Here is a 138,988-nt window from a genome sequence, read left to right as displayed (position 1 = left end):
ATCATGAATAGATTTTTATTCAATCCATTATGTCCAATTCTAAGACGTGATATAATCGTCTCTTCTCTCCTACTTCTTTCTGATCTTCTGACCAATTTTCCTTTGTATTTATACAACCAACGTCCTTTTCTTTCTTCCTCCCATAACTTGTGCCATCTCTCTTCCATTTTTTGTTTTATAATACCCTTTACCTCTTTTACACTCAGTCTTACATTAATATCAATCAATACTCTTTTTACACTCCGTTTAGCCATTCTATCTGCCATTTCATTTCCCTCAACTCCATAATGCGCTGGTACCTATATAAAATTTACAATAAGCCCCATCATATTAATCCTATATAGAGTTTGTTCTATTTCAATTAATATATATATCTACTATCTGACTTACTATTTTGAATACTAAATAAAGAAGAACTAGAATCTGAACATATAATTGACTTTAATGGTTTAACCTCTTCTACCCACTGAACTGCTAATACTACCGCAATCATTTCTCCAGTATATATCGATACTCCATCACTTACCCATTTCCCCACTTTAATATTAAATTGAGGTACAATAAGACCCATTCCTATCCTATTATCTATATTTTTTGATGCATCAGTATATATATGTACATAATTATAGTATTGATTTATATGTTCCAGTACAATATATATTTATTTATACTAAAATTATATCTATTCTTCTTTTCTAATAATGATAAATCTACTTTTGCTTCAGGCATTATCCATGGTGGAACTGTCTGTAATGGAACCGTCTGACTTATGTCTATTTTATCTAAATATATTTCCTTAATTTTAGTGTTTACTATCGTTCCATAACTTTTAATTTTTTTCTTTTTCCCACCCTGTTTCTAATACTTTTACAGTTGGATGATCTTTTTTCTGTCCTTGTAAATTTGACCAGTAGTTTAAAGATAATTGTTCCCTTCTCATTTTTAGAGGCATTTCCCCCATTTCCACCTGTATTGCTGCTATAGGAGATGTTTTAAAGGCACCTGTACATATTCTTAAAGCCTGATATTGAATATAATTGAACTTTTGTAGATTTGTATCTGCAGCTGAATTATACACTATGTACCCATAATCCAACACTGACCTTATTAAACCTGTATAAATAGCTTTCAATGACCTTCTATCAGTCCCCCACTCAGTACCAACTAAACATCTCATTATATTCAAAACCTTCCTACATTTATCTATTCTTTTCTTAATGTGTACACCCCAAGTCATTCTTTCATCCAACCATAACCCAAGAAATGTAAATTGCTTAACTCTTTCCAATTCCTGACCATATATTTTCAACTTTGTTTCTCCATCAACTCTTTTCCTTGTAAAAAACATTATTTTAGTTTTTTCCACAGAAAACCTAAGTCCCCATTTATATGACCAATTTTCCACCATAAATTTTAAATTCATTCCTCTTTTCCACATTGCACCATCATCAGCAAAAAGTGAACAACCCATTCCACCTTCTGTTTCCTTAAACATATCACTGACTATCACAGAAAATAATAATGGACTTACTATGCTTCCTTGTGGTGTCCCATTTTCTATGTTAAAGTTCTCAGAATATTCCTTCCCTATTCTCACTTGTATTTTTCTTCCTTCTAAATTTTTTTAATCCTTTTAAACATGCAACCATTTATGCCCATTCTTCTAATTTTAACTAATAACCCTTCCCTCCACATCATATCATATGCTCTTTCAATATAAAAAAAATACTGCTACAACACTCTTTATTTGCTTGAGCCTTCCTAATTTCATTCTCTAGACATATTACTGGATCCATTGTACTCCTCCCTCTTCTAAATCCACTTTGATACTTTGATATAAGTCCTTTACTTTCTATATAATATAAAATTCCTTCATTTATCATTCTCTCCATTATTTTACATATATTGGATGTTAAAGGCCTACAGAAAGCTGACACTACACCCAATACATAATGATAAAACATACACAGAGGAACAATAATGATCATTGGACTCTACACCCAAACATTTCATAAACGCATGAAATTTGCGATTTTGAATTTGCCGCTTGGAAATCCTTCCTGGAATTCCAGACTGGGGGCGGGGCTTCCGTGTGACGTCACAGGTGCCATGGGTTTTCCTGGCTGCCGCTATTAGTATGCTTGTTGAGTGGTGAAGGCAATAAAACGTTGGGTTCAGTGCAGTTTTTATTGCGAGTAGATGTACGAAGTGCTGTGGGTGCGTGTGTTGCCCTCAGCAGCTCACACCACCGGGGACAGAGGAAGCAGAGAGACCCGCGGTCTTGTGTCTGTGTCTCCCTGTCCGCCTGCCTCCTCTCTGGTGAAATCAGCCGGAGCCATCCCGCCGTGTTCAGCTCCCTGCGGTGCGGACAGTCAGGGGAATCCACCTGGCGGAGAGCGGACACACTCTCGGCCAGGTGGAATCCTTTAAACTCCTGTCCATTTGCAGTTAAACTCCTGGCATTCCACTGCAGGATGATCATTATGTTCTCTCTTCCTGTCCTCCTGTCTTCCCTTCTCCCCCTAACTTTTTATTTATGTGCTCCCAAGATATATATCTATATATCTATATATATAGATATTTATATCCTTTATCCCAAAGAACTTCTCTGCTCCTTTCACTATTATCTTATTTTTTTTCTGTTTTATATTTTACTTGCTCTGTACAGTGAATGACATATCCAATGAACAACATAATCTTCTCAGCTGTCACCACTGTATCTGTTCTTATCTGTCTTTGTTCTGATGTTGTATTTATTCGAGTTTTCCCTGACACATCTCTTGGCTTCTTCATTCTCTTTGCAGCTTCTGCATAGCTTATATCAGTGTTTCCCAACCCTGGTCCTCAATGCACACTGCCCTGCATGTTTTCCATGTTTCCCTGCTCCAGCACACCTGATTCAAATGAATGGGTCGTCCTCAGCATTCTGGAGAGCTTTAAGACCTGACCCAATTATTTGAATCAGGTGTGCTGGAGCATGGGAAACATGGAAAACATGCAGGGCAGTGTCCATTGAGGACCAGGGTTAGGCAACACTGGCTTATATTATGAGTGACTTTAACTTGTTCTATTTCCACTGCTTTTCTTCTAACTTCGCATCCTCCATAAGTCACCCTATGTTGCCCTCCACAGTTACAGCAAATATCCTTTTCATTTTTACATTCTTCATATCCATGCTCCCCTCCACACTTTGGACATCTTTGTTTCCCCTTGCATGCTGCTGCTATATGTCCATATCTCTGACATTTAGAACACCTTAGCGGAGGAGAATTGTATGGCCTAACAGGAAAGACCATACATCCAACTCTTATTCCTTTCCGGAAGAACTTCTCCTTGAAATTCCAACATCACTGAAAGGCTTTCCACTCTCTTTCCTTCCACTGTTCTCATTAATCTTTTCATTTTGCTTACCTCACTTCCACTAATACCACGTCTGAACTTTTTTAGCTTCTCCCAAAATCTTTGTCTCATTCATCATTTTTTTTGCAAATGTTCTGAATACTCAACACTTTGTTTTTCTGCTCTTCACTCCCAACTATGATCTTATCAAGAATCAACTCTCCAAACTTCTATTTTAGTTCCCTCGATAAAACTAATGGACTTAGTTGAATACCCTCATCCTCTTTCCTGAACTTTATAATTATTTTGGTTTCCTCCCTGACAACCTTCTTACACACCATATTATTTTCGTCTGAGCTATTTCCTGCTAAACTACGCTTACTACTTTGCGTTCCCCTCAGATTATCTTCCTTTGTCTTTCTTTCTTTTCCTGACCTTTGTAAAAATTGGCTTTGTTCACTATGAGCTGTACAAAGAAAGCCTGCGTAGTTATAACAATGAGCTGTGCAAGGCCAGACAGCTGCATTTATCTGAAATGATTAATAAGAATGTCAACAATTCTCCAACTCTGTTTGCTATGGTTGAAAAAACAGTCAAACCCAGACCTCCTCTCCACTGAGAAATGCAACGAATTTGCCAACTTTTTTAGCCAAAAAATCAAAACAATTAGACAAAACAAGAAAACTAATCTGTGTGTAAAACCTAGAAATAACTCTGACGTTATGTCACAATTTAATATTGTTAATTTAAAAATCCTAGAGGAAACAGTTCGGCATCTGAAATCAACCACTTGCACTCTGGACATAATACCATCCGACGTTTTAAAAACTGTTTTTACCTCAGTAGAAAGTGATCTCCTACGAATAGTTAACAGCTCACTGGCATCAGGCATTTTTCCCAAGTCACTAAAGACAGCTGCCATTAAGCCACTCCTAAAGAAGAGAACTCTAGACGCCTCTATGATGAACAACTACAGACCTGTCTCTAATCTCTCTTTTATATCTAAGATTATTGACAAAGTTGTATTTAACCAGCTCAACGACTTTCTGAATGAAAGTGGAAGTCTTGATAAGTTTCAATCAGGCTTCAGACGTCATCACAGCACTGAAACAGCTCTGGTCAAAGTGTTAAACGACATCAGGTTGAATACTGATTCTGGTAATGTTTCAGTCCTGGTTCTGTTGGACCTCAGCGCTGCGTTTGATACTGTAGATCACAGAATCCTGTTGCACAGGCTGGAAAACTGGGTTGGACTTTCTGGAGCGGTCCTTAACTGGTTCAGGTCCTACTTAGTAGGCCGGAGTTATTTTGTTACAATTGGCAGCTATGAATCTGAGCGAGTGGCCATGACTTGTGGAGTCCCCCAGGGGTCCATTCTTGGACCTCTTCTGTTTAACTTGTATATGCTCCCTTTGGGTCAGATATTGCAGAATTTTAACAGCAATTATCACAGTTATGCAGACGATACACAACTTTATGTGTCTCTGTCACCATGGCGACTGCAGCCCAGCAGACGTACTGTGTCAGTGTCTGGAGGAAGTAAACACCTGGATGAGAGAGAATTTTCTACAATTAAATGAAGACAAAACTGAGATCATTCTGTTTGGTAGCAAAGAGAAGAGGGTCAGCGTTGGTAAATATCTTGAGACTCGGGCCCTTACAATCACTGACCAAGTTGGTAACCTCGGAGTGTTGATAGACTCAGATCTGACTTTCAGCAGCCACATCAAAGCTGTCACCAAGGCAGCTTTTTACCACCTCAGAAACATCAACAGAATTAAAGGTTTCCTCTCCCAAACAGACCAGGAGAAACTCATCCATGCATTCATCTCCAGTAGACTCCATTACTGTAATGCTCTTTTAACTGGACTTCCCACAAAGAGCATTAAACATCTGCAGCTCATCCAGAACGCTGCTGCTGGAGTTTTAACCCGGACTAAGAGATCTGAACACATCACAGCAGCTTTAAAATCTTTACTCTGGCTTCCAGTCAGTCACAGAATAGATTTTAAAAGCCTGCTGATGGTTTACAAATCCCAGAACGGTTTAGGCCCAAAATACATCTGTGATATGTTCAGAGAATATAAAGCCAGCAGAGCTCTTAGATCCAAGGACTCAGGTCAGCTGGTCCAGTCCAGAGTCCAGACTAAACATGGAGAAGCAGCATTTAGCTGTTATGCTGCAAACAAGTGGAACAAACTGCCAGTGGAGATTAAACTTTCACCAAATGGAGACATTTTTAAATCCAGGTTAAAAACATTTCTGTTCTCATGTGTCTATGCATGAAATATCTTTTAACTTATCTAGACTGTTGCCTGTTTTTAAATTCATTTAAATGATTTTATTTGTTTCTCTTTATATTCTTTTATGTATTTTTAATGCTTCTTGCACTCCCTGCTGCAATGCTTTTATTTTATGTAAAGCACTTTGAACTGTTTGTACATGAAATGTGCTATACAAATAAATTTGATTTGATTTGATTTGTTCTTAGACATTATGAATGAAATAAGTCTCAGTACTTTTCCATGATGACCTAAAGTGATCCAGGAGTAGAAAGACAAAACAATTAGGAAAGCCTGGGAAAGCAAGGGCAGATACACACACACACATTGTTTTGGGCTGATCCAGCGAATAAGACGAAGCATGTTGAACCTACTCATGTCCAATCATACTCGGTCGAGTGTGAGTCCAACCTATGAGGCTAGAAATGCAAATGATACCCGGAAGTCGGGGCTCGATCTGACGGATTCCTGCGAGAGTTCTGTCATACCGAGACCAGCGCTGAAATACTGCACTTGTTGCCATCAATTAAAGACTTCATTTTCACTTGAATTACTCCGGTCCGTTCTTGAGCTCCCAACTAAAAGAACCGAAACTAACACCTTCCACTTCCACATACTTGAGTCCAATCTCCATAATCCATCTCATCATCTCCCTCATCTTCACCCTGAGAAGCCATCTCAAACCATTCACAAACCAGTTTATGCCAACCGCCCTAACGCCACGTCACTCCAAACCTCCAACTCCTCCGAACTACGATTCTCAATCCACGCAGTCGCAGTCCAAGCCTCGTGACAGAGCATTCAGCTCCTCCTCCCCCCCGCATTCCAAGAAGCTAGTCAACCCATGTGACCCATCCATCCATCCATCCATCCATTATCTATACCGCTGAATCCGTCGATCGGGTCGCGGGCGGGCTGGAGCCTATCCCAGCAGTCAATGGGCGAGAGGCGGGGTACACCCTGGACAGGCCGCCAGTCCATCGCAGGGCCACATAGAGACATACGAGACAAACAACCATGCACGCTCACACTCACTCCTAAGGACAATTTAGAGATGCCAATCAACCTAACATGCATGATTTTTTGGACAGTGGGAGGAAGCCGGAGTACCCGGAGAGAACCCACGCATACACGGGGAGAACATGCAAACTCCACACAGAAAGGCCCCAGCTGGGTGTTGAAACCCATGTGACCACGACACATAAACTCTATCCGGTTTTGTGGACGAGTCCCAAACATAGACATATAAAGAATAGACGCCGCATCGACCGCTACTGCCTATTGGCGCTGACGAGCCGTGGGGCCGCCATCTTGGACCGGTCACCCGCTCCTCTCAGTGTAATCTGTCTGGCTGGCACAAAGTGTCAGCGCATCTAGTCAATTATAACTCACTGAATACAGTTCACAGGATTTTTTTTTCTGCAAACGTCATACGTAGGCATGATACCGGACACATGATTCGGCGCATTTTAATATTCATTGAAGGCTAAACAGTAATAGAATATTCTGATAGGCTATGTGATATGATAGGTAGGCTATTTTGCAAAAGACACACGATATATAATATAATATAAAATACACCCACACATAAAAACACTAATATATGATAGAGAAGCAGATTGTGTACTACTCAGCTATTTCAATAAGTTGAAAAATGAAGAAATAATACATACATAAGATAAAAAAACAATAGACAGAAGTTATATATATATATATATATAAAAAAAGAATATTTATATCTACATATATCTCAGAAAAAATGAAAATCTATATCTATATCAAGATTGATATATCTGCTGATGGTTTACAAATCCCAGAACGGTTTAGGCCCAAAATACATCTGTGATATGTTCAGAGAATATAAAGCCAGCAGAGCTCTTAGATCCAAGGACTCAGGTCAGCTGGTCCAGTCCAGAGTCCAGACTAAACATGGAGAAGCAGCATTTAGCTGTTATGCTGCAAACAAGTGGAACAAACTGCCAGTGGAGATTAAACTTTCACCAAATGGAGACATTTTTAAATCCAGGTTAAAGACATTTCTGTTCTCATGTGTCTATGCAAGAAATCTGCACGATATCTTTGAACTTATCTGGACTGTTGCTTGTGTTTAAATTCATTTAAATTATTTTATTTGTTTCTCTTTATATTCTTTTATGTATTTTTAATGCTTCTTCCACTCCCTGCTGCAATGCTTTTATTTTATGTAAAGCACTTTGAATTGTTCTGTACATGAAATGTGTTACAAATAAACTTGACTCGACATGATGGAGAGGTGGTTTGGCCGGTGGAGCGGATTAGTTACTTCAGTACTGCTATCTCTGTCTGTTGTAGCAGCCATACTCGTCCCCTGTGGTTGTTGTGCCTGAGAGGACTATTCCAGACACTGATTGAGACCACCCTTACCGACAAAATGTATCAACAGGTAGAGAGTGACGATCACGACGAGCTACACAAGGATGACAAGGATCTACCTTTCCTCCCCCAACTATAGTTGAAGTTAGACAGACTCAGCTTCATCCCTGTCCCCCTTAAAGTGCAGCTGTCTGATTCTCTATCTATTCTAACTAGCCCACCGTTGTAAAAGAGGAATTAAAAGAAAACAGGACAGGGTGGTATCCTGCAATGAGGTCATTTGCAGGTTATACACAGTATCACACACAGTAACACTCAATACAATGCATATAAGAATCAATTTTCCATAGCATCCCTCCCTTTTGATTATAATAATACCATTATATTAATCAACCCAAAAGAAACAAGAAAAATAATAACTTAATCTGTAAAACATCAACCTGCATTTGCACACAACGTGAGTTTAAAACAAAACGCAGGCATTATAGTGATAAAGGGTTCAATGATAAACAATTAAAACATGAACAATTTAAACATGATGATCATCATCAAAGCACACACCCCTCCGCGCTCAGCTAGCAACATATCTAAAGCCATTCTATTTTGCCAAGCCATAAGAGAGGTGAGGGCTAGCTGTTCAGCTAGTCCTTCAATGGCATCATGACTGTAATTCATAAAACGCTGTTGGTTATAGAAAAGATAGTTTATCCAGTCCACATTTTTGTTAATAGTAGGCCACACAGCCAAAACATGTCAGAGACGGCGAGTAGAATACAAAGTGTTGTTAAAAATCCAAAAAGACGTGGAGAAAGAATCAAATAGGCATAAGTGAGAATACAATCTTGAGAAGATGCTAAATTCTGAGTACTATTTCCTCCCCACCTGACAGGGATGGTAACATTCCACATGTCAGGGGGAACACTGCCCAGGGCATGTCTGTTGAATTCATTTGCAGATTCAGGTTGGGATTCATAACAAACTATAGAAGTATTTTGTGCTCTAGATAACTTAAAATGTGGCAGTGGTGGAATAATGCAACTGGTGAGGGGCGGACATTCAGCAAGATTAGTGGTCTCCCTCACTATGATATTGTTAGGAAGCAGGGGTTAGGGTTCTATTTTCTCTCCACCAGAGGGAGCCATGGACCCTCATCCGGAGGACGGACCAGCTGGTGATTGCTGCACCTGACTCATCGACAGGCCCGCCACTCCGCATACGCAGAGTACGCAGAGCGCGTAGGGCCCCAAGTACCTGGCGGGGGCCCCCAAAATTAAGGTTGTTAAAAAAATTTCATGATAGTTATTATATTATTACATTAAAGAAATTATATAAATTAGTCATGAACAGGCCCAGCGTTTTTCTTAATTGTGTGCCCTATTACTCGATTCGGGCAAATTAGATGTGTTTACCTTATCTATACCCCCCCCTTCCTGAAATGGTACAATGGTTCCTGAATGGTACAGTCTTCAAAGTTACCGCATCGGAGGTGGTGGAGCATCCTCCTACCTGACGTTTTCCGAGTTATGCCCGTTAACAGTGAAGAAGATTAAGAATGTCAAGTAAAAGGCCACATGATTCTGGTGCTGACAAAAGAAAGAAAAGAAAACGGAGAGATGTCGCTCGTGCATCCCTTGCTGGTAAGTTTGTGTTTTTGGTGTAATTGTTTTGCTAACCTAACGCTCAGCTGCCAGCTAAGGTCAGCAACCTAGGCTAGGTTAGCGATTGGATTTGACGAAAAGTTTGGAGTTATGAACAAAATCTACGAATGCTGGCGACCGTGTGTAGAGTTTGTGTAAAGTACAGCACTGTCACACGCTGAGTGGCGTAGCAGGCCGCCAACAGGTGTGACGGGAATGATTGACATCTACCCATCATTCCCCTAAAAAGCGAGAAAAGTTAACAAGACAAACGCCGTAATGGCATCATAAAGAAGTTATATTAGTGGCGCGGAAAAACGGAGGAAGAAAAACGGCCCGATAATAAAGGTAAGGCATGTGTTGGGTGATGTGGGCTGGATAGCTGGAGGGGGGACGTTTTTTGTGTTTATTTGTCCTGCTAGCTAGTCTCGGATAAATGTTGTGTAGCTGGCTGGGATTTGTTCGTTATAAACTCGGCTTCAGTGTTTGCTTTATGAAAGTTTGCTTATATAAGATGAGTATGTCACACGTGAATGAACAGTCAGTCCTGCCACGGGAATGACTGACTGACTCCAGTTTATTCAGATTCTAGCAGGGAGGGAGGCATGTTGTTGTCCTGCTCTGTCATTGTTCAGTGGAAGTTGTCTCTCAGGTATTTGACACGATTTTGGCATTACTTAGGATTCATTTACTAAGTTTGGTGTGTTATTTATAGGCCTCTAATTAGAAGTGTTCTCCTGTTAGTTTTTTAAGTGATATACAAATATTAGGCATCCTGTTGATTATTTTAGAATATTGTGGCAGTGGATCATTTTTCTTAGTTTTATTACTTTAACTAGTACAATGTGTAGATAAATGCAGAAACTTCTTAAAAGTGACAACTTCCAAAACTCTTTTGTTCCTCTGGCCATCAGGATGTACAACAGCTTTAAGTGATGGCACTTCTGTATTTCACTGGTCACTTTATATTTCACTTTGGTCTTATTTCACTGGTCACTTTAGATTTTTAAACTGTTTTTTTAAATAGTTTTTTAAATTCTTAGATTGTTTTTAAAGTGTTTATAATTGTATAAACATTTTTTATTGCTTTATGTCTTGCTACTGGATGTTTGAATTTCCTTCGGGATCAATAAAGTATCTATCTACTTTGTAATTGGGTACAATCTTTAAAGGGACGCTGTACATTACAGTTCAATATTTTAAAAAAACTCAAAATCTTTTATTTATTGTTTTCTTTGTATTATTCTTATTAGTTTAACTTGCCTGAGTGGTTCAACTTAAGATGTTTAATTTAAACTCTAGCCTGTTTTGCTCATAAAGTGTAATAGATCTTAGTGTTCCATCTAAATGGTTAGGAATCTCTTCATTGTAGTTTGACAAACTAGGGGCCCCCAAACGGTATCTTGCTTAGGGCCCCCACAAAGCTAGAAACGGCCCTGCTCATCAAGCTACAGGAAAAGAGGAAGGGATTGCCAGTCATTCGATGCCTGAGTGTTAACCTACTTGGTACTCAAGTCGCCCTCCTTAGTGCTCTTTATGCTCCCCAAGTCTTCTGTTCAGTTTGGTTGTCTTGCACTAACTAGGGATGGCACCTGAAGCCTCATGAAGCTTCCACAGGGTTCATCTGATTGTGCCAGAAAATGAACCAAAGTTTCGGGGCTTTGAAACCACACAGAACAGTGACATCTGGTGGTGCACTGCACATATCATCTGCTTCAACCAGCCTCGTTGTCCTTGTTATACTTTAACATGTACAAAATAAAAAGCGTAAAAGAAAAAAAATTGTGATTTATATGAGAAGTGCTTGTGTTACATTGTGAATAATAAGTATAAAGTGAGAGGGGGGTGTGCTTATGGTGACATTAAATGAAATACAGCTCATTAGGTAAACATGCATTGAAACTCTAAATGCTATAGAACTACTAGCCACCGTACCCTGAAACCTTTATCTTCCACAATGGAAAATGGTTGCGCATCCATAACAATCATATCCACCAACACAGAATCAAGCTTTTGCTTCCTTGACACTACAAAAATAAAATTCTGCATATCAAGAAAATAAACGCAGGGCAAACTTGTAAAATGCTGAATTCGAACTCATAACCTTTGGATCAAAAGCCACTAAGCTAATCACTGAGCTATCAGTTAAGCGATTGTTTACATCCACCATTCACATTATGTCTAGTTAAAGACATCATCAATCGCTAAGAATAATAGTACACTTTAGTAGTTTTAAATAATTCAGAGACACTTTGCGTAATAAACACACCTTTCTGTCAGAACACAGACAGAGGTGTTTGGTACACAGCTGTGTAATAATGGCCATAAGCGCTTTGTTTGTGATATGCACTAAATAAACAAGTCCAAAATTAATGTATTGTCCTACATAACTTAGATTCTTAAATGTGCTGCCCCCTTATTTTAAGAAGAGAACTATATTAGCATGCATACCCATAATAATAATAAAGCTTATATTTACAGTTGAAAAACAAAAACAAGCTTACATCACACAATAGTATATTGTACAAGAGTATTACCTTATTAGGAGAAACCAAGGTGAAGTGATCCCAAGCCACAGAACGTTTCTTGCCAGAAGCCATGGAAAAGAGCAATGAATTGAATTCAATTCTGACAGGGCAACAGAACTGGTTGGGAAACGTCGTTTGGGATTCATTCTCGCGCGCCCAAGTGTTCAAATGATGAGAGACCTCTGAACCGTGGTTCGACCAAACAATGCATTCGGCGCTTCGGACATCATCAATCACGTGATCAGCGCCATTTGATACACGCCCCGGAACATTGTGCCGAACCACTCTGCTTCACGAAGATAAAACAAGCGCTGAAGCGTCCGTGTCAAACGGGCCATCCCTAGAATGCAGTTCATCCAGATTCCTCGTCGTCTCCTGAGATCTCTGCATCCGCTGTCTGATTCATGGTTCTCAATCCACGACTGGCAACTGTAACCTCCTCATCAAGCCACCACCTGCGAACCCTGTCCGCCCTCAGACCTTCACCTTCGGCCGGCTCTCTCTGGACTCCTGGAAGCTCTAACTGCTCCTCCATACTCGTCTGGACAATCACTTGGACCCAAGCCCCTCAAACTCCTCACCTCTCCCTGGCGGACACACTCCCTTCACCATCAGCAGTAAGTCGTCCTCCCACCAAACCTTTCCAACTCAAGTTACTCACCAACTCCACTTCCATTTCAGTGATCCAGTCTCTCTTCACCATTCTCCAGTTCCCCAGGACAAAGGACACTTGCATTCATTTTTTTGTAATAAACTTTATTCTGCCTCCAAAGAGCCTCTGCATGTGGGTCAAATACCTTCCTAAAACCATGACAGATATTTGCCATCCAGGCCCTTAAAAAAAACTTCCTCTCATCAGTCAACAATGTGTCAAACGCAAGTGATCAGCAGGGCTCTAGAGTGCGACCTATTTTGTCAATGGTGCAACTAAAAAAAATCTGAGGTCGCACCGGTGCAACCACCCGTTAGAGGGGGGAAAAAAAAGTCTGCGACTCTGAAAGTCTCCCTGTGGTTCAACAAGAGACACACGTTAGACCATATCGTGGTCTAAACCAATCAGAGATAGTGACGGGCAGGACCCCCGTCTGATTTATGGCAAGCCTAAAGTGCCATATTGCGCATCTAAGTATCACGTTAAGATTGAAAATCACCCGCTAAAAGCGCCCGTTTCCCCGAAATTTCACCGTTTTTTTCGCCGTCTTTCACCAACAAGCGCCGCTTTTTACGTCCGCAATGATGGTTCCGCAAGACGCGCGTCATGGACGCGCGTTGTCTAGGTAACGACGCACGTAAGGAACGCGCGTGTTGACCTGACAATACGCGCGTTCAAGACGTGTGTTTTCCTAATATGATAATAATGTCCTTCCTTCTTTTCCGACAGCCAATGCATTTGAAGTGGTTGCGCCCAATCGCTGATCAAGGCAGCCAGACCAAGATAGTTCAGCACAGATCTGCTTTGTGGAAAACTCTGCACAGATCTCTGTGTGGCAATGTTGCCAAAGTTCACTGCATTGTCGTTTCACAAAGCTTTCATTTTAGGAACACAACTCCTACACATGCACTTCGCTGTTATTTTGAATCCATTTCCATGCATTTGTTCGTGTAAAAGTGTTTTCCATCGACATACATTGCTAACTAATGTTTTGTGCTTTAGAAGTCGTATCTGTAATAGTTCCTCTCAGCTTCAAAAAGTGGTGGCACAGTGGTTAGAGTGACTGCTTTGGCATGCAAATTTCTTGCATCAGTGCAGGTTCAAATCCCGCAGTGGCAATTTCAAGTTTTCCCCTCATACTCTCTCTTGTCTCTAACCAAGCCCGTTTCTTAAGTTTTTTCTCTTTAGGCTATCCCTTGACCGAAGGCAAGTGACCATGTTTCAATATGCCTCTTAAAATCGCACCTTCGAATCCCGTGTGAACTCTTGCTTACATGAGTTATGTTATCTGTAATCAATCAGGAGCAGTGGCTCTATAAACTTCAATGAACTCTCGCTAAAATGTAAGTTACTGTTATGTTATCTGTAATCAATCTGGAGCAGTTGGGATCATTAAAGGGATTCAAATCTACTATACTACATTAAGCTATCACCTCACACAAATGAGTGCTGTTCTACATGCAGCTCAGAAGGTGGGGCGGAGCGAGTGAGAAAGACTGTTAATATTGTAAATATAAATAAATATTTTTTTTCTGGTTCAGTTCCTTCAGCATTATGAACTACATGTACACAGAAACACAGGCTATATTGTTAGTTTAGTCATTGGTAATTTTACATGTTTTCTGATGGGCATTGAATTAATTTGAAGCTGAATAAAACATAATAGTCAAGCTGGAACATCTCCTGGATAATGGTAAGTTCAGTGTGGCTACTCCTTATAGAATAGTTAGGCCCGTTAACAGGAACAGGTGGATATGAAAAAGAAAAATTTTTTGCCCAATACCACATAAAAACTAGATACAGCTTAATTTGATGGGGGGGTGCATAATTGAAATGTATGGAGCAACTGCTCCAGATTGATTACAGATAACATAACAGTAACTTACATTTTAGCGAGAGTTCATTGAAGTTTATAGAGCCACTGCTCCTGATTGATTACAGATAACATAACTCATGTAAGCAAGAGTTCACACGGGATTCGAAGGTGCTATTTTAGGCATGTTGAAACATGGTCGCTGGCCTTAAGTCAGGGGATAGCCTAAAGAAAAAAAACTTAAGAAACGGGCTTGGTTAGAGACAAGAGAGAGTATGAGGGGAAAACTTGAAATTGCCACTGCGGGATTCGAACCTGCACTGACGCAAGAGATTTGCATGCTATGCAGTCACTCTAACCACTGTATCACCACTTTGTTGTGTTGAGAGGAACTACTCCAAGTACCAACTGTAACGCACAAAACATTAGTTAGCAATGTATGTCGATGGAAAATACTTTTACACGAACAAATGCATGGAAATGGATTCAAAATAACAGCGAAGTGCATGTGTAGGAGTTGTATTCCTAAAATGAAAGCTTTGTGAAACGACAATGCAGTGAACTTTGGCAACATTGCCACACAGAGATCTGTGCAGAGTTTTCCACAAAGCAGATCTGTGCTGAACTATCTTGGTCTGGCTGCCTTGATCAGCGATTGGGCGCAACCACTTCAAATGCATTGGCTGTCGGAAAAGAAGGAAGGACATTATTATCATATTAGGAAAACACACGTCTTGAACGCGCTTATTGTCAGGTCAACACGTGCGTTCCTTACGTGCGTCGTTACCTAGACAACGCGCGTCTTGCGGAACCATCATTGCGGACGTAAAAAGCGGCGCTTGTTGGTGAAAGACAGCGAAAAAAATTTGAATTTGAATTTGAAAAAATGAATTTCAATCTTAACGTGATACTTAGATGCGCAATATGGCACTTTAGGCTTGCCATACTGATTGGCCCGTGTACGTTTGAACACGCGCATCCTGTAGTCAGACAGATGGGTGATGAACCTCGGCCCGTCAGATAATCAGTGGATGTAGCCGCGTGTGACAAGATGAAAAGAACGATTGACAACTTTTTGGTTAAGTTAAGGCCTGATTCGTCCGAAAATAACCACAACCAATGCTCTGACACGGAGCCATCAACCTCCCATGTTATGTCATGCCCTGGTCCAGAGCTAGCATCAGATAATGAGCTAGCATCCGGAGCTAGCATCAGATAATGAGCCACATACGATCGACTCCGAGCCAGAACCAACTGAAATTAAAAGGGGTAAAGTGTATACATTTGACCAGTTTCCCTGGTTAAGATGCAGTAAAGCCGATAATATAATGCACTGCATTTACTGTAAAGTGTGGCAATAGTACATTTGTGACTGGTTCTAATACATTTCGAATTGAAACGCTGAAAAAGCACAACGCATCTATGAAACACATTACCTGCTCCGGTGTCCCCTCTCCCCGCTGCCTTTCAGCGGCAGCCAGCAGCAAACACATCATCGGACGAGGCCCAGATGATAATCAAGTTTAACGTTGCCTACAATATTGCAAAAGTTCCCTTCACTAAGTTCAAGTCCGAAATAATTCTTCAGAAGAAAAATGGCTTGAACATAAACCCGACGTACAGCAATGATGTCGCGTGCGCACAATCTATAGGAGTCATTGCAGATACATTGAAAAAAAAAAAAAGAAGTCTGTGCTAATTGAACAGTGAGTACATGGCATTCCTGATCGTTCAGGAATGCGTCAGTGTGTACGGCCGTATCTGAGGAGAGGAAGACCGGTGAATATACTGATATATATATTTAACCCTCTCGCCCATTGACTGCTGGGATAGGCTCCAGCCCCCCCGCGACCCGACCGACGGATTCAGCGGTATAGATAATGGATGGATGGATGGATATATTTAACCCAACCACAGGAGTTGGCCATCCGAGGGGCATGTGACTGCAATGGAGGATAGTCCATAAGACATTATGCCATGAGATGTTCAGTTTAAAGCCCTTAAAACACTTGCAATTTTAATTTAGATTTTCTTTTTATTTAATTTATCTTGAGATGTTTTAAGTTTAAATTTCAGGTCAGTGAATCACTTTAAGCACCAACACTTTTTCAGTAAGTTTCAGTAAGTAGTTAGTAAGTTAAGTTCAGTAAGTTTGTAGAATTGTGCTTCAAATAAAGACCTTTATTTTGACCAGATTGCTAGTTAATCGTTTACAAGTCAATATTACCTATATGGACAGCGATTAAAAAATAAATAAAGTGAACCTGTAAAACTGCGGTGTTAAATGCAATGCGTTTGAAAATTTGGGTGCACCTAACTTTTGTGCTGGTGCACCTAAGAAAAAAGGTTGGGCACACCAGTGTAACCAGTGCAAAAAGTTAGTCTAGAGCCCTGATCAGTACAATTTATAGCACCATGGAGTCGATACATTGCCATCTCAAGGGCAACTTCAGGCAGGTACAGCGTCTCATTACGACTGCCTTTAGAGCAGACGGCATAGGAAGTACAAGTTAAAGGATCAACTTCCTCCGGCACTCCTGTAAAAGCAGCAGGCTGTACGTCTTTCATACAAATCACACAAGAAGCATCGGTGACCGAATAATTCACCAAACGATCTGTATTATTGCTGCCTGTGAAATCAAGATAAAATATGCTGGGAGTCACGTGATTGGCTGGTTAAGATGGTGGCTTAGGCTTTCAGCTCTCGGCCCAGCATCGCCAAATTGTTGATTTTCTCGGAGCAATAGGTTTTCACACTGGTCTATTGTGTTGGCTAAAGACAGATAACAACGATGTCTACTAAAAACAAAAGCAACCGTCAAGATATTGACGCCATTGCCGAGTCCATATTGCAGAAGCAGCGGGACTACCTTGAACCGCGCCTCTCCCAGATTCAACAGGTGGGGAAAGATAACGACGAGAAGCTAAGTGCTATCCAGGCAGAGCTTGCCATGCTGGCGGCCAGCCTTGGCACGATTAGATCCGACGTAAATACTCTGAAAACCACCGTCGCAAACAACTCCAGTACACTGAACCGGCACGACCAGGCTTTTCAGGCTATGGAGCTCAAGCTAGCCGATATGGAGGACAGGAACAGAAGGTGTAATATCCGCGTCACTGGCCTTGAAGAGGGGATTGAGGGGTCCAATGCTACTCAATTTCTTTCACACTCTCTACCTAAATGGTTCCCCACTCTCGGTGACATCCAGATTGAGATTATGAGAGCGCACCGAATCTACAACGACAACGCCCGCAACCGAGGAGCTAACCGCACCCTGATTTTCAACGTGCTTCGCTACTCGACCCGCCAGGCCATTCTGCGTGCGGCCAGGAAAGACCCTCTCTCCACTGGAGATCGGAGGATTCGCTTTTCTCCAGATTTCAGCAACTTCACCGTCAAACGACGCCAAAGTTTTCACCAGGCTATGGATACAGCTCGAGCTAAGGGTCTGGAATTCTTTTTACTTTATCCGGCGACTCTGAAAGTTAAAGGACAAGACCGTTTTTTTGACATTGGGCCCTTGATTTCACATTATAACATGATGTTCTACTCACCCCTGCTTGTTGTTGGTAATTTGGAGCTGTTCCGAAGATATTCGAGAGGCGTCTGGCTGCTCTCTTGAGATATTCGGCCATGAAACGGTTTCCTATGGGCAACGTTATACAGGCACAAACTATGCTGTTTATAATTTATTAATTACTGTACACTAGCACTGATAACGTGGAGGTGCGTCGCTTACTTAAAAAAATCCGGGTTACTGTAATTTTGAATTTTTGTCGTAAAGTGGGTGTTACTGACGTCATCATCGTGCTACTACCACAGACAGCCCACAGACAAACACACTGCGGCAGAACTCTGTCCTTGCGTGATGCCTAGCGGATCGGCTACCTGCCGAATTTAAGACTTGGTATGTGTGGGCTGTTGCTTCGTTTTTATCACACTACTTCACAGGACAGACATCCTGCTGTCACCGGACATTGAGGACTAACTTTTTAGTCTGCACTTTGTTAGCCACCTGATGCTCTCCAGTTGGTAAGCTGCCAATAAGCCTGATATAACTATGCTGATGCGTTATTGTTTTGTTTTAATAGATTTAATAGATTCTTTAATACTGTAGCATTCTCCTCTGCTGACACGAAAACTAAAGGTGTGGCCATTGTTGCTAGACGCAGTCTTCCAATGAGAACTATAACATCCTGGGCAGACAACACGGGTAGGCTTGTCATTGCTAGAATAGAATTTAATGCAAGGAAAATAGCTCTTATATCAGCATATGCTCCTAATGATTTCAACAGCAATTTCTACAATTTAATTACATCAAAAATGTTAGAATTAACAGAATATTCCTTCATTGTAGGTGCAGACTTCAATGCAGTGTGGGATCCAGTTCTTGATAAGTCGAGCACAACCTCCTCAGGGGGTCAGGTTATGGCCACAAAGGCTCTAAAATCTTGGGCCAGCAATTTGGGGCTTGTGGATATTTGGCGATTAATAAACCCTTCCATTAGAGACTACACTTTTTTCTCTGGCCGACATAAATCTTTTTCTAGAATAGACTTTCTTTTTGCTTCCCCCCAGCTCTTTCACCATATTAATACTGCTGTTTTACTCCTGATAGCTTTGTCAGACCACAAAGGCATCTTCTGTTCAGCAACTTTGGGCCGTCTATCTAAACGGGCAGCTAGATGGCGTTTTAACACCTCATTATTAAAAAATGAAGAATATATTAATCAGTTTATAACAGGATTCAGAGAATTTGTTGCTTTTAATGTTGGTTCTGTAGAGGACCCAAGAATCCTTTGGGATGCTATAAAAGGCTTCATTAGGAGTAACACAATATTATTTAGCTCTAATGCTCGTAAATCTAGATCACTTCAGTTACAAAATCTTGAGGCAGAATTTTCTAGATTGGATTCTATTTTGCAAATTAATTTTACAGAGCAAGTTGCTCTTCAGCGTACACTAATTAAGAAGGAATACAAAAAACATTTTGAAGCAACAGTCAGAATTTCAAATTCACAGGACCAGACAAAAGTATTACTTTCATGGTGCCAGACCTAGCCATCTCCTGGCCATGAGAATTAGAACCAGTGACCACTTTGCTGACATCCCTACTATTAAGTCAGCAGGTGGCAATATTAGCACTGACCCTAAACAGATAAATGGTATATTTCAAACATTTTACTCCGAATTATATAAATCAGAGGTGTCCTTAGACAAAAATCAATGTGATAATTTTTTAAGTCGATTACATTTGCCCCAACTATCAAGTACAGGTTCTACTGACTTAGATAAGCCAATCTTATTAGAAGAGGTGTTGGAAGCTACAAAGGTTATGCAGAGAGGTAAGTCACCAGGCATTGATGGGATCCCTCCTGAATTTTATGTTATTTTCTGGGAGCAGTTGGGCCCATTTCTTTTGGATATGATTATTTTTTCAATTGAAAAGGGCAGATTCTCAAGGGACGATAACACAGCCCTCATCTCTTTGCTGTTGAAAAAAGATAAGGATCCCACTGGCTGCTCTAGCTACCGTCCTTTCAGTCTCCTAAATTCTGACTTAAAAATTTTTGCAAAGCTCCTTGCTCGCCACCTTGAGCACCACATGCCATCATTAGTAAATCCTGATCAGACAGGCTTCGTAAAGTCGCGGCTTGCAGCAGATAATGTTAGACGCCTACTTCATATCATTGACACTGCAACAGATAATAAAACGCCCATGTCTGTACTTTCACTTGATGCTATGAAAGCCTTTGACTGATTAGAATGGTCGTATTTATGGTCTGTTTTAGAAACAATGGGCTTCGGTAACACTTTTATTGGTATGCTTAAGACACTATACTCCAATCCCTCAGCACAGGTAATTACTGGTCAAATGTTCTCTTCCCTCTTCTCAGTCTCCAGGTCCTCACGCCAAGGCTGCCCGCTAAGCCGTGCACTATTTGTGCTCTCCTTAGAGCCACTAGCTCAAGCAATCCGTCAGTCCGATTTGATCTCCCCCATCTCTGTTTATAACACCAAACACCAGCTGTCGCTATATGCGGACGATGTTTTAGTATTCTTGGAAAATCCTGTTCAGTCGGTACCACACCTTTTGACCATCTGTGAGGAGTTTGGTAACATGTCAGGTTTTAAAATTAACTGGACCAAATCTGCTCTCTTACATCTAAATGACATTGCAAAAACATCTGTCCTCCCGGCCAATATTCCCATAGTACAAAACTTTAAGTATTTAGGAATTGAAATATTCTCTTCTTTAAATCAGATTATTAAGCATAACTATTCATCTGTACTGAATAAGATCTTGAGGGACATGGACCGGTGGATTGATCTCCCTATGTCTATTCGAGCCTGTCTCTATTGTAAAAATGAATATTCTGCCCCGGGTCAATTTCGTAAGCTCTATGGTTCCTCTTCCCCCTCCATCTGATTACTGGAGCAAGCTCCAATCTGCAACCTCCAAATTCATTTGGAACCGGAAGCGGCCGCGTTTGAAATTGTCTATTCTTCAGAGAAGGCGGGAGGATGGCGGCCTGGCTGTCCCTAATTTTGAACTTTATTCGTGGTCGTTCGTGCTCAGGCCCCTGCTCTCCTGGTTTGATTCTCATTCTTCTGTCTCTTGGCGCATGCTAGAGAGCAATATAGTTCAGCCATGGACACTGTAGTGGCCATTTGTCCATAAAAAACAAATTAAACTTAAACCAAACAAAATCAAAAGACCACTGATGCACCATGGGGATGTGGTTTAACGCACGCAAAAGAAGACGAATGTCCAAAAATGAATTCTTGCGTTTTTCTGATGATTTATTTCCAAAACAATAAAACAAACAAAAGAACAAAGAAAACCTACTGCTCTCTCCCTTTCCCTGGTAAAAACCATTGGCCCACCCCAGTGCATGCTGGTACTCCAGAGGTCCGTTTCACGTAGCAGGTTTAGTGAAAACTCTGAGTTGGTTAACCCTGAAATGAGGGAAACCCTGAGTTTTCCGTTTCACAAAGGGAGGTAACTCAACCCCGAGAAAGAGGGGTAACTCTAGCCTGTTTCACAAAGAGAGGTAACTTAACCTCACGGTCAGTTACCGTAGTAACAGACTCTCTGAACCTAACCTGGTCGGGACCAGGTTTTATTCAAGAAACCTTGAGTTTCTTTCTGTCTCCACCCTCTTTCAGCCACACACGCCATTTGATTTCCTCATTCATTCAGTCAGCAGAGCGAGTTCTTCTACTTCTAGAAGTCCGTTAGGCACAGTAGGAGATGACTTTTTTCACCAACATGTCCTTTTGACAATGATCCCGTGGATGAAGGTGCAGCATTATTGCGCAGAGAAATAAATATTCGTCGGAGATGGTTATCAGACCGCGCATAGATTTTTGCATTTACAGACAATTATCTTTTTGAGCGGCACCATCAGAATGTGTTGGGACAAAAGAAAAAAAAGACATAAAAGACAAATAAATATTTGTATGAATAGGCTTAAGAAGACATATATAGGCCTATTATATTTTATAAAGGCACTCGTGTCTTGGGGATGGATTCCCTACGGGGATTCCCTCAGCCACTGCCCTCCCTGCCCTCCTGACGGATTCAGCGGTGTATAGATAATGGATGGATGGATGATATAGATGAGAAGACATAGTTTATGTGTGTGAAAACAGCATTATGTTGGGGATAAAATAACTGCACAGTCAAATAGCCACTTAATATTTACTTTACAGTGTAAAACATGATCAGAATGAGGTATCTCCATGCTGAGGTCTCACCTGTTTGAACAATGTTTTTATATTTCATCTTAAACTGCTGCAGAGTGCGCTTCTCCCCTGCGGGATTGCACCTAAATGAAATAAAGGAATGGGCTACCATTCAAGTAGTTTCCCTGTAATATTATTGGGATTGCAAAGGACTACATTTAAACTTACACTTTTGCTGCTGCAGCGGTGTTGCACTTATTTCTAAAAACGTATTGAAACTCGCCGTATGAGCGCATTAAGATTTCCAATTCGAGGTTGGTGAAAAACGTAGCCCCTCCTCTTCCCCGTTGCCAAGGTGACTCGTCGAATCGGGGCTCCATTGATGCTGGCTTTTTAAAGTTGTGGTGCACGCGCTAAACTCAAGGTGAACTTACTCAGAGTTGATTAACCTCACTCAAATCAGCGTTTCTGGAACCGAAAACTCAGGGTTTTCTTTCTCAGAGTAGATCAACTCAGAGGTCAGGAATAGACTCAGAGTTGGTTGAACCTGCTACGTGAAACGGACCCCAGGTGCCTACCTACATAAATAGACTCAGGTGCACAGTGTGACCCAATTAACAAAATATTCAAAACAAATAACTAACAAAGAATATTAGCAAGAAAAATCGAATCTAAATAAAGCACTGAAATGAATCAAATAGAGTTACTCATAATTAGTAAATTAAATTTACAACTAGAACCAAAAAACAAAAGCTAACTCTACAAATAGCTCCTACAGACACTTAAAGACGTTCTCTTTAGCAACATTACTAAAAAACAGTGTCAACTACACCTTGGCCCCATTATCTCTCATCTTGTGCTGGTATGGAGATCAGTTGAAAAACACTGTCATCTTTCCTGCAAGTGGCACACCTTTTCTCCAATATTCAATAACAAGGCACTTCTAATTGGGGGAGACCTATCTGTGCCCCCCCCGTGGGAGCAGAGGGGTGTTCACTATTTAAAAGACATTTATAATGATTTGGGATTACTCTCTTTTGCTGATATTAAGGATGCATTCGATCTGCCAGGTTCCACCTTTTTCTTTTATTTACAGCTAAGGTCAGCACTTAGAGCATATGGCGTGCCCTGGCAATGTCCTTTACCTACCCACCCACTTCGAGATTTATTTACTAAACAAAACAGAGCGAAGGGTTTAGTATCCAAACTGTACCATTTTTTTGCAGGTAACAGACCTTGTTTCACTCCCTGTGGAGAGGATCTGGAGGAGAGATTGCTCAGACCTAGCTCAGGATTTTGACTGGGACGCAATGTGGTCTAGCATTCAGGAAACATCTCGTAATCCAGATCATCAGCAAATTGATTTTAATTTCTTACACAGAACATACCTCACCCCTATTAAACTCCACCACATGAAACTTATTAATGAGCCGCGCTGTAATCTGTGCTCACTGAAAGCCCAGGGCACATTTATTCACATGTTTTGGGACTGTCCTCCTGTCAGGCAATTTTGGGGCACTGTTGCATCCAAATTGTCTGATTTGATAGATGATACAGTGCCTGTAACTATATGTGTGTTGATTCTAAATGATCTGTCAATCCTCAATATTTCTAAACTCAAAAAGCGAGTCATCTTTGCTGGACTGACAGCAGCCAAGAAAATGATTGCAACTCGCTGGAAGCCACCTCATTCTCTGACCACCCAGTCTTGGACTCTGTCTCTTTTGGACGTCATATACATGGAGCTTTCAACAGCTCGGATTAATGGTGCTAATGATAGCACCCTTAAGACCTGGCGTAGCACCGCTGACTCTTTAAAAAACATGCTGTAAATTGTTTTTCCCACTAGCTCTCTCACTTCTCATCTAATGCTTCTTGATGTAAAGTCCCTCTTGTCTTGTTTGTAGGTTATGTATATGATTTTGTTTTTGGTTCTTACTTTGTTATGTGGTCTTGTTTTATGTGTATGTGTGTATATATATATATATATATATATTATTGTATTATTATTATTTTTGTCAACAATACTTTCGCTGTGTTCTCCCATGACACGTTCTTATGTCTTGGGCCAACTGTCTTTCTTTGGAATCCATTTTATTAATATTGTATCGTCTGAAATATTTCTGTTGGACTTGAAAAAGATAAAATATACTCATGCTGGTTACAAATAATAAAAACAGTTTCTGCCATGGTTCGCACGTGTGACGATCTCGTCGCTTAATCGCAGGTCTCGGTGAGGATGTCTCACTCTTCGGTGTCAGAGGTTACCAACAGTTAACACACCGGTGGAGTCCAGCTTTTACTGCTGACTCTTTTCTTTGTCCTTTAGGGCGCGTTGGTTAGGCTGATGTATGTCAGGGTGGAAGTCATCTACTGGTTCTGGCACCTTCTTACAGTGACTGGTGTGAATCCAGGTTGCTCTTTCTGTGACTTTAACAGCTGTGTGAGTGACCAGTAGCACCTGGAACGGGCCTTGCCAGCGTTTCCTGCGAAGGTCCTTCAGCACCACCCAATCACCTGGTTGGAGTGGGTGCAGGGGTGTGTCTGCTGAGGCTGGAAGTGCTGCCTTCACTGTCTGTGAAACCTGAGAGAGGACAGTGGAAAGGTTTCGACAGTAAGACAACATTGCATCATCACCAACAGTTGTGGAGGGAGGGGTCTGGTTACAGGTCCCACTCCCAGGTTAGGAGGTCTGCCAAATAAAACTTCAAATGGGCTGAGGTTCACTCGAGCTCTGGTTCTCATCCTCATATAGGTGAGCACATAGGTAATGCTTTTGTCCATGGCAGACCCGTTTCTTCACAGCATTTGGCTAGCTTGGACTTTAAAGTAGCATTTTCTCTCTCCACAGCACCTCCGCTCTGTGGATGAGAAGCACAATGTTCCCAGGAACTTCCAAAGTGTGTGCCATTATCCCTGCTGGTCTTCTGTGGAATGCCCCACCTTGGAATGATTTCTGTCAGCAGTGCTTTACTTCCTGCATTGTGTGTAGCACAAACCATACATGACTGACAGTGTTTCTGTGCAGATGAGCTGAACCCTTTGGTGAACCAATGAGCAGTGAGAGCATTCAGCATCCCCCTTTTGACACATGGTCCAACCCGTGTGTCAATTTTGCAAAATGAGGGAAAAAGTGTTTAGGGAGACAGTGTTTACCATCAGGTCCCAGCCAAACACCATCTGTATGAGTTGCACCCGCTGAGGACCAAATGTTTTTCATCTAGAGGCAAAAGTTTGCAAAGCATGGAGATCTGTGAGGGTGTCTTCTGCTGGCAAAGAGTTGAAACAGGAAAAGAGTTAGCTGCAGCATCAGCTCTGGCGTTGCCACGAGCAACAGGATCTCTTGAGTTAGTGTGAGCCGCACACTTACACACCGAAATCGCTGTAGGCAAAAGGATCGCATCAAGAAGATCAGAAACCTGTGAGGAGTTCAGAATGGGTTTGCCATCTGATTTAAGGAAATGTCTGTGTTTCCACAGCGCACCAAAGTCATGAACAACACCAAAAGCATATCTGGAATCTGTGTAAATGGTGACAGACTTACCAGCTGCCAGCTTACACGCTTCAGTAAGTGCAATGAGTTCAGCAGTTTGGGCAGAGAAGTGTTTAGGGAGGGAGCCAGACAGCAAAGTGTCATGTGAAGAACATACTGCAAACCCAACACAGTTAGTACCTGTGGCTGGATCACGCAGAGCTGATCCATCTACAGAAAGAATCATGTCAGAGTTGGGAAGAGGAGTGTCAGAAAGATCAGGTCTGGGTGTACAAACCTGTTCCAGAACAACTACGCAGTCATGCGGCTCCCCATCATCAGGAGTGGGAAGCAACATAGCCGGATTCAGAACGGTACGTTTGGCATATCAAGGAGCACAGAGGTGTTCTGAGCCAGCGAGCAGCTGAAAGATGTGAGGTTTTCTGCTCAAGAAGAATAATGGCAACAGAATGAGGAACCAGAACAGTCAAACTACTGTAGCCTACAATACCTCAGGAGGCCAGGACAGCTTTCTCTGCAGCTGCCACAGCACGAAGACAACCAGGCAGACCTGCAGCCACAGGGTCCAGCTGAGAAATAAGCCACTGGCCTTTGCCTTCCCCCGGGTTCCTGCAGAAGAACAGATGTTATACAACCATGCTTCTCATCAACTGCCTGTATGAAAGGTTGATGAGGATCTGGGATGCCAAGCGTAGGAGCTGTTTGAAGAGCCAGCTTCAGCTGAGTGAAGGCAGGTTCAGCCTCAGGAGTCCATGGAACACCATCAGCTGACTGTTCCAGGCTAGCTTTGAGAGCAGCATTGTAAATAGTGGGACATTCACAGTAACCCTGGCATAATCGGGTAAAAGTCCAAGATCTCCCCTCAAACTCAAAAGCAAACCAAAACTGGCTGTCAGTATGCACAGGGACAGAGAAAAATGCGTTAGACAAGTCAACAACTGAGAAAAACTGCATCTGATGGAATTTGAGACAAAATAGTGTGAGGGTTGGGCACAGTGGGAGCACGTTGTGACAGTTTTCAAAAGTATTTAATTAAAAAAAAGAGAAAACAATGTAACAAAAATTCTGGGGTGCCAGTCAGGTATCCCTCCTGACAAATAGGATCATTTAATTTAAATACTTTCGTATACGATACAGCCACATAAGGACCGGACACACAGAGGTGTAGACCCTTAATTGGTTACACATTAAAGGGAAAAAACAAAAACTCAACAACAACATCTCTACTTTTCTGGCTTCCAAAGCTCAAGTGTCCATAAAGAGAAAATGAACATTTTCATTTGACTCGCATATAAAACAGGTTTCTAGGACTGCCTTCTTTCATCTTTGTAATATTGTTAAAATCAGGAACATCTTGGCAGAGTGATGCAGAAAAACTGCTCCATGCATTTGTTACTTCAAGATTGGACTACTGTAATTCTTTATTATTGGGCTGTCCCACATATTCTCTGAAAAGCCTCCAGCTGATCCAAAATGCTGCAGCCAGAGTTCTGATGAGAACTAACAGGAGAGATCATATTTCTCCAGTTTTAGCTTCTCTTCATTGGCTCCCTGTTAAATTCAGAATAGAATTTAAGATTCTTCTCCTCACATATAAAGCTCTTAATGACCGAGCTCCATCATATCTTAAAGATCTCATTGTAAGATATTTTCCTAACAGAGCACTTCGTTCCCAAACTGCAGGTTTATTCAATTCAAATTCAATTCAAATTCAAAAATACTTTATTTATCCCAGAGGGAAATTAAATGTTGATGTAACTCAATTAAATCAAGGAGTTATTATAGATGCTGATGGCTGTGGGCAGGAAAGATTTCCTGTAGCGGTCCGTTTTGCATCCAAACTGAAGAAGCCTTTGACTGAAGAGACTCTGTTTTCCGATAACAGTCTCATGGAGAGGATGTTCAGGGTTGTCCATAATTCTCTTGATTTTATGCAAAATCCTTCTTTGCATTATTGTCTCCAGAGGTTCCACAGTCGTCCCCAGAACAGAACCAGCCTTCCTTATCAGGTTGTTGAGTCTTTTTAGGTCCCTGGTTCTGATGCTGCTGCCCCAACAGATGACGCAAGAGGAAATTACGCTCTCAACAACAGACTTGTAGAAGATCTGCAACATCTTGTTGCAAACCTTGAAGGACCTTAGCTTCCTCAAGAAGTACAGTCTGCTCTGTCCTTTCTTGTAGATGGCTTCACTGTTGTGTCTCCAGTCCAGTCTGTTGTCCAGATGAACACCAAGGTATCTATATTCCTCAACCACCTCCACTTCTTCTCCCATGATGGAAACAGGGTTTGAACTGACCCTGTTTCTCCTGAAATCTACAATCATCTCCTTTGTTTTGTTAACATTCAAGATGAGATGATTGTTCCCACACCATGCCACAAAGCGGTCCACCAGCTCTCTGTACTCAGCTTCTTGTCCATCTCTGATACACCCGACAACTGCAGAGTCATCTGAATATTTCTGTGGATGACAGGAGTCTGACTTGTACTGGAAGTCTGAAGTGTACAGAGTGAAAAGGAATGGTGAGAGTACAGTCCCCTGTGGTGCTCCTGTGCTGCTGATCACCTGGTTAGACACACAATTCTTCAGTCTGACAAACTGTGGTCTGTTTGTCAGGTAGTCATTGATCCAGGTGATTGTTGAGGCCTCCACCTGAGTCTTCTGGAGTTTCAGACGAAGCAGATCAGGCTGGATTGTGTTAAATGCACTGGAGAAATCAAAGAACATGATCCTCACAGTGCTGCCTGCTTTGTCCAGATGACAGTGGGTTTGTTGAAGCAGGTGTATGATAGCGTCTTCAACTCCAACTCCATGGCGATAAGCAAACTGCAGGGGGTCCTGATATGTGCTGGTTTGCTTACACAGGTGGGTCAACAGGAGTCTCTCCAGGACCTTCATGATGTGGGATGTCAGGGCAACAGGTCTGTAGTCATTGATGACTGAAGGGTGAGTTTTCTTTGGTACCGGAACCAGACAGGATGTCTTCCACAACAGTGGTACCTTCTCTTGGGTCAAGCTAAGGTTGAAAAGGTGTTGCAGAATCCCACAGAGCTGCTCTGCACAGGCCTTCAGGACTCGGGGGCTGACACCATCTGGACCTGCAGCCTTGTTCCGGTTCAGTCTCTCCAACTGCCTCTTCGCCTGACTTCTAGAAACAGAAAAGTGGGAGGGGGAGTCAAAGGGGACAGCAGCATCTCCTGATTTGGTTGAAGACAAACTAGTGGAAGCAGAAGAATCCATGACTGAGGTGGAGGTGGAGATGTTACAGGAAAGCTGTGGGTCAGAGGAGGGTGGGATGTCTCTTTGGCTGGGAACAGGAGGGGAGGAGTTATTTTTGACCAGAATTTATCACTTGACTCGCATATAAAACAGGTTTCTAGGACTGCCTTCTTTCATCTTCGTAATATTGTTAAAATCAGGAACATCTTGTCTCAGAGTGATGCAGAAAAACTAGTCCATGCATTTGTTACTTCAAGATTGGACTACTGTAATTCTTTATTATTGGGCTGTCCCACATATTCTCTGAAAAGCCTTCAGTTGATCCAAAATGCTGCAGCCAGAGTTTTGATGAGAACTAACAGGAGAGATCATATTTCTCCAGTTTTAGCTTCCCTTCATTGGCTCCCTGTTAAATTCAGAATAGAATTTAAGATTCTTCTCCTTACATATAAAGCTCTTAATGACCGAGCTCCATCATATATTAAAGATCTCATTGTAAGATATTTTCCTAACAGAACACTTCGTTCCCAAACTGCAGGTTTACTTGAGGTTCCCAGAGTTTCTAAAAGTAGAATGGGAGGCAGAGCCTTCAGTTATCAGGCCCCTCTCTGTGGAACCAGCTGCCGGTTTGGGAGGCAGAGCCTTCAGTTATCAGGCCCCTCTCTGTGGAATAAGCTGCCAGTAAATGTCCGGGAAGCAGACACCCTTTCCACTTTTAAGACCAGGCTTAAAACTTTCCTTTTTGATAAAGCTTATAGTTAGGTCTGTTGAATCTGATAGTGTGTCTGCTAGTGTGTCTTGTCCTGCCTCCACCTCTGGCACCCTCTATACTTTCATTACCCCCTACCTGAACCAGGGTTTGCATCCCCACCCCGCTGTGACTGGTGTGCAGTTGGTGAGAGGCTGAGGTAGCTTGTGGCTGTAAAAAGATGGTTGTTGTGGTGTGAGGAGCAGATCTATATAGGGAGTATAGGGAATTACTCACTGAGTCTGGTCCTTTATTTATTTATTTATTTATTTTTTCGTTAGCACAAGTTTCTTGTGTTTACCTTGAATAGGGATGGCTCAGGTAATCCTGAAACATCCCATAGTTAAGCTGCTATAGGCCTAGACTGCTGGGGGGCCTCATCTGTCACACCTTTCCTCACTTTACTCTCTTTATGTATATGTGATATTATTGTGGTCATTAACTCGTGTTTCCCTGTTCCAACAGATATCCTTTGAATGGTGTTACAGTGCCGCCGCCGCCGCCGCCCCCTTCAGCTTCCTGTGACCACTTTCTAACAGTCCTTTTTGTGACAGGTAGTCTCTGGACAAGGGGTTTATATGCTGAACAGAGAAAAACAAGGTTGTGATCTGATTTACCCAGGGGAGGTCTTGATTTGGAAATGTATGAATCCTTGACATTTGTGTAAAACAAATCCAATGTCTTGTTTTCTCTGGTAGAGCAGCTGACAAACTGTTGAAAAGTTGGCAGTGTAGCAGAGAGCGAGGCATGATTAAAATCACCAGATATTGCCACAAAAGAATTGGGGTGTTGTGTCTGTATCTTAGCAACAACGGAACTGATGACATCACATGCAGTGTCGGCAACAGCTGAGGGTGGAATGTAAACTGCCACCAAAACAACACTGGTGAACTCTCTTGGCAAATAATATGGACGAAAACTTACTGCAAATAGTTCAATGTCAGGACTGCAGAGACGACTCTTCACAGTAACATGTCCTGGGTGACACCATCTGTTGTTGACAAGCACTGCCAATCCACCCCCTTTCCTTTTCCTGCTACTCTTTAAATCTCGATCTGCTCGTACAGTCAGGAAGCCCAGCAGAGAGACACTGGAGTCGGGGATATGATCCTGCAGCCATGTCTCAGTAAAACACATAATGCTACATTCCCGATATTCTTGCTGAGTCCTTGTCAAGGCTAGAAGTTCATCCAACTTGTTAGCTAACGATCTTACATTGCCCATGATGACGGATGGCAGAGATGGTTTGAACTTCTTCTTTCTTTCTCTCCTCTTTGCTCCTGCTCTGCATCCACGACGCCTCCTTTTCAATTCCAGTGGGATTTCTGGCTTCAGTTGTCGAATTATTTCTGCTTTTCCAATGTTAATCAGCTGCTCCCTGTTGTAAACCACTTTGTTGCTATGGTTATGCATCATAACAAAAGAGCAAAATATACAAAAGTATTGGGAAAAATCAATCCAGCTGCACAGCATCCAAGGCAGGAAGGAACAGTTGTCCAAAAAATGCAATTTCTTCCAAGAAAAAATAGGAATGAAATTTATAAAAGAAAATCAAAAAAAATCTCAATAATAGGTGCGTTTATATGGACACGTTTCGTTTAAAGAGATTACATGTAATCGGTTTATTAGAATTCGACCGAACTGTATACATGAGCCACAAATAAAGAGATTAAATTTCTTCGGAGTTTACATGTTACAGCAATTTAATCCGATAGGACGATGTTTTAACAAATGTTGCAGTATGTCTGAGCTGTTTCTTTGCTTTGTGTTACATGAAAAAATGAGGTGCTCTGTTTTTTTTTCTTTAAAAAAAAACTGCATAGAAGGCCAAGGGGCAGGACAGCCCCAGTCCGCGCACGCAAGCACGCAAGCACACACGCACACACGCACACACGCACCACTGACAGGCATACCTGTCCATCTCATTCATTGCTGTGAAAATGCCGTCTCTTATGCCAATCGGCCAGAGGTTTATTTGGACGTGTTCAATGCCGTTTTACTAAAATGTCAAGCAAAGCGTGGATTATTGTTTTAAATAGGTCGTTTTGACAAAAAGTCTGGGGTTGCTTTAGGGTTGCTGAGTAATTTCTTGGGGTTGCTATAGCAACTGCAAGCAACCCTGTAGCGCCGCCTCTGTGCTACACACATAGAAAAAAGATATTTGGCTACTTACTAGTAACATTTATCTCCTCCTCAAATCCGACATCGACACCATGGCTGACGTCCGAAAGGGGTCTGCCTCCCAGTATGTCGTCCATTTCCGTCTGGTACGCGAAATTGGCCGGGCTTGATCCGCTTTTACCATTTTGCCTTTTGGCATTGGAGTAGGCGCCTTCAGGGCTTCCATCTTGACTTAATTTGGTCAACGGACAGGTCAAACCCTGCCTCTTTCAAGGCTGTGTGGACATCATTAAAGATTTCCGAGTTCCTCATCTTCCTCCCGTCCAGTTTTGACATGATATTTTGCTCTTGCAACGTTTTCAATAAAAACACCGTTTCCTCCCCCGACCAATTTTTGTTCTTCTTCACCGTCGCCGTCATTTTAACTTCGGTATCTTCCGTTATCTGCCGTTTAACTAGAACTACACAGTCTTTATTAACGTTATCTTGCGCGCCCTTACACTTGCGCAGTAACATGAAACGTGTTCTAATAAACGGTTTATCCAGGTGCGCCTGTATATATGGGGAATTTCCTCCTTCAATCGGATTATATGAACGGTCCAAACCACCTATTGTAATCGGCTTAAATATTTAACCCGTTTATATTTAAGGAGATTATTTGACTGTTTACATGACGCATATTTAATCTCTTTACACGTGTAATCGGTTTAAACGTGCATTTAATCAGATTAAACGCACCTAATGTGAGGTACAGAGCTACTCCAACGTGCTGCCACCCTCAGCGGCGCATTCTAGAACTTGAGGTTCCCAGAGTTTCTAAAAGTAGAATGGGAGGCAGAGCCTTCAGTTATCAGGCCCCTCTCTGTGGAACCAGCTGCCAGTTTGGGAGGCAGAGCCTTCAGTTATCAGGCCCCTCTCTGTGGAACCAGCTGCCAGTTTGGGAGGCAGAGCCTTCAGTTATCAGGCCCCTCTCTTGTGGAATAAGCTGCCAGTAAATGTCCGGGAAGCAGACACCCTTTCCACGTTTAAGAGCAGGCTTAAAACTTTCCTTTCTGATAAAGCTTATAGTTAGGGATGGCTCAGGTGATCCTGAAACATCCCATAGTTAAGCTGCTATAGGCCCAGACTGCTGGGGGGCCTCATCTGTCACACCTTTCCTCACTTTACTCTCTTTATTTATATGTGACATTATATAATGGTGTTACAGTGCCCCCCCCCCCCCCTTGAGCAGCCTCAGCGCTGTGCCTAAAACAAGAGTTCCAGTCTGGAATGCAGCTTGTGACGCTTTGTAAATACGTGGCCGTTTCTCAATATACGTTCTTGTCCGTACTTGTGTTCTTGTGAAACGTCATCAGTCGTAGCCCAAGTACTGTCCCAATACACAAGTTCGCATTTCGATTACAATTTTGTTCGGAAGAATTCTGCGCCTCAAACTTGTCAGCGCTTGGATGAAAAAGCCCAGCTGTTTAATCAGAGCAGGCTGCCTCGGGCACGAAGAACGCATCATCTCAAAACTGAAAACGGAGCATGTGTACTTGTGATCTCCCGAGTTCATTCTTCCGAGGTTGACTAGCAAGAACATTCTCCTCAAGAACACAAGTCTGTTCTTTGCATTCTTGGTATTGAGAAACGGCCCGTGTGTCCGCGGCGCATTCTAGAACTTGAGGTTCCCAGAGTTTCTAAAAGTAGAATGGGAGGCAGAGCCTTCAGTTATCAGGCCCCTCTCTGTGGAACCAGCTGCCAGTTTGGGAGGCAGAGCCTTCAGTTATCAGGCCCCTCTCTGTGGAATAAGCTGCCAGTTTGGGAGGCAGAGCCTTCAGTTATCAGGCCCCTCTCTGTGGAACCAGCTGCCAGTTTGGGAGGCAGAGCCTTCAGTTATCAGGCCCCTCTCTGTGGAACCAGCTGCCAGTTTAGCGTCAAAGGTGAACTGCCATTTTTAAAAAATGAGGTACTGGCGTCAACTTGAACACGGACCACCCAGGTGAGTACACGGCCATGTTTGGGGCGTGTTCGTAAGTATGGCATAACAAGAGGGCCAAGAGAGACGAAAGCTGTGCAACAGTTCCAGAAATGAGCGGGTTGTTCACGGCTCTGTACAAAACGTCATCACCTCTGGCTGGCCAGCATCTCTAATCTTTCTAACAGGAATAATGGAGGTGAGTTTTCACAGGGAACAATGATGCCTGTTTTCTGAAAAGATTGAAAAACAGGTTTAATCCCTTTAATTGCTTCAGGCTTCAAAGGGTATTGTTTTTTACACGGGCGAAAGTCCGATTTAGGGGTGACAATTACCCCTTCACAGCCTTTTATCAGCCCCACATCATTTTTTATTTTAGCCCAAAGATCAGTGGGCACTTCAGCCAACATGGGTAACGAAGACAGATCTGTTTCAGACCAAAAAAACAAAACATTTTTCATGATTCTGAGGTGGGAACTAGTTCCACAATTCTTTGACAATGCATTGTGCTCAGAAAGGTTTTCTTGTATGCTGACAATCGTTTAGAAAACATCAAATTTGGATCAGCAGGTGAAACTGTCCAATCAGTTTAGCAACAGACTCTCCCCCCCTGCCAGTGCCAATGTGCAGGTTTGGCCCAGGAAACGTGAGGGTGAGAACCACAAACATTAAAAACCTCTGACTGCTCTGGAGTGAGACACACAGCCAGTGCATTCCAAAATAAAATAGACATACCTTTTTTTTTTTCAAAAGTCATAGTCATAGTCAGCCCCACAGAGACGTGTGCAGTGCAGATCAGCAGGTTGCATGAAATCAGAAAGGGGTGAAACTAAAGCTTTTGCTTCCTCCACCACCTGTTGTGAGGAAGGAGAGCTGGAAGTTTCCACTCATCAGCATATATATCAGCATAAGCTGATGAGTCAAACTGCACTGCTGTGAAGACTTTGTCAGGCTGCAACACCCTCTGGTGTGGAAGTTAAAGCTGCAGTCGGCAGGTTTTCAAAATTGCGAGTCTAAAGTCGGAAAATTCGAACTGATACAACTTTCAGGTCCCTCCCCCTCTGTGGACGAGGTTGTGCACGTGAGTTCACACCAGTGTGAGCGCACACAAGCTGGGGCAGACTCACGCTCAGCAGCGTGTGCACAAGCTGTGATTGACAGGTAGGATTCCTCCACCCTAACTTGATTGGTTAAAAACAGCCGGGAGCGCTCGGTTTTTGCAAGCATGATTACAGGCTTCAGAGGGAGCTACAGATTTCGTTATTTATCCTAAACAGCCTATTTAATATTCTACTTCCAGAATCCCATGACAGTTCAAGCTAATATGACTAAAAAAAAGTTGCCGACCGCAGCTTTAAACTAATGCCCAGTTTACCCATGAGATCAGGGCCCATCGGGTTAATGGGACACAGCTGTGATGACAGAAACCAGTGTTTGAAAGCTTCACAACCTCATGCACACATGGAGTAGACGTGGTTCCCATTTGGCTTTGGAGGAGGGTCAAATTCCCCTGACTTCACTCCTGAGGATGTAGTCCCAGTCAAACATAAATGTTACTTTCCCCCCAAACACTAAGCTGAACAGTTGGAGAAGCCTTGGAGGCTTCAGATGTTTAATGAGCAGAAGTTCCTTTCACCTGAGGTGAACATCTGGGACAGAAACAACATGAACAGCAGACCTTTACTACCTGAGTCAGTCTGCGAGCGTCTCTGCATTACAGAGCAGAAAGTGTGTGTGTGTGTGTGTGTTGTGTGTTTGTCTGCGTGTTATGTCTTTGTGTTGTGTGTGTGTGTGTTGTATGTTTGTGTGTGTGTGTGTGCGTGTTGTGTGTGTGTTGTGTGTTTGTGTGTGTGTGTTGTGTGTGTTTGTGTTTGTGTGCTGTGTGTTTGTGCGTGTGTGTGTTGTGTGTGTGTGTTTGTGTGTTGTGTGTGTGTGTGTTTGTGTGTGTGTTGTGTTTTGTGTGTGTGTGTTGTGTGTGTTCGTGTGTTGTGTGTTTGTGTGTGTGTGTGTGTGTGTTGTGTGTTGTGTGTGTTGTGTGTGTGTTGTGTGTGTTGTGTTGTGTGTGTGTGTGTTGTGTGTGTGTTGTGTGTGTGTGTGTGTTCTGTGTGTGTGTGTTGTGTGTGTGTTGTGTGTTTGTGTTGTGTTTGTGTGTTGTGTGTGTGTGTGTTGTGTGTGTGTGTGTGTGTTTGTGTGTTGTGTGTTTGTGTGTTGTGTGTGTGTGTGTGCGTGTGTTGTGTGTGTGTGTGCGTGTGTTGTGTGTGTGTGTGTGCGTGTGTGTGTTGTGTGTGTGTGTTTGTGTGTTGTGTGTGTGTTTGTGTGTTGTGTGTGTGTGTGTTGTGTGTGTTGTGTTTGTGTGTTGTGTGTGTGTGTGTTGTGTGTGTTGTGTGTGTGTTTGTGTGTTGTGTGTGTGTGTGTTGTGTGTGTGTTTGTGTGTTGTGTGTGTGTGTGTGTGTGTTGTGTGTGTGTGTGTTGTGTGTGTGTTGTGTGTGTTGTGTTGTGTGTGTGTGTTGTGTGTGTGTGTGTGTGTTCTGTGTGTGTGTTGTGTGTTTGTGTTGTGTTTGTGTGTTGTGTGTGTGTGTGTTGTGTGTGTTGTGTGTGTTGTGTGTGTGTGTTGTGTGTTCGTGTGTTGTGTGTGTGTGTGTTGTGTGTTGTGTGTTTGTGTGTGTGTGTTGTGTGTTTGTGTGTTTGTGTGTTTGTGTGTTGTGTGTGTGTGTGTGTGCGTGTGTTGTGTGTTTGTGTGTTGTGTGTTGTGTGTGTGTGTGTGCGTGTGTGTGTGTTGTGTGTGTGTGTTTGTGTGTGTGTTTGTGTGTGTGTGTGTTGTGTGTGTGTTTGTGTGTGTGTGTTGTGTGTGTGTGTGTGTTTGTGTGTTGTGTGTGTGTGTGTGTTGTGTGTGTGTTGTGTGTGTGTGTGTGTTGTGTGTGTGTTGTGTGTTTGTGTGTGTGTTGTGTGTGTGTGTGTGTTTGTGTGTTGTGTGTGTGTTGTGTGTTTGTGTGTTGTGTGTTTGTGTGTTGTGTGTGTGTGTTGTGTGAGTGTGTGTGTGTGTTGTGTGCGTGTGCGTGCGTGTTGTGTGTGTGTGTGCGTGTTGTGTGTGTTGTGTGTGCTGTGTGTGTGTTGTGTGTTGTGCGTGTGCGTGCGTGCGTGCGTGCGTGCGTGCGTGCGTGCGTGCGTGCGTGTGTGTGTGTGTGTGTGTGTGTGCGTGTGTGTGCGTTATCAGCCATTGGTCGAGGCTCCGCTGGCATGTGAGGTCCGGAAGCCGCCTCCCACCCTCAGTCAGCCTTTTGCTCATTTCATCCCTTCTCAGCTGTGGACAGTCCTGCTTCCAGTCTGACCAAAGTAAAAACAAACATTCGGGTCATAGCTCAGGCGTGGTCCACGTCGACCTCCTCTCCCGCATCCACGTCCCGACCCCGACCTCGTCCTCTGTTTCCGGGGTGACCTGTCATATCAAATCAAATCAAATCAAATCAAATTTATTTGTATAGCACATTTCATGTACAAACAATTCAAAGTGCTTTACATAAAATAAAAGCATTGCAGCAGGGAGTGGAAGAAGCATTAAAATACATAAAAGAATACAAAGAGAAACAAATAAAATCATTTAATTGAATTTAAAAACAAGCAACAGTCTAGATAAATTAAAAGATATTTCATGCATAGACACATGAGAAAAGAAATGTTTTTAACCTGGATTTAAAAATGTCTCCATTTGGTGAAAGTTTAATCTCCACTGGCAGTTTGTTCCACTTGTTTGCAGCATAACAGCTAAATGCTGCTTCTCCATGTTTAGTCTGGACTCTGGACTGGACCAGCTGACCTGAGTCCTTGGATCTAAGAGCTCTGCTGGCTTTATATTCTCTGAACATATCACAGATGTATTTTGGGCCTAAACCGTTCTGGGATTTGTAAACCATCAGCAGGCTTTTAAAATCTATTCTGTGACTGACTGGAAGCCAGAGTAAAGATTTTAAAACTGCTGTGATGTGTTCAGATCTCTTAGTCCGGGTTAAAACTCTAGCAGCAGCGTTCTGGATGAGCTGCAGATGTTTAATGCTCTTTTTGGGAAGTCCAGTTAAAAGAGCATTACAGTAATCGAATCTACTGGAGATGAATTCATGGATGAGTTTCTCCTGGTCTGTTTGGGAGAGGAAACCTTTAATTCTGTTGATGTTTCTGAGATGGTAAAAAGCTGCCTTGGTGACAGCTTTGATGTGGCTGCTGAAAGTCAGATCTGAGTCTATCAACACTCCGAGGTTACCAACTTGGTCAGTGATTGTAAGGTCCCGAGTCTCAAGATATTTACCAACGCTGACCCTCTTCTCTTTGCTACCAAACAGAATGATCTCAGTTTTGTCTTCATTTAATTGTAGAAAATTCTCTCTCATCCAGGTGTTTACTTCCTCCAGACACTGACACAGTACGTCTGCTGGGCTGCAGTCGTCCGGTGACAGAGACACATAAAGTTCTGTATCGTCTGCATAACTGTGATAATTGATGTTAAAATTCTGTAATATCTGACCCAAAGGGAGCATATACAAGTTAAACAGAAGAGGTCCAAGAATTGACCCCTGGGGGACTCCACAACTCATGGCCACTCGCTCAGATTCATAGCTGCCAATTGTAACAAAATAACTCCGGCCTACTAAGTAGGACCTGAACCAGTTAAGGACCGCTCCAGAAAGTCCAAACCAGTTTTCCAGCCTGTGCAACAGGATTCTGTGATCTACAGTATCAAACGCAGCGCTGAGGTCCAACAGAACCAGGACTGAAACATTACCAGCATCAGTATTCAACCTGATGTCGTTTAACACTTTTACCAGAGCTGTTTCAGTGCTGTGATGACGTCTGAAACCTGATTGAAAGTTATCAAGACTTCCACTTTCATTCAGAAAGTCGTTGAGCTGGTTAAATACAACTTTCTCAATAATCTTAGATATAAAAGAGAGATTCAATTAAATTCAATTCAATTCATTTTTATTTATATAGCGCCAAATACAACAAATGTCATCTCAAGGCACTTAGATAGTAAGTCCAATTCAAGCCAATTGGAATTCAATTAATTAATAATAATCATAATTCATAAAATAATCCAATTCGTTCTTATAGAGCCAATTCAAAAACAATTTCCTAGCTAAGAAAACCAACAGATTGCACTGAAAACTTTTTATTTTTCGGTCCAATCTCCCGGCCTGAGCGTGCCTGAGGCGACTGTGGAGAGAAACGACGGCGGCACTGTAACACCATTCAAAGGATATCTGTTGGAACAGGGAAACACGAGTTAATGACCGCAATAATATCACATATACATAAAGAGAGTAAAGTGAGGAAAGGTGTGACAGATGAGGCCCCCCAGCAGTCTAGGCCTATAGCAGCTTAACTATGGGATGTTTCAGGATCACCTGAGCCATCCCTATTCAAGGTAAACACAAGAAACTTGTGCTAACGAAAAAATAAATAATAAAATAAAGGACCAGACTCAGTGAGTAATTCCCTATACTCCCTATATAGATCAGCTCCTCACACCACAACAACCATCTTTTTACAGCCACAAGCTACCTCAGCCTCTCACCAACTGCACACCAGTCACAGCGGGGTGGGGATGCAAACCCTGGTTCGGGTAGGGGGTAATGAAAGTATAGAGGGTGCCAGAGGTGGAGGCAGAACAAGACACACTAGCAGACACACTATCAGATTCAACAGACCTAACTATAAGCTTTATAAAAAAGGAAAGTTTTAAGCCTGGTCTTAAAAGTGGAAAGGGTGTCTGCTTCCCCGACATTTACTGGCAGCTTATTCCACAATAGAGGGGCCTGATAACTGAAGGCTCTGCCTCCCATTCTACTTTTAGAAACTTTGGGAACCTCAAGTAAACCTGCAGTTTGGGAACGAAGTGCTCTGTTAGGAAAATATCTTACAATGAGATCTTTAAGATATGATGGAGCTCGGTCATTAAGAGCTTTATATGTAAGGAGAAGAATCTTAAATTTTATTCTGAATTTAACAGGGAGCCAATGAAGAGAAGCTAAAACTGGAGAAATATGATCTCTCCTGTTAGTTCTCATCAAAACTCTGGCTGCAGCATTTTGGATCAGCTGAAGGCTTTTCAGAGAATATGTGGGACAGCCCAATAATAAAGAATTACAGTAGTCCAATCTTGAAGTAACAAATGCATGAATTAGTTTTTCTGCATCACTCTGAGACAAGATGTTCCTGATTTTAACAATATTACGAAGGTGAAAGAAGGCAGTCCTAGAAACCTGTTTTATATGCGAGTCAAATGATAAGTTCTGGTCAAAAATAACTCCAAGGTTCCTCACTGTAGAACTAGAAGCCAAGGAAATACCATCTAGAGTAACTATATAGCTAGACAATTTCTCCCTGAAGCGCTCAGGTCCAAAGATAACGACTTCAGTTTTGTCTGAATTTAGCAGCAGACAGTTCTGAGTCATCCAGGTCTTTATGTCTTTAAGACATGCTTGTAGTATGACCAACCTATTGGGTTCATCTGGTTTTATAGATAAGTACAGCTGAGTATCATCAGCATAGCAATGGAAATTTATGCCATGCTGTCTAATAATGTTACCTAATGGAAGCATGTATAAAGTGAAAAGAATCGGTCCAAGCACAGAACCCTGGGGAACTCCATGACTTACTCTGGTGTGTGAGGAAGATTCTTCATTTACAAGAACAAACTGAAATCTATCAGATAAATATGATTTAAACCAGCCTAATGCAGTTCCTTTAATCCCAATAACATGTTCAAGTCTGTGTAATAACATACTGTGATCGACCGTATCAAATGCAGCACTGAGATCCAACAGGACAAGCACAGACACAAGTCCGCTATCAGAGGCTAAGAGGAGATCATTGGTAACTTTCAGCAGTGCAGTTTCTGTGCTATGACGCACTCTGAATCCTGACTGAAACTCTTCAAACAGATTATTTCTGTGGAAATGATCACAAAGCTGAGCTGCAACTATTTTTTCAAGAACTTTAGACATAAAAGGGAGATTGGATATAGGTCTATAATGAGTCAACACTTCTGAATCAAGAGTAGGTTTTTTAAGTAAAGGTTTAATTACAGCAACCTTAAAAGTCTGAGGTACATATCCTGTCAACAAAGACAGATTGATCAAATCCAATATGGAAGTGTCAATTAATGGGAAAACCTCCTTGAACAGTCTGGTTGGGATTGGGTCTAAAACACAAGTTGATGGTTTAGAAGAGACTATTGCTGTCGTTAGTTCAGAGAGATCAACTGGACAGAAGCCGTCTAAATACAAATCAGGTTCTAAAGATACTTCTAAAGCTGCTGTACTTGATGATACATCACTGATAATAGTGGGAAGGACTCCATCAATCTTCTCTCTGATAGAAACAATTTTATTAATAAAGAAGCTCATGAAATCATCACTGCTGAGAGTTAAAGGAATAACTGGCTCAGCAGAGCTCGGACTCTTTGTCAGACTGGCTACAGTGCTGAAAAGAAACCTGGGATTGTTCTTATTCTCTTCTATCAATGATGAATAATAAGCAGTTCTAGCTTTACGAGGGGCTTTCTTATACATTGTTAAACTATCTTTCCAGACTAACTGAGACTCTTCTAAATTAGAGGAACACCACTGTCTCTCCAGCTTTCTTGCAGTCTGCTTTAAAGCACGCAGCTGTGAATTATACCAAGGAGCCAGCCTCTTCTGACTGATTACCTTCCTTTTCAGAGGGGCAACATTGTCCAGTGCTGTACGCATTGAAACTATAGTGCTGTCAACAAGAGAGTCAAGTGCTGCTGGAGTAAAGTTTAGGTAGTCGTCCTCTGTCATATCTGCACATGTCAGTGAAGAAAAGGATGATGGAATTAACTCTTTAAATCTGGTTACAGCATCCTCTGATAGACACCTTCTATATGTACATTTCTTCTCAGAAACTGTATAGTCAAGTAATGTAAACTCAAAGGTTATCAGAAAATGGTCAGATAAGACAGGGTTATGAGGGAACACTGTTAACTGTTCACTCTCAATGCCATAAGTCAGCACAAGATCAAGGGTGTGATTAAGGCAGTGAGTCGGTCCCTGAACACTCTGAGAAAATCCAATAGAGTCCAATATAGAATTAAAGTTCATATTCAGGCTGTCATTTTCAACATCTACATGAATATTAAAGTCACCCACTACAATGACTTTATCTGTACTCAGCACTAACTGGGATAAAAACTCTGAGAATTCAGACAGAAACTCAGAATAAGGGCCAGGTGGACGATACACAACAACAAACACAAGAGGTTTCTGGGATTTCCACTTTGCGTGGGAAAAACTGAGAATCAGAGATTCAAAAGAGCTCAAACTAATCTTGGGTCTGGGACTGATTAGTAACCCTGATCTGAAAATAGCTGCCACTCCTCCTCCTCTGCTTGTGGTTCCAGGAACGTGAACATTTAAACAGTCAGAGGGAGTTGCTTCATTAATGCTAACATGATGCTAACATGATCCTCCTGCTGCAGCCAGGTTTCTGTAAGACAAAATATATCAATATGATGATCACAAATCAACTCATTCACTAACAGAGACTTGGAAAGGAGAGATCTGATATTCAGCAAACCACATTTAATAGTTTGATGTTTTTGTTCAGTTAAAGTTTTTGTTTTAATAATTTCTTTTTGCACAAGAGGATTTGCTCCTTTTGTGTTAATTGATTGGGTGGGTAGCAGCAGGTGGGAAGCTGCAGAGAAGTGTGTAAGACTACAACTCTGCATCCTGGTCTGAGCCCTGGGTTGTCATGTTTTAGGGTGGCAAATAAATTCATCCATATTTCTAGAAATGAGAGCCGCTCCTTCCAAAGTGGGATGGATGCCGTCTCTCCTCATCAGACCAGGTTTTCTCCAGAAAGATTGCCAATTATCTCTGTAGCCCACATTGTTTGCTGGACACCATCTAGACAACCAGCGATTGTAGGACGACATGCGGCTAAACATGTCATCACTGGTCAGATTTGGCAGGGGTCCAGAGAAAACTACGGAGTCCCACATTGTTTTGGCAAAATTACACACCGATGCAACATTAATTTTAGTGACCTCCGATTGGCGTAACCGGGTGTCATTAACGCCGACGTGAATAACTATTTTACCATATTTACGTTTATCCTTAGCCAGCAGTTTTAAATAGGACTCTATGTCGCCCGCTCTGGCCCCTGGGATGCATTTGACTATGGCCGCTGGTGCCTCTAATGCCACGTTTCTGACTATGGAGCTGCCAGTTACCAGGGTTTTGTCCTCAGCGGGTGTGTCGCTGAGTGGGGAAAATCTGTTAGAAGCGTGGACAGGTCGATGGTAAACAACGGGCTTGACTTTAGAGCTATGCCTCTTCCTGACAGTCACCCAGCCACGTTGTAATCCTGGCTGCTCAGGTTCTGCTAGGGGGAGGCTAATTGAGCTAGCTACGCTAGGTGGCTCCACACTGGCTAAAGGGACCTGGCTCGCTATCGGTTGATTTTCAACAGTGCAGAGCCGAGCTTCCAATTCAGATAACCTCGCCTCCAAAACTACAAAAAGACTACATTTGTTACATGTACCATTATCGCTGAAGGAGGCAGAGGAGTAACTAAACATCTGACACACGGAGCAGGTGAAAGCAGGAGAAGGAGGGAGAGAACTGGTAGCCATGCTAAGCTAGAGAACCAGACACACCGCTAAAAAGTGAGAATAAAGATCTGTAGGAGTGTGTTAGAACAGAACTGTAAGCTATAGAGTTTAACTATGCAAAATTGTGTAAGTTATAAAGTGATTATCAGTACTCCAAGCGGAGCAAGAAATTCCACAGTACACAAACAAGGTAACAGGAAGTGATGCAACACGTCTTACCGCAAAGCGTCACAGATTAGAGACAGGTCTATAGTTGTTCATCATAGAGGCGTCTAGAGTTCTCTTCTTTAGGAGTGGCTTAATGGCAGCTGTCTTTAGTGACTTGGGAAAAATGCCTGATGCCAGTGAATTGTTGACATTCTTATTAATCATTTCAGATAAATGCAGCTGTCTGGCCTTGCACAGCTCATTGTTATAACTATGGAGGCTTTGTTTGTACAGCTCATAGTGAATCTGAAGCTTTGTTTTCCTCCATTTACGTTCAGCTTTCCTGCATTCTCTTTTCAGGTTTTTGACCGTAGTGGTGTTTCTCCATGGAGTTTTCTGTTTGATCAAGGTGCTCTTGATTCTTATCGGTGCAACAGCTTCCATTGCATTCAAAATTTTTAAGTTGAAATGATCCAGCAGTCCTTCAACAGACTCTGCGCTCATTGTTGGTAACATAGCTATGGCCTCCCTAAACTGAGCACTTGTTTTCTCATTAATGCAGTGTTTCCCACACATAGACTAATTCGTGGCGGTGCGCCACAGATTCAACACCGGCCGCCACATATTGCGTTTCGTTATTATTATCTTTTTTAACGCTATTTAAAAAATACTCGTATTCGTTAAGCTGCATTTCCTTTCCCTGCTCTGTCTCTCTGTCAGTCATGCGTCTCTCTCACATAGCCTACTCACACACACACACACACACACACACACACACACACACAGCCCCTCCCCTCCGTGCACACCGCGTGTGTCTCCATCAGCGAGATCATCCCTGGAAGCGTGGAAGCTTGCTAGCTTCAGCGTCGCGTTAGATTAGCTCAACCGAAAGAAGACGGCTGGCGAAATTCACGAAAGGTTGGTATCACGTGCACCTTTATAAAATCACACATTAAAAAGTCCTATAAAAATATTTTATATTTTGAATACAATGTTGTCCCGTCCCGTCCCATAGCAAACAAGCGATTACGACTTCTTTATAAAGTTAACTAGTCGCAAGTTTGCCGTAAAAAAAAAAAAAAATGTAGTTGGGTTGTCGAGGTCAAAACACTAGCAGCTGTGAATCAAATAAAGTAGTTTTTTTAAACTCTTAAGCCTGATTTATGCTTCAGGCGCAAAGCCTCTGACGCTCGGACGCAGAGCCTCTGCGAGCGTCAAAATCTTGACCACTCCCCCACGCAGAGGCTCTGCGCGCGTTGTCGTGCACCTCAGAAAAATCCTGACTACACGTCGGACGCACGCAGACCACCAACGGAAGTGCGCAGACAAAAGCGGCTGTGATTGGTCCTCGGTGTGCCTTGCCGGTTGTCTGTGTGGCTTCCTCCTTTGCATTTTCGCCAACTCCAATAAAAGAAGCTGTTCTTCTTCGATGTCGAGCAACTCCAGATCCATATCTTGCATACACTTTTTTTTTTTTGAAAAATAAACACTTCCGCCGGCGCCGCCGAAAGTTCTCGTCACCACCCACCGAAATTCTTGCGAGGGGAAACTGCTGTGCGTCCCGAGAAATTCCAGACCGAGGTTGCAGAACCATAACATGAAAAGTGGTTCGCGACCAGAGCAAAGCAACACGTCAAGACGATAGACGCAGAAGTATAATCCGCCCTTTACACTGAATGTTTGCTGCTTCAATCCAGATGAGTATTGAAAAATCTTTTCCGCGATTGAAAAAGAGACGTGCGTGTTGAGGATGAGGAGCAGCCTGAACCGGAGGTATCAGTCTGAAACAGCTGAACAGTCCGACCAGTGTAATTAGCTATGTTATTCATTTGTTTACAATGAAGATGTGAATATCTGCAGATAAGCCGCACCTGTGTTACCCACCGTGACACAGGTGTCACACATCCTTACGTCCCCCATAATTTTCCTTGATGGAGAAATTATCCAGGTTCTTAACTCCCAATGTGACATATATGTCATATTACAGATCTCTGACAGTGGGGGGTGGTATTTTGGAAAAAAATTCTGAAATGGGTTCTATGTGGTCTATTTAGTCTGTGTTATAACCCCCTTAATTTTCATTTTAGTAGAAATGGGTCTGGGTTCTTATGGGTTAATACAATAAAGTTCTGTGTGAGCAATTATTAACGAAGGAATTATTTTGAAGAATTTTAAATTTTTACACCCCCCCACCCCCCGTGGCCCACCACCACACATTGCCTTCACATCTGTGGGAAACACTGTAATGTACCTCTTCTTAACTGAGAAGCTGGTTGTTCGAACATTCTGAGTGATAAATAAATCGAATAGAATATAAAAATGGTCAGACAAGGCCAAATCAGTAACAACAACAGAAGAAATATCAACACCTTTAGAAATGACCAGGTCCAGAATGTGACCTCGAAGGTGGGTAGGTTCTGTTACATGTTGCCACAAACCAAACATGTCCAGCACAGAAGAAAATTCTTTGGCTTTACCATCCGTCATATTATCTATGTGAATGTTAAAATCCCCGGTCAAGATGAAATGGTTAAAATCAGTCGAAATAACAGACAATAATTCAGAAAATTCATCAATAAAACTTGCACAGTATCCTGGAGATCTGTAAATGATTAAGAACAGGATTTTAGGAACACCCTTTAAAATAAAACTCAGATATTCAAAAGAAGTGAATTCACCAAATGAGATCTCTTTACACTGGAATGTATCTTTAAATAAGGCCGCCACCCCCCCACCTTTCTTCCCATTTCGGCATTTATCCATAAAACTAAAGTTTGGGGGGGCTGCTTCATTAAGAACAGTAGCACTTGTGCTCTCTGTTAACCATGTTTCTGTCAGAAAAAGAAAATCTAAATTGTGTGAAATTATGAAGTCATTAACTAACAGTGACTTATTGGACAGAGATCTAATATTAAGTAAGGCTAGCTTTGTGGAGTTTACACTGGTCTCTGTTGTATTCTGAGTTGTACGTGGTACCGTTAACAGATTAGATTCACCCAGCAGGTTGACTGTTTTCAATTCCTTCTTTTACTAACTAATACAGGAATCCTATTGGGTCCCAGCACTGTATGGGAAAGGCATACTCCAGCTCCCAGTATCAAGTCTAGTAGAGGAGTTTAAATGTACTAAAGTTAGGACAGAGCTCCTGTTAGCTGGGAGTAAAGATGTGGTAGTTAGTAAGGTGGTTCCAAACCCAACCAAGGGGAGGAAATGGAATCCAAGATTGGCAGCTCAGGAGGCAGAAGCAACTCTTAGACATGCAGAGATTGTGGGTAATGTGCAAATAGGCCGGGGAGGCTTGGGGCTTGGCCCAGACAAACCTGTGTGGAGTAGAGCAGGTCCCAAGGAGAAGAGAAAGCTAGTTGTTGAGCAGGTTCGTAGACAGGAGGAAATGTTAAGGGGTGCAAAGGCAGTGGCTCAGACTAAGCAAGGACGGTGGTTGAATTGGGAAGGTGTAGAGAAGAAAAAGCTTAGTTGGAAAGAACTGTGGAGTATGGAGGAAAGGAGTATTAGATTTTTGATAGGCGCAACATATGATGTATTGCCAACTCCCCAGAACCTAAAACTCTGGGTAAATGGAGACCCGTTATGTTCGTTATGTTCAGGTACTGCAACTCTAAGGCATATTTTGTCAGGTTGTAAGGTTAGTCTGTCACAAGGCCGGTATACGTGGCGACATGACCAAGTATTAAGAAGCTTAGCTGCAGGTATTGAAGATAAACGAAGGCAGGTAAACTTAGGAGGGTCTAAGGTGAAGAGAGTGGCAATTCAGTTTGTTCAAGAGGGGGAGAAAGTTAAAAAGACGATAAGGAGGCACGGCAGCTTGGAGGATGCTTGTGATTGGGAGATGCAGGTAGATTTAGGAAATAAGCTTGTTGTTCCCCAGGAGATAGCCTCTACAAATCTATGGCCTGATATAGTTTTGTGGTCTAGGAGTAGAATGAGAGTCTATTTCATAGAGCTGACTGTTCCTTGGGAGGAATTAGTAGCAGAAGCATATGAAAGGAAAAAGCTTAGGTATGTGGAGTTGGGGGCAGAAGCAGAGCAGCGAGGATGGAAAGTTAGGATCTGTCCAGTGGAAGTAGGATGTAGAGGATTTGTTGCAAAGTCTGTTGTCTCATTGTTGAGGGAGCTGGGTGTAAGTGGACAGAGTGTGAGAAAAATAGTGAAGGAGGTTTCAGATAAAGCAGTAAAATCCAGCCAGTGGATTTGGATTAGAAGATGCAATAGCAACTGGGGGCCCAGCAGGGGGAGCACTTAGGGTAAACAGACTTTTGGAAAAAGCAAAGAAGAAGTTCAAGATATTTAAGTGGAGGGTGTGGCCCATGTGAGCCTTTTGAAACCAGGCGGCCATTTTGGGTGAGTTGGCTTTGAGTGAGTTGTATGGCTTTGTTTTTGCTGGCATCGTTAGTGATTATAGGACTGTTTACGTGAGTTTGTCTGCTCAATCTGCTGGTGTGTCTTGTCCTGCCTCCACCTCTGGCACCCTCTATATTTTCATTACCCCCTACCCGAACCAGGGTTTGCATCCCCACCCCGCTGTGACTGGTGTGCAGTTGGTGAGAGGCTGAGGTAGCTTGTGGCTGTAAAAGATGGTTGTTGTGGTGTGAGGAGCAGTGATGGCTGGCATTAGGGGGGCGACTCTGGGACGCCAGTGATCACCGTCTAGCCTCCTGGAGGTGTCCTGGGCCCAACTAGACGAAACACTGATGAAAGGAGGTTCCCACCTGATGACCCCAATGACATGTTGGTCAGCACTGCTCACTGATCTATATTATAGGGAGTATAGGGAATTATTCACCGAGTCTGGTCCAAGTTTCTTGTGTTTACCTTAAATTATTATTAGTTATTGAATCACATCAGCAGTTGATTACTATTGTGTTAATCATATGGTTTACATTCTGATTTCTCTGTGATGCTATTCACCATGTATTCACCAGTGTATTCAAAACGTGACTTATGGTTATTAATTTTTTCCTCTCATGTGAAATAAGTCACTTTGCATTTAATATATCCGTAGGTCTCAATTTTGGATGGACTTGTTTGGAGACCTGAGAGACTCTTCAGTGGCAGTCATGAACACCAGTGCTTACTGAGATTTAGCTTCAGTAATCTTCTGCAGCAAGACCTGGATGAATGCATGGATCTATGGAACAAGCACCGGATTCGACCAAGCAGACTTGCATCATGTCCAGGAGGGATTCCAAATGAACTGTATCGCTGGCCTCACAGGTAGTAATGATCATATACATTACAAGAAATGCAAGGTGTTATGGTATAGTCTAAACTGGAATATATTTGGACAATTGTTCATGTTGGTATAATCCATTCTTGAATTTAGAAGCTATCTGTCTCTACCATTGTTTCTAAATTTCTGTGTGTCAACAAGCAAACTAATCTAACAATGACCACTTCAAACCTTGTCCTTAATATCATTGTATCATCTAATTTAGCAGATTTGGTTCAAGGGACTGTGGATTCGCTGTTGAAGACAGGGAACTGGATGTGTTTTCTGAGGCTAGGCAAGTGATTGATTTATGCGGTGATCCAGACATTGAGGAATACCTACAACATTCTGTGGAACGAAACGGACTACAACAGCCACAAAACTGGAAGACAGCCTCAGAACTGGACATCACTCTAGAGGAAATAGTTCAGCTATAAATATGGACTATTGGAACTTTCTACCTTTCACAATAGCCGCTTTCGGACTGTAGGAACCTTTGGCAGTTCTAATAACCTTTTAATCCGCGGGGCCGTTTTCTCCCGTGTTCGGACATACAGGAACTCGGGGCTTTCTCCCTCAGTTCCTATAACTATTTAGCTCCTTCTCCGAGGTCGGGTCTTTTCATGGTTCTATAGAACGCATCTGACGGAGGTGTGTGGTGGTCGGTAGCTACGCCCCATGTCATGCTGTCACGGCTGAAATGTTTCATCATAGACACAGACAGAACCGGTGGGTGTTTAATAAGTTAAACTTACACTGGTCTCATTTGTCTGCAGCGCTCTGCTCTCCTTTCTTCCTTCATGAAATGAAAAAGTATCTCCTGACTCTCTCTGTGAGCTTTTCCAGCCTCGATATTAGACGCCTGATGTGATTGTCCATGATTAATATCACCATCATGCAGACCATAAACACGGTGGCCTCCCCGCTCTCCATATTAGCTTCTTGGTGGTGTTTTTTCTACTCTCATTACTTTTACCGTTTTGTTTTGTGTTTGAATGTATCGCTAAATGGCTAACGGCTAACACGTCACTGAAGCAGACGGCTGCGCGCGGCGCATCAGTCCCTATCAGGTCCCAACTCATGTGCGAATGCAGACTGAAACAGTTCCGCTGGGGAAGGATAGTTATCAGAACGAAATTCGAGGAGGGTAGTTCTGATAACTACTTTCTTAGAACGGTCTGTCCGAAAGCGGCTATTAACATGAACAATATTTTCCTGATTTAGTGTTTCACTTTAATGCATCTTAATGCCATCCATCCATCCATCCATTATCTATACCGCTGAATCCGTCGATCGGGTCGCGGGTGGGCTGGAGCCTATCCCAGCAGTCAATGGGCGAGAGGCGGGGTACACCCTGGACAGGCCGCCAGTCCATCGCAGGGCATCTTAATGCTTTATCAATAAATGATTGGTGGACTATACATGCCTGTTTTGATCATTTCACATTCACAAATATGATCTGACATTTACAAACTGCTTCAAGGGATAAATTACAGGATATGATCCCAAAAGTTTAAAATGTGGTTCTTTTGAATTTACAGGTTTGGCAACTTGAACTCTGGGACTGAAGTGGCAGACATCCCAAGTCTCCCGGAAGTTCCGGGAGTCTCTCTGATATTGATAGTTAATCACGGATGCCCGCGAGTCGGATAAAATATCCCGGATTTTAGACTATGTGAGGGAGTGTTTTTTTTTTTTTTTTCAATGCGAGTGAGGGCGTGCAGACAATAACTCGTGCACCATGCGCATTTCAAATGCGCAGGCACGAGAGAGAGAGGCGTGTGGGGAGAGGTGTGAAACCTGTGCGTATCTGTCCAAAGCGATGCTCTGTTCAACGAACGTTCAGGGCGACTGCTTGTCAGAGGGCGCGCTGATTGCTTTAGTCAGCAAAATAAGCCAATAAGGTTCGGTGTGGGAGGGCTTCGATTTACTCTCTGACAGTCACCTAAGTTACCACTCAAACCTGTGCATCCTGCCAAATGGCAGAGGGTGAATCCTCAAGTAAAAAACGAAAATATAAGACTCATTTTACAGCAGAACATACTAAAGTATATCCATGTGTAGAGAAGGTGAAGAATGATGACACCGTGGCGAGGTGCACTGTATGCAATAGTGACTTCAGTATTGCCCACGGCGGACTTAATGACTGTAAAACATGTGGAGGTAGGCTAAGTTGAACGCGCCATCATCTGCATTTTATTTCTGTAGGTTAAATGCTGTTATAAAATAAAGCAAAACGTATCAAACACTTATTTAAAGTATCAATACACATTTAGTTACTAAATTGTGTAGTTCTATATCTAACTAGCCAGCTACAGTATCTAACTATCTATATCCAGCCTGTCTAAGCCTTTTGAAAAATCCCCAATTTAATATGTTGATAAATAGGCAAAATTAGAGACCCCCAAAAATTAAATAGGCGGCCGGGGGGGGGGGGGGGGGGGGGTAAGCATCTCCCTGAAATGAGTTTTTGGAACTTGGGATGTCTGAAGTGGGGACATTAAAATTAAATTTGATTAATTTTATGATTCAATGTTTATGTAAACATCAATTACTTGCGAAACGCATTCGCTCTGATTTCACGTTGTTCTTTAAAATATATACTGTATTGAGCTGTAAAAAAGAGGAAATATGGCTCTGAAATATTGATGGATAAGATCTGAAAGTAGCTAACTGCACAGGTTCAAACAATGTATAGAAGCCCTCACACGGGTGAACAATCACTTTAATGTTTAGCCCCTTTCACACTGAGACCCGCTACCTTAGCGGGTCCAAATTGCCACTTCGTCCCGCGTCGAGCAATGTGAACGCTTGTGTTGCGGGTCTCGGGCATGATGACCACAATAACAAAAAGAATTAAATCTGTAAAATAAAGGTGGAGTCTTAAGAGCAAGAAACACAGTAACACTCGTCTCTTTCTCCAGATTGCGTCTCTTCATTGATTCAACACATACAATTTACAACCAGTGCATTTTCTTGTCCTGTTTACATCATAGCTAAAGTCTAAATGAAGGTCTAAATAAAGGTCCATTTACAGCAATATGCATCTGTAATTACCATAGCTGTTATTGCTCCCCAATACAGTTTCAGTTGACTTACAGACTACATAAGGGATCCTTCAACACCTCACTGACTACCATAAACACAGTGCAAAACTAAAGATTGCTCATCTGTTTTCTTACATAAGTGTATAAAACTTATTCAAATATGGACATGCACTTTAGAATGTATATCAATGAACTCAATATGACTTAACCAAACCATATTCCCATATAATCAACCAAAATATGAACAACATAGCAAATTTACATTACTTTCTCTACATACTGAACAAATATTACATTCTAGGTTCATATAACACATATTAAGTCACATCAGGAGTCTTGTCAAATAAATTGGAGCAATATACAAAGTGCAAAAAACGAATAGAGTTTACTGTGAAAAGCAATGCATTAAGCTTGAGCTGGCGAACTCTCGCGAGACTACGAGCGCAATGTGGCTCGGCTTTACCGCTAATACTTTGACACGGTTCAATAAACTTTTACAACTGTTTCGAAAGACACATAAATCACCACACAATTACTGTTCATCACTTATAGAACCAATACGAAGCTTAAGGCTGTCATTTATGGCAATTTTAACCAAGTACTGACCTGTAAAATAAAGGTGGAGTCTTAAGAGCAAGAAACACAGTAACACTCGTCTCTTTCTCCAGATTGCGTCTAAAGGGAAACGGGAAGTCCGTCCGCAATAGGCAACTGAGGGCGGCATCTACAGTGCCAAATGTTCCGCTCACCAAGTTCTCTCCTTTACTTAACAATATCCACACAGGCCTATTGAGAATGAGGAGTCACGTGACTCCGGTCGGCCATGTTGGCAGAAGAATCTATTGGTTGCCAGGGGCAACGCCATTAACTTAACGGATATCCTCCCGCATTTGTCATTTCGGCAGGGCAGAGACGAATACAAAAGAAAGAAAGAAAGCAAAGCAATTGAGAGATAAGGCGAAAGAAAAGGGACCTTGCAGGGACAAGCTTATTACAAGCGCAAAGCAGCGGTTTTTGGAGAAACTGTCCAGCATCCAAAATATTGATCCTTACGAGCTCCCTGCAGCAGAATGGCACAGAGACCTGGACCAGTTACCTCCGTGCACATATATGGACATAGTCAATTATCTTGTCTTTGGTGTAAGTTACTACACTATGCAGGAGTTTAAAAGTCACAAATCTCTGGAATTGTACGAGACTTTCTGCTGTGGCTGGGTGCAACATAAAGTAACTTCGTAACTTTAAGAGACAACAACATAAAGAGATTTTTAGATAACGTACCCGAGTGAAAATGTAGAGAACACACTCATCGACGGAGGGGTGCAATCGAAAGTAAGGTCCAGCCAGCCAGGCAACCCGGCGTCTCCTCGTCAGGTCAGACGCCTGCTCTCCCTGATGCTGCATCCATTTAGGAAACCGAAAAAAATGTATTTCGTTGTTCCTATGTTTCCCAAACGTATTATGTGAGCTACTGGAACAGTTCTTCACACAGCAGTGATTTCCAGGCATGTTCTTGCAATTCCGCACTGTTTAAACTTACTGATTTAAAAACACACGCGTACAATGTAAACGAACGGAGAGAATGGCGTTTTCTCGCTAGCATTCTGCCAACATGGCGGATAGGGGCGGGGCTCTGTACTATGACGACAACTCCTCATTCTCAATAGGCCTATTGATAAATGTAAAATAATTGTATTAATTATCAGAATATATTAACACACACTAAGCGCTTAGAAAAGTTTGGTCTCTAACTTAATCCAATACAGTGGAAACCGCTTATAGTGATCACGTTGGTCCAGAGCCAATTTGAACACTATAAGCGGTTGATTACTAAAACCGAAGTTGTATTACAGTACAGGTATTTCACTTATTTTTTATGGAGAATATCATCTAAATGCCATTTGTATCGTTTTTCAATGAGAAAAATTAAATAAAACGGATAGCTTCAGCATTTACTGAATTTTATTATCATGCAAATTTAATTACAGTACTGCGCAGTGCGCAGACATACTGTAGGCTAACTCAAATACAGTACGTAACTTATTCTCTGCTGTGCCGCCGGTGCATTTTTTTTCTTACAAGTCAGAAAATAAAGTTTGAATTCAATCCGCCTTTCAGCACCCCTGCTCGGATCTATGCTCCTCCGTGCCGGTGTTCTGTCGATTTGTGCTACTTGGTGTGAAAACGAAACTTAGAAAATCGGCTCGGCGCATGCGCAAAACCACAAAGTAGCAATTCTCGACAAGTAGGAGAAATCGAATGAACACCGGCCTCCCATCTTACAAGAACCAGCCTGGAGCTTCCAGCGGTCACACGCGCATTCAATCCGCTCTCCAGCACCCATCCTCGGACACATGCTCCTCCATGACTTCCTTTTTCCAGCCATGATTCGCGCGCTTGCTGCCCGGTGTCAACTCGTTACGTTGGCTAGCGAGGCAGAAGCAGACGTCCAGAAAGGAATCAAGGGAGTAAAAAATAAAATAGCTACACGTAGTTTTAAAATTATTTTTGCACATGTTTACATTCATAAAATGGCCAAAAATGAACATTATAAGCGGATTTCTTGATCACTATAAACGAATTATTTAAACAGCATTTGTATAGAAATGATTCCGTCCCAAGCCTTTTGATCCATATAAGCGGTTGATTACTATATCCGTGACCACTATAAGCGGTTTCCACTGTAATACCAAATGTGGTTGCACATATTTGGGTGCACCACAATTGGCGTATTAGGTGACCCGTGCCGCCTAAAGCCGAGTTCAGGGGGCGTTGCCTAGTGGCAGAGCGTCACACGAAACACAGAAAATGCTGGGCGTGTACAATGACGTAGGCACAAGCCATGCGTCGGAGGTAGGGTTAAATACACCTGTCTGCATCAAATTTTTCAAACCAACGATGGCGGGACACCTTGAGGCAGGCTTGGACTGGCAATCTGTGCGACCGGGCAAATGCCCGGTGGGCCGGTCCACATCTGGGCCGGTGGCCTCCGATTTTTTATTTTATTTTTTTTAAATATACAATTTTTAAATGTATTTATCTAGTCTACATTTGCTAGCAGCCCGTTAATGGCCATGTGGCTCGTAATGTATTGTATACATTGTTTTTGGGGGGGGGTTTGCACAGACCTTGCCTCTTCAGGACAAGTTCAGAGGCAGGTGCGTGTTACGATTGCGCCCCCCTGCCCCCATCCCTCAAGTGGATCTGTCCATACCGCCATTACAGGATCTCCACGGATCCTTAAAAAGTATTAAAAAGTCTTAAATAAAAAATACGTTTTTTAAGGTCTTAAAATGTCTTAAATTTCGCCGATTTTCGAAGAGTGGCATTAAATTTAATCTGGGCGGAATGAAAGAAAGATATGTCTGGAGAGCTCTGTGCACAATATGGCGACCGTTGATGTTCGAACTTTTGTGTGTGCGCCAGTACTTACGGTGAAAACTTCCAGGTGATTTGACAGCTAGCGCGTCAGGTTTGGGCCAGTGGCCGTAAACAAAGGTTAACTTATAGCCGAGAAGAAAGATGATAATATAACGTAGCTAAAAAGACTAGCTTTCTTCAGTAGCCTAATGCTTACCGATTTAGCAAGCCTAGCAGCCTAGTTGCTAATGCTAGCCGCAGTAACGTTACCAACCATACCCGACGTCAAGGAGTTGGCTGAGTAGGGGCAAGATTATGGAGGGGCTGGCATAGTTAACTTCATAATGGGTGAGTGCAGGTTTCATTCACTTGTTTTCACTCTTTCACAGGATTGATTCACTTCATTGGTTTATCCGATTGCTGGCCGCCGAGCCATTATGTGTCTGGGTTTGTGTAGGTTACTGATCATGGTTGTTAGCAGTCGATAGTCAGGTTGTGTGATGTGTGTGTGAGTGTGTATTTTTTCTATGGGTACGTGCCATTGACTGTATGAGCGGTCTGTGCTCGTTTTTTTTTATTTTTATTTAATTAGATTGGAGATACTAATTAATACTGGGGGGGGGGGCTGGTCCCGGGGAAAATTGCCAGGGCGTTTTTCTTTTCCTAGTCCGACCCTGCCTTGAGGACTTGTTTTTGTTGCTGGCTGTTTGTTCGGTCACGCAAGTGTATATGCAGTTCATGGAGATGTTATTTTACGCCGAAGAACATATGCAGAGAATACAAGAGCACTATGGTGGAGCACGGTGGTGTGGGAAGAGGAGCGGGTGCGAGCTCCATGCTGCCCTGAATGGCAATGGGGTTGGCAGAGTGGCTTCCTCCCCAGATGGCGTGGCACATGTCAAAATATGGCCAGTCCAATCGCCCTCTGCCACTCCTGCCGTTGTGGTCATTAACAGCATGGAACTTTTTCCTCATGGCTTTCAGTTTGTTGGTCACCTGCGTCTTGCTGCGTGGGAAACCGCGCTCTCCCATCTTTCTCGCCAGCCCTTCCAGCAGAGGTCCATCTTTCACCGTCCCCGAAATGTGGCGGTAAATAACGTCCTCTGCTCGGAGGCTGAGGAGCTTGCGGACCTCCTTGTCTCCCCAGTTGGCCATCTTCAAAAATGTCTCGAACTTGATGTAAAACAGAGTAAAACTTGTCCTCACCTGTCGCTGTTGTTCTGAATCAGCTGTCCATTCTGTCTTTTAAACTCCTCACGTCACGCCACGCCCACGTCCGACCCGCGTCGTTCACACCAAACTCGGCTCGGCAAAAAGACTAGGGTCCGACGTGGGTGGAAAGGCGAGTCGAGTTGACATGGCAGCCCGGGTCGGCAGTGTGAAAGGAACAGCGGACACACTAAATTCGCGGATTAAACGCGGGTTATTCCTCAGTGTGAAAGGGGCTTATAACAAGTCCCTTTACAAGCCTTTTACAAGAGGCCGTGACTGACGCAAACAAGTAAACGTGACCTTGTAAGTTGAATAAAAGAGCCTAAATCAGGCCACAGCTCTTATTACATTTATGGGTAGTCCTTTTGACATCTAAAAACATCCAAATCCTGGAGCATTCTGGATCCCAAACTCAATGTTTGTCTTAAAGAGACTGTCAGGATCCAAGAGTGGTAGCTTCAGTGCGCTTGCCATTGGAAAAGGTGAATCAGTTAAAAAGTCAATGCTTGGAGGCGGTGTCATTCCTGCTGCTGGAAGTGCTGCTAAACATCGCTTGGTCCTTTATTCACATGTCGTAAGTTTACAGATATCCATCTGTATTTGAGAGGTATTCAAGATCCACACCCGGAATCCCGAGTATGTTGTTTATTTCATGTCTTTTTAATGTACATGTTTATTCCATGTCTTCATTTTTATATCTGAATAAGGTGTGGTGTTTTCAGAAATGGAGTTTTCTTTGTTTCATCAAACTCTTAACACTAGAATTAAAACTTCTACTTTACACGCCCAGGCAAACGCTATAATGTTTTCAGGCATATCGTTGGCTGAAGGTTTACCCTAAGCCTGCGTCATGCGAATCAAACTCGGAAAACTGCCAGAAGAAGTCAAAGTAAGAGAGAGGAAAAGAAAGAAGGAAGAAGAATAAAATAATAGGAAAATATAAATTTTTTTGTTTGTCCACCATTTCATCTCGTTTCCATATCTTTTGTTCTTCCTCTTTTGTTTTAACTTCCGCTGCTGCATATGTTACAACACAGTAATATTTTACTGTGAAGAAAGCCAGTGTAAGCTTGTCAACTTTTTGTTCATTTTGTGAATTGAAGTTCACCTCACCATAGTTGGTTATTTGAACAAACAAATGAACTAACTCCAACACTCTACTATTGTGTTTATTTTTGATGGGGAAGTTTCTGTATTAAATCTCCGTCTTCTTGGTAACAAAAAGCTCCCAGTGGAGAAGAGAGACCTACAAAGACTTGCCAGGCAACTTGAAAGTCCACGGAAATTCATCCACAACCAGCTGACTACCAAGAAAGGCCCAGAGACAGCGGACCCCAGAGAGTGACCCCCTTGGATACCACCGGCCATCACCTGGTGTGTTCATAGCTGACTAACTGGGCTAAGTGGCAACCAAAGTGAGGTCTGCCACCTTCTTCTCATTTTAAGACGGTATGGTGGTGTCAAGAGATTTCACTGTTAAAAATGATAAATAACTTCAAAGTTGTTAGCTTTTAACTTTAAATAGTGACTAAAATTAAGTCCTAGTTTGAGCAATTCTGGTACATTTCTCCATTCTCTTGACCCTTTCCGAAACCATAAAGTGTTCCCTATACCACCATACACAGTCCACACATTTCTCCTGTTTGTCCTTTAAGGTTAAGGTTTTTGGTTACATCTTTCAATAAATAGTTAATATATATTCAAAAAGTCAGCCATTTCTCCGTGAAACACAAAGCGGCAGATAAGGACAAGTCTCTGGGAACTTGTCCAGTTTGTTTCCCAGCGAGCGGACATTGGAAAGGAATATACCCAGGAATGGCGTTTGGAAGCTGTGCTGGTGCAGACGAAGAAGCCCCCCAGCTCGCTTCCCTCTCCTTCGGCATTTAACTTTTAACGCTAAGGCAAGAGTAACTCTGATATGCATGTTCAAAATAGCGGTAGATGAGGTTACAAGAGTTGGAAATAAATCTTATGGGGTCGTACGCTTAATATTCATTAGCTCATCCCTAGTGTAAGAGCTCCCAGGAGTGTGGCAAAACCCTAACCCTACGATCAAAACAAAACAAAGAGAGGCAGCCATCAGAGGGGCCATCTTTCTAACCCTAACCCCTAACCCCTCTTTCAGCAAAGTCTGAGCTTAGATTTAGTTCATTTTAGGACCTGGTGAGGACCAGAAGATTATCTTTTGTGTCCTGAAAAGGTATGAAAAACTAGGGTTAGATTTGATTGGAATTTTGATTGTATTACAATGAATTGGATGCTAATTGGCTTGAATTGGATTGTATCTTTGAAGTGCCTTGAGATGACATTTGTTGTAATGTGGCTCTATTTAAATAAAATGGAATTGAAAAACATTAGAATTTGATAGATTGAAATTTCTGTAAATCAGTAAAATTGAGTGAGTTGATGAGGACTTCTTGTAACTCATTAAAATTTTAAAGTAGTGTTTTACCACAGAAAAAAAGCAGTGAGATGCTGTTCACACATGCACACAGTGCTCTCACAGAAACACAAGGTAGGGGCCCATCTCAAGCCCACATTAGGCAGGACACCATGAAAAAACGACATTGTGGTAATCAGCAAGTTTATTTTTCTGCATCTCAAGAAAGGAGGACGCTCAGTAAAGAGCGTTTTTGGATGTCAATATCAAAACCACATGTTCACATATCAAGTGGTGGAAAGCAACATACACATTGTTTTGTTCTGGAATTTTCTGGAGATATCACCAAGAAGATGTTTAGAAAATCTTGTCTGGAGTGAATACCGCAGATATTTGTATTTTTATATGCATGTGTGGGAAAATGGTTTAGACTGTTGTTCTCTTTGCAAAGTCAAAACTGATGATGTGTGCTCAGCAGATAAAGACTCCAAACCATCTACAAAGTGAGAAGGAATACTCTCCCAGTAAGGACTGAACTGAACCTGCTGGTCTACCTGCTGGCCTACCTGCTGGTCTTCCTGCCGGTCTACCTGCTGGCCTACCTGCTGGTCTACCTGCTGGCCTTTCTGCTGGTCTACCTGCTGGCCTACCTGCTGGTCTACCTGCTGGCCTACCTGCTGGTCTACCTGCTGGCCTACCTGCTGGCCTTTCTGCTGGCCTTTCTGCTGGCCTTCCTGCTGGTCTTCCTGCTGGCCTACCTGCTAGTCTTCCTGCTGGCCTACCTGCTGGTCTACCTGCTGGCCTTTCTGCTGGCCTACCTGCTGGTCTACCTGCTGGCCTACCTGCTGGCCTTTCTGCTGGCCTAACTGCTGGTCTTCCTGCTGGTCTTCCTGCTGGCCTACCTGCTGGTCTACCTGCTGGCCTTCTTGCTGGTCTACCTGCTGGCCTTTCTGCTGGCCTTTCTGTTGGCCTACCTGCTGGCCTACCTGCTGGCCTACCTGCTGGCCTACCTGCTGGCCTACCTGCTGGCCTTTCTGCTGGCCTTTCTACCGGTCTACCTGCTGGCCTACCTGCTGGTCTTCCTGCTGGTCTACCTGCTGGTCTACCTGCTGGCCTTTCTGCTGGTCTACCTGCTGGCCTACCTGCTGGTCTTCCTGCTGGTCTACCTGCTGGTCTACCTGCTGGCCTACCTGCTGGCCTTTCTGCTGGCCTACCTGCTAGTCTTCCTGCTGGCCTACCTGCTGGCCTTTCTGCTGGCCTACCTGCTGGTCTACCTGCTGGCCTACCTGCTGGCCTACCTGCTGGCCTAACTGCTGGTCTTCCTGCTGGTCTTCCTGCTGGCCTACCTGCTAGTCTTCCTGCTGGCCTTTCTGCTGGCCTACCTGCTGGCCTTCTTGCTGGTCTTCCTGCTGGCCTACCTGCTGGCCTACCTGCTGGCCTACCTGCTGGCCTTTCTGCTGGCCTTTCTACCGGTCTACCTGCTGGCCTACCTGCTGGTCTTCCTGCTGGTCTACCTGCTGGTCTACCTGCTGGCCTTTCTGCTGGTCTACCTGCTGGCCTACCTGCTGGTCTTCCTGCTGGTCTACCTGCTGGTCTACCTGCTGGCCTACCTGCTGGCCTTTCTGCTGGCCTACCTGCTGGCCTACCTGCTGGTCTACCTGCTGGCCTTCCTGCTGGTCTTCCTGCTGGCCTACCTGCTGGCCTACCTGCTGGTCTACCTGCTGGCCTTTCTGCTGGCCTTCCTGCTGGCCTACCTGCTGGCCTACCTGCTGGCCTTTCTGCTGGCCTACCTGCTGGTCTTCCTGCTGGTCTTCCTGCTGGCCTACCTGCTAGTCTTCCTGCTGGTCTTCCTGCTGGCCTACCTGCTGGCCTTTCTGCTGGCCTACCTGCTGGTCTACCTGCTGGCCTTCTTGCTGGTCTTCCTGCTGGCCTACCTGCTGGCCTACCTGCTGGTCTACCTGCTGGCCTACCTGCTGGCCTACCTGCTGGCCTACCTGCTGGTCTTGCTGCTGGCCTTTCTGCTGGCCTACCTGCTGGTCTACCTGCTGGCCTTCTTGCTGGTCTTCCTGCTGGCCTACCTGCTGGCCTACCTGCTGGTCTACCTGCTGGCCTACCTGCTGGCCTACCTGCTGGTCTCTTGGCTCCACAGGAGCCAGATCAAGTGAAGAAGACACAACACTTCAAACGCACTGATCTGTCTTGCTTTTTAATGGAGATTTCTTCGTACAGACGGCGTTGGCAAGCATCAGTGGTGTAGTGCTGTATATACAGAGGTAAACACTTTTACACCCACTTCTGAATTCTCTGCATTGTTCATCACATCAGCTCCAGAGAAGTTTCAGATTTTAGAGTCATTACTGCCCCACAGACTACACAGTGAGATGACTTACATACGCATTTGAAGATTTAAGTGGCCTATCGGGAGCGAATGTACTCTCTGTCTCCTCAGTATGGAACGCACCCCTGTCAGCAGTTTTTCAGCTGAGTCAGCATGTTGGAAAAGCATCAGCTCTGTCGGTGAGACAGATCATTCTGACAGGAAAATCCATGATTTGTACAAACATATCCTCCGACCGAACACAAACTTCTGTGCAGTGTGATAATTAGCAGATGTTGATTTTTTTCCATTCACGATGAATTGGGTTTTATCCCAGCTGAGCAGCTGGAGGTGGGCAGGATCTTTGTGCTGCGCCGGGACTCTTTCATCACCGCTGGGTCTTGTTGGTTTGTTGTGGCGGAGCCCTTGGTCCACTTAGTCCAAGGCCAGCTGGAGCCAGTCGCCTTAAACTGTCATGAGACTACTCTGTGGACAGAATTGAATATAAAACCTTCAAAACTGATGTTACGTTTATAATAATGCTTTCCCATTAAAGTCAAGCAACAGAAGTTAAGTGACCACGTAGAAACAATTTTCTGCCATTTTCAGGTGCAATAAATATGGCAGAAAAACAAGTATTCTTACATGTAACTGATTATGCCAAAGGGCAACACACCACCTGAAAAAAAGAATCCACCTCTCAGATACCCAGACCCCACTGCTCAGCATGCCACGTTGGACCACATCTTAAGTATTTTTTTTTGGGGCTTTTTATGCCTTTAATGCCAGGACAGTCTGAGAGAGACAGGAAGCAGGGGGCAGAGAGAGGGGAAAGACACGCAGCACAGGGCTGCCCGGCGCGGGAGCCGAACCGGGGCCCGCTGCAGCCCCCGCACACGGGGCGGCCGCCCAACCCACCACGCCACTGACCGCCCCGGACCATAACATCTTAATAAGAATTCCACTCAGATCACTTTGATTGATAAATCTTGTCCTACAGGGAAACAGCTGTGAAAGCAGATCAGTTTGTAGGCTGAACAGGTAACATGATATCTGGCTGATACCAGCCAACACTTATGGAAACGGCAGTTCAAACTATTTTTGATAAGCCAAGATGGAGTCCATTCACCCTCGCAGTGGAGTGATCACTTCATGGACTCACGGATGATCGCAGTGTATGTTGCTCTTCTTCCTGCTGCTCTAGCGAACTGACAGAGCTCATCAGTGTCCACAGAGCAACCAGTAATCACTGTGTCTTTCTGGCCAGACAGAAAATTGTATTTACATCGGTCTCATTTTATGTTTCAAATCTTAGTGTTGACCTCATTCTAAACCTTGAGGGATTAGAGTAAGTTTCTCCAAACAAGTTTTCCTTGTTTTCTCACCTCGGTTGGCTTGGACCTCTTAGACTTTCTGCTTGCTTTGCAAATGATCCGTACATTTTGACAAAGTTTCAGTTCTGGGGTCAGAGTGTGTAAAGCTGTGAAAAACGATGTTCCTCCTGTTATTGGGATGATCGCAGTCCACAGCCGTGCCTATCCTAAACATGGGAGACTTTCTGTGTCTCCCTGGCCTGCTTGATGCTGTACAGCCATTTAATGACCCTCGCATTACGCTCCACAGCCGAGATGCCATAAGGCACACGCTCCCCAGCCTCCTCCTCTTCATCGTCACCTTCATCCCCCTCTGATATTCCTTCATTGGAAGATCGCCGTGAATGGTCACAATCGGAAGAGATCATGGACGCTGATCGAAAGTTCAGGCTGACGATGTCTGAGTTGGCCCGTGCAAAGTTCTCCGGGCCGACTGCCTCCAGCTCCTCTGGGTCGAGGCCACAGTAGTTAAAGAAGCGTTCCACATCAGCTCCCGCCCGGGCATACCGGTCTGACAGGTCCGATTTAGATCTATGTAGTGAAGAGCGGCAAGCCACAGAAGAACCATGCTCAAGCTCCATGTTGGAATCAGCTGATCTGCTGGGAGGCTCTCCGAAATCACAAGGTAATGATTGGGGGGGGGGTTTGTCTAAGGTCAGAGGGGACAAAGTTGGACGAGGGGGTGGCAGTGAAAACGAAAGAGCAGGAGGAGGGAGGGAGGCAGGATTTGGTTTTGGAGGGAGGGGTGGTGCTGAGGAGCTACTGGATCGAGCCGTGCGAAACGGTTTCCCGTTGCACAGTCGCAGAAGGTCGGAAGACGAGTGGGAGGTGAGCAGCGGGGGCAGCGGGGAACGAGATTCATCAACAACTCCTCGTCCACGTCCCCTCTCATCCTGGACTCGTCTACTAAGGTTTAGATTTCCTCCCTGCAGCGGACTGCGACGCCCCCCACTGCTGATGGCAGGGACCTTCAGAGAACGGGAGAAGGATCTGAGAGAGTGGGAGGTGCTGGGACTGGGAGCTGAGTCTGGGGGCTGCTCATTGAGTGTCAGTGTAGATCGGTAGGTTAGCGGCATCCTAGGAGAAGAAACAACAAGAGGCATTCAAGCCAGTGGAGTGACACAGAGATACTGTACTACACTATATTTTTGTGTACTACAGTGCACTACTATGTCCTACACTGTACTGCTCTGTACTACATTGTACATCTCTGTACTATTCTGTACTAAACTGAAGTGCTGTACTGTTCTGTACTAAGCTATAATGTACTACTGTACTACTCTCTACATCTTTGTACTACACTGAACTATGCTTAACTACTCTGTACTATGCTGTACTATGTTGTGCTACTCTGCACTACAATGAACTACTCTGTACTGTGCTGTACTTCTCAGTACTACACTGAACTACTCCATACTATGCTGTATTTCGATGTACTACACATACTCATTCACATACTTGCAGACATTAAAGGGACAGTTCGCCTCTTTTGACATGAAGCTGTGTAACATCCCATATCAGCAACATCATTTATAAACATCTTCTTACCCCCCGCTGCGTCCTGTGAGCAGAGTTCCAGTCTCGTTTTGGTGTTGATGAAGGTAGTCTGGCTAGTTGGCTGGGGTTTAAAAAATAAAGCGTTTTGCTTCTCAAAACAATATGCGTTCAACAGAGTAATACATTTGCATCACAAAATGGTTCTCCAGGAAAATGTCAGACCTTACAATCGCTTGGCCCTATTTTCTCTCCCTTCGTATCACTGCGTGCTGCCGCCTGCCGCGCCTGTTACGGTGTTTGCTGCTCGGAAGCAGGGGACTGCTCAGTCTGCTCGGTCTACAACGGTACAACCTCAAGGTGTGAGGTCTGACTTTTTCTGGATGAACGATTTTGTGATGCAAATATATTACTCTGTTGAACGCATATTGTTTTGAGAAGCAAAACGCTTTATTTTTGTGGCCCCAGCCAACTAGCCGGACTACCTTCGTCAACACCAAAACGAGGCTGGAACTCGGCAGTAAGTCAATGTTCATGCACGACATTGCTAGTATGGGATGTCATACAGCTTCATGTCAAAAGAGGCGAACTATTCCTTTAAGGCAAGTTAGCAGACATGCAGCCTGATCATTCTCTTCACCGGTTCAGAATAAATAGGATGGCTCCACTTGAAGTGTTCAGCCGGCTGATGCTGTCACTGCTCTGTTAGACTGGAAATCCAACACCCATCTAGTTTTCCATCGGACTGTTCACACTAGCAGTTCTCAGTTGCATTAATGTCTCCATAATATCTGAGATTAAATCCATTTTAGAATCACTTAAAACAAGCCAAGTCAGTGTCCACCTTCACCACTGGTCCAAATGTTGCTCATCTCAGTGAGGCTTCAGTGGATTCAGCAGAGCCAGTGGAGGCTGATAAGAACAAGTGATGTGAACTAGTGGTGGGAGGGGTTCATTTTACAAGGCCAACACAATATCTCTGATAGATTTTTGTCTGAAATTATGCTGACAATGGGGTGAACCACTTTAAACCAGAGCAACATTCAGAACATCAGTTGAGGGCCATTTGTAATGGATGTGTTCAAGTTGAAAAAAAAACTCAATCCTTCATCAAAGGTATAAGACATAAGCTTTGCATATTAGTTACCCTGTGGGTGTCCAGCTCCTGGCCATCCCCCCTGATGACCTCATCAGTACAGCACTCTTGGCTCCACTTGGTAGTCCTTCAGATCCTGCCCCAGAGGACGAAGATGAGTTTAGCAGATTTTTTAAGATCTCCAGGTTTAAATTCTCTCGTTTGCTGCTGCCACTGTTTGTTGGACATGTGTCTGACTTGGCATTATTATTGGATGCTTTGAAAGGTATCCCGCCCCCATTTCCTCCTCCACCAGTCCCAGAGCTTCTCTTAGACAAAAGGGCATGGCCAACAGAAGGCTTGGCCAGGACAGGTGGTTTGATTGGCTCTTGCTTGGCGTTGATTACTTCCTGGCTCTTGACATACTTCGCTTTATCAGCTTCAAGTCTCTCAACAGCACTGAGGCGTTTGGGGTTAGGGTCCACCTGAAGTACAGATCAGAAAAGAATTATTTTTCATGAACGTTTATTCTGTTCAAACATTGCAACATTTGTGGGATTAGAGAGGCATCACAAGTGGGGATTTTCATCTCAGACGTGTTGTGTACAGCTGCTAGCAGTCAGGTTTGTATGTATCTGAACACAAAGCAATTAGCATAATCTTTGGGACTGTTTTGATTTGAAACAAGATGACACTGTGGGTTGAAAGATATAAACAAAACAATGGGCTTCGTGCAAGAACCACTCGTACGAATAGATTTGTTCTTAAATCGTGCGTTCAAGTGATTTAAGAGAACTTTCACAAATTGTTTCGTATTTTGAGTTTTCTTTCAGGTACGAACAGAATTTACGAGTGATCCAGACCTGTCGTAGGAGTTTCCTAAAATAGTCCGCTGTTATTCCAATCAAGTTTGCTTGACTAATGGATTGTATATTTAATTACTTTGAAGCAATCATAAATTTTTTTTTTATATATTTTTTGGGGCTTTTTATGCCTTCAATGGATAGGGCAGATGGAGAGAGACAGGAAGCAGGGGGCAGAGAGAGGGGGAAGACATGCAGCAAAGGGCCGCCCGGTGCGGGACTCGAACCGGGGCCGGCCGCAGCGAGGACCGCAGCCTCTGCACATGGGGCGGCCGCCCAACCCACTACGCCACTGACTGCCCCTAGCAATCATAAATAAATGTATACATTATACCCCATAATGATGCTGACATTATTCTGTTTGACTTAAATTATGCACTAATTAAAGGTTAATTTGACTCTGTATATAACAAGGTCAATGGGAAGCGTAACCAGCGGCTGACTTTCTACTTTTGGATGCCTTAGCGCGTCAGGCTCTTGGAAGATAGCGTGTGTTCTGAGACCGTGTAGATATCCTTGTGGAGACAGACAAATGGCTGACATCGTGAAAACACGCCGATCAAACCCAATTCCACCACACGTCCAGGTCCTCACCACCCTTGGATTTTTGGCCACTGGAACCTTTCAGAGGGAGATTGGAGACAGATCGGGGGTGTCCCAGTCCTCTGTGAGTCGTGCGCTCCCCTTGGTCATCAAAGCTCTCATCAGTTTATCACCCATGGTAGACCCCCCTCATTAACCGCCCCATCAAAGTGCCATCATGATGAGGCAACAGCTGATTGCACGGCTTTAGTTGCAGTCATTGAGCGTCTGCCCATGGCGAGACGGTTTTTTTTTTAAGCCATTTTCATATCAAACCATTTCTTCTTTATTTCGGTGACATTATGAACTACAGGTGACACAGAATTAACAGCACTCGTAATAACTTCCCATTTCTTGGCTTTAGCAGGTCCCGTAATTCCACTGCTGACACTGCTAAAAATGACAGATTTTCCTTTCTGGATCTCTGAAAGCAGAACTTCAGTCTCAGAGCCCCTAAAGTTTTTCTTTTTGCGCCTTGATGCCATTCTCATGTCTCAACACTTCCTGGCACACGAGACAGGAAATGTAGCCGTACATGGTATTATTCTGGGCGTGGAGTATGCAAATTTACTATCCTTGTGCACTTAAATACGCACGGGTGGGATTCATCATTTACGCAGGTCGTTTACACACTTTTTCCCCAAATCAAGAGCGTTCGTTGAATCTGACGTGGCGTGTTCGTACGAGACCTTCATACAAAAAAAGTGAGAGAAATTTAGAAAAAGAATACGAAAATGTTCTTGCATGAGGCCCAATGTCTCTTAGGTACACATGTATGCTATAGAGTGCCAGCAAGAATTAATTTGCATTACATCAAGAATTCAACCGTTTTGCCTCCATGACTAAACCAGCTGCCATTTTTTAAATGATTCACACTTTTCATTCACAACACAAAACCCTTATTTTCTTATGCAATGAAGAACAAATTCATACCTGATGAGTTAGTATCTAATGACAAGAAGGTAAGATAGAAAATGAAAGGATTTATATTCCACTCACCACACACTTGGAAATGGGCTTTATTGATGAAATATTTATTAAGTATGTTCTGAGTTCCATTTACAGCTGTCACCTCTGGGCTAAGGCTATAAAAAAATCAATTAAAAAAAACCCAGAAAATAAAAAACACAAAGAAAGCTGAGAGTACACTAAACCCAGGAAAGAAGAGCTACTCTGGGATGAATTTACAACATTCACTTCTGGAGAATCTACTACAGCTTGGGTGTCATATTCTAAGATACTATTCACCAGCGTAAAAAAATACCTTCAATAGTCAAAGTATTCTGCCTCATATATATTTATATATCTACGCGCACACACACACACACACACGCACACACACACACACACACACACACACACACACACACACACACACACACACACACACACAGTATACACTCAGGGTACCTGTCTCCTGAAGTAGTCAGGGCCCTTGTTGAGGATACGGAGGGGTACGGTTGAACTGAAGGGTGTTGCAGGGCCAGTGGCCTTGCTATCTGGTAGGGCTGGAGCCAATGTCTCCGTTGGCATGGCAACGAGGCGACTGGGGTGTCCGGCCGTGTTGGCAACGGATGTAGGGGGGGGCGACAGAGGGCGGGGGCACAAGAGGACCCCCAAAGCATGAAGACACAAGATAAAGACGAAACAGTCTAAAAATAGATGAAGCCCTGGGCCCTCCTCATCGTCTGAGACACAAAGCAGGATTCTGAGGAGGGGTAGGGATGGATTTGGGGACTAGTTTAGTTACATATACTTCTGCATTGTCTGAGTGGGATCATCTCTATCTATAAAAACCTCTGGAGCTTCAACTGCTGTCTTAAAGGTCTGTATTGAGAGGGCTACACTGGTTTGAGGTGCTTAGATTCTACTGACCTATTCCCATACAAGACCTTGGGAAGATAGTGAATAGATGTGTAGAAAGGGGAAGGAAAAGGAAAAAATGAATGTAGTGATGGAAGAAGTGTGACAAATGGGTTACAGGGCAGTGGTGTGAATGAGTGCACAACACCAAAGGGAAGGAGAGGACGTAAGGAAAAGAAGCCCCGCTGCCTCTCCAGACTAAATCCAGCTTCCCCTTCAGCTCGCCTCCCAATCTAAAACACAAAGAGAAAGAAACAGCCAATAGATTTGAGTTAGGCTGTGACATCATGCATCTAGCAACAACAGGAATAGTGAGGATACACAAACACTTTGGATCGCAGTATGTTTGCAGGTGAGGGCACTTTAGACACATTATACTGCTACAAATTACTGCAAGAAGTGATGGTTAACAAGCAGAGAATTCTTTCATCTAACTTTATGTTACGTCTTGTTTAAGCATTTGGCAGACACTTTTATCCAAAGCGACTTACACTCATTTCCCAGGTGGGCAGGTAGTGTAAGGGGGTCTTGCCTAAGGACCCCTACTGGAGGTAGTACCTTTTCATGCAGGGGGTTAGGATTCGAATTCCAGTCACCCACATGAAAGGCAGCAATCTCACCACTACACTATCTAGTCACACAACTTCAACAGTAAACATGAAACTTTCCATATATATTTCCTGATCCAGGAATAGTTATACCGTTCGAGAAACATTCCCACTGGGAACTGCATACCCTACCACTCTGCTTAATTGTTATTAACGGTGTTGGTAATAACGGTGTTACTAACGGCATTATTTTTTTCAGTCACGAGTAATCCAATTAATTATTTTTCCCATCGTTGCAACGCCGTTGCTGTTACTGATAATGTGAAGTGGCGCGTTACTACAAGGTGTCAGGTTTTGGCCACACATCAGCTGCCTGGAGAGAGCAGGGGTGGGGATGATGATGTCGTTTATTGGCTGGGTGGGCGGATCATGCCCTGCTCACGCTGTCTCACTGCACGCTCTGACTGCCAAACACAACAAGACAGCAACAATGGCGACTAGAGCCAGGGAAATTCAAAGGTACCGTTCTTAAACTGGAAGTACCGGCACTACTTCTCACTCATTGAAATTAAAGGCATGAATGTTTATGTAGCATGCACGGTATGCCCAGGAAAAAAGACTTTATCCACGTCTGCCTCAAGCAACTCGAATCTTATGAAGCACCTCACATCAACACATGCTAACATGACACTTGTTGCTGCTGCTGCTAACCCAAGCCCCAGCCCAAGCCCAAATGCAGCCAGCAAGGGAGCCACTCTGTTAAAACAAGCAATGCTCGATTTTTCGGGTCAGCAACAGGTGAACAGCATATAGAACATGAAAAATAACACCACAGTTACTTTGCTGAGTAACTAATTACTCTTACAATGAGATAACTGAGTTACTAACTCAATTACTTTTTGGGAGAAGTAATTTGTAACTATAACTAATTACTTTTTAAAAGAAAGATGACCAACACTAGTTATTAAGCAGTGATATCAGAATAGTAGGGGCAACAGTGCCTTGCTCATTGGCACTTGTTGAGAGACAACAGAGCTTCAACTAAATCTATCACTACGAGAATTTTTTTTCCTTTTTGTTCATGATTGTTCTTTATTTGGAAGGTTTCTGGTTTAATCTGCAACTTTCCTGGTCTACATGTCCAAGTATCCTTGGGCAACATACTGAACCTCACACATCCTTTTCATGGATTTCTTTCTTGTTAGTTGCTGTGGATGAAAATGTCAGATAAATGAGTTCTAGGCGGGTTCTTGGGAGTTTTATTCAAAATTACGAACTTGCCTTTGTATTTTTCCATTTTTTTTCTCTTTGAGGTGTTCCCCTTGCTTTGTTGACCTCCAGTCTTCCCTATTACTCTTTTGCTGCTGCCGCCTACCTGCCTGCCTGCCCACCACGCCACCCTGCCTGCCCACCACGCCACTATCCCTGATCAGTCACACCACAGCCTTGGACTACACCATCCCACAGTTCACTCCTTCTGGATCTCACTGTAAGCCACTACATTCTAAGTTTTGATTTCCACGGAACCCCTGAATCGCCTTTGTTGACACTTTGTTTCTCCCCAGTGAGTACCTGAACTGGATACAAACCTCTTTGGACACACGCCAGCCACTACTCTTATAAACTGGTTTTTGATCTTCCCACTCCGTCTCGATCTGCATTTGGCTTTTTTTGTGTGCACGGCCCTTTTCGGCGTGACATCTTCAGAATCAACACATATAAAGTCTGACTGAACTAATAACATATAAACACAGAGCAATCATTCGAGGCCGTGGCTGAAATAAAGAGACCAGGGCCAAGCCTTGGAACCAGCTCTGGGAGAGAGACTCGAAACCAAGTGCCTGGTGGTCGAGCCTTTGCCCTTGGCGTCTGGCCAGGCACAGCCTGAGCAATTTACAATGGACCATACTCCTGGTGACCCACCCCCTCTAGGTGGTGCACTGGGAGACTTTAACACTAATTTGGGCAATAACAACAAAACCCAATGAGACGTGAATGGGAGAAACGGCCGGTCAGATATAAACCCGAGTAGTGTTCCATTATTGAGCTTCTGTGCTGCTCACAGTGGCCCTCATTTATCAAACTTGCGTAAGACGAAAAACATGCGTAGGTCATGTGTACGTTCTTTTATGCGCAAAGGTTGGCATTTATCAAATCCATCGTGAGCGCAGGAAAGATGAAATCGCCACGACAGGTCTGAGGGCGTGTACGCACTTTTCCATTTTGACTTGCGGTGACTGCAATAGCATACATAAACAGCAGCGTCACTAGTGCGTGCCTCATGAGTCGCAACAAATCCCTAGGTTAAAATTACAGACTTATCACTTCAAAGAAGGCCCGTGTTTTATTTGACTTCAACATAAATATAAACATAAACGCAAATTAAATAAATAAAAAAAATAAACAAGTAGCCTACAACTCCGTAATTGGAAGAGTGATGGCTCATTATTCAACCGCCTATTTAAGAGGTGATTCTAGCGGCTCGGTAATGGCGAAACGATGGCAGATCTGGCTTTGTTAGAGGACCTGAACGCGCGCATCAGGCGCGAGAGAGTGTTCCGGGACCGGCAGGATTTCTTTCGGGAAAATGATGAGTGGCTTATGAGCCGTACAGGAGAGGCGCTTTAACACTGCGCATACGCAAAGACGTAGCTCCGATCCTCTCCTCCAAGGCACTCAAATCCAAACCTGGATCGGAGCCCCCCCCTCCGTTTGTGACATGCTGCGTCGGAGAACTGCAAATTTCATATCGGACCACTTCTTCCTGATCTTATTGGAGAAAAAGTAAAACATCGTTCAATTTTAGATTTCATTTAATCTGGAATTTATCACATTTTATTGACCATCACAGTAGGGGAAAATACATAACTCGTCCGGTCTGCGATTTACATCACCAACGCTGTTGACAGCCGTCCCAGCTGTCAACAGCGTTGACAGCGTTTCTTTGCCGCCTTTCGTCTATCCATGTCGCAAATTCTAGAGGTGCGGCCTCTCACCCCCCTTTTGTAGAAGGCGTGGTTAGGATCATTACGATGGATTTCGGCCGCCGGATTTATCAACAGCCGCTCGGTTTTACGATGGGATTGGTGTGGTACGCATGTTCTGTAAATCTCACTTGAGCCTCTGCGTACGACGAGTTCTCCGCTCATATATACGATGCTTTCTACGACGGCTTGATAAATGAGGGCCAGTGTGTTTATCACAAATACCATGTTCAAACATAGGGGTGGTCATAACTACACTTGACAACAGCATACTTGAGGTCACAGGTGAACTATTGGTTTTGAAATTGTTTTATTAAAATTATTAACACTTGAGTAAAGGGATGAACTGGGCTGTCAACTGGTCAGCTGTGCCAAAGCCTTTAGCAAAGGTATGCTTGGAATGTTTGGCAGAGGCCTCAGTCTGGGAGGTGGTCAAATCCCATCTTTTGGAGAGTTTCTCTAACATTCTGAGGAAACCGGTGTCATCAAGTCAAAATGGCACCTGTACAGACCTGTGAATAAAAGGTGGTTGGTACTTGTTGTGGCGGCAACCCTCAACTCCATTACTAACATATGAAGGGATTTCATTGGGTAGAGGAAATAGCTGGTCTCAACTTGGGTTACAGTCTGGCGGTAAAAGGAATACTTTGTTGATATCCTCAATGTGACTGGTGTGCTTTCCATTATGGAAGCTGAGGCCCAAGATTTAGGGAGCACGCTCACCTATAACTGGGGCTGATGCCACTTTGTTCATGGAAATCAAAAAAGTGGGGAAAAAACCTGGAAACATCTGGTTTAAGGCAAAACCTAACCCTAAAAATAATGATAACCATTACAAGTGCATAACAAACTAGAATTTTAACCCAATCTCAATTCACACCTTCACCCTAACATAAGTAGCAGGTCTTTGTTTAAAAAAAACAGGGCCACCACGTGATACTTCGGACTTCCTGGCCAAATCGAAACTGCTAGTCACCCACACGGCTTAAACAGAAACTTAACAGAAAAAAAACGAAAACAGGGCAAGCTAAAAGATAAACCCCATTATCTCCTAATCACCAACAAAATTGGACACAGGACTAACCCTTGGACTTGATCACCTAAACGCTCGGCGACCTTGTGGTACACCACTGATGAATTAGTCCTGAAATTGTTAAAGAAAAACTAGCCTAGCTTCCTGATAGTGTGGAAATACAGCTGGCATCTCCAGTCTAACAGCGTTACAAAACCTTAAAGGGACACTATGTAATTTCTTCCCCCATCTAGTGGTGCAATTTTATTTTGCAAAGTTGAATGAATTTGCTCTCTAGCGCCTCACGTTTTCAAATGTGCGCTGCAACTTCTTGAACTACGGCAAGCGGAATGTGTCAAGATTCAAGAAGCTATAGCTTCAGACTCAAGGTCCATACAAACAAAAAGAAATCAAGACACACAGTACAAAGGATTACATAACACACATACAACAACACTATGAATACAGATGACAGATAACATGTCAGATAACATAACATCTCCTTTGGTGTGCAAGCAATGCAATTAGTCATATTCCGGGAGTTACCGGAAGTGACGTCGACGAAGCGTTAGCATTAGCCTGCGTTAGCAATAGGAGCATTAGCAGCGGTAAATAAACTCCCGGTAAACTTACAAACTTTCTAATGCCTCGTTTTGTGAGCTAAGAGCCTATGTGTACTACGGCAGAAGTTTGGTAACAATCAATGCATTATTAGTGGGATCATTTACGAGATAAAATCTATTTAGCATTTTTTTTTTTTTTTTTTTTTAAACTTTATTAGTAAATCAACAAAATAACAGTTTACAAATGTGAGCATAACGCCAAAAAGAAGATATCCAAGGGGAGCATAGGAATAATAATAAAAAGAAGAAGATGATGCACTTACAAAAAGAAAGCTAATGAACACAAAGACATATGTGCCAAGGAATAAAATCTATTTAGCATTAGCGGCTGTAAGCCATTTGGCGGAAATGACGTCACAATGACGTCATTTCTGCTTGTAGGCCTGGTGGGGAAATCGCGATTCGAAGTGCTTTATGTCCCTCTCGGCACTTCGTCATTTTTCATAGACCGGAAGGACATGGCAGCCTCCATAGAGCTTACCTGCTCTATGTAGATACAGACAAGTTATTCTTCACTCAGGAGGATAAGTGAGATTTTTGACAGAGATTATTTTACACCAATGAGGACTAACTTATGAATGAATATGTTGATTTGAGCTAATAAATGACTTAATTTATTACATAGTGTCCCTTTAACAATAGACCGCAATATAGAGTACCAAATTTATGAAGAGGGATCAATCGCTTTATCAGTTTGCATGCTTAAAATGTTCTTAATGCTACTTGCTGCTTTATTCTATGTTTTTATGGAACAGGATGACTCCAGAGGGACACTGCCTGTTCTGCCACAGTATTATGTGAATAAAGGTTACTCTGAATCGGTTAGACTGAAGTAAAAATGTGTTTGAAGTGGAAGAATTAAGTTGAATAAAGTCACTCTGTTACTATGAATACTAGTGGATCAACTGGTTCATTACAACATACAGCAGCAGGAATCTTGATAATGATTTACACTGCCTTTAAACATTTGGAAGATAACAACTCTACAAACAAAGTATATAGTCTGTAGACTTAAACATGGCTCTCATCCTTAACAACAGATAAGACTTTTTTAGTACTGAGCAACCATTTATTTCAGATAACTGACAAGACTCAGGCATTCTCAGAACATTCAGCTATTACTGTGTTACCACTTTCCCATGTTTCAAAATGTCTTATAATCACACAGTTACTATATAAGAACAGACTGTGACTGTTGTTAACTGACATACAGTCCCACACAAGCCAGACAAAACACTTTATTAAACATCAATTATGGTCGGATGAACTGAACTGAATGCTAACCAATCCATAGCCCTACACTGGCCAGATAGAATACTTTAGGAGACATTAGGAATGAGCTAACAAACTGTATTGATCGCTAACTGACATGCAGGCCTATACAAGTCAGACAAAAAAAAACTTTTATGAAAAATTATGGCAACTTGGTAAATTGACTACTTTTCAGTGTATTTTCAGGACAGATGATGAAATTTTACAGGCTTAAGGGCACTTTGCACACTGGCGTATTAACTGAGTTAGTACACTAGAAATTACACTATTGAGATACCACTGTTCCATTTTTCACAGGAGGTGAGTATTGATACACTACTGTTCCATTGTTGACAGGGTCTCATACATTTTTTCCCCTTTTACATAAGGTTTTGTACTTACATTATGGTTTAAAGAGTTAATCCTACATTTAGGTCGTTTTCTATATACCTTTACCTCCCACCGGATCCTTACCGGACTATACGCCTAACCATTAGTCGGGCCTTCCATGCCAAAATTTGGAAGATTCATTTGAATTTTTTTTAATAATCTTAATAATTTTTTCTATATACCTTTCCCTCTCACTGGTCCTTACCCTAAGGTCACAGGGTTACACTAAGGACACAGGACTAGACGCCTAACGTTGAGTCTGACTATCCGTGCCACAATTTGGAAAATAAATTTTAAGTGTTTTAATAAATGTTTAACCATTTTTCTTCTCCCCCCCTTCCCCTTGCAGCACATAACAGACATATGTATGGACCCTGTGTCTATCGCACCCACTTTGAACACAGCTCAAATCGCACAAAGTTTCCCACGGCACACGTAGTTAGTGCACACGCACTAACTACCAGCCAGATCTTGAGTTGTAGCGTGCACCCCGTTGGCTTCTAACAAACTTGATCGGTAACTGACATACAGTCCTACACAAGTCAGACAAAAAAACTTGTATGAAAAATTATGGCAACTTGGTCATTTGACTACTTTTCCATTTTGACACAAGGTCTCATATTTTTCCATTTTCTCAAACATTTTCCACTTATTTACATTATGGTTTAAAGAATTGATCTTACATTGAGATCTTTTTTGTATATACCTTTCCCTTCCACTTGGACCTTACCTTAAGGTCACAGGACCATGCCTAACCCTAACCCTAAATTAATTAACCCTTAATTTGAAAAATTAATTTTTATAATTTTAATGATTTTTCTCAAAAATGTTTTTACCTTAAAATAGACCGCCATATGTTTATTTTCTTATGCCTTCCCCTCCCATATTCCTAACCTTAAGGGTCACAGGAACCATGCCCTAATCCTAAGTCTGGCCTTCCTAACCATAAGTTCCCCCCTCCATGCCACGATTTGAATACATTAATTTTAATAACTTTGTACGGCCCTCGCCTCATCTTTTAATATAAAAAAATATAAAAGCAGGAACACACACAGGTGCACCAAACAAATGAATCTGTTAGAGAAGTGCCAATGTTCATTTAGTTAACAATAACTATGACATGTGTCTAAATGTCCACACAATTTCTCAATATTCGTACGTGTCTGTTCTTCTGTTCTTGTGACTGTGTGTCATCAGTGGTGGCCCAAGTACTGTTCCAGTTCAAGGCAAATACCAAGTGCCTGGATGAGTTTTTGCTCCACCCAGTTTACCAAGGATGCATCTGGGGGTGACTTGAGCGTACTTGGGGCAGCCTAGTATCCCAGAATGCACTGCACTCCAGATGAAGGAAAGATGGCGGAGAAAACGCACAACTGACTTTTATAAATTACAATTTTTTATGTATGGGAGTGTGTACCTGAATGATTTCAGGTGGCAACGTAGTTGTTTAAACTTCAAATATGAGGTCAGTCAATATAGTTTATTATAGTCTATTATATAGTCTATTTTAAATTTGGTTCTGACATGGTGACTCAGTTGCGCTGCCTCTTCATCGGCTTCATGGTAAAGCATGCCAACAATAGCGACTACCACCCAGTCAGTTTTAAAGGGTTATTTCTTCTTTTTATCATCCACTCATTTAAAAAAAAAAAAAAACTACCAACAAGCCCACTGCTACTGTCAACATTATTTTCCTTCCAATTATCCCTTTATTAGTACTCATATTGCCACAGGGAGTACAGATATTGTTAATATTAATTATGGGTGCCAATGCCAAAGGCATGAGAGCACATGTATTACTATTGTGTCGGACGCTTATCATTTTCACGTTTCCGTCACGAATTTCGCCGCGCTGCTAGTTCCGCACCGTTGGGATAAGAAGCATATCCCCGGGTGTGCAGCCATCGGGAATAGTGTGCTTGTATTTTTCTGGGAAAAACCAGAAGCACTATGTAAATGCATTAAAATACATAAGTAATGGGACAAAAACAGCCCTACTTGGAGGCCTCATAACTCAACCAAATGGCATCACAGAGACATTCAAAGTTTAAACAGGGCATGAAACTTTAACTGAACTGAACTAAAGGGTTTGTTGATATATTGTATAGCTTTGACACAATGGCAGTTTAAGTTTTAGGAAATATCAGGACTCCTCTCACTCTGCTGTCCTGGGGTCTCATTTTGGCCAGCTTGAAATTAATACTAAAAATCACTCGAACAAACGCCTCCCACGTCCAAAATGTCTGTTGCACCTAGACAAATTGTACTGCAAAATGTAGGTATTTTTGTCCTCTTTCACCCAAAGTCACCGTCATTGTGCTTGGCCTCACAGTTTTCTCTCAAATCCCTTCTGCGCGCAGAGAGCGACCACTCGTGCTCCCATGCACGGCCATATAATCAGGTGTCTCATCTCCTTATCAAATCAATGTGATGGCTGTTTTTAAAACTGCCATGACAAAATACCGTACATGGGAGCAAAATAAAAATGACACCACTGGCTTCTGCTGTCCCTTCTGGTGCTCCGTCAATTGGCCATAGTCAGGGCACACCTGTCTGTCTGGTTTATGCCAGCCACTCATGACACTAATGCACACGACAGCGTGCACAAACTCCCATTTTCCCATTATTCTGAATTCATCAAATGGGCCTTATGCGTTATAACAGGTTTATGCCAGCCACTGTGTTATGCTTGCTCCCAATACAGGAGCGGGGTCCAATATGGGTCAAAGTGACAGGAAGACCTTTATCACAATAACATGAAAGCCTGTCTCTCAGCGGGGAGTAGCTCCATTGGCACGGGGCAAAATTTCTAGTATTAATTGTAATGTGTCCAAAATGAAAACATCCAGGCAGAGCATTACTGACCATTTTATTTACAGTATCAATGTAGAGATAAAGGTGAAGTAATATGATGGCCGAGCTTAGGTTTGACATCCCAAATGCAGAATATCAGTAGTGCGTCCTCGGGAGTACGTACTTCTGAGCCGAACTTGCCAAGTACATACTACCAAGTACATCAAGTCCAAACAGAGAAATAGCCAATATTTTTGAAGGACAAAAGATGACTACATTTGTTTTTTTGTATGTGTGCCCTTCCCTCAAGTTTTTTTCTACTTGATGACCTCACCTCTGTGTATTATAGCCATGAAGAATGTAGACTATTGTGCCACATGTTGACCACACAACACACAATAGCTTTTTTTGCAGATGGAAACAAGACTGATTCATATTTTTTTATGAGGAGAAATTTCTAAAGTGTGCTTTAGATTTACTTTGCCTCTAGATGGGAACACAGCAGAAGACAATGGAATGAAGAAGAAGTCTTCAGAATGATGCGGAGAGAATGAATGATGCAGAAGAAGATGAAAAGACTAAGACAGGATAGAAAGATGAGGAAGAAGAAGAAAATCCAAACAAAGATAGAAACAGAATGAAGTAGTCTAAAGATACACGTTTTCTGTGTTTTTGTTCGTCCATCGTCATCCATGTTCTTTTTATGTCGCATGTTTTTAACCTCCGCTGCTGCACGTCATCACATAGTTTTCCTACCAAGAAAGCTGGCATCAAGCTTGTCAACTTTTTGTTAACATTTTGTGAACTTATTTCACCTTCAACTCTGACACTTGGATGATTTTGTCATTCTGTACGGTGAAGTCCTCGATACCAGCCAGTCCCCGTTTCCTGGTGGGAAAGAAGCGAACGCCCAGGCCACTGCAAAGTCCACGAAAGCCATCCACAACCAAAGGAAGGCCCTGAGACGCGGAACCGAGAGAAATCCCCTCGGACCCCGCGTGGCTACCACCTGCTGACTAAACAGGACTTCAGTAAAGTAAGGTCGACCCCAGGCGCGTCATTTCCGCCGGGGACGGTGGGGACGCGTCCCCGGCACTTTGTCTAACATGCAGATTTGTCCCCACCACTTTAAAAAAGTAGAGAAAGTGCAAACGCCGCTTTTGCTAAAAACTATCATTTTATATCATGGCATTCTCCTAACCAAAGACTATTTGATCCGCTCTGCTTTCACTCTCCTTGTATGAATGCGCTTGCGATCAGCCCCCATTGCTGAATATGTTGAATCCGCTCCGCTCCCACCAGGCACGGACTGAGCAGTCACGGTCGCTCATCACGCTCCCTCGTCACCCTAAAAAGTTCCTTCTTACTGACGTTTCAATGGCACCTTTTCGCTATATATACCACTGAACTCGCCATACATTACACACTGACGGTGGGACCTTGATGATGTGTTTTATTATGGTTAATTTACATTACATTATTTTATTTTATCTGAATATATCTTCGTACGATGTAAAAATGTTTAAAATAAAATAAATGTATATCTATCTATATTTTGTATGTGTTTGAGACAACTGGAGTAAAGCACTGCCTTGTGGGAATTTCATTTACCGGCTCCCGCCAAAAAAAATAGAACGTAGAAGATTCAACATTCTGTAGCTTGTTGGTCAAAGTAAGAGATAAACGGGGACAGTAGATGTCGCGGATGGATTACTTACAACAATTTAAAAAAATGAATCGAGGACCAGGAGGAGGTATTAAACGACAGAAGGGAGGAGCGGAGAAAAAGAGGGACAAATTGAACAGATTTGTCTCTGCAATCGCCAAGAAATACGTTCACAATGGGATAGCAACTACACAAATATGGATATTAACAAGATGTGTTGCACAGACGCTACGAACAAGACAAGGTAGGGGCCGAAGGATTTCCACTAATCATTGTGTCCGCCGTGGCACTATTTTTTTTTATATTTCATCTCATCTCCTTCACGTAGGGTCTGTCTGTATTGTCACTCACTTTTCTAAATCAGTGTGTAGCCTACTGTCATAAGCTAGTCTGTGGCTAGTCTGGCTAACCTAAAGAGTAATATAAGGCACACTTTTCACGATGTGTAAACCTGTTTAGCTTGTGGTAACTGCCTGGTAATCTATGGCAGGGCTGTTGTAGTTGTTCTTATTCCTATCTTCATGACTTGGTAATGGGTTCTCGATTTGACGGCTTGTCTAGCTGACAATTTTACAGTATCTCCATGTTGCTTTGTATTTAGCTCTGGACTGGTTAGCATAGAAGTTGGACTACCATAACTGTCTTGTCATGAAGTATTAGCTGGGTCTCTCGAGTGGACAGCGATCTAAAGAAGGGACTTTTGCATATAAACACAGGGTGCAGGAGCGAAGTGGACATAAAAAACAAGTGGACGATTGTGTGTGTGTGTCTGACTGACTGTCTGCCTGTCTGTGCGTGCGCGTGCGTGTGTGCGTGCAGGCAAGTTTGATGCCCGGTGCCTGTTGTTTCTAGTTTGAAGCTTAATTTCGGTTTCTGAAACTTGAGTTTGGATGTGGATGTGGTGCGCTGTCACCATTTTTCAATATGTCTGTGTGTTGTAAGTAATTACTAGGCCGAGTGATGAAAGACGTCGCTGGTGTTGCAGGTGAAGATTCTTCAGTGTTTATGATGCATATCAGGCGAGATAGACAATGAATGAAAACTTATTTCACAGAGGGGTTGCTGCTCGTTCACTCTTGCCCGTCGTTTCATAGCCTGGCAATGTTTGAAAACTTTGTCAGGGCAAGGGCTGTTTGTAGCCAGGCTACGTCTCCTGATGCGCTCTTGCTTGGTCGAGGTTTGTCTGAGATTTGTTGGTGTGTCAAGGGTTGTGCAATAACCGAACAGGATGTTTCTGACGGCCTAAACAAGACCGCGCAGATGGCTTTTAACTTTTAATATGGGGACAATATCGCGTCAATACGCATCATCTAATGCAATGCCTATTATTTATCATGAAACCTCAATTCTGAAGTAATGGGCCTAGCTTGTACCCAGCACTTTTCAAACCTTACTCAGGTTTATGGTAATTGTCCCCAGCACTTCTGAAATCAAGCTGACGCCCATGGTCGACCCGTTTTTCATCTTACAGACGGTTAGATGGGTGTCTCCAGACTTCCACGGTTAGAATGATAAATGAATCCAAGATGTCAGTCTTTAGCTTCAAATAGTAAGCCAAACCTAAACTATTTGAGTAAATCCGGTACCTCTCCATTTCCCCTATTTTATTTTCAATTCACTAAGTGTTTTATATAATCACCCATATTCAACGCATCTCCTGTTTGTCTTAAGGTTCATGTCTTTGGTCATATCGTTTCAATAAATAGTTCACATACATATATATATATATATATATATATATATATATATATATATATATATATATATATATATATATATATATATATATATATATATATATATATATATATATATATGTATGTGTATATATATATATATATATATATATATATATATATATATATATATATATATATATATATATATATATATATGTATAATCACAGGTTGTGTTGTATGCTTTTTTTACGTAATGTCTGTCAAACCAAACGAGAATTCACAAAAGTAGCGAGATATGAGACTGATTATTAATTAAAATATTAACTTAACATACCAGAATCGTAACATTCTGTGTTTTTCCTTCTTTGAAGGTGGTGCCCTACATACGAGGTTAAATAAGGTTTATTTAGACAGTGAGAACTTCTGGTAAACATTTTATCAAGTAACGCTACAATGTCATCCCTTACAGCTTGGGCTGTGTCTTCCATTGTTTCTTCCGAGGGAGCACTCATTTTCTTTTTTTTTTTTATATGGCTGCAGCAGCACAAACAAACAAATGGCTGCTAGCATGGCTCTATTCCAGCCACGTGATTGGTTCAGCCCGGCACAACTCTTGTTGTCATTGGCTGTTCGTATTGTCTGTCAAAAGATGGACGAATGTAATCTATCGAAAAGTATATCGACCATGTTTCATATCTCTATCGAGAAAAAGTTATTCCTCGATAGCTATCGTTATAGTTTTATCGTGCAGCCCTAACTGCAGGTATCTGTACGGATCCACAACAGTACGGAGAGAAAAGAAAGCAATGTACAGGACAGCTGGAAGGACAAACTCCCTCCCACACAAATGTTCACAGTGGAAGCAAATGTTTCGGAATATTTGCTGATAAGCTCATGTATTATCTTACTCGCTGATATTCTGGACGTTTTACAAGGAGGCTGAGAGCAACTAGGGTCTAAAAAGAATTTCAAGGGAGAATTTTCAGCTCCAAAAACAGCCCTGGCAGGGAGGTGGCAGTGCTTTTGAGACTAGACCGATCAAATATTCCCAACATTTTATTTTCCCCTTTCTATTCTGTCTTTTCTGTCTTCTCAAACCCCAGCTGGTGGAGGCGGATGGCCACCCTTCCTGGTTCTGGTTCTGCCAGAGGTTTCTTCCTGTTCAAAGGGAGTCGTTTCTCTCCACAGTCGCCTCAGGCACGCTCAGGACGGGAGATTGGACTGAAGACAAGTTTCTGTGAACGCAATATTCAAACTCATTTATTTTAGCAGCTACAAAATGAATGAAGACAGTCTAGATTAAGGCACAAATGAGAACAATTAAAACCCGGTGGAAATGTGAAAGATTTGCAGATTTTAAGGGAATGGATGACTTTCTCATATTTCTACTGCTGAATGAGCTGAGAAGACACAGTACCAACTATGAACTGCTGGCAGCACCACAATGAGTGGATGCTCTGAATGTGAAAAGACAGTCAAATCACAGCATTAAAGTGTTAATCTCCACACTTTTGTCAGCAGTTATGCACCGTGACACAAATAAAAACACCCAAAACTTTCACAGAAATATCTGAAATGGGGCGGTCGGTGGCGTAGTGGGTTAAGCAGCCGCCCCATGTACAGAGGCTACAGTCCTCACTACAGCCGCCCCATGTACAGAGGCTACAGTCCTCACTACAGCCGCCCCATGTACAGAGGCTACAGTCCTCACTGCAGCGGGCCCATGTACAGAGGCTACAGTCCTCACTGCAGCCGCCCCATGTGCAGAGGCTACAGTCCTCACTGCAGCCGCCCCATGTACAGAGGCTACAGTCCTCACTGCAGCGGGCCCATGTACAGAGGCTACAGTCCTCACTGCAGCCGCCCCATGTGCAGAGGCTACAGTCCTCACTGCAGCCGGCCCATGTACAGAGGCTACAGTCCTCACTGCAGCCGCCCATGTGCAGAGGCTACAGTCCTCACTGCAGCCGGCCCATGTACAGAGGCTACAGTCCTCACTGCAGCCGCTCCATGTGCAGAGGCTACAGTCCTCACTGCAGCCGGCCCATGTACAGAGGCTACAGTCCTCACTGCAGCCGCCCCATGTACAGAGGCTACAGTCCTCACTGCAGCCGCTCCATGTGCAGAGGCTACAGTCCTCACTGCAGCGGGCCCATGTACAGAGGCTACAGTCCTCACTGCAGCCGCCCCATGTACAGAGGCTACAGTCCTCGCTGCAGCCGCCTCATGTACAGAGGCTACAGTCCTCACTGCAGCGGGCCCATGTACAGAGGCTACAGTCCTCACTGCAGCCGCCCCATGTACAGAGGCTACAGTCCTCACTGCAGCGGGCCCCGGTTCCAGTCCCGCACCGGATGGCCCTTTGCTGCATGTCTTCCCCATCTCTCTGCCCCCTGCTTCCTGTATCTCTCCAAGTATATATCCAATAAAGGCATAAAAAGCCCCAAAAAATATTGAAAAAAAAAAAAGAAAGAAGAAATCTGAAATGTACTAATTTTGAGTAAAACAGCTGTAGCGCACTTTCTTGTTCTTCTGGTTGGTCTGATCTCAAATGCACTGTCAGAAGACAATATTAATCTCCAACTATTTCACAGTGGTTTTACTTCAATGCACAAATAAAAAAGGACGACATAGAAACAATCTGTTTGAAGAGTTTCAGTCAGGATTCAGAGTGCATCACAGCACAAAAACAGCTCTGGTGAAAGTTCCCAATGATTAGCCTCTGATACCGGACTTGAGCAGAGGAGACAGAAGACATCTTCCACAAGCATATTAAAAGAAACATATACACAATGGTTCTCCATCTTGTTTACTCTGCTTGCATATGCATAATGTGCTATTTAGAAAGATATCTTTTTCCCCTCTAAATATTTAAAGAATCCAAAAAAAAGACAGCCTGCATTTGTCTTTTGGTGTGGACCTGAGGTTCTATCGATACAAAAAGAAGATATGTAACCTGACCAGTTTGTAGCAAGTGATCTGCCCAAACAGTTAGTGAATCATTTTAAAAGAATGTCAACAGTTTAGATATCCGCATGCACATGGAGATTTTCTTTGCATATGCCTTGATGAACACTCAAAATTAAATCATCATATCCCAAATGACTACAAGTTTCTAAATCTGTTTTCCTTGTCTTCTATTTTTTGACTTTTAGATCATCTAATGACCAAACTCAAACTAATTTCTCTGTAGGGAAAACCTTTTAGATATTATTCCTGGTCTTTCTTGAATAATGAAAGTCATTCATGCAGAACTGTTAACTACATAAACCACTACCACTACAAACAGTTGCATGATCAGATGAAGGTGAAATGATGCTAATATACAAAGACAGGGCAACGATGCATGAGTTACTCCTGATCTCTGAAATGGCTGAACATAGCACTCACTTAAAACAAGAAACCTGCACAATTAAATCAGGAGAACACAGTGACTCTACAAAGTTTAAATTCATGAACTTACCACAGGAGCAGTTCCCCAAATTCCATACATTTATCAAGCGCTTGACAACTGAGCGAATTACAAAGCATACAATCACAGTACACGTTGCTGCCCAACAGTATAACTTGCTTTAAGTCCCAATAAGCTAATATTTAGCCAAAATTTTGGAAATTTTGCACCTGTCATGCTTCAGAGATAGACTTCAGGCTATACTAAAAAATTATTTGATAGAAATCCAAAATCAAATGTGTCAATTAAACTTTCAGAGAAACCACAGCAAGAAGAAAGCAGGCTTGAAGATGCCGTGCTTAAGATGAAACACATAAGCTGATGTCTTCCCAAGCTAATGAGTTTACCAGAGTCTCAGATCACATCGTACACAGACTTATCCCACTACCTTAATCACCATACTGGTCAAGACCAGCTTTTCCTTCACCAGTGCACCACAAAAAGTCAAATGAAACTGGAGTACTGTACAACAATAAATTAGCTCTGTAAGCCATCTGTCAAGCCGTTTTCACTGCTCATTTTTATTGTTTGTTTGGGATTAGTTTCTGATCAGATGTTGGCACTGTCTTCTGTTTTCAACCAGAGAAGAACTAAAGCTTACAGCTCTAGAAAAAAGGATCAGGAAGAGAGAAAACAAAAAGCCACATGGTATTTAGGCCTGTGGTGCACTGCAAGGCTTTGTGATGCTGGCTGGATGCCAGAATAAGCAGTACCAAGATCAGCTCAGAGACTAATCCCCATATCAGAAGCCAAATGGGAAACAAGAAGAGACAATACAGTCTAAATCAGTGTTGTATAAAGTACTGAAATCTCACACTCAAGTAAAAGTATAGGTACCCCTCCAAAATATGACTTTGGTAAAAGTCCAAGTCACTGACTGAAATGTTACTTGAGTTAAAGTCTTAAAGTATCCGAAACGTCTTGTACTTAAGTATGAGAATTACTGTAAAAATAGATGTACTTAACTAATGTAATGAAAAGTATAAGTAAAAAGTAAACAAGGCAAATGCAGTTTGAATGACATTTTTTATATTTTGGTAAACTTTGAAGGTCAAATACACTTCAAATCTACACACAACCAAGTGCAGGCAAAATTTAGACCAGGTTTAGACAGAAAGTACAAACTTTGTGAACCTTTAAGTTTTTCTTCTTCAAGTAAGGTCAGTGCTGAAAATGAGGCGTACATTACACCATTAAGAAAAAAATGAAACAAGAGGCTGCTACTGTTATTGCCATCATTATAAACAAAATTTAAAGAAAAAAATAGGAGAAAACTGAAGCTTATCTGGCAGCTGAAGAGGGAGTCCAGTTTGAAACCCCTTTTGTAAACCTTTCTAAAAAATAAATAAAATAACTCAGTACAGAAAATGCGGCCAACATCACCAAGAAAAAAAGCTGTTACGATTACTGTACTTCACAAGCTATAGGAGGTGCACACACAACCGCTCATTATACAAAAGAAAAAAAGAACTGGGAGGGAACTGCAGCTTATCTGGCATCTGAAGAGGAAGAGCTTTTTTGTAAAACTACCTTAAAACCTAAAAAAGGGGAGTTTCTGTAAGATAGAATTTCCACGTCTTTGGGCAGGCAGAACATGCATGGGGTCAAAACACTGTTGCGTTTTTTTCTCTCTCTCTTTTTTTTGTAACGAGTAACTAAACCGAACAATGAAAATGTATTGGAGTAAAAGTATGCAATTAAGTTCAGAAATATAGTGAAGTAAAAGTGAAAGTTGTCAAAAAAATTTAAACTCGAGGAAAGTACAAAGTATTCCAAAATATACTTAGGTACAGTGGTGAAGTATTTTTACTTCGTTACTATACAACACTGATCTAAATAGTGTTTCAAAGGTTTTAAAAACTCTAATTGCTTCTTACATTTGCTGTAGAGTTGGATACACTGGAAAAATTAACTGGTCTGGTTTCTTAAAATGGGGCTCTGCTCAGTTAGAGAAAAAAAAATATCAGGGGAGAGGGAACAAATTAAACTAACTTTAATTTCTGATAAATGGTAAATGGTGCACACTTATATAATACCATGCAAGCAGTCCCACAGAGCCAGGCTTTGTTGTCAGTTTGCTCAGTTTGTTCCTGTTGCTGGCCCAACAAATGCTGCAAAGCAGAATGTTCTCTTCCCCCACAGACTTTTAAAATATATTAAACATCTTGGTGCAGATATTGAAGGACCTAAGCTTCCTTAAGGAATATGTTCTGCCCCTTCTTTTAGACAGCCTCAGTGTTGCGTTCTCAGATCAGTCTGTTATTTGTAGTCCTACACCACCTCACCCTGTTCTCCAAAGGATAATGTTGGCTTATTATGGGTGTCAATGCCCAAGGCATTAGACACACATACTACTCTGTTGCCATGACTCTTATTATTCTCCAGTTTCCGCCCTAAAGTTCGGCGCGCTACTAGTCTAGCAGCGATAGTCCGACCAGCATAAAAAGCACACGTCTGCGTGCGCAACGACCTCAATCGGTGTGCAATGACTTTTGGCTCTCATTAGTGGAAAGGAATTCTGGCAAAATGGGAAAAAGTGGGAAAATTGTGGATGCATTGTCATTGCAAAATGCATTGAAATAGCACTTGCCCTATTTTGGAGGCCTCATAACTCAGCCATACAGCATCACACAGACATCATTCAAAGTTTATGTGACAGGAGACTCTCCGCTTTAACTGAACTAAAGGGTTTGCTGATACATTATACTGCTTTGACACAACGGCAGTTTACGTTTTAGGAAGACTAAGGTGCCGTTTACACATAGGCTACCCGGGTATTTTGATAAACGAAGACCTTTCCCTTCGTTTGTGCCTTTCGTTTATACACAAACGGAGTTTTTTCCTCCGAAAACGAAGCTAAAAAAAAACTCCGGGAAAAGTGGAGATTTTTTAAAAACTCCGTTTAGCGTTTGTGTGTAAACTGGTTGAAAGAGACGAAAACGGAGTTTTCAGAATGGAATGCGGAGTTGTCATCATAGTACAGAGCCCCGCCCCTATCCGCCATGTTGGCAGGATGCTAGCGTGATAACGCCATTCATTGTTTATCTGGCAAGCATGGAGGTACTAGCAGCATTTCTGTTGTTGAGAGCTATACTCGCTTGTGTGATTTTGAAAATTACAGTCATACAATGTATTGAACAACAAAGGCGCATTAGGGCGCGGGCGGAGGGCAGCAATTGCAGAGCTTCTGTAGCTCAGTCTCGCTATCAGTCCACACACATGAGCCTGGCGCGTAATTTAACAGCTCCTGATAGCGTATTTCTCCGGATCAATGTAGACGTGTTTTTTTTAAAAAACGGGGCTGTGTGCACCTAGTTTTTTTTGCAAACGAAGGTTAGAAAATATGCGTTTTTCAAAATACCCGGGTATGTGTAAACGGCGCCTAAATCTCGGCTGAGGTGGATCTCCCACTCAAATCCTCACTCAAAATTTATTTAAAAAAGATTCCTCAAACAAATGTCTCTCATGTCCAAAATATTTGCCCGATCTGGACCAATTTTCCTTTAAAACGTAGGTATTTTTGTCCTCTTTCAACCAAAGTCACACACATTGAGCTCTGCCTCACAGATTTCTCACAAATTGCCTCTGAGCGCAGAGGTCGGCACTCCATTTCCATTATAAACGCCCCAAATCCTCAAATCAATGTGAAAAATGATTTTAAAACTGCCATAACAAACGAGCCACACATGGTTGCCGAATAAAAATGACACCGCTGGCTCCTGTCATCTCTTCCGGCGCTGACGGATCAAGACTTATTCAGATATGACTTTTACTTTTCGAACAGCGACCGTTTGTTCGAGACAGTGCAGTCAAAATTATACTCCAATTTTAAAGGACTTATGAAACGAATTTTAATTGTTGGAATTTCACAGTTTTTGCTGCTGATTCTAAAGGTTCCAAGCCTTGCGATTAAAATGAGATATTGTCTGGATAATAATTTATGCTGTCTGGTCTCTCCGGTGATTGCGCCGGCTACGACATCCGAGGCTCCGTGGATCAGTCCTACCGATGGCTGCTGTCAGTCGTGCCGAGGCCGGGTGCCCATCTCCCTGCCGCCGACCCGTGAGGATCCGCACTGGGGCCGCGCATTGGAGGATCTCCGACCCGTTAATCCACGCCATTATTTATTAAGCTTACATTAAAACCATGTTATTATCACATACGTTTTTTTTTAAGTGGCTGGATTTCAAAGTGCCCCTTCGTTAGGTTTCAACGTGTCAAAGACAGCGCAGCAGAATGCCATATCTGCGAAACCGGCATGTTCAAATCTTTTCCAGTTTACCACAGCAAACATACACTATTGTGTCATTTGATTGATAACATCTTAATAATAATCAGCGTGTAGTAGGAGCGATGGCTGTTTTGTGCCCGCCGATCCTGTGCCGAAAATGGTAACTTTCTTTCATTTCCATTACCCATACGGGAGGTGCAGAGAGCCTCTACAATATAGATATTAAATCGATTTGTGTGGCTTAAATTCAACGAAAGTTTTTCCACATAATGTTAGAGGTGTGTTCTTTCGACCTGCTGATGTTTGGATCAGAATTTTGGTTCCTTTATGAGATATAAGTCCATCAAATGTATGTTGTTTTCGCAGCCAGTCATACTAGCAAATAAGGGAGTCAACCCTATGACGTCACGGTCATGTGGCCAATTTCGCACCAAAGGCCACATAATTCACACTTTTAAATGGCCGTTTTAACAAGTTATGTAAATTTAGTTCAAGTTGGATTGATGGTTTTAGAAAAAGACAAAAATTTCATTTGAATGATAGATGAACATTCGTTTCAGTTCATCTTTAAGAAGCCATAAAATGTCAGTTTGCGCTCCGTCTTAAAGGGATAGTTCACCTCTTTTGACATGAAGCTGTATGACATCCCATATTAGCAATTGTAAGGATGATAAAAAGGCAATCTAAATACATATAAAGGATTTATATGAATTCATGGATATTTAAAAATGTCAAAAGGGAAAAAGTTCAAACTGCTAAGTTAAAAATGCATTATGATCAGTAGATTGGTAATCCATTGCTTTTTGGGTAAAAGAGGTTAAAAAGATTAAGAGGATTAAAAGACGATCAGTGTTTAAAATGCTGTCTTATTTAACTTAATGTTTTGGAAATGCAACTTAATTTAAAATATGCCGTGTTTGCTTGTTTATATAAGTTTCACTTTCTTTGCCGTAAGTTATAGTGCCAGTTTGTGATCGGAGGATCTGTTCATGATTACTAATGCCTCGTTCAACCTGCGTTCGGAACGTGTGGTTTACGTTTGTCCATTACAATATTGGACTTGACTGAAGCTACATCGTGTTCGTGTCGTACTTCTGTTTCTCCTGTTTCAGGTAAGTTGTGTTCGAATGATTTATATGTGTGTTTGTTACTGTTGGCAACATGCAGAGAGTAAATGTTAATAACTGTGGTACTTTCAGTATGTGTGTGTTAAGCAGGCTAATCGTGTCGCGTTGCTCCAGTGTAGCCTGTATGCTAATCGTGTCGCGTTGCTCCAGTGTAGCCTGTATGCTAATCGTGTCGCGTTGCTCCAGTGTAGCCTGTATGCTAATTGTGTCATGCGGACTGAAGTTGAAGCGTGGTTGTTATGTGACGCCGCTGTCATTTTCTCTTTGTATTCATTTTATGTGGTTAATAAGGTAAAAGTGATATTTTTGCAAGTTAAGGAAAATGAGTGTTTAATGTGGAAAGGCTGGATACTTTGTTTAAATGCAACACTGATATTGAGGTTAAAATGTTTTGTATTCTGAATTAATAATAACTAAGAAATAGTTTTAATAGAATTTCAGAACATCTCATAATTGTGCAGTGTTTTAGGGAGACATTATGTCATGAAAAGGGAATGTGACATGTTGATGGTAATGATGCGTATAAATGTCATTATGCTGTTCATGGTTAATCCATTACAATATTGGACTTGACTGAAGCTACATCGTGTCCGTGTCGTACTTCTATTTCTCCTGTTTCAGGGGTGTAACACAATATCATTTCTGAACATCTTCTTACCCCCTGCTGTGTCCTGTGAGCAGAGTTCCAGCCTCGTTTTGGTGTTGACAAAAGTAGTCCGGCTAGTTGGCTGGGGTTTAAAAAATAAAGCGTCTTGCTTCTCAAAACAATATGCGTTCAAAAGAGTAATACATTTACATCACAAAATGGTTCATCCAGAAAAAGTCAGGCCTTACAATCGCTTGGCCCTATTTTCTCTCCCTTCGTATCACTGCCTGATGTGTAGACCGAGCAGTCCCCTGCTTCCGAGCAGCAAACACAGTAACAGGCGCAGCTGTCGGCAGGTAGCTGAACGCATTGATATGAAGGGAGGCAAAAATAGCGTTTTTCTAGAGATGACAGGACTCTGAGTTGTACTGAAAGTCTGAGGTGTACAGAGTGAAGAGAAACGGAGAGAATTCAGTCCGCTGTGCTGCTGACCACCTTGTAAGATGCAACCATTTACAGCAGTTCAACAACATTAACACTTAAGGCCTCGGTATGCTACTCCGTCACTATCCGTCAATCCAACTCCGTGGTCAGGCAGAGGCTATTAAACCTTTTGAAGTTCTCCGTCGGGCTGTCGGATACCCAAGGCAGTTCACCTCCCGATCAGCAGGCGGCGCTACGCTAGACGACCCAATCTGGCGATGTCTATGGTGAAAGTGGTTGATTGATTGTTCACCTTCCGGCTCCGTTCCACTCCTCACAGTGAACGATGGCGACCGAGAGAGAAAGACTGTTGTTGGAGTTGGAGCTTATTGATTTTGAAATGCAAATAATTTTGACCAAATGTTGACCGGCACACAGTAAACTCTTTCAAAAATGGCGGGGTTGTTGTTGTAAGAAGAAGGAGCTAAACCGGAAAAGTGATTCTGGAAATGATGTTGTTAGCCGACCAATCACAACCCTTGTGGTCTCCGCGAGTCTCCGTCACCTCGACAGATAGATAGGAATGTTGGCCGACGCACGCAAGCGACGGAGAGCGTCTCCAGGAGGGTCTCCGTAGACGGAGAGGGCTCTCCGTAGCCTTTCCCGGACAACTATGAATCAGGCTTTAAAGCCATAATGTGTAATATTTCACGTTGTCTATTAACAAATTTGAGTCTTATCATTCACAAGTATTACCTCAATCGTTATTAATTACCTCCATCACAAAAGTGCAGTGTTCTTATATTCTTTATATTCAGCATGCGAATGTACATAAGAGTGTTACACCCCAATGGATGTCGCCATGTTGCTTCGCCATTTTAAAACTACGGGATTTGTAGAAGGACATGTCATCAGCTTCGCCCTTTGCGTTTCCACATTTCGACGAGAAAGTCGGAAGCCCACAAGGTCCACACACACTCCAGTCCAGAGGTGGCGGTAATGCACCAACTACCGTATAACCAACCACCATACCTGAGTCAACGATCTTCTGAGTTGCACAACAGCTAGCTAAAAGAGGTTGTTGATTGTGGAGATGATGGATCATACATATATTCGACCACATGATGAGCCGCTTCGCCCATCACCAAGGAAGCGTAGAAGAGAGCAGGAAATGAGACGATTTCGGCGAATAGCTAAGACAAAGGTGAACATTGGAGTGGCGTTTCCGAGGTGGAAGGAGCTGATGAGCGAGAAGGGTTTTGAGCGAGATGCTGAAGTTGCTAGCTTTCTTCTCGACAGGTAATTCCAAAAGCTGAGTTGAGCATTTTTATGTTCTAAAAGCATGATATGTGTTAGTATGATGATGCTGATTTTAGTGTGTGCCGTAGTAGCAATAGTAGGGCATGTACATATGTGTTTGACTTTTGTTTCTTTGATGGCTTCATGTACTGTCCAGGGACTACAGATGCAGTGTATAGCGAACACCGATGTAGCTTTTTAGTACTGTCCTCCTGTACAAGGGCCCGTCAAATAAGCCAATAAAAGTAAACATGCCAAACTAATTTGAAGGTTGAGCCGGTATAACGTGGCTAATGCAGGTTTCAAGCCAGACATAATGTTCTGCGAAAATTAAAATGTTGTTCATCATTGCTTACTACGCTGCCTTCCAGCAGTAGGCTAACTATTCTCTGGAGGTAGTTTTTGCGTTTGCATGTCCCTTTCGAATGAAAAGGGGCTAATGAAATGCATGGTGAAAATACAATTGCGATTTCACAGTCAAAAAAGCACATCACTGTTACAGTTGGCGTTTTGGTCAGTCAGACCTTATGGTGGAGGGGGAGGGGGAGCCTGCGCGACTTTTCACCCCCTTCTCCCAAGTAGCTCCACTTGTTTCACGCTCTTGATGGGGGAGGGGAGGGGAAGCTTTCGCGACTTTTCATTCCCTGGCCTCTGAAGTAGCCCTACAGCCCTACAATGACATTTTTACAATTATATAAACGTAATGGCACATAGGAGCAGGGTAATGTGTGGTAACATGCACCCAGTTGGCTATTGGCATGACACCATTTGAGTCAAAGACCTGTTGTCTATTTAAAGCCGGCAACTACTTTTGATATTGACTAGTGATAAAATAGTTAAGATTTATTTCCAGTAGCCTACTGTCTGGAGTACTGGAATCTTGGTTTTATAGCTTAATCTAACAAAGTACATCCACTGCCTTTGTTCAGTTATGAAAACAGGTTTGCAGCACCTACCACTTCCACTCCCATGAAGGAGAAATCTGCCCCACCATTGTCGGTCGATTCAAGTGGAACAGACAGGTAGGTTATGTCATGGACCTGATGCTTTTTACCCATCCATCTATTTTTGTAATGGTTAAATAACTAGTTTGGTCTATTTGACCTGACACAGGTGGTGTGTGTGTGTGTGTGTGTGTGTGTGTGTGTGTGTGTGTGTGTCTCACACTCCCTATTCCGCTGTGTTTTTCCTCTCTCCCTCTTGTTTCTTTTCAGTGACGATGATGATGGTGATGAAGCTCTTAAAATGATCCTTCAAGGAAGGGAACAGGAGAGCCTGCATCACAGGTAATTCATCAACAATTACAGTATATGTGCAGATGGTTGCCTTTGTTGTAATTTCTTCCTTGTATTTACAAAGCTTGCAGGACATGAGCATTGACAACGAGGACATGGATGAAAATGTCTGTGATGAAAACAGTGTGTAAGTAATTAGGATTCCGAATGTGTTACTACTTGTGCAGTTTCAGGTGATGTGCAGGTTATAACTTTCTGTCTGTTATTTATCACAGAATTGACTGGTCAGACGAAGGCCTTGCCTGTCATGGCGGGGAGCATGAAGAGAGCTCTGATGATGAGTATCGGCCACCAATTGCTTTACGGTGTGTTCTCATTTGCTATTACTTGGCTATAATGTTTTATTATTAGTATACTTACTTGAAGCACAATTTCTGCCAATTCCCATATGCACTTTTTTTCCTCATGCTGCCCTTGACTTGTAAGTACCTGGTGACATGTAGTTTTGTGTAGCTGTTTCCGAGATGCCGTTCTATGGCCATAGTCTGTACACCATAGCTGTCCCAGCGTTGATTGTTCATGCACTCACACATTTTTTTTTCTACAGAATGGGTGGGGCATTGAAGACACCACAGACCATTGACGGATTTCCGATAGTTGGGATTGGTGAAACGGTGCATGACCTGCCTGCTGAGGAAGACGAGGAAGGGCCTCTTCAACCCAGTCTTGACATGCAGGACTTGCCAGAGTCACAGAAGGTGATTTCAAAAGAAGACATCGTTGGTGTCAAAGCCGCAATAATCTACGAGAACTGCTTGAGGCAACTTGTGACATCGTTGATCCTTCCACAAAAAAGATGTACGGGTGATCTCAGGACTGGCGTCCCGTGTAACAGTGCTGCCCCTTTCACGTTAACATCAAGTGTAAAGCCACAGCAATGTTTGTGGAATGGGTAAGTATTTTCACAGGCACATCCTATTTTCTTATAGTATACTGATTAAGAAAGCTGCAAATATTTACCCTATTTCTCACTCCTGGATATTCAGGTCTGTCCAGATGGTCACAGGGTATGGCAATGGACTTCACAGCCTGTTTTAAAGTTTGGCATGCAGGCTGGGGACTTTCTCCTCTCAACCAACATTTTGCTGTCTGGAAGCAACTACAGAAAAGTTGCTCTGATGTTCAAATTCATGAACATGGGAATGGTCAACCCAAACACCTTCTTTACAATACAAGACACCTACTGTGTTGACACAATCAGAGAGTTCTGGGAAGAGAAGAGGTCCGAGACCATCAACCGCCTTCAAGGAAAAGAGATTGTGGTCTGTGGTACGTATGTAGCATTTTATTTTGTCATATTTGTGTATCTATAGGCTCATTTGCATATAGCCTGATTTGACCATACTCTCGTATCATTTGCACAAATAAATATCACTAATAAATAGGGCACAGGGGCAGATTCTAGGTGTGTTCACACAAATAGGCACATTCGATCAGGTGAATTACCTATGTAATGTGTATACCAGAAAAGGCCCTTATATGTTTTGCACTACCAGTAACATCTACACACCATGTCTCTCTCACAGGGTATGCTCTTAATTACTTGCTTTGATTGTTTATAGGGGATGGCAGAAATGACTCACCTGACCATAGTGCTCAGTACTGCAGCTACACCACAATGGAGCTTGACTCGAGTGAGGTTGTTTGTGTGGCCACCATTGATAAGCGAGAGACATTGTGGAATTCTACAGTAATGGAGAAGGAGGCCTTTATCAAGACGGTAGATACACTCTCCAAAGAGATCAACCTGGTGGAAGTCTGCACAGATGCCCATGTGCAGATTGCAGCCTTGTTGAGTAAGTGGGCTTATGTACTACAGTAATTATGACTCACTTTTTGATAATTGTTTTTTTTCCCCTGTTCTTTGAACAATGAAATTATTATCCACATTGCAGATCCAGACAAGGGCAAATACAAGGACCTTGGCATTCACCACAGTCTCGACATGTGGCACGGTGCTAAGAATCTGGCCAAAAAAAAAAAAAAATCGCTGCAGTAAGTACTGCAGGAAACCTTGTTATTGATAAATTCACTACAACAGACAATTGGCAATATAACATGAATTGTCATGCTCCTAGGGAAGAGACTGTATGTTCATGAGCAAATATCATTTTGAGTGCTTTTGTATTCTGTTTCATAATATTATTATTGGATGATTGCATTAATTGTAGTCTGTGTCTTTGTGTTCATTTCCTAGGCATCAAAGGTGAAAGGGCAGTCTATTCTACTGAACTGGCTGAAGGACATCACCAACCACTTTTGGTGGTGTTGCAAGACTGCAGACACATATGCGGAATTTCTTGTAAGTGAAGTTGACATTTCTGTGCAGCTATAAACCCACATTATGTATTTGTCTAATACATTGTTCTATTGTATCCTGTATTTTGTATTTTTTTTGTTTGTCCCCCCCCCCCAGAACCTTTGGATTGGCATTACCCATCATGTGTGCAACGTACACTTGTGGCAAATGGGAAGCTGCCAACACGGTCCAATTGAAGATGAGCCTGACAGACAGTGGATTGAGAGAGACTCCGTTAGCCACAAAGCGCTGGTAGACATTGGCCCTCATTTATCAAGCCGTCGTAGAAAGCATCGTATATATGAGCGGAGAACTCGTCGTACGCAGAGGCTCAAGTGAGATTTACAGAACATGCGTACCACACCAATCCCATCGTAAAACCGAGCGGCTGTTGATAAATCCGGCGGCCGAAATCCATCGTAATGATCCTAACCACGCCTTCTACAAAAGGGGGGTGAGAGGCCGCACCTCTAGAATTTGCGACATGGATAGACGAAAGGCGGCAAAGAAACGCTGTCAACAGCTGTCAACAGCGCAACATCGCAGTTGGAGTCTTTTCAGAATCACATTCTTCAGCCCACCGGTTACGAAGCACGAGTTTTGCTTGCAGCTCTTGACTACAACTTCCATCTGGACAGACCGACGCTCACAACATCAGAGGGCAAACAAATGTAAGTTCTATTTGAACAATTAAAATGTGCAAAAACAGCTTTAGATGGTTTTCTATTAGGTATGCGATTTACTGTGAAATGATGTCGGATGCTGACGTAACTTTTTTTACAAGTTGATGTGGATAATGTATGCTGATGCGGTGGTCCCAATCAGCCTATATTAACTGCTTCTAAAACAATGTTCAACAGGCAAATATGCATGAATCAAATGCAGTACCTCTACCTAAATACCTGCACATCAACGTTGAATGAGTCAATATTCATACATTAGCCATTTGTCAGTTTGAAAGAATGTATTTGAAGCGTGAAATTGAAAAGACAAAGCTGTGCGTCTACTAAAAAATACCTCAAACTATTCCATATCTTTTGGCAAAGTTAAACCCTGACGCACAATTTTTTTCAACAGGTTCCTATTTGTCATGATTAAGATTCCATGTAGCATATTATTGTTGGCCTCTTTGTTTTAGTTTCAGACGGACATATAATAAAAATGCCAGGAGGTACAGTCTGTATGCCGCGAAGGCACAGAAGACATATGATTACATCCCAAACCTGCAAGGGAGAGTTGTCGAGCGAAGACTCTGCAGCGGAGTTGGAATGCCAAGGACCAGGACGCTTCAAGCTAACGACCCCCGAAGACTTGGTGTTGTGCCCCCAGTCCCTCCACCAACAATGTCAGAGCTTGTGCGTACGCAAGTCAGCAGAGGTCTAGGTATGTGGGAGACTATTGCTTATACTGACATTCTCATCTTTGCACACTGTAATCTGCAACTGTAACTGTAACACTATGTGCGTATATCTGTAATGGTGCTTTTGTTCCACAGGTTCGGCTTTCCAAGCAGCTGCTGAGGAGCAATGATTGAAGTACCTCATGACCTCCTCCATCCTGATGTCAAGTAGCAAATTTTTACTTTCACATTTGTTGTTGCGTTATGGTTGTGAGACTCCTTCCATTCTTGGCTTCTTTATGTATGTATGTATGTATGTATGTATGTATATATATTTTGTATATAAACACAGCACTGGCAAAGTGTTATCTTTCTTTTTTTATTACTAAAACAAATAAAGAATTTGCACTGAAGACATATATTGAAACATGTACAAACTGTAAAAGCATTTCTAACTATTTACAATAAAAGTGAACAATTATTTACATACAATCTGTGCCAAATATTTTAATGTGTTAATCTATTTACAAGCAATAATAATACAAAATAAATTAAATTGTTGGTGTAAATCCAGCATATTGCCCTTGAGGATCTGGGAATTTATCCCTAATTTTCCATACGCAACAGCTTGGAATGACCCTCCGGTTCCCCTGCCCCAAGGACCCATGCTGCCAAAAAATGAAGTGGCGGTAGGCAGCATACCTGTATTCTTTGTTATAATCCCCAGGCTCTCTTGTGTTGCCTAACCCTGTGACATCCCCCCAGTACTGCCTGTGCAACCTCAAATAGGCCTCATCCAGGCAAAACTGCAAAAAATGTCCAAGTGCACTTATGCAATGTTGAGGGTCCTGACCACAGCACACCCTCTCCCTGTCAGATGGCATGTTGCGGCAGTTACCACAGTTGCACCAAGGTACCCCTGGTGTTCCTGCAGGAGGTGGGGCACCATGCCTGTTCCGCCACTCAGGTAGGACCTTGAAAACCAGGCCAGGTTGACGCTGGATGAGTTGAGATGTGAAACGGCGGAAATCCTCCAGTGTCATTTCCTGCAGTTCTGCCTGCAGAAATTAGAGTAATTTTATGTTGATGCATATTACCTAAGCCATTGGTGTTGGAAAAATAAATTGTGAAGGAAAACGTATTGAGTCATTTAACAAGCATGGGTTATTTGAGGTAATGGAAACAAATGCACTTTGTGATGCTGCAAGCCTGCAACAACAGGTAGGCTGTTGTAGCATTATAGGTCTTAGATGCATAGACCCTATTATGACCCTGGTTAGTTATGCTGTTTTCTTGTCAACTGTCACACTTGAAAAATGTATATTTCTACTAGCCAAACATGAGCAACATTTTTCATACAACTTCCCCAACATCAAAACTGGGTGAGCAGTTGGGGGAGAATGGTCTTTTTGGTAGGTGTGATTTTCTACTCTCCTGTGTTTATTGTTGATCTAAAGCAACTTTGCATTTAGACGTGGGTTACTTTCAGTGACATTTTCAATCAAAGACATGTACACTAGGCTACTGATGCAGTTATGTTGTAGCCGATTAGAATACGGTAATACAGAAATACTTGTGCTATAATTAACAGCTTGAGCATCACTGACATTCGTCATCACATTGACGCCGGTTTTTATACGAGTTATATTTTCATAAGCAAAACCAACAAGCGTAATAGCGACCGTTCGTTAATTATTGTGGCGTTGATCATACATTATTTTGTACACATACGAACCTCCGTGTCTTGAAGACGTTGCCTTTTCAAGCCCTCCACTCTCTCTCTCTCGTCTTCTGCTGGCGCTCCGCGGCGACGTCCACGGCCAGGCCGACCACCCTCCTCTTGCGGCGGCGGTTCTCTTCCTCTTCCTCTCCCCCTCCCTCTCCCTCTCCCCCCTCTCCTTCTTCTTCTCCCTCTGCCTCTATCGATGTCCTCAAAATTTGATGATGACAGGCTCTAAACACAAAGGGATAATAAATTATCCATCAATGACAGCAAAATGCTTCGGTGCTGTAAAATATTTTTGCTTCGTTCGCTAGGTTAGCTTGTAGGCTAGACTATTTATCCATACGCTAAACGTAGCAAATGTCAACATGGCATGGCTAGCTAATGGCTAACTAATGTCCGGATTGCTACCAGAATACCAAATAGTAAATGTAACATTATTAGATATTTTACAATGTATGACATTTCGAACTGAAATGCAAAATGACAGAAGGTCTACAGAAATTGAACCACACTAACCTCATCAACTGAGAAACCGCTGCTGGAGGTGTTTGCTGAAGCCATCTCTCCAATTGATCGAGTCCAATGACGTTGACATAGAAGCTATTGATTCAGCCTTTCCCAGTGTGTACGCTTTCGGCTACCGTAGGGGCGGAAAAAAGGATGATGCTCACTGCTGACGGTGCACCAACCCACCGATAGATGGGAGTATATCCCCAAGTGAAATATTACACATTATAGCTTTAAACAGTTAAAGCATACTTAAATTAGGTTGGAAAGACAACGGTGACCAACTAATTTGGAAGAATTTAGTTTGGTCTGGGAAGATAGTTGAACAACATACAAGAAAGCTAGAACTGCTTATTATTCATCATTGATAGAAGAGAATAAGAATAATCCCAGGTTTCTTTTCAGCACTGTAGCCAGTCTGACTAAGAGTCCGAGCTCTGCTGAGCCAGTTATTCCTTTAACTCTCAGCAGTGATGATTTCATGAGCTTCTTTATTAATAAAATTGTTTCTATCAGAGAGAAGATTAATGGAGTCCTTCCCACTATTATCAGTGATGTATCATCAAGTACAGCAGCTTTAGAAGTATCTTTAGAACCTGATTTGTATTTAGACGGCTTCTGCCCAGTTGATCTCTCTGAACTAACAACAGCAATAGTCTCTTCTAAACCATCAACTTGTGTTTTAGACCCAATCCCAACCAGACTGTTCAAGGAGGTTTTCCCATTAATTGACACGTCCATATTGGATTTGATCAATCTGTCTTTGTTGACAGGATATGTACCTCAGACTTTTAAGGTTGCTGTAATTAAACCTTTACTTAAAAAACCTACTCTTGATTCAGAAGTGTTAGCTCATTATAGACCTATATCCAATCTCCCTTTTATGTCTAAAGTTCTTGAAAAAATAGTTGCAGCTCAGCTTTGTGATCATTTCCACAGAAATAATCTGTTTGAAGAGTTTCAGTCAGGATTCAGAGTGCATCATAGCACAGAAACAGCACTGCTGAAAGTTACCAATGATCTCCTCTTAGCCTCTGATAGCGGACTTGTGTCTGTGCTTGTCCTGTTGGATCTCAGTGCTGCATTTGATACGGTCGATCACAGTATCTTATTACACAGACTTGAACATGTTATTGGGATTAACGGAACTGCATTAGGCTGGTTTAAGTCATATTTATCTGATAGATTTCAGTTTGTTCTTGTAAATGAAGAATCTTCCCATAGTTAATCTGCTATAGGCCCAGACTGCTGGGGGAGCTCCCATGATGCACCTCTCCTCCCTCTGCTCTCTTTCCTCTCCATGTACATGTGACATCATTGTTGTCATTAACTTGTGTTTCTCTCTCTCAGCAGGTGTCCCTGGCCTGGTGTTATGGTGCTTGTTGTCCCCTCTTTCCTGTCCTCTCAGCCCCCAGCTGGTGGAGGCAAATGGCCGCCCTTCCTGGTTCTGGTTCCTGTTAAAAGAGGAATTTTCCTCTCCACTTCATGCATGCTCAAGACATTGAATTGAAGAGAAGATTCTATGTGATATGCATTGGCATTATTTGAGGTGGACTCATTTTCAATGTTAATATATTGGATTGTAATACATCTATGTGCATTAAAGCTGCAGTCGGCAGGTTTTCAAAATTCCGAGTCTAAAGTCGGAAAATTCGAACTGATACAACTTTCAGGTCCCTCCCCCTCTGTGGACGAGGTTGTGCACATGAGTTCACACCAGTGTGCGCGCACTCAAGCTGGGGGCAGACTCACGCTCAGCATGGTTGGTGACTGTTCTGCTCAGATAATAGATCAATAATAAACCTAACGTGATTGGTTAAAAACAGCCGGGAGCACTCGATTTTTGCAAGCACGATTACAGGCTTCAGAGGGAGCTACAGAATTCGGGATTTTTCCTAAACAGCCTATTTAATATTCTACTTCCAGAATCCCATGACAGTTCAAGCTAATATGACTAAAAAAAAGTTGCCGACGGCAGCTTTAAGAAATGTAATTTAAATGGGAAGGTTGAGTATGTGTAAAATACCAGATAGCTGTTCCGTGTAGGCCTTCAGCACCCTGGGTCTGACACCATCTGGACTGCAGTCTGGTTCCAATTCAGTATCTGCCGCCTCCTTTTCAGCGGAGTGTTGGGAGACAGACAGGGTGAGGCAGAGGAGTGTTTCTCAGGTCCTAGTGGCCTTCATTTGAAAGTAGGTAGACATGAAAGGGGGAACAGCATGTGTGGAAGGAAATGCAGCAAACCCAGAACTTGTACTCAGGACACCTGCATCGCGGACCTAAAGCCTCTGTACATGGGGCACCTGCTTAACCAGTTGAGCTATACAGTGTCCCTATCAAATTAATTTTGTGATACGACCCAGGTCAAAAGTTGGGGCAGTGTTTTAAAACTGAGTTTTAAAGTTTCTCTTTTAAAAGCGTAAAATCCAAGATTTCCCCATTCGAAGCTTGTCAGATAACTGATGTTGTTGAAATTACATCATATATACTGGCACCAACATTTTATGAAATTATATCAGAAATTAAGGAGAATGACAGACTGCCTTCAAACAGGAACTCTGCTATCATCAGCTAGCTTTTAAAACCAGGCAGAGACACCACACTTCCATCTAGCTATTGCCCAATATAATTTGTAAAAGTAGATCTCAAAATAATTTGCAAAGCTCTTGCTAGACAATTAGCAAAAAATAAACCTTTTCATTATACATCCTGACCAAACAGGTTTTATAAAGGGTAGACATTCTTCCACTAACACACGCCAACTAATTATCATCGTAGACTATTTAACTATAACAATTTGGAAACCAAAATCATCTCTCTAGATGCAGAAAAAGAATTTGATTGGGTAAATTGGAAATTTTTATTGGTAACTCTGCACAAATTTGGATTTGGATCATCATTCATTGACTGGATAAAGATACTATACACCTCTCCCAAGGCTTGTGTGCAGACAAATGATCAAACCTCTCCAAGCTACAGTCTGCTTTTTGCCATTTTTATTGAACCTCTTAACAGCTGCCATCAGGCAAAATAAGGATATTAAAGGCATTCTATCCAAAACAGTAGAACATAAAACAAGCCGTTATGCTGATGAGGTACTACTTTTCCTCCAGAACTCACAAACCTCTCTCTCACAGACAATCACACTCACTGAAAAATTCTCATCAATCTCTGACTATTCTATCAATTGGTCTAGGTCCACAGCTCTTTCCATTAACTATAATTTCCAGAATAGTCCCACTACCAAACTAAAGTCAGGAAATATAAGATGTTTAGGCGTAAACATTTATCCCAGTCTTTCAGAGCTACTAAAATTCAATGTTATGTTATGTTCAGCTTTTAGGGACTCATCTCCAGCCATGGAATTTCATGCCTCAGACCGGCCCACTTTAGATCACAACCTGTTATTAAAATCATGTAATTATAACCTTACATGCTAAGTCTATAATAGCACACCAGGGCACGTCACACGTGCAACCTATTTTCTCAATGGTGCAACTAAAAAAAATTTGAGGTCGCACAGGTGCAACCACCTGTTCGAGGGGAAAAAAAAAGTCTCCCTGTGGCTCAACAACAGACACATATAACGGTGCGTTCAGACCGGACGCGGTGCGAATTTTCGCGTCGCGTTACTCGCGCGAGTTTTGCTGCGGCCCGCGGGTGTAGTTGAATTTACTCGCACGAGTAAACAACTAATTTGGGCTCAAGGGGCTATCCATTTCATTCTGTCATCAACCATGGCTGATATAAGTACCATCGCGTCCTTGTACCTGCTGTGGCAGTCCGAGATTCGTCTGAAACGCACACACCGTCGTGTCACACCGGCGCTCCGCAGCTGAAATGGAGCGCCTGTAGTTGGTGTCCTGCCGAGAGGTCACGGCACCGATCCTGCCGAGCCGGTCATCAAACTGGGTCCTGGTGAGCCTGAAACACCGCTGGAAGCGGCCGTCATCTAGACGCAACTCCTGGAGAAGGCGGTGAAATTCTCCGAGCTGAGTGCGCCTCCGGATGATGTCACTGACCCAGACACGACTCCATTTCAGCTGCGGAGCGCCTGTCCATCTGTCTCCGGTGAGTGGCAGATAAATCAATCAGAGATAGTGAAGGGCGGGACCCCCCTCTGATTGGCCCGTGTACGTTTGAACATGCGCATCCTGTAGTCAGACAGATGGGTGATGAACGTCGCCCGTCAGATAATCAGTGGATGTAGCCACGGGTGATACACACCAGAGTAAGTCATGGAGTTCCCCAGGGTTCTGTGCTTGGACCGATTCTTTTCACTTTATACAAGCTTCCATTAGGTAACATTATTAGACAGCATGGCATAAATTTCCATTGCTATGCTGATGATACCCAGTTGTACTTATCTATAAAACCAGATGAACCCAATAGGTTGGTCAGACTACAAGCATGTCTTAAAGACATAAAGACCTGGATGACTCAGAACTGTCTGCTGCTAAATTCAGACAAACTGAAGTCGTTATCTTTGGACCTGAGCGCTTCAGGGAGAAATTGTCTAGCTATATAGTTACTCTAGATCAGACCTGGGCATTTTACGGCCCACGGGCCAGATACGGCCCTTTGCCCGTCCCTGTCCGGCCCGCGCCCCCCTGCCCCCTCCAGTCAAAAATAAAAACGGATTTTGGTGTGCATGCGATGCAGCTGTCTTTTATTTTGAAAGGGCCTGACGCATTGTTTATGAATGCACGCATAAGTGACAGGTGATGCTAGCATCCGAATCCCTGATCCACACAAAATGTCGTCTCACGGTAAAAAAAGAAAAGTTGATTCAGAATGCCGCGTTTTCAACAAGCCATGGACAGCGAAATATTTGTTTACAGAGGTAAAAGGTAAAGCAGTGTGTTTAGTTTGTGGTGTGTCAGTGGTTGTGTTAAAGGAGTATAATATCCACCGTCACTACGTGACTAAACACGGGGAGAAATACAAGAACCTTTCAGAGAAAGAGCGCGCAGCTGAGTCTTCTGTGTTGCGCGCCAAGCTGCAATCTCAACAAACACTTTTTACAAAACGTTTGCCATCCAGAGGTGCTGCAGTCAAGACAAGTTTTGTTATTTCCCACAAGATTGCTAGAAAGAGCAAACCCTTCTCTGATGGAGAGTTCATTAAGGAGTGTTTGGTGGACTCGTCTGCGCTAATATGTCCCGAGAAAAAAGACGCTTTTGAGAACGTCTCCCTCTCCCGCCGCACCGTAACGAGGAGGATTGAGGACGTCGCGAAAAACCTGGTGCTACAACTGAAAGACAGCGTGAATGACTTTGAGTACTTTTCCCTGGCATTGGATGAGAGCTGTGGTATACGGGGCACTGCCCAGCTGCTCATCTTCATGCGCGGGATCAATGCAGACTTCAGAATCACGGAGGAGCTGGCAGACATGCGGTCAATGAAAGGGACAACAACAGGGAGTGATCTCTTAGCTGAGGTAAATGCACGTCTCGAAAGCTTGGGGCTGAAATGGGACAAACTGGTGGGCGTGACAACAGATGGGGGTCCAAATCTCACAGGAAAAAAAGTTGGTCTGTTAAAGCGAATCCAGGACAAAGTGGCAGAAATTAACTTCTTTTCATTGTATTATACATCAGGAAGTGTTATTAAAGTCAGTGTTACAAGTGAATCACGTTGTTGATGTTGTAATTAAACTGTTAACTTTATCAGATCAAGGGCACTGAATCATAGACAGTTCGTTTCACTTTTAGAAGAAACTGAGACTGACCACCGTGACCTAAGCTACCACACAGCCATCAGGTAGCTGAGTCTGGGGAAAGTGCTGAAAAGCTTCTGGGACCTGAGAGAGGAGATTCAGGAGTTCTGTGTGAGGAAGGGACATGCCATCCCTCAGCTTTCAGAGACAGACTGGCTGGCAGATCTTGCTTTTACTGTTGATGTGACTGCTCAGATGGATGAACTAAATGTTAAACTGAAACTGTTATTAACTATTAATTTGATAGAATTAGTATTAATTCTCACTTCAACCTAAACCACAATTTGTTCATGTTTATAAATATTTAAATATTCTCATTTATTACCAAAATAATCTGATTTAAATATTTTATTATAAAAAGAAATATAATGAGAAAACATAAGTCAATATTAAATTTGAGTCATTGCTGGTTCGGCCCTCCAACACATTTCAGATTTTTCATGCGGCCCCCTGAAGAAATTAATTGCCCACCCCTACTCTAGATGGTATTTCCTTGGCTTCTAGTTCTACAGTGAGGAACCTTGGAGTTATTTTTGACCAGAACTTATCATTTGACTCGCATATAAAACAGGTTTCTAGGACTGCCTTCTTTCACCTTCGTAATATTGTTAAAATCAGGAACATCCTGTCTCAGAGTGATGCAGAAAAACTGCTCCATGCATTTGTTACTTCAAGATTGGACTACTGTAATTCTTTATTATTGGGCTGTCCCACATATTCTCTGAAAAGCCTCCAGCTGATCCAAAATGCTGCAGCCAGAGTTCTGATGAGAACTAACAGCAGAGATCATATTTCTCCAGTTTTAGCTTCTCTTCATTGGCTCCCTGTTAAATTCAGAATAGAATTTAAGATTCTTCTCCTCACATATAAAGCTCTTAATGACCGAGCTCCATCATATCTTAAAGATCTCATTGTAAGATATTTTCCTAACAGAGCACTTCGTTCCCAAACTGCAGGTTTACTTGAGGTTCCCAGAGTTTCTAAAAGTAGAATGGGAGGCAGAGCCTTCAGTTATCAGGCCCCTCTCTGTGGAACCAGCTGCCAGTAAATGTCCGGGAAGCAGACACCCTTTCCACTTTTAAGACCAGGCTTAAAACTTTCCTTTTTGATAAAGCTTATAGTTAGGGATGGCTCAGGTGACCCTGAAACATCCCATAGTTAAGCTGCTATAGGCCCAGACTGCTGGGGGGCCTCGTCTGACACACCTTTCCTCACTTTACTCTCTTTATGTATATGTGACATTATTGTGGTCATTAACTCGTGTTTCCCTGTTCCAACAGATATCCTTTGAATGGTGTTACAGTGTTTGTTGTCCCCTCTTTTCTGTCTTCTCAAACCCCAGCTGGTCGAGGCGGATGGCCACCCTTCCTGGTTCTGGTTCTGCCAGAGGTTTCTTCCTGTTAAAAGGGAGTCGTTTCTCTCCACAGTCGCCTCAGGCACGCTCAGGCCGGGAGATTGGACCGAAAAACAAAAAGTTTTCAGTGCAATCTGTTGGTTTTCTTAGCTAGGAAATTGTTTTTGAATTGGCTCTATATGAACGAATTGGATTATTTTATGAATAATTATGATTACAATGAATTGAATTCCAATTGGCTTGAATTGGACTTTATTATCTAAGTGCCTTGAGATAACATTTGTTGTATTTGGCGCTATATAAATAAAAATGAATTGAATTGAATTGAATTGAATTGAATAAAATAAAGAAGACTGGCTCTGTGCTGGGAACTGTTCTGGAGATGATTGTAAAAAGATGAATAGTGCACAAGTTGGTCAATATATAGAACAACACTGACCATCCTTGACATAGCACATACATACACTATATATAAAAGTATTCACTCACCCGTCCACATCAGAGGTCGCGTTAACCGACAATTGTCCGTCAGTGACGAATTTTTTTCAGCTATGACGGAAAAATTTGAAGGCCGTCCGTCATTTTTGACGGATTTGACCATTACCATTACCAATAATAAAAAAATAACAATAAAACACACAATTGAAATCATAGGCAAGTTATGACATTTTTCTTACTCTACATAAGTTTCATTGCCGTCACCAACTTTCAATCTGAGCCGCAGCTTTGGTGTTCAGTGGGCCGATACATTAGCCAGCTGCGCGAGGGTGTTCTGCTAGCCAACCGTCTGTAACTTTGACAGATGATGAATCATAAAAGTAGCCTACCGGTAACCTCACACCCGACCTGGTGGTGGCCAGCTCGTGCATATTAATTAGCAATTTATTAGCGATTGATTAGCGGTCATCACGTTCAGAGGCTCTTGCCGGCTTCTTATCGTTTCATTGGGAGACATGTTGTTTCCCGACTTCAGAGCTTTGGCTGAAGTGGCGCTGGTCATTCCAGTCTCCAGCGCCGCAGCCTTCAGAATAAAATTAAAACCTCAATGAGAAGTCGTCTGTCGGGGGCAAGGACGCAAAATTTAATGACAATCGCCTCGGCAGCAGTCTCAATTGATGCGTTCGATTACACACAAGCGAGCTCCCTATTCAAATCAATGCGGGCCGGAAGGAAGGTTTGAGCTACAACAGGTCAGTTGCAGATTACCACTGCAACCATTCTAAGTGGACTGTTCAGATTTTCACTACAATTTTCTTCGTTCGACTACGTTATAAAATAACATGTTCATATGCCCAACAGCCGCAATGTTTTTAGCAGCGAAAAAAACGAGTTCACAAGTGACCGAACGTCAATCTCTGAAGAAATGCATAAATAAAGAAAATATTAGATAATACACACTTGTTCTGTGAATTATTTTTTAAATGAATATAAGTCAATAAAACACGAGTTATTATAAGCATTAGGATATAGCCTGTATATTAGCCTACCATTTAAAAGCCTGTATATTACCATTTAAAATAAAATGACGGATAATAATGGACAATGACGGAATTTTTACGACCCTGTCCGTCAAAATGACGGACAGTGAAAAAGTCTAGCGCAACCACTGCTCCACATAATTACATTCAGGTGTTCCGGTCACTTCCATGGCCACAGGTGTATAAATTCAAACACCTCAGCAGGCAGACTGCTGCTACAAACATCTGTGAAAGAATGTTTCGCTCTCAGGAGCTCAGTGAACTCCAGCGTGGTACCATGATAGGATGCCACCTGTGCAACAAGTCCAGTGGAGAAATTTCCTCTCTACTAAATATTCCACAGTCAGCTGTCAGTGGTGTTATAACAAAGTGGAAGTGATTGGGAACGACAGCAGCTCAGCCAGGAAGTGGTGGGCCAGGTAAAATGACAGAGCGGGTCAGAGGATGCTGAGGCTCATAGTGCTCAGAGGTCCCCAACTTTCTGCAGAGTCAGTCGCTACAGACCTCCAACCTTCATGTGGCCTTCAGATTAGCTCAGGAACAGTGCATAGAGAGCTTCATGGAATGGGTTTCCATGGCAACTGCATCCAAGCCATACATCACCAAGTGCAATGCAAAGCGTGGGATGCAGCGGTGTAAAGCACGCCGCCGCTGGACTCTACAGCAGTGGAGACGTGTTCAAGTGTAAAGTTTGGTGGAGGGGGGATTATGGTGGGGGGTTGTTCTCCAGGAGCTGGGCTTGGCCGCGGATGGACTCACTTTGGATGAGTGAGTAAATACTTTTGGCAATATAGTGTATATATATACACACATACACACATACTGTATACGTTTCAAGTAATACTGCTGGCTATTTAAAGTCCAACAAGAAATGGAGTAGTTAGCTCAGTAAACTGTCTCGAAAACATTTTCCCATAAAGACAGGTATTACAGAAATCTTACAGTACATAATCTGTCTTTTTAGTTGTTCTTCTTACATTTGTTTAGTTTTACTTTTTCTTTTAGTAAACACTAGATGTTTAATTAATACGAACAATTGATACAATTTCCCTTTGGAATTAATGAACTATTGAAATCAATCTCCATTTCTTGCATCTTTGAATTAATCTAGATTTTTTTTTTTTTTTTTTTTTTTTAAAAATCAAGAAATATAAGCAGTCAGAATTTCTTTGCTATTTAGTTGTTTTAAAGAAAAATCTGAAAACTATTGTTAATCCTATACCAGTGAGCAAGCGAGCCTCCTCAGTACTGTGCATATTGTATGTTACAGTCGCCTCTGATGTCTACTAATCACATAAACAACTAGCTGCAGTCACTGAATCCTTTACTTGGACAGTAATTTGAAGGTAGAGCGGGTTCTTTTTCAGAAAGAGTTTGCTCATACTGTGGCTCCAAGCACTTCAACAGTTAGTGAAACCCGAGGTTCTCTACAACTACATATCTCTGTTAATCCCATCTGAGAAGGCTGCCGCAGATTTGGAGATTCTTCTCACAGTTGGATTAAAAAGTGGACAGCGTCTCGTTGATTCTTGACTGACTATTCAGGCTGACTGGCTCACTTAACCCATTTAGGCCTAAAACGCCTGGAAAAGAATGCCTGTAAAACCTATGGGCGATTTCAGAAAGACCCCCTAAAACCTGAAGTTTTTCTGGAAATTGTGTCAACGCCTACTAAATGATTGATTTCTCAGCCTCTGTAGCAGATAGAAACAAAATGCCTGCAACGGTGTGGCATCTGCAGGTAAATCCACTTTCACCCCTGGTGTGCGGTTGAAATCTCTCCGTCGATTACGGTGGTAATTGTCAGTCTTCCACTCACTTTCAAACCCTTCAAAATCATCCTCGTCGTTATCGTCATCTTCAAACATATGTGCTAGCCATAAAGCTCGATCAATTGGGTCAGCACGTTCATCAGCATCATCAAAGCCAAGAAACTCCTCACAATCGCTACCGTCTGAAATGTCTTCCCACTGAAAGTCCTCCATGCTTGTTCGATATAACTTCAAAACAATGACATGAGGAACATGACGACACTCTCACGTGTCTATTATAATGCATTTAATTGGCGCAGAGGTCAATAATTGGTGCAAAACAACCTTATACAGGAAAAAAGACGTGTACGCTTTCCCGGCCTTAAAGGTAGAATAACGCAACAGCGCCCCCGGCTTTAAAGGAAGAAATGCGGCAACGCTTTCCCGGCCTCAATGGGTTAAGATTGGAAAAGGGTGAAACGTCAGTTATATTACCACAATAATCCATTTTTAGGAAGCAGATTTTACACACCATGTGCGCCTTATCTATCTCATGTTCTCTGATAAGTTTATGAAATTCAAAGTATGTCCAAAAGTCAACTTTTTTCTTTAAAATCACTTGTTTCTAAGCTCTGTCTTCCTGTTATGTCACCCAAACATCCTAGTAATGTTAGATAATTATTGGAGTTTTTGTTTCTTCTTCACAGCTTCTTCCTCTTTGGTGTTTCAGGGCAGTTTAACATAACATTTAAAACTTTATTCCTCTGCTGAAGCTGGAAGGAAAAAAAAAAAAAAAAAAAATCAGCATTTATTGATAGACAAAAATTTTGTGTAGTCTTCAAATTCCCATTTATGTTACATCTTTCTGTCGATGTATCGAGATGCATCTTCACACCTCCAATTAAAAGCTTTGTCTTTTTGAAACTGACCAAAGACCAATGTTTTTCTTGAGGATTTTAGTTTTAAATGTAAGGTTTTATCTTTTCAGAATGAAGATTTGATTTATTGGGAGTTTACCAACAAATTAGGTAAGTTGTCCTGTAAAATATTAAGCTTTAAGAGAAGTCAGAATTCTGATTTTAGTGAATTACACATAACATTTTGATTTGACATAGAGCTGTATTGGGTTAATTTGTCATATTTGATGTCAGATGGAAAATAATATTGTAACTAAAACAATATTTTATGTAGATTCTCATCTCATTTAGGAGTAAAAAGAAACCTTGAAGATTGACTGAAATGGGGCGGTCGGTGGCGTAGTGGGTTAAGCAGCCGCCCCATGTACAGAGGCCGCATCGGACAGCCCTGTGCTGCGTGTCTTTCCCCTCTCTCTGCCCCCTGCTTCCTGTCTCTCTCCAACTGTCCTAACATTAAAAGGCATAAAAAGCCCCAAAAAATACTTTGAAAAAAAAAGATTGACTGAAATAATCTTTTAATTTATACAGAGATATTTGGATATTTGTATCCTACATTTTTTGACATAACACCCCGACGTCGTCTGGAGATGAGAGGAAAAGCTCTATAGGAATAATCAACTCATGGATGCAGCTCCAATGGATAAACATTATGATAGGACATATTGCATCACTGCATGTACAACGAAAATTAAGATTGATAAATAAATACAGAATCCAATTAATTCAAATCTCATAAAAAAAGATTTATTCACAATTAAACTTTTTTTTTAAAGTATCAAACGTTAACATTGAGACACTGTCATTTGTTATGTTGTAATACTGGAGTCACCACTAGGTGGGGCTGTGATAGTTAAAGTGCTGTGCTGTATATGTTGAAGCTGCACCAGTAAACAGTGTTCAGTCTGATTCAAGATGTCTCCTTATTAAGTCGCATACATTACATGGTGTCAGAATGGGATTTAGTAAAAAAAAAAAAAAGAAAAAAAGATGGAACTTCAAAAACCTCCAGGAACGTTGAGCCTCGAAGGTAATCTAGCTGAAAACTGGAGAGTCTGGATTCAAAAGTTCAACATACATCTCATCGCTAGCGGAATAGCAGAGAAGTCGGAAAAAGTCAAATGCGCCACGTTTCTCCATGTCGCCGGGGACGACGCCATCAAAGAATTCAACACGTTTCAGTTTGACGACGACGTTGATGATCTGGACGTACTGAAAGATCTGTTTAAAAACTACTGTGAACCTCATATTCGCAGGTCTGACTGCTGCTAAAAAGACTATAATAAACTCATGGTTTTCTCCAGACATCCCATCGGCAAAGGAATGGCTAAATCGCTTTAGAGACATTGCTGTTTTACAAAGGTCATTGGCTGTCGTACGCAAAGCGCGAATATCTACAGTACAGGCCTGGGACGCTCTTATTGGATCTCTGTCTGACATAACGTTGCTTGCTCGTATATAAGGTGTTTTCTGCTTATGTTGTCTCTGTAGGTCAGCTCACTTTCTATCCTCTACCTCTCATCTTTTGGTTTACTTGTGCGCATGGTGTGTATGTACATGCACTTATTATGTGTATGTGTGTATATATGTGTGTAGGTATGTGTATATATATATATATAATATATATATATGTGTGTGTATGTATGTATATGTATATATATATTTTATTTTATTTTCTTTCTCTCTTTGAAAGTCTTTGATGGTAAGGCAGTGGCGCTGTTTTTGTAATGTGTTTGAACTGTTCAATAAAAAGTTGAGGGCGCAAAGTAATACAGAGTCTATTGATGCATACGTCACAGATTTAAAAAACAAAGTGAAAGACTGTGAGTTTGGAGATCTAACCGAGTCATGAATAAGAGACAGAGTTGTGTGTGGATTCACAAATGACCAGATCCGAGGCAGACTGTAGAGAGAGCCGGAGCTGCCGCTACAGAGAGCAGTGGATATGTGCCGTGCTAGCGAGGTGAGCCAAACTCAGCTAAAGAAATTGCTCATGCAAAGATGAGCCGTGGACGGACAGAAATCCGAGGGAAAATATACAAGGTATTGAACGTGACACAGCAAGTGATGATGGCATGTTTATGGGGACAATTGAACTGAAACAAAAAGAAGTGAGCCATGTTAACAGACTAGACAAAGTGGATGAGCAACCAAACAACGATGACTGGACTGCAACGCTTAACATCAAAAACCAGACACTCACTGTGCTGATAGATAAATAGATAACTGTAATGTCACATCCAAAAGAGAACTGGATGCACTGAAGTTGAGTGAAAAGAACCTGGACAAATCTTGCTTTAATTTAGTGGGCTTTTTTGGGCAAAAAGAGAAGCCACTAGGGCAAAAGACCATTAAATGCCAATACAAAGACAAAGAGATACATGTGGACTTTCAAGTCAGAAAGCATGATACAAAAGCAGTGTTGGAAAAGAGACGGGTGTTGCGTTTGGTATGGTGAGGAGGATATATGGAGTGGAAGAAAGAACACAGACAGACATATTGAGTGAATATGAAGATTAATTCATGTTCCGGGAGTTCACCATATTCAGGTAAACCCAGCGGTGATTCATCCTCCTAGAAAGGTGCCAGTAGCCCTGAAAAAAGACGTAGAAAAAGACCTTGGTGTCATTGAAAAGCAAACTGAGCCTACAGACTGGGTCAGCAGCATGGTGACAGTTGTGAAACCAAACAAGATAAGGATATGCCTGGACCCACAGAACCTGAATAAAGCGATACAAAGAGAACACTATCCTCTGAAAACTGTTGAGGATGTTGTGGCTGAAATGCCAAAAGCAAAGATCTTCTCAGTTGTGGATGCAAACCAAGGCTACTGGCAAATCCAGTTGGATAAAGAGAGCTCCAAACTATGTACCTTTAACTCACCCTCAGGAAGGTACAAGTTTAAGAGACTTCCCTTTGGAATATCTTCAGCTCCAGAAGTGTTCCAGAGATGCCTGTCACAGCATCTAGAAGGACTGGACGGAGTCGTCAATGTGATGGATGACATTCTTGTGTGGGGTGAAGACAGAGTCGCACGAAAACAGCTTAAGAAAGCTGTTGGACAGACTGAGGAGTATAAACTGGAAACTAAACAGAAACAAATGCAAAATTGGACTGAGTGAAATCAGCTACATACGGCATGTGCTGAGCAAAGATGGACTGAAACCTGACATGGACAAAGTACGAGCAATACAAGAAATACCTGAACCAAAAGACAAAGCAGAGCTTCAGAGATTGGTGGGCATGGTGCAGTACATGGCCAATTTATTCCAAATCTCTCAGAAGTATCTGCACCACTCAGAAAGCTGCTGGAAGGAGAAACAACCTGGCATTGGGAGAGTGAACAACAAAAGAGCTTCACAAGACTGAAAGAGCTGGTGAGTAACACTCCAGTGTTAAAGTATTATGATGTGGAGAACCTGTCACACTGTCAGTTGATGCCAGTTCTGGTGGGTTGGGAGCAGTGCTCCTACAGGAACAACATCCGGTAGCATACGGCTCAAGGTCACTAACAGAGTGTGAACAAAGATATGCTCAAATAGAAAAAGAGCTGCTCGCAATCACAATATATGGGTGTGAAAAATTTCATCAATATCTGTATGGCAGATGTGTTCAAGTTGAGTCGGATCACAAACCATTGGAGACCATCTTTAAAAAGCCACTCCACAAAACTCCTGCAAGGCTGCAGAGGATGCTAATAAGGCTACAGAAATACAGCCAGCTGGTGACATACAAGCCTGGTAAGGAAATGCACTTAGCTGTAACACCATACACAGGACAGACAGGAGGAAGACTGAGGTGCCATTTATACTAATCTGTTTCTATATCGTTTCTATCACGGATGCACTGGCCATTTACATTAAAATACTGGAATACGACTTCATAGGTGGAAGGATTCAAAGACGCCGGAGCCCACGTAAGCATTCGCATACGATGCTGATTTTAGCAGTTGTAAACGGGGAGAAACGAGGATCCGCAGTGCTGAGCTCTAGCTACTCGGCTTTTATAATGAGAACCCAGCCACTGCAGCAACGCAAGCCGTACATGGAGCGCCGCTTTTGGGTTAGACCGGGAAGAAGCAGCGCATGGTGGGACAATTTCGTGGACCAAGTTGTTGTCGCCGAAGAATGGTGCGAAAACTTTCGAATGTCCAGAGCAGCCCTGATAAATCTAGCAATAATAAATAATAAAGCATAATAAATAATAAAGCAAGGGCGATCATGTGATGTGATGGCTGATTAGTCATGTGACTAGCGAATCAGCCGATCCCCGTTTCAGTGTAAATATAAATAGTTTGCAAGACGCCGACACGAAGAAATGGTGAAATGAATTAATGTAAACAGAGCCTTAGATGTGAGCTATGTGGTCCAACAGTTACCCGTTTCAGAAGAAAAAAGTCAAAAATGCAACAAAAGAGGATGAGGAACTCAGTCTGGTCCGACAAGCAGTACAGGCTGGATGGATGGCCTGAGTCACGGAGCCAAGTTAGGAGCTGACATATTCTGATCAAAAACTCCAAATTGGTTGTTCCTACAAAGATGAGAGAGGAGATGCTCGAAAAAATTCATGAGGCACATATGGGAATTGTGAAGTGTAAGGAACGTGCAAGAGACATCCTGTTTTGGCCAGGAATGGCAAAACATATTGAAGAAGTTGTGCAGAAATGTGCAACAAACACAACAACATCAATCCCAGAGAGCCGTTGATGCCTCATCCAGTTCCTTCAAGAGCATGGCCAAAAGTTTCCATTTCAATAATGCAGAGTACATCATGTGTGTCAACTACTACTCAAAGTACCCAGAGATTTCAAAATGAAGGCGTACTACAAGCAAACACATCATTACGGCACTTAAGTCTGTTTTTGCCAGACATGGTGTACCTGTTGAACTGTTTTCTGACAACGGGACACAGCTGATAAGTGCAGAAATGCGAGACTTTGCGACCAGCTGGGAGTTCAAACACACTACCTCAAGTCCAGAGTTTCCACAGTCAAATGGACAAGCCGAGAGAGCTATACAAACAGTGAAAAATCTGCTGGAAAAAGCTCAAGAAAGTCTCAGGGACCCATATATTGCTCTGTTGGAGTACAGAACCACGCCACTGGACGGAGTTGGCTGCTCCCCTGCACAGCTCCTTATGGGAAGGAGGCTGAAGACAAAAATACCTGTTAAAGCCAGGGCTGTACAGACATGTACGGAGCAGATTGATGAACAGACAACAGAAGCAGAGTTTGACCGTGGAACAAGGAAACTACCTGTGGTGGGAGCAGGACAAAGAGTAAGAGTCAGACAGCAGAAACATTGGCAACCTGCTGTAATACTAAAAAGACATGATCAGCCAAGGTCGTACATTGTACAGACTGATAATGAAGGAACAGGAGGCACATTCTGAAAACCAAGGAAATGTCAGGTTTCCCCACAACAAACACAACATGAGACAGTTGAAAGTGTTCACGAGTCATTGCCACTGATGGAGAGCGGACAGCAGCCAGCAGGACCTGAACCAGAACAGAGTGACTACCAAGAAAGTCCCATGCCTGCACGGTCTGCACCGCAAACACCAAGGTCACCTTCAGTGAGAACAGAGACTGTGAGCACTGATAACTGTGGAAAAACCTCACGTTTGGGTAGACCTATAAGAATCCCTCAGAGGTACCAGGCGTAACAACTGAAGATGTGTTAAGTAAGTTCTAACCTGGTCATTGAAAAAAAGAAAAAAAATCTAAAGAAGGGAGATGTCATGTAATATGTTGTAATACTGGAGTCACCACTAGGTGGGGCTGTGATAGTTAAAGTGCTGTGCTGTGCTGTATATGTTGAAGCTGTCTCCTTATTAAGTCGCATACACTACAGACACATTACTATTTCATGGAAAATTATATCTTATCTTGAATTTAATGTCAGCAATATACATCCATTTTCTATATACCTGCTTAATCCAACTAAGGGTTGCAGGGGCTGGAGCCTATCCCAGCTGTCATTGGGCGAGAGGCGGGGTTCACCCTGGACAGGCTGCCGGTCCGTCACAGGGCCACACAGAGACAAACCAGACGAACAACCACACTCACTCCTTCGGGTCAATTTCGAGTCAGCAATTAACCCGATGTACAGCATGTTTTTGGAAGGTGGGAGGAAGCTGGAGTACCCAGAGAGAACCCACGCATACACGGGGAGAACATAGAAAAAGTCCACACAGAAAGGAACCAGGAACCAGGAACCATCTTGCTGTGAGGACACGGTGCAAACCACTACACCACCCTGCTGCTCCTGCAATATGTACCAAAACAGTTGGAACAGGAGCAACAACAGGCTGCAAAAGTAAGTGGTACTAAAAAGAAACACCTTAAAGAGCATTTTGCTGCTAATTAGGTAAATTGGCAAAACATCAGTGACATGATGGGTATGACAAAAGCACCTTAAAGAGGTAGAGTCATGTTTTCCATTTTTCCCTGCTCCAGCAGATGTGATTCAAATGAATGAGTCTTCATCAGCTTTCTGCAGAGCTTAAAGAGCTAACCCCAGTGTTTCCCACACATAGACTAATTCGTGGCGGTGCGCCACAGATTAAACACCGGCCGCCACATATTGCGTTTCGTTATTATTATTTCTTTTAACGCTATTTAAAAAATACTCGTATTCGTTAAGCTGTATTTCCTTTCCCTGCTCTCCCTCCGTCTCTCTCGCATAGCCTACTCACACACACACACACACACACACACACACACACAGCCCCTCCCCTCCGTGCACACCGCGTGTGTCTCCATCAGCGAGATCATCCCTGGAAGCGTGGAAGCTTCCTAGCTTCAACATCGCGTTAGATTAGCTCAACCGAAAGAAGACGGCTGGCGAAATTCACGAAAGGTTGGTATCACGTGCACCTTTATAAAATCACACATTAAAAAGTCCTATAAAAATATTTTATATTTTGAATACAATGTTGGGATGTCCCGTCCCGTCCCATAGCAAACAAGCGATTACGCCTTCTTTATAAAGTTAACTAGTCGCAAGTTTGCCGTAAAAAAAAAAAAAATGTAGTTGGGTTGTCGAGGTCTAAACACTAGCAGCTGTGAATCAAATAAAGTAGTTTTTTAAAACTCTTACACTGAATGTTTGCTGCTTCAATCCAGATGAGTATTAAAAAATCTTTTCCGCGATTGAAAAAGAGAAGTGCGTGTTGAGGATGAGGAGCAGCCTGAACCGGAGGTATCAGTCTGAAACAGCTGAACAGTCCCACCAGTGTAATTAGCTATGTTATTAATTTGTTTACAATGAAGATGTGAATATCTGCAGATAAGCCGCACCTGTGTCACCCACCGTGACACAGGTGTCACACATCCTTACGTCCCCCATAATTTTCCTTGATGGAGAAATTATCCAGGTTCTTAAAGGATAAGACCGGTTTTTTGACATTGGGCCCTTGATTTCACATTATAACATGATGTTCTACTCACCCCTGCTTGTTGTTGAACATTTGGAGCTGTTCCGAAGATATTCGAGAGGCGTCTGGCTGCTCTCTTGAGATATTCAGCCATGAAACGGTTTCCTATGGGCAAGCTTATACAGGCACAAACTATGCTGTTTATAATTTATTAATTACTCTACACTAGCACTGATAACGTGGAGGTGCGTCGCTTACTTAAAAAAATCCGGGTTACTGTAATTTTGATTTTTTTTTGTCGTAAAGTGGGTGTTACTGACGTCCTCGTGGTGCTACTGCCACAGACAGCCCACAGACCTGCTGCCTATTTATTCCTTCGGCTAAAATTCAAAATTAGTAACCCGGATTTTTTTAAGTAAGCGACGCACCTCCACGTTATCAGTGCTAGTGTACAGTAATTAATAAATTATAAACAGCATAGTTTGTGCCTGTATAAACTTGCCCATAGGAAACCGTTTCATGGCCGAATATCTCAAGAGAGCAGCCAGACGCCTCTCGAATATCTTCGGAACAGCTCCAAATGACCAACAACAAGCAGGGGTGAGTAGAACATCATGTTATAATGTGAAATCAAGGGCCCAATGTCAAAAAACCGGTCTTATCCTTTAAAGGAAAACGTCGGAAAATTTCAATTTTCCTATTTTCCCTGACACCTGTCCTCCAAAATCGATTTCTCACACTGTTTTACATTATTCAACCCATAACCTTGCGCTCCCAGATTTTTTCACTTCTGGCCATGGGCGCAGCCATGTTCAGCCACATCCGGGCATATTTTACGTCAGAAATGCAATTCTACTTGTGCAGCGGAAATAAAATTCTACTTGTGTGACGGGAGTGTGCTCTAACAAAGTGTAGAGTGTAACTTGGAAATACACAATGATTGAATACTACCTGTATACAGTAGAATTAGAAATTATTTTTATTTCAACATGTATGTTCACATATATCTGTAGTGATAGTCTACAACTGCCTCGTCGGCGTGAAGGAAACCCTTGTAGGTCCCGTCCTGCGACTCATATTTATCCCTGATCGCCCACACCGCACAGGAGGGAATCACTCTTCGGAAGCGCTTCCCAAGTCTCCCATGGAGAAAGTAGGTCACCTGCCGGTAGGCCTGGAAACGGTACACAAGGTTGGGCATGGGGTCCGGAAACGCCTCACAGCTCGTGGATACAACCGGTGAGTCGTTAGCATTTGGCGGCGGTGTCGCGGCAGCTGCGACAGCCACTTGTCCATCCTTATTTTTAGCCTTATCCGACCATCTCGGCTGATGGCTATAAGCTAACATAACTTGGATCGAGAGGCTGATCATGATCTGACTCGGACTCAGGCGAAACTTCGCATTCTATCTCCGGGTCCGAGTCAGACCAAGACAGTTCGTAAGTGTCTTCCATTGCTGTAGAAAAAATGTTTGCATTTCTGACGTCATGTTGAGTGAACATGGCGGCGCTAGGGAGGGAGAGCCAGAGCGGTATAACTTGAATTTCAAACATTCGCGAATGTTACTCTCTCGGGCTGACAAATGTAAACAAGGTGAGAAATCGATTTTGGGGAACATCTACCAGGGAAAATAGTAAATTTGAAACTTTCCGGCGTTTTCCTTCAACTCCGAATGACATATATGTCACATTACAGATCTCTGACAGTGGGGGGTGGTATTTTGGAAAAAAAATCTGAAATGGGTTCTATGTGGTCTATTTAGTCTGTGTTATAACCCCCTTAATTTTCATTTAAGTAGAAATGGGTCTGGGTTCTTATGGGTTAATACAATAAAGTTCTGTGTGACCAATTATTAACGAAGGAATTATTTTGATGAATCTTTATTTTTTACACCCCCGCCTTTAACACATATGTAACAAGGGTTCATTTGGCTTGTTTATAATTCCACAAAATGATTGCTTTTCTAATCTATAAGAATAGTCAGGTGGAACTTTTGTTTTCTTTTTCTGTTTCTGTACTTTCTTTTATGGGGGAGCAACACCCGCTACAAAAGACACGGGCTGTGTTCAAAACCGCATACTTCTCCTACTACTCCTACTTCTCCTACTAACTTTCTGAGTTAGTATGCGAGTTTGAGTCAGCCAGAAGTTCCCGGATGCATCCCAGATTCTCTGAAATGTTGGGTATGCATCATGAGGTCACTACTCATACTCAAACTACCCAAGATGCAACGTAACATGACGTCGCCGATCGTCATTTCCTGTCAAAACGGCAGTTTCAAGCTAGCTACAACGAGGGTAGGTTCACTTCCTGTTTTCAAAACAAAAGCACCAATTGTATGGTAATGGCTTTCCCTATGATAAAAGGCAACGGGTATTTTATTTTGTGACAATAACCGGAAGTGCGTTGCTCACTGCGGCTAGCTTTAGTAGCGCCGAATTAGTGGGAACAAAATTGTAAACAGCCGGTATTTTGTCAGGTTTTCAACACGTTGGGGATCTAAACGACTACTTTCTCTCCTGAAAATGTTTCAAATGTTGCTAAAGTTTACAGAGTTTAGAGCTTAAGAGAAATCAGCTTCAGGCCGGCTGATTTCGGCTCGGCCAGGAGCCAAATGCATTGTGGGTAAACGCTCTGCATACTGTCTGATCGATGAGTATGTAGTATGTGATCGATGAGTATGTAGTATGCAGAATGGAAGTATGCAGTTTGTAAGTATGTAGTATGTAGTATGCGGTTTCGAACACAGCCATAGTCCCGCCTAAACTCTTCCTCTTTTTTTCTGATGTTCGGTGAGGAAAGGTGAGCCCCATTTTGTCCTTTATATTTGGCATTTTAATTTGACAGGTACGCTCCATGTTTTACTTATTTGTGCTAATGTTTGCGTCATTGTAATCGCGGCGCTCTTTTTTCCTGATGTTCGGTGAGGAAAGGTGGAGGAAAATAAAGACCTTCGAAAGAGCAGCGGTGTGGTCTCCATTCGTACAAGCCTTAGCACAACGCAGAGGTTTCATACCGGTTACATATATACACACATATGTATGTATGTATACACATACATACATAAATGACTGATTCACATATTTTAAACAATGTCTTTCAGTAATTTGTTGCCCGTCATTTGGAGAAGAAAATGAGCAGGAATATTTCTGAGCTCAGCTGTTACTGATGGCAGTGCATGATGCAGTAAATGCTATATCAGTATATCATCATTGAAAATAATGAAACATTTTTATAAAAATGTTTTCAGACTTAAAGGCAGGGTAGGGGATCTTTTTCTGGAACATTTTTTTACATATTGCTTGAAATACTCTTCACACCCCCATTGCAACCAATTAATTAAAAGTTTTGACACAAATATGAAAAGTTTTAGTGGCCTCTAGAACGTACAATCTAGGAAAAACAGTATCCAATCATTGTGAACGGACCGTTCACAATGATTGGATTCTGATGCCGTCTATCAAACTGCAATCTGCTCCTCCCTCCCCCTCCCTCCCCCTCCTTCCCCCTCCTTCCCCCCTGTGTGCGTACCCTGCTCCGTGAACGAAGCTTGGCAGGAAGCTAAACTAGAGCCAGCTTGGCTAGCACCTAGCATTATTAAACGTATAGTTAGCATAAACTAAATACTAAATACGGCAACGATCGATGCTTGCTGTCAGAACAGCGCTCGTGCACCTTCGTGCACCTTCGTGCACCTTCGTGCTCGTGCGCGTTCATGTACTCTAGAGGCGTGCCTTCGGGGGGGAAAGTGAAGAAAAGGGTTGGGACTTTTTACCTGTGTATTTTCAAAATGCAGCTTCGCTGGACTCAAAATCCAGGATCTCCTACCCTACCTTTAAGTGAGGAGGGCGTACTGGTGATGTGCAACAAAAAGCTCGACAGAAACACGCATGAGACTTAAAGATCCACTGAAGCGTAAAGACACGTAAACAGCAGGAGTGTGAGGAGCAGCGAGGAGCAGCGAGGAGCAGCGAGGAGCAGCGAGGAGAAGCGAGGAGCAGCGAGGAGCAGCGAGGAGCAGCGAGGAGCAGCGAGGAGAAGCGAGGAGCAGCGAGGAGCAGCGAGGAGCAGCGAGGAGCAGCGAGGAGAAGCGAGGAGCAGCGAGGAGAAGCGAGGAGCAGCGAGGAGCAGCGAGGAACAGCGAGGAGCAGCGAGGAACAGCGAGGAGCAGCGAGGAGAAGCGAGGAGCAGCGAGGAGCAGCGAGGAGAAGCGAGGAGCAGCGAGGAGCAGCGAGGAGCAGCGAGGAGCAGCGAGGAGAAGCGAGGAGAAGCGAGGAGCAGCGAGGAGCAGCGAGGAGAAGCGAGGAGCAGCGAGGAGCAGCGAGGAACAGCGAGGAGAAGCGAGGAGCAGCGAGGAGAAGCGAGGAGCAGCGAGGAGCAGCGAGGAGCAGCGAGGAGAAGCGAGGAGCAGCGAGGAGAAGCGAGGAGCAGCGAGGAGCAGCGAGGAGAAGCGAGGAGCAGCGAGGAGCAGCGAGGAGCAGCGAGAAGCAGCGAGGAGCAGCGAGGAGCAGCGAGGAGCAGCGAGGAGAAGCGAGGAGCAGCGAGGAGCAGCGAGGAGCAGCGAGAAGCAGCGAGGAGAAGCGAGGAACAGCGAGGAGCAGCGAGGAGCAGCGAGCTTACGTTTACCTTCCTACTACTACTACTACTTTATTTATAAAGCACTTTAAAACAACAGTAGCTGCGACAAAGTGCTGAACAGACAAAAATCAATAAACATGCAAAATATGGAAAAGACAACAGAAACAATTAAACACGATAACAGAAGTAAGAGCAATAGGCTCAACATGTGTTAAAAGCCAAAGAATAAGAGAGTTTTAAAAGTGGACAATAAAGGGAAACTTCTGATATGTAACGGCAGATCGTTCCATAGTTTGGGAGCAGCAACACTAAAATCTCTGTCTCCTCTGAGCTTTGGCTTAGCCCTCGGTACCTCCAGGAGCAGCTGATCAGCTGACCTGAGGCAACGGGAGAATATGGCTGAAGCAGCTCAGAGAGGCAAGATGGGGCAAAAACAAATAAAAGAATCTTAAGAGGAACCCTAAAATGCACGGGCAGCCAGTGGAGAGAAGCCAGGACGGGGGGTGCTCCCTCTGCTGCTGCTCGGTTAGAAGCCGAGCGGCAGCGTTCTGGACCAACTGGAGACGCCTGAGGGAAGACCGGCTAACTCCAAAGTAAAGAGCGTTACAGTAATCCAGCCCAGTTGTAATGAACGCATGAATTAAAGTTTCAAAATCTTGACTTAAAAGAATTTGCTTAATCTTTGCCAGCTGCCTGAGATGATAGAAACAGGACCTGACCACTGCTCCAACCTGGCCATCTAATTTAAGATCACTGTCTATTTTAAAACCCAAATTGGAAATTGTGTGCTTCAAATGAGACGTCAAGGGGCCCAGATCAATAAGGGATGTTTCACAGAGGCTGCTGGGACAAAACACCATCACTTCTGTTTTCTGGTCATTACAATTTAGGAAATTTAAAGCCATTCAGGCTTTAATGTCTTCAAGACATAGTAGGGGCTTAATCGAGTGGCATGTATATATCACTGTCGTCAGCATAACAATGAAAGGAGATCCCATGCTTTCTGAGTATTGAACCCAAAGGAAGCAAATAAAGGCTGCGGCTACACGGAAACGTTTTTCACTGTAAACGATACTTTTTCTTATCGTTTCGCTGTCGCGGCCACACGGAGCCGGCGTTCCCACTACCCCAAAACGATAGTTTTTGAAAACGGGTTCCAGAGTGGGAAAGTTTGAAAACGGCCTCGTTTCGTTTCCATTGTTACAGCTAAAACGTTTTTGCGTCAGTCACACGTTGACGCTGGGAGCCAATTTTAACACTTCTCTATTGTCTCACAGCGTGGCGTGACACAGTGGCGTGTGTACTGTATCGTTTCATCGTTTTCGTCTGGACAGCAGCGCGTTTCCGTGTGGTCGCAAGAATTTTCGTACCCGTTTTCAAAAAAAACCTCGTTTCGTTTTCGTGTAGCCGTAGCCAAAGAGAAAAAAGCAGGGGACCGAGGATTGAGCCCTGTGGGACGCCATAAAGTAGAGGGGCAGTGGAAGATTCAGAACCAGCTAAGTTTACAGACATGGTTCTGTCTGACAAATAAGACCTAAACCATTTTAATGCGGTACCACTAAAACCAAGTTGAGTCTGTAAACGAGATGGTAAAATATTGTGGTCCACTGTATGGAAAGCAGCGGTTAGGTCGAGCAGAACAACATCATATTCACCCTGAAATGTCATTAAAAACTCTCACCAAAGCAGACTCTGTGCTGTGCTGAGTTTTCAAACCGGACTGAAAAACCTCCAGAATGTTGTGTTCACCTAAAAAGGCCATGACCCGAGAAAGAACAATTTTCTCTAAAACTTGTGAGATAAAAGGCAGCTTAGAGATTGTCCTAAAATGAGCTAACAGAGTTTGATCGAGGCCAGGCTGTCCCACAGCACCAACCCTTCACCCTGAGCTGCCTGGAGCTCATGCTCTCCTCTTCTCTCTCATGTTAAATACATGACAGATCATATGTTTGCCATGTTGCATTGGAAACCTGGTCAGTCCTGTGCGGGGGGGGGGGGGGGGGGGGGGGGGGGGCACTGCTGCACATGAAGCAGCAGCAGGACCCTCACTCCGCTCACACCCGTCTCTGTGTCACCCCACAGACACAGCTCCGGGGTCCAGCTGGTGACAGCACACTGACATGTGTCAGGAGCTAAACAGAAGCAGCTGACCAGCACAACACTGACTGAGTGCGTGCGCGTGCGCGGTGGTGCATTGCAATGCCAACCCCCCCCCCCCACACACACACACACACACACACACACACACACACACACACACACACACACACACACACACACACACACACAGCACGGAATGTCTGGAAGCTAACTCAGTACCACCGAAGCCCCGGCCGCAGCCACCAGCCCCGGCCTCAGGCACCGAGGCTGTCCCCGCGGCCCCGGACACCATGACACAATGTTGAACAATAGGCTTAGTTTCGACATGAGTGGACCGACTGAAGGGGGAAAAGGGTGCTGGGCATCAGAAAGTGTGTCAGGAATGTGTCAGCTATGGCGGCTGTGTCAGACAGCCGGCTCAGTATCAGAACTCAGTTAGTTATCCGTCCTACCTGGACTTCCAGCTTCACAAAACAAAGGATGCTGCAGGGATTTCTGTCCGTTAGATCGGTGCGTTTGTTCGGCCTGAAAGCATCCTGTCTCCCGTCAGCAGCTCCGCCACACGCTGCCACTTCCGCTCAGCCCTTTCACAATAAGACGTCCAGTTCGGTCTATTTCCCCATCATTGCACGCGCCTCCGTGTAAAGACAGCACGGGGACATGAGGGGATTCCAACACTTGGTCCAGTTAAAATACACTTTGCACGTTTATAAGGAATCACGTCTTTATTAAATGTGTGTTCTCATCTTGCCTGGAGAAAAGAAAAACAGCATATAAAATACTTTTTATAAAATACTACAGCTGATACAAATGGAAAGAAAAGTTCTACATTTCAGAATCACCCGGGTTTTAGGTGTCAGTTTAATCCTGCCCCTCCTTTTAGTTGAAATCTAACAATTTCCGGCTGGTATTTGGAATGTGGTGAGCTTGGCGCAGCTCCCATCGGTGCAGGCTCTGCGATGAGGCAGAGGAGGGCGGCCCAACAGGGGGGCGGCCCAACAGGGGGGCGGCCGTTCAGTCAGTGCCTCTTTATTTCATTCTGCGCAATAACTGGAACAGTTCACATTCTCATACCTGTGCGTTCTCTGTTATTTTACCTTTGCTCTTTACGCTGTGATTAAATGCATGTTCATGTAATTGGGTGTCCACCACTTCTCCCCTTTGATGATGAATGGACCGCTCCATTCATTAAAGGGCCAGTGTGTTAAATTGTCTTTTATGTTTGGCTGCCTTTGGATGATCTAGTTTGATTAGTGACAGTGAGCTCTGATGAGGTTATTCTTATGTATTGAAAATACAGTTCAATATAATACAATATGTTTAGGAAAGACAGCTATACTTTCAATAGGAAAAACGGCACTACTTTTGTAAATGCAATAAATGTAGTTACAGGTTAATTGCACCTTTGGCGGATTGATATGTGTGATTGAATTTGCACTTGAACAGTAAAGATGTTGTTCACTGTTTCTTGGGATTCAAGTCATCATTTATTGCTGTTAATGTAAGTGAAGAAACATAACAGAGGTTATATCGACCCCTTGTGTGTTCCGGACGGAGACAATCAACTTTATTTACCTAGTTTTTGTCGAATATCGTCTGCCCATCCCGTGTGTGTGCAGGACAAGCTAGCAGGAGAAGGGGCTGCATGCAGAGGACGCAGAGAGAGAAAAAAAAGAGAGAATACTGACAGGAGTAAATCACCTCTGGCACAAAGTCAAAATGTTCGCAAGTGTGGGACATATGGACAGTTTTGATAGCACCATAGAAGACTGAACAACTTATGTGGAACGAGTTGAACAGTTTTGCGTGGGCAACGAAACAGATGAGAGGAAAGTGGCCGTCCTCCTCAGGGTTATGGGTGCTAAAACATTGAATTTTCTGAACCTAAATAAAAATAAAACTGAGATTCTGGTGTTCGGACAAAGTAATCCCCTGCATGGACATGACAATTCAATTCAATTCAATTCAATTCAATTCAAATTCAAAAATACTTTATTTATCCCAGAGGGAAATTAAATGTTGATGTAGCTCAATTAAATCAAGGAGTTATTATAGATGCTGATGGCTGTGGGCAGGAAAGATTTCCTGTAGCGGTCCGTTTTGCATCCAAACTGAAGAAGCCTTTGACTGAAGAGACTCTGTTTTCTGATAACAGTCTCATGGAGAGGATGTTCAGGGTTGTCCATAATTCTCTTGATTTTATGCAAAATCCTTCTTTGCATTATTGTCTCCAGAGGTTCCACAGTCGTCCCCAGAACAGAACCAGCCTTCCTTATCAGATTGTTGAGTCTTTTTAGGTCCCTGGTTCTGATGCTGCTGCCCCAACAGATGACGCAAGAGGAAATGACGCTCTCAACAACAGACTTGTAGAAGATCTGCAACATCTTGTTGCAAACCTTGAAGGACCTTAGCTTCCTCAAGAAGTACAGTGTGATGAATGACAGTGTGATTGGCCCTCTGTCCTCCTGCTGCCGTCCTTTTGTTAGGAATCTGGCTGTGATGGTTGACCCTCTGTTTAAATTTGATAAGCACATGAGCGCTGTCATCAAGGCCAGCTTCTTCCAGCTGAGGACTCTTGCAAAGATTAAATCTTATCTTCCTCGGGCTGATTTTGAAAGAGCAATTCACGCATTTAGAACATGGCGTTTGGATTACTGTAATTCTTTATATATAGGGTTGGACCAGGGTTCTCTGCAGCGTCTACAGGGCGTCCAAAACGCTGCAGCCCGCCTGCTGACCAGAACAAAGAGGCGCGAATCCATCACCCCAGTCTTGTGCACCCTTCACTGGCTCCCTGTCGGCTTTCGGGTGAAATTTAAGGTTTTATTGATTGTTTTTAAGTGTTTAAACTCCATGGGCCCGTCTTATTTAAGTGAGCTGCTGCAGCCCTACACTCCACCCAGAGCATTGAGGTCAGCTGACCAGCTCCTGTTGGCTGTTCCCAAAGCCAGGCTAAAGACCAGAGGTGATAGAGCCTTCTCTGTGGGAGCACCCAGACTGTGGAACAGCCTCCCGTTGTCTGTCAGGTCCTCTCAGTCTTTAGGCCAGTTCAAATCCGGACTGAAAGCACATCTCTTTTCCCTGGCCTTCCATAGCTGAAATGGAGTTCACCTTGGCTTGCTACTTTTATTGTTATTGTTACTGTTATTGTTATTTTATTGCTAATTTTATCTCAAATTTTATCTCAAATTTTATTTTTATCTGTGATGAAGTCATTCTTATTGCTTTTATTGATGACTCTCTTGTGATGCAGTTGCTGTTGTGAAGCACTTTGGTCAGCTGAGGCTGTTTTAATGTGCTATAGAAATACATTTTGAATTGAATTGAAAAACATACAACTGGCTGCGCAGCCTCATCGTACCTGCAAAACCAGCTGATACAACCTTCACTGAGATAATGGAACTTTTACAGAAGCATTTGAACCCAAAGCCGCTGGTTATTGCGGAGCGTTTCAGGTTTCATAAAAGAAATCAGCTGAAGACTGAATCCGTGTCTGAGTATATGGCTTCACAACAAGGGCACTCAGAGGCGGTCTAACAGAGGAAAATCTGACATTAACTCGTGCACTGGAGATTGCCATATCAGTGGAAACTGCAGCAAAGGATGCTGTTGAGTTACAAGGTAAAAACACTGCAACGTGCTCTGTACACAAGTTATATACAAAGAAAAAGAATAAAACACAGCCATGCTACAGATGTGGTAAACAGTCACATGACCCTGCAGATTGCTGGTTTAAGGATAAAGACTGCAGACAGTGCAACAAAAAAGGACACATACAGAAAATGTGTAAATCAAAATACAGTGACAAAGAGGGACAGTACAGAAGACAGAAGAGTACATGACGTTACACAAACAGACTCAGATAACTCAAATGAGGAAAGTCTGTCGTGTCTGGAGTTGTACTCAACAGAGGATGATGACAGCAGTGTGATATGGCTGAAACCTAAAGTAAGTGGAGTGCCATTAAAAATGGAACTAGACACTGGATCAGCACTGTCTATTAGTGATGCGCGGGTCACCCATTGACCCGCGTGCGGGTGGGTTGGGTAGCAGTTTTTTCTAAGTATTGCGGGTGCGGGCGGGGCGGGTCAAAATAGTCAAAACCCGCAACCCGGAGTCTCGTGGGATCACCGAGCAAGATGGTCGCATAGGAGGAGCGCTCCCATAGACCCACCACAATTACCCTTAAATTCGCTATTTTAGTGCGTTTCATTGTTGTGCAGTTGCTTTTTAAGTAAATCTGATCATTTATTGACAGTTTAAATTCAGGATTTGGTGTATAATGACGACGAGAACAACAGCCAAACAAAATCCGACTACACCGGCGGCTAGTAAGCTAACAGGAATGTCTGGAGCTAGCAAGGGAGACGGTGAAAGTGTGCTAGCTTCCATGCAGCAGTCGCTTGAGAGAGCTATGAAAGAAATGGGAAGAGTTGGGAAACTTCTGACGACCCTGCAAGCCGATATATCTGATATAAAAGAAACCAACGTTTCTTCGTACGGCTTCGTACAGATATGGACACTGTTCTGCAGCGACTGGACGAAGCAGAGAATCGCATATCTCAATTGGAGGACGAGAATGTTCAGCTGCGCCAAGAAGCAAGTAAGAACTCTAAGAACTGTGAGGAGTTGCGTTATGCGGTGGAAGATGCAGCTAATCGAGATAGACGCCAAAATCTGCGGCTTATTGGTCTGAAAGAAAAGCTGGAAGACAACAGACCATCCGAATGTGTGAGAACCATTATCTCCGAGGCGTTGGGGATTGAATTGGACAAATCCCAGCTGCAGCGAGTACACCGAGCCCCGACTACACTGCCAGAAAACTCCGAAGATCGTCCACCAAGACCAATCATCATTCGTTTTTTGAGTTACTTGGAAAGGGAGAGAGTGTTGATGGCTGCAAAACAGAAATATAAAAACAAGAAGAAGGTGACGTGGAAAGGCTGCCAGTTGTCATTTTTCCCTGACATGACAAAAGAAACGGCGGCGAAGAGGAGAAAGTTTATGGATGTTAAAAGTCGGCTTCACACACTGGATGTGCGGTTTACACTGGCCTTTCCAGCCGAGCTGCGCTTCACCTGGCAAGGAAAGAAAATGAAGGTCGCGGACGACAAAAAGGCGATGGACTTTCTTGACAGCCAGACGAGGCAACAGGGCACGGAGGAGGGGTTTGTTCCTGAGTCAGTAAATGAATAAATCCGACGACACCGTAAGGACAGTGTTCAATACTTTTTGCGCTCTCGCCGCTGGGCATTTTAAGCCATAAGGACTGTCAAGCGTGAGTACCCGATTGGGGACAACTGAGATGCTTATTGTTACTGTATATCATTGTACTGGCTTAACGTGTTATCAGTAGGCCCTACACAATTTATCGGAGACTCGGTCAGGATCAAAGGTATAATTAGTGTCAACGATGACATGTTATGAATGATGCTTTTGAAGGGTAATGGGAGGGGAGGGGATTATTGATGGCCATCTTAACGTGCCTCTTGGGCCTGTTTTGTGGGGGGTATCTAACGATAGAGGGAGGGGAAGAAATAGGTGGGTTGGGGTTTATATTTTATGTTACCTGTTTTGAGGGTTTTTTGAAGAATGTTTGTTTTATTTGTTTGGATCGGCAGCTGGGCAGCACTTCTGTTTGTGTTTGTATTAGGTTACTTATTATGGCATGCGCAGCTTACATACACCTCAACAAAGTCTATTGTAGCGAGTTTATTTGTTAAATGAGAATACTAATGAATAACTGTGTTAGGATAGTATCTTGGAATGTGAATAGATTACATAACCCCATAAAAAGAAAGAAATGTTTATCGTATCTGAAGTCACAGCAAGCTCAAATAGCCTTTATTCAGGAGACGCATATGATTGAGTCAGAGGCGCTTAAATTGAAGAGAGATTGCGTGGGCCAAATATTCCATAGCTCATATAGTAGTAAAAAACATGGAGTTGCAATTTTAATACACAAAAATTTTAATTTTATTGTAATTAAGCAGCAAAAGGATGATGAGGGGAGGATTATATACTTACAAGCTAAAATCAATGGGGTACAAGTTACTTTATGCAATATATATGCCCCAAATGAAGAAAATCCAGGTTTCTTTCATAAAATTAATGACTTAGTGGGTAATGATGGTGGGTGCCCTATGATAATAGGTGGGGATTTCAACCAGGTTTTGGATGGGGCTTTGGACAAAACTACCTTCTCTAATGTTGTTCCAAAAGACAGAATGGCTATTGGTCTCCTGATGGAGGATATGGGTCTGACAGATATATGGAGGCTTGTTAACCCCAGGGATAAAGAATATACATTTTACTCCCATAAACATAAATCACAATCCAGGATAGATTATTTCTTAATTAGCAAAGAACTTGCTAATAACGTCACAGATTGCTCAATAGGACCGATAGCATTGACTGACCATGCAGCAGTACATTTAGGAGTATTGATTGGATTAGAGGGTTACAGAGGAGGCAGGTGGAGAATGAATGTTTCTATGTTACAGGATCCAGTTTTCTGTAGCCAACTTGAAAATGATATCAGTACTTTTTTCAAGGAAAATATAGGTTCGACAGATAAAATAGGTACAGTGTGGGAAGCTTCTAAAGCTTATATCCGGGGTAGGCTTATAGCTCAGTGTAGTGCAAAGAAAAGAGAGCAAGTAAGAAAACTTAAGGAATTAGAAACTCAACTTAAAGGATAAGACCGGTTTTTTGACATTGGGCCCTTGATTTCACATTATAACATGATGTTCTACTCACCCCTGCTTGTTGTTGGTCATTTGGAGCTGTTCCGAAGATATTCGAGAGGCGTCTGGCTGCTCTCTTGAGATATTCGGCCATGAAACGGTTTCCTATGGGCAAGCTTATACAGGCACAAACTATGCTGTTTATAATTTATTAATTACTGTACATTAGCACTGATAACGTGGAGGTGCGTCGCTTACTTAAAAAAATCCGGGTTATTGTAATTTTGATTTTTTTGTCGTAAAGTGGGTGTTACTGACGTCCTCGTCGTGCTACTGCCACAGACAGCCCACAGACCTGCTGCCTATTCATTCATTCGGCTAAAATTCAAAATTAGTAACCCGGATTTTTTTAAGTAAGCGACGCACCTCCACGTTATCAGTGCTAGTGTAGAGTAATTAATGAATTATAAACAGCATAGTTTGTGCCTGTATAAACTTGCCCATAGGAAACCGTTTCATGGCCGAATATCTCAAGAGAGCAGCCAGACGCCTCGCGAATATCTTCGGAACAGCTCCAAATGACCAACAACAAGCAGGGGTGAGTAGAACATCATGTTATAATGTGAAATCAAGGGCCCAATGTCAAAAAACCGGTCTTATCCTTTAAAGATTTAGAGAAGAAACTGGCTGAGAAATCTACTGATGTACTACTAAAGGATATCTGTGACCTTCAAATAAATGATATTTACAATAGAAAGGCAGAATACGCTCTGTTTAAGCTTAAAACTACTTACTATGAAAGTGGGGAAAAAGCTGGCAAGTTGTTGGCTAGGCAGCTGCGCCAAAAAGAAGCAAGTTATGCTATATCAGGGGTTAAAAACAACAAAGGGGAACTGGTGACTAATACAAGTGATATCAATAAAGTTTTTGCAAGTTTCTATAGCCAGTTATATACATCAGAGATTAACCCTGAATTGAAGGAGTATGATGCCTTTTTCTCTAGGATTAACCTACCACAAATAACGGACAATCAAAAAGAATTACTGGACTGTCCTATATCAGTGGAAGAAGTTAAAAATGCAATTAAATCAATGAGTGCCGGAAAATCACCTGGTTTGGATGGTTTTCCCTCAGAGTACTATAAGAGATTTAGTGGCATTCTTGCACCTATTTTGACAGAATGTCTATGAAGAGTCTTTTTCAGTGGGCAAATTGCCAAATACATTTAATGAAGCTTTAATCTCCTTGATTGTTAAAAAAGATAAAGAGCCTGTAGATCTAATTATAGACCAATCAGTCTTATTAATGTAGATTGTAAAATCTTGACAAAAGTACTGGCAACCAGATTAGAGAATCTTTTGCCACATTTAATACACCCTGATCAGGTAGGCTTTATTAAAGGGAGAGCATCCTCTGATAATGTTAGACGCCTATTACATCTGATGCAACTTAATCACAATAGTAGCAATGCAATAGCGGCCATATCATTAGATGCGCGTAAGGCATTTGATATGGTCGAATGGGGCTTTCTACATCATACCCTTAGAAAATTTGGATGTGGAGAGGGTTTTGTCAAATGGGTAAATATTATCTATTCTGATCCAAGAGCTGCGGTGATAACAAATGGAATAATATCATCCATCTTTAATTTATCACGTGGAACAAAGCAGGGAGACCCCCTCAGCCCCTTGCTCTTCACATTATTTTTGGAACCCTTGGCCTCTGCAATAAGGAGTGAGAGTAGTATTAAAGGGATTCTGCATGGCGGAGTAGAGCATAAAATGTTTCTTTACGCAGACGATATTTTGTTACTTCTGGATGACCCTTTGTTGTCAGTTCCTAATGTTTTGTCCACAATAGAGTCTTTCTCAGAATTATCAGGCTACAAAATAAACTGGGAAAAGTCTGAGTGTATGCCGATATCTAAAGGGTGCAATCAAGTCATGATGACAAAATTCAATTTTAAGTGGGTTCAAACCGGAATGAAGTATTTAGGTGTTAAACTATGCCCAGATTTGACAAATATAATTGACATGAATATGTCCCCTCTTCTTAAGATGATTAAGCTAAATTTGGAAAAATGGAGGATGATTAACCTAACATTGTGGGGGAAAATTAATGTAATTAAAATGATAGTCTCCACCCAATTCAATTACATCTCTATGATGATACCGGTACAGATTTCTGATGCCATTTTCAAGCAATATAACAAGTTAATCACAGAGTTTTTGTGGAATGGGAAAAGGCCAAGAATTAAGCTTCAAAAACTATTCGCCTCACGGCAGATTGGTGGAATGGCCCTTCCAAACGTGGAATTATATAACATTGCCTTTGAGATGAATAAGATGACAAGGCATTGGGGTGTCGGTGGTTCTAAGTTAGGACAGAGCTCCTGTTAGCTGGGAGTAAAGATGTGGTAGTTAGTAAGGTGGTTCCAAACCCAACCAAGGGGAGGAAGTGGAAACCAAGATTGGCAGCTCAGGAGGCAGAAGCAACTCTTAGACATACAGAGATTGTGGGCAATGTGCAAATAGGCCGGGGAGGCTTGGGGCTTGGCCCAGGCAAACCGGTGTGGAGTAGAGCAGGTCCCAAGGAGAAGAGAAAGCTAGTTGTTGAGCAGGTTTGTAGACAGGAGGAAATGTTAAGGGGTGCAAAGGCAGTGGCTCAGGCTAAGCAAGGACGGTGGGTGAATTGGGAAGGTGTAGAGAAGAAAAAGCTTAGTTGGAAAGAACTGTGGAGTATGGAGGAAAGGAGTATTAGATTTTTGATAGGCGCAACATATGATGTATTGCCAACTCCCCAGAACCTAAAACTCTGGGTAAATGGAGACCCGTTATGTTCGTTATGTTCAGGTACTGCAACTCTAAGGCATATTTTGTCAGGTTGTAAGGTTAGTCTGTCACAAGGCCGGTATACATGGCGACATGACCAAGTATTAAGAAGTTTAGCTGCAGGTGTTGAAGATAAACGAAGGCAGGTAAACTTAGGAGGGTCCAAGGTACAGAGAGTTGCAATTCAGTTTGTTCAAGAGGGGGAGAAAGTTAAAAAGACGATAAGGAGGCACGGCAGCTTGGAGGATGCTTGTGATTGGGAGATGCAGGTAGATTTAGGAAATAAGCTTGTTGTTCCCCAGGAAATAGCCTCTACAAACCTAAGGCCTGATATAGTCTTGTGGTCTAGGAGTAGAATGAGAGTCTATTTCATAGAGCTGACTGTTCCTTGGGAGGAATTGGTAGAGGAAGCATATGAAAGGAAAAAGCTTAGATATGTGGAGTTGGGGGCAGAAGCAGAGCAGCGAGGATGGAAAGTTAGGATCTGTCCAGTGGAAGTAGGATGTAGAGGATTTGTTGCAAAGTCTGTTGTCTCATTGTTGAGGGAGCTGGGTGTAAGTGGACAGAGTGTGAGAAAAATAGTGCAGGAGGTTTCAGATAAAGCAGTAAAATCCAGCCAGTGGATTTGGATTAGAAGATGCAATAGCAACTGGGGGCCCAGCAGGGGGGGCACTTAGGGTAAACAGACTTTTGAAAAAGCAAAGAAGAAGTTCAAGATATTTAAGTGGAGGGTTTGGCACATGTGATCCTTTTGAAACCAGGCGGCCATTTTGGGTGAGTTGGCTTGGAGTGAGTTGTATGGATTTGTTTTTGCTGGCATTGTTAGTGATTATAGGATTGTTTAGGTGAGTTTGTCGGCTGAATCTGCTAGTGTGTCTTGTCCTTCCTCCACCTCTGGCACCCTCTATATTTTCATTACCCCTACCCGAACCAGGGTTTGAATCCCATTCCTGCTTTTCTTACCTCTTTTATTTCTTCCCCTACCCGAACCAGGGTTTGCATCCCCACCCCGCTGTAACTGGTGTGCAGTTGGTGAGAAGCTGAGGTAGATTATGGTGGTTGTGGTGTGAGGGGCAGTGTTGGCTGGCATTAGGGGGGTGACTCTGGGACGCCAGTGGTCATTGTCTAGCCTCCTGGAGGTGTCGTGGGCCCAACTAGATGAAACACTGATGAAAGGAGGTTCCCACCTGATGACCCCAATGACATGTTGGTCAGCACTGCTCATTGATCTATATAATACGGAGTGTAGGGAATTATTCACTGAGTCTGGTCCTTTATTTTATTTTATTTTATTTTTTATTTTCTTTAGCACAAGTTTCTTGTGTTTATATTGAAGCCCGGGTGGGTCAAAATTGAAGAAGGGCTTGTGTGTCCATCTGGTATGGTAGAATATATGTCACAGAAAACTCAAGCGGGGCAGGCTAATTTAATTTTGGATCATTCACGATGGGCATGGGCAAGGATGCATAAAATGTTGGGGATTTCACAATATAAACAAAGCTACTCTTCTTTATGGAATAACCCTTCCATCTGCATAGGTAAAAAGGTATTTTTGTGGTCATCTTGGCTGGAAAAGGGCATACGGGTTGTTAAAGATCTATATAGAGATCAGACATTTATGTCTTTTGGGGATCTTAAACAACAATTTAATCTAACTGACAGGGGATTTTTGGAAGTACCTACAGTTGAGAAGTTCAGTGGGATCTGTTTTTGGCTTGAACAGAGAGAATAAGGAAGATAACATGGTGCAGGAGTTCTTCAATGCTCCACCTATTGCACACTTACACTCAGCCTGTGCTTTTTATAACAAAATGTCAAAAATCCAAACAAGAATGTGTGAACATTTTAGAATCATCTGGCAGAAAGATCTTGATACAGACATTGATGAGGCTGTGTGGGACAATATTATTTCAAACGTGGGAAGGGCTACAAGGGACGCAAGAAATAAATTTATTCACTACAAAATTGTGCATAGGTATTATTATACACCAAGTAAGTTATGTCGAATGGGTTTAATAAAGGACAATAAATGTTGGAAGTGTAATAAAGAGGTGGGTACACTTCTCCATGCACTATGGGATTGCCCCTTGATAATGCCCTTTTGGAAGGCAGTTTTGAAAAAATTTGAGGACTGGCTTAGTCAACCTTTACCACAGTCTGCACAATTTTGCCTTTTAGGAGACAATTCACTTATGCCAGAGGGTATTCCAAAAGCTGAAGGTAGACTAATGATGACAGGTTTTCTAGTAGCGGCTAGAATAATTCTCCGTGAGTGGAAGAGCCCACATAGACCGGAAATTAAGGAGTGGCTTCAACTTATGTCAGAGACAGCTGCTTTTGAAGTCATGATTTATAGGGTGCAGAAGGAACCAAGTAAAGCTAGCCAAGCGTGGGTGTGTTTTGATTACAGTGTTGGTTTAAATTCTTGAGTGATTTGGGGTGTGTTGTATATGTGAGTATGTATATGTGCTTAAATATGTTTGTAAATAGATAATTGAGGAGTGCGGTCATGTTCTATGTTGCTGCCGATGTATGTGTTTTTGTTATTGAATGTTTGTTTGTTTTTTCTATTATAAAAGCAAAATAAAAAAACTTTAATGACAAAAAAAAAAAAAAAACCCCGCAACCCGGAAGTTTGGAAATATAGGTGAAATCGCAATTTTGAGTTACAGAAGTTCCTAATAGCTTCTCTGCTGCTAAAGTTGCGTCGACGTCACTTCCTTGATCTGGGAGCTTCAAAGTAAGATGAGGGTTGATCTACTACTGTAGACAACAAAGTATATGCTATATTCTACATGAATTTTTATGTTGTAGAGTTGTGAATTTATTTTATCAATGGAGAAATTGAGCAGCCTTGCTTTGTTGTCTACAGTAGTAGATCAACCCTCATCTTACTTTGAAGCGTCCAGATCAAGGAAGTGACGTCGACGCAGCTTTAGCAGCAGAGAAGCTATTAGGCTTGTGTTGATAATAATAAACTCCTGGACTATGTACAAACTTCCAAATGCTTCGTTTTGTGAGTACAGACCATATTTGTACTACTGTAGAAGTTTGGTGTCATGGCATGTGATTTTAGTGTGGTAATTTTGGAGATACTGCCAGGTTCCATTAGCGCTTGTACTAAGCTATTCGGGATAACTCAGTAACTCGGCTGATGTTCGGCCAAGATCGAAAAAACTTCGGGTGGGCTACTTGGCTGGATGTCACGGTTCAAATGACCCCAGGGTGAATCTACTCCGAACTATCACTTTAATGTCATCTTTCCTAAAAGGCACGGTACCACTCCATGCGAAGTCTAAATTAGTGGATGACTTCGTAGAATTCTGCTGCGCGGATTTACGCCCATTTGACATGGTCTCTGGGAAGGGCTTTATGCAGGTGGCACAGGGGCTTGTAAATATAGGCGCACGGTTTGGACAGGTGTACATTGAGTAGGCTACTTGTTAGTGGGCTGCTCCACTTTTGTTTTAGAGAAAACTGCGCTGCGCTGAGTCGTTCATAACAGTTCTTCAATAAAGAATGGCGTAAAATCGAATTTTGCTGTCTTTGTTGTTGTTTGATGTAGCCTACCGTTGAAGTTTCACAATAATGCGAGTCTAGCGCAAATCCTTCTCGTTTAGGTTCGTGTTAAATTAACCCTCTCCACAGACCCTGGCTTTTTTTTTTTTTGCGGGTCATATTTTGCGGGTCGGGCGGGGCGGTTTGGAAATTCTCGCGGGTCGGGTTGGGGCGGGTGTTTAAAAAAACCCTCACCCGCGCAACACTATTGTCTATCATATCTTTCAAAGATTACAAAGAAAATTTCCCGAAACTGAAAATGACGTGCACAAATGTGAAACTGAAAACATACACAGGTCAGAGGGTTGCTCCATTGGGAAAACTGAAAGTAAAGGTGAAATATGAAAATCAAAGATGCAACTTGGAGCTGTATGTACTGAGGTATGGTGGTGTGCCACTATTTGGACAACAGTGGCTGAGACACATCCGTCTCAACTGGCATGAGATTAAGGCCGTACAAATTGCTAAGGAACGGAACAAACAGTGTGCAGATGAACAACTAACTCAAATTCTGGAAAAACGTGCACAAGTGTTCAATGAGGGTATCGGCACCCTGAGACACATAAAAGTTCGGATTGAGCTTGAGGACAACGCAAAGCCACGATTCCACAAGGCACGCCCTGTTTTGTATTCCTTGTGCCCCAAAGTGGATGCAGAGCTCCAGCATCTAGTGGACCAAGGAATGGTGGAGGAAGATGGATTGGTCTGAGTGGGCAACGCCTATAGTTCCTGTAGGCAAAAAGGACACTGACAGAGTACGCATCTGTGGAGATTTCAAGACGACAGTGAACCCTGTCTTACATCCAGACCAATATCCACTTCCTCGAATAGATGACATCTTCGCATCGTTCACACATGGTGAGCGTTTCTCAAAGATTGATCTTGCTCAAGCTTACCTGCAGATGGAAATCATCGTGGAAATATCTGACCATAAACACTCATAAGGGCCCATGTCAGTATAGTCAGCTTGTGTTTGGCATCGCCAGTGCCCCAGCGATCTGGCAACGTGCC

The 138,988-nt window shown here is 42.7% G+C and overlaps 2 protein-coding genes across 3 annotated transcripts; one reads left to right on the top strand and one right to left on the bottom strand.

The window, feature by feature from the left end:
• Window positions 1-61,024: 61,024 nt before the first annotated feature.
• On the bottom strand, window positions 61,025-125,455 carry fam110b (family with sequence similarity 110 member B). 2 transcript variants are annotated; one of them, XR_012772799.1, is made up of 5 exons: window positions 125,355-125,455; window positions 67,949-68,634; window positions 65,166-65,578; window positions 62,537-63,601; window positions 61,025-61,637 (listed from the first exon to the last, which is right to left on the bottom strand). XR_012772799.1 is itself a non-coding variant. In XM_075482433.1 (4 exons), the coding sequence occupies exons 2-4, from the start codon at window positions 68,069-68,071 to the stop codon at window positions 62,692-62,694; spliced, it is 1,446 nt and encodes a 481-aa protein (XP_075338548.1). In that variant the 5' UTR covers window positions 68,072-68,634; window positions 125,355-125,455; the 3' UTR covers window positions 61,025-62,691. The 2 variants fall into 2 exon arrangements, 1 of the variants encoding a protein (XP_075338548.1); XM_075482433.1 differs by having other exon boundaries at window positions 61,025-63,601.
• On the top strand, window positions 93,990-96,056 carry LOC142398451 (uncharacterized). The gene is made up of 6 exons (XM_075482432.1): window positions 93,990-94,065; window positions 94,308-94,652; window positions 94,747-95,029; window positions 95,323-95,556; window positions 95,656-95,755; window positions 95,958-96,056. The coding sequence occupies exons 2-6, from the start codon at window positions 94,638-94,640 to the stop codon at window positions 95,968-95,970; spliced, it is 645 nt and encodes a 214-aa protein (XP_075338547.1). The 5' UTR covers window positions 93,990-94,065; window positions 94,308-94,637; the 3' UTR covers window positions 95,971-96,056.
• Window positions 125,456-138,988: the final 13,533 nt, after the last annotated feature.

Source organism: Odontesthes bonariensis, chromosome 14, assembly GCF_027942865.1.
Source record: "Odontesthes bonariensis isolate fOdoBon6 chromosome 14, fOdoBon6.hap1, whole genome shotgun sequence".
Taxonomy (NCBI): domain Eukaryota; kingdom Metazoa; phylum Chordata; class Actinopteri; order Atheriniformes; family Atherinopsidae; genus Odontesthes; species Odontesthes bonariensis.
Note: the sequence above shows the minus strand (reverse complement) of the source record. Positions and strands in the feature narration are given on the sequence as shown.

Coding starts and splice junctions, on each gene's coding strand:
- fam110b (XM_075482433.1), bottom strand. CDS start 68,071: ATGCCAACGGAGACATTGGCTCCAGCCCTACCAGATAGCAAGGCCACT. Junction 65,579..67,948: donor CTGACTACTTCAGGAGACAG/GTACCCTGAGTG, acceptor TCTGTACTTCAG/GTGGACCCTAACCCCAAACG. Junction 63,602..65,165: donor AGGAGCTGGACACCCACAGG/GTAACTAATATG, acceptor TTCTTCTCCTAG/GATGCCGCTAACCTACCGAT.
- LOC142398451 (XM_075482432.1), top strand. Junction 95,030..95,322: donor AAAAGAGATTGTGGTCTGTG/GTACGTATGTAG, acceptor GATTGTTTATAG/GGGATGGCAGAAATGACTCA. Junction 95,557..95,655: donor GCAGATTGCAGCCTTGTTGA/GTAAGTGGGCTT, acceptor TCCACATTGCAG/ATCCAGACAAGGGCAAATAC.